General features: G+C 29.9%; 11 protein-coding genes, 1 long non-coding RNA gene and 1 other non-coding gene across 20 annotated transcripts; 9 read left to right on the top strand and 4 right to left on the bottom strand.

Moving 5' to 3' along the window:
- Positions 1-2,875: 2,875 nt before the first annotated feature.
- Positions 2,876-5,942, top strand: LOC101259795 (uridine nucleosidase 1-like). The gene is made up of 9 exons (XM_004249398.5): positions 2,876-3,307; positions 3,993-4,108; positions 4,181-4,240; positions 4,382-4,564; positions 4,657-4,761; positions 5,040-5,136; positions 5,240-5,347; positions 5,434-5,569; positions 5,662-5,942. Exons 1-9 carry the CDS (start codon positions 3,226-3,228, stop codon positions 5,768-5,770), a joined length of 996 nt encoding a protein of 331 aa, XP_004249446.1. The 5' UTR covers positions 2,876-3,225; the 3' UTR covers positions 5,771-5,942.
- Positions 5,943-13,433: 7,491 nt separating this feature from the next.
- LOC101259495 (cytochrome P450 94C1-like) lies at positions 13,434-20,514 on the top strand. The gene has a single exon (XM_069290343.1). The coding sequence runs from the start codon at positions 18,694-18,696 to the stop codon at positions 20,185-20,187; it is 1,494 nt and encodes a 497-aa protein (XP_069146444.1). The 5' UTR covers positions 13,434-18,693; the 3' UTR covers positions 20,188-20,514.
- A 6,975-nt stretch (positions 20,515-27,489) lies between these two features.
- LOC101243945 (uncharacterized) lies at positions 27,490-30,462 on the top strand. The gene has a single exon (XM_004249734.4). The coding sequence runs from the start codon at positions 27,718-27,720 to the stop codon at positions 28,462-28,464; it is 747 nt and encodes a 248-aa protein (XP_004249782.2). The 5' UTR covers positions 27,490-27,717; the 3' UTR covers positions 28,465-30,462.
- Positions 30,463-31,367: 905 nt separating this feature from the next.
- Positions 31,368-36,175, bottom strand: LOC101259007 (light-inducible protein CPRF2-like). 2 transcript variants are annotated; one of them, XM_019216046.3, is made up of 6 exons: positions 35,800-36,175; positions 33,157-33,240; positions 32,944-33,021; positions 32,492-32,557; positions 32,347-32,412; positions 31,368-32,267 (listed from the first exon to the last, which is right to left on the bottom strand). In XM_019216046.3, exons 1-6 carry the CDS (start codon positions 36,151-36,153, stop codon positions 31,857-31,859), a joined length of 1,059 nt encoding a protein of 352 aa, XP_019071591.1. In that variant the 5' UTR covers positions 36,154-36,175; the 3' UTR covers positions 31,368-31,856. The 2 variants fall into 2 exon arrangements, with proteins under 2 accessions (XP_019071591.1, XP_019071590.1); XM_019216045.3 differs by having other exon boundaries at positions 32,944-33,240.
- A 419-nt stretch (positions 36,176-36,594) lies between these two features.
- LOC101258710 (IQ domain-containing protein IQM3) lies at positions 36,595-41,365 on the bottom strand. Its single transcript, XM_004249394.5, has 9 exons — positions 40,931-41,365; positions 40,733-40,847; positions 39,414-39,479; positions 39,231-39,319; positions 38,443-38,530; positions 38,077-38,223; positions 37,882-37,974; positions 37,426-37,527; positions 36,595-37,301 (listed from the first exon to the last, which is right to left on the bottom strand). Exons 1-9 carry the CDS (start codon positions 41,176-41,178, stop codon positions 36,849-36,851), a joined length of 1,401 nt encoding a protein of 466 aa, XP_004249442.1. The 5' UTR covers positions 41,179-41,365; the 3' UTR covers positions 36,595-36,848.
- A 6,276-nt stretch (positions 41,366-47,641) lies between these two features.
- On the top strand, positions 47,642-47,743 carry LOC112939938 (U6 spliceosomal RNA). Its single transcript, XR_003244168.1, has one exon. It is a non-coding gene; the product is annotated as a U6 spliceosomal RNA (small nuclear RNA).
- A 1,248-nt stretch (positions 47,744-48,991) lies between these two features.
- On the top strand, positions 48,992-53,429 carry LOC101258421 (heme-binding-like protein At3g10130, chloroplastic). Of its 2 annotated transcripts, none has more exons than XM_069290342.1 (8): positions 48,992-49,316; positions 49,449-49,538; positions 49,613-49,683; positions 50,774-50,875; positions 50,974-51,078; positions 52,492-52,627; positions 52,979-53,088; positions 53,196-53,429. In XM_069290342.1, the coding sequence occupies exons 1-8, from the start codon at positions 49,121-49,123 to the stop codon at positions 53,268-53,270; spliced, it is 885 nt and encodes a 294-aa protein (XP_069146443.1). In that variant the 5' UTR covers positions 48,992-49,120; the 3' UTR covers positions 53,271-53,429. The 2 variants fall into 2 exon arrangements, with proteins under 2 accessions (XP_069146443.1, XP_019071592.1); XM_019216047.3 differs by lacking the exon at positions 49,613-49,683 and adding an exon at positions 50,610-50,676 and having other exon boundaries at positions 49,026-49,316; positions 50,774-50,870.
- Positions 53,430-64,121: 10,692 nt separating this feature from the next.
- LOC101257914 (myb-related protein 2) lies at positions 64,122-68,133 on the bottom strand. Of its 4 annotated transcripts, none has more exons than XM_069290536.1 (7): positions 66,805-68,133; positions 66,504-66,716; positions 66,335-66,411; positions 66,023-66,083; positions 65,842-65,917; positions 65,682-65,751; positions 64,122-65,155 (listed from the first exon to the last, which is right to left on the bottom strand). In XM_069290536.1, exons 2-7 carry the CDS (start codon positions 66,706-66,708, stop codon positions 64,415-64,417), a joined length of 1,230 nt encoding a protein of 409 aa, XP_069146637.1. In that variant the 5' UTR covers positions 66,709-66,716; positions 66,805-68,133; the 3' UTR covers positions 64,122-64,414. The 4 variants fall into 4 exon arrangements, with proteins under 4 accessions (XP_069146637.1, XP_010312231.1, XP_010312230.1 ...); XM_010313929.4 differs by having other exon boundaries at positions 64,122-65,173; positions 66,805-67,344; XM_010313928.4 differs by lacking the exon at positions 66,805-68,133 and having other exon boundaries at positions 64,122-65,173; positions 66,504-66,768.
- A 1,795-nt stretch (positions 68,134-69,928) lies between these two features.
- On the top strand, positions 69,929-76,671 carry LOC109121215 (uncharacterized). Its single transcript, XR_003244049.2, has 3 exons — positions 69,929-70,065; positions 70,459-70,510; positions 76,440-76,671. It is a non-coding gene; the product is annotated as an uncharacterized lncRNA (long non-coding RNA).
- Positions 76,672-78,156: 1,485 nt separating this feature from the next.
- TY-6 (disease resistance protein Ty-6) lies at positions 78,157-79,380 on the bottom strand. The gene has a single exon (XM_004249390.5). It carries the CDS (start codon positions 79,285-79,287, stop codon positions 78,370-78,372), a length of 918 nt encoding a protein of 305 aa, XP_004249438.1. The 5' UTR covers positions 79,288-79,380; the 3' UTR covers positions 78,157-78,369.
- Positions 79,381-86,099: 6,719 nt separating this feature from the next.
- On the top strand, positions 86,100-87,890 carry LOC101257321 (auxin-responsive protein SAUR26-like). Its single transcript, XM_004249389.5, has 2 exons — positions 86,100-86,460; positions 87,823-87,890. The coding sequence occupies exons 1-2, from the start codon at positions 86,100-86,102 to the stop codon at positions 87,888-87,890; spliced, it is 429 nt and encodes a 142-aa protein (XP_004249437.2).
- Positions 87,891-88,733: 843 nt separating this feature from the next.
- LOC101257029 (kinesin-like protein KIN-5C) lies at positions 88,734-97,570 on the top strand. The gene is made up of 23 exons (XM_004249388.5): positions 88,734-88,889; positions 89,027-89,156; positions 90,853-91,011; positions 91,102-91,451; positions 91,538-91,676; positions 91,888-91,985; positions 92,074-92,230; positions 93,088-93,157; positions 93,285-93,361; positions 93,557-93,610; positions 93,703-93,783; positions 93,862-93,973; positions 94,045-94,131; positions 94,211-94,386; positions 94,549-94,710; positions 94,814-94,921; positions 95,022-95,180; positions 95,254-95,337; positions 95,744-95,949; positions 96,157-96,258; positions 96,393-96,502; positions 96,704-96,855; positions 97,050-97,570. Exons 1-23 carry the CDS (start codon positions 88,831-88,833, stop codon positions 97,248-97,250), a joined length of 3,033 nt encoding a protein of 1,010 aa, XP_004249436.1. The 5' UTR covers positions 88,734-88,830; the 3' UTR covers positions 97,251-97,570.
- Positions 97,571-114,047: 16,477 nt separating this feature from the next.
- Positions 114,048-118,578, top strand: LIN8 (invertase 8). 3 transcript variants are annotated; one of them, NM_001324396.1, is made up of 6 exons: positions 114,048-114,386; positions 116,256-116,264; positions 116,377-117,395; positions 117,493-117,737; positions 117,974-118,070; positions 118,184-118,578. In NM_001324396.1, the coding sequence occupies exons 1-6, from the start codon at positions 114,191-114,193 to the stop codon at positions 118,385-118,387; spliced, it is 1,770 nt and encodes a 589-aa protein (NP_001311325.1). In that variant the 5' UTR covers positions 114,048-114,190; the 3' UTR covers positions 118,388-118,578. The 3 variants fall into 3 exon arrangements, with proteins under 3 accessions (NP_001311325.1, XP_069145789.1, XP_010312228.1); XM_069289688.1 differs by lacking the exon at positions 116,256-116,264 and having other exon boundaries at positions 118,184-118,504; XM_010313926.4 differs by lacking the exon at positions 114,048-114,386 and having other exon boundaries at positions 115,917-116,264; positions 118,184-118,504.
- The last annotated feature ends 299 nt before the right edge of the window (positions 118,579-118,877 follow it).

The following is a 118,877-nucleotide window of genomic DNA, read 5'->3' as shown; positions in this document are numbered from 1 at the left end:
TAATGTATCCAAGCTATATATACTATATATCCGATCTATTTTGTAATGTATTCGAGTTAATTTTTAATCTATCTGAGCTACATATTATGTATCCCTTTTATGTTATAATGTATATGAGATATTATTTAATGTATCTGAAAGGTACATATTTTAAGAAATTATTAAAATTAGAAGAAAAAAATAGGAACAAAATGTAATTTATTTATGTAAATTATGCTTTTCTCAACTTATCTTTGCAAGATAGTCAAATAATATTTTTCAATTACAAAAGGCTAAGACAATAGTTATTTGTGAATTTTACTTGCTAAAGGTACAAAGAAATTGATTTTTAAGTCTCAAAGCATTTTTATTGTTTTGTTAATATTCGAAAGTTTCTCAAGATTTTATTTGAAAATAAGTTTTTGAAAAAAAAAGAGAGTAGACATGGTTATATCATACAATATTTTATCATTTATAGTTTAAGAAATTTCATAAACAATCACTAATTTTTATTTTTTGAAAACAAGAAAATAATAGCTTTTGGAGCATCAGAGCAATGTTAATTTATTATAAATAATAATGTTCAACTATAAATGAAAAAGCAAATATCACAAGAGCAATTTTGAGTTTTTTTTTTTCCTTAAAGTGAAAAAATATAAAATATTTTTTCGATCAAATGGTATATTCCACGTGCGTCCGCGTGATAGGTGCAGGAAATTATGAGTGGCTGAATTTAAAATAATTTTTCCTAGCCTTTAGATAAAAGTCTATGTGCTTGCTAATATAAATTAGTGTATAATATATGTTCCTTATTCCTTAAGCTTAGGATTAGAATAATATATATATATATATATATATACCAACTTGATTATAAGTGGATTTTTAAAAAAAAAGTTAGGTATTTTTTCTTCCCCTTTTCATATATCTTATCACTTCTCAATTCTCATATTAAATTTATTGATTCCGTTCCTTTATAATTTTCAAATTTGTCATGTATATTAAAAATATTTATTTTAAATAATTATTAATTTAAAAGAGGATTAATTAATTTTTGTGTATCTTTATCCTCAATGTTAATTATTCTAGAACTAAAAGATACATATATAGATAAAGACTAAATAATTAATAAGAGATATATTAATCAAACAACACTTTTTATCACTATTATTTTTTCTTTAAAATTATGTCAAATCTTATCACGACAGCTAAAAAAGAATAGACGTTGATATATAAATAGCATGTTGTTGAGATGCTTTTAAGGAAATGATTACATTAATTTACGTATTGAGAACTTTGAAAGTTGGTCGATTCTTCATTCCAAACTCCAAAGTTATCTCTTTACTTTTGTTTAAGGAAAAAAAAAATAACTTCTTGACAATTCATTGGCTTTTTTAAATATTTTTCTTATTAATTTCTATTTACCAAAAATAATTTAATAATCCGTGGTTTCAATACTTCTAAGTAGGAGTATTCGTAGTTCAATTTAGATTGGATATTGATTAAAATCAAAATTAAATTAATTTAGTTGGATTTTTAAATTTCTAAAATCAAATCAAATCAAATCAAACGAAAAAAATAACTATCGGTTTGGTTATTGTCAGTTTGGTTTGGTTTGGTTCAGTTTTTCTGGTTTATTCGATTTGAAAGTAATAATTTTTTTGAGGACGTACGTATCTCGATAGACACAAACACCAAGTACAAACAATCTACAGAAAAACTAATATCGGTTCAGTCAAGCAATTATGCAATATTAGAGTTATCATTACACGAACAAAGTGATTCATTTATGAGAAAGTGTGACTATTTTATGTGAAGTATAGTAAGTAAAGACTAAAATAGATTTTGATGGACTTAGATTTGAGATCGTTATACCTTGGCTAAAGTGTTAGGCTTGAAAAAAGTGGTAAAATTAAAAATTTAAGTTAATTAAAATTTTACAAAATATTTTTAATTTACTTATGAATAATATAGAAATAATTATAAATTTTATATATCTAAATTATTGGTTCGGTTTGGTTATTTTTGTGATTATTTTTTAGTAAAAAATCAAAACCAAACCAAATAGTATCAAAATGTAAAAATCAAACCTAATCAAACTAAACTAAACCATATATCAATTTTTTTTTAAACAATTTAATTTGATTATTAACCATAACCATGAACAACCCTACTTCTTTTCCACCCACTTCTAATAGTTTCACTCAATTAAGTTATAATTTCATAAAGGGGTATGTATATACATAAAATAAATTATTTTTAGGGAAAATACACAAATATCACTTCAACCTATGCTCGAAATTCCAGAGACACACTTATACTATACTAAGGTCTTATTACCCCCGAATTTATTTTATAAGTAATTTTTTATCCCTTTTCGACCTAAGTGACACTAACTTGAATAAAAAAATCAACCAGTATTGGACTCACAAAATAGTGTCATATAAGCCAAAAAGGGGTAGAAAATTGTTAATAAAATAAGTTCAAGAAAATAATAGGACCTTAATATAATATAAATGTGTCTCTGAGATTTTGAACATAAATAAAAAGGGTACTCGTACATTATATGTTATTTTTACTCATCTATGATACACAAGTAAGAATATATATTGTTTAATTATATATATACCCTTGATGATTAGGATCTAATCCATTATTACCTTGGGAATACAACAAAATCATAACTGAATAAAAATTGGAAAATAAATTATCATTTGACCATAAATATTGAATCAGATGGAATTTCAACTTTTTTTCCAAATAAATGTATGTCTAATATGGAAAAAAATATAATATTCTTATTAAACTTTGAACAATGAAAAAAATTAAAAATTAATTTAATATGAAATTAAATTAAATATATCCATATAATACCAATAAATACTACTAGTGTATTTTTGTAGTGCACATAGACATACCCATCAGCACGTTTAAATCGACGATACAAAGGAGAGAACAATTGAACGAGGAGTTTATCTAAATCCATGTATACTATTTATATATATAATTACAATTATTTTTTTTTGTATATAATAAATTTTTGAATCACTTTATTTATTATTTCATATTTTGAACCGCTCGGTGAAAATAGTGCCAACCACTGATTGGTGGGAGGGAGAATAGAGCTATAAAAAATATTCAGCTCCTAATGAGAGCGGTCTTTTGTTGTTTGGAATAATACTCATTTTTCTTATACTAATTTCAATCTTTTTTTAAAAAAAAATCTGTGGAGTATTCAACAAGACAAAGATGTCGATTTCTGGTAATTTGTGTGATGGATTGAAGGCGAAAAACCGCGAAAAAATCATCATAGATACTGATCCTGGCATTGGTAAGATTTTCCTCTGTTTAAAGTTGTGTTCTTTATCATTTCTGAGCAATCTTTTGTTATCTTTCTAGTGTGTTTCAAGTTTCTCGTAATACATAGCTTTTGGAAGATCCGACACATATAACTGTCAATATTTTTAAAGAATTCGTTCAACACACACGCATATATATATATATATCTTGTTTATGATACAGAGATGATTAAGTTCATATCTTGTGGATTTCTTTGTGTTTTGAGATTCGATCCTGAGAACTGTGTCTGCTCTGATACCATGTTAAAGTGTTACAGAGAACATACTTTTATTTGTGCTATGATCTTTACCGATCCTTCTTGAATTCGAAGAGTTCCATGTAGTTGATTATAGTATCAAACATGGTAATTTCTATGTAAAGAGATGTGATTTGCCTTCGTAATAAAGAAAATATACATTGCAGAGATGTAATCAAATTAGCGAAATTCGTTGAGACATCAAGTTTCTGTAATTGTGTGGCAACAGATTTAGGAGAAGTTGTTGTTAACTTTGATTATGTTCGATTCAAGGTTTTTCCCAAAAGAAGAAATGTGAAACTTCCTGTCATGTTCGCGATAAATTTTGATCTGGTTGTGTTGCGTTGTTGTTTATTTTGGCCGATTACAGTCCTGTTTCACACGTTCTCATCGATCTGATTTGAGTGTTGTTGATATCTAGATGATAGCATGGCGATATTAATGGCATTCCAGTCACCAGAAGTTGAGATATTAGGCTTAACAACCATATTTGGAAATGCAACTACAAAAGCTGCTACGCGAAATGCATTAATTTTGGTATGTAATGTTTCATTTATGCAGAATTTCATCACTTTGATGTTTTACTAATACAAAATCTTGATCAATTAGTGTGAGACTGCAGGATATCCAGATATCCCGGTGGCAGAAGGTAGCCTTGAAACTTTGAAGGTAATAATTATTCGTAACTCCTAAGTTTACTTATGGTATCCATTGGAGAAATATATTATCATAAGTACTCGAAATATATGCATATCATGGTGAAGTATCTATACTTGTACTCGGACCTTTGACTTAGATATTGTTATGTAGAGAGGGGAGCCACATGTTGCAGACTTTGTTCATGGTTCAGATGGATTAGGAAACTTATTCTTACCTTCTCCGAATTCTAACAAAATCGAGAAATCTGCATCTGAATTTCTGGTGGATAAAGTATCCGAATATCCTGGTGAAGTATCTATACTTGCACTCGGACCATTGACAAATCTAGCTTTGGTAAGTTTTTATATCAAAAGTTTCTTATTTTTTCAAGTTCTTATTACTTGAATTCGTAACATTAGTTTTTCATTGTCATGTTTCGAGTTTAGGCTGTTAAACGTGACTCAAACTTTGCAAGTAAGGTGAAGAGAGTGGTAATACTTGGCGGTTCCTTCTTTGCTTTGGGAAATGCTAATCCTGCTGCAGAAGCAAATGTGTGTGATCTTCTTTCCCTTTGGGTTCGATTTCATAGAAATCAGTATATTGATACAATTAATATCACGACAACGTGTATGTATATATATGTGTGTTTTGATGGTTGTTTAGCCTCTCATATCTCCGCGTAGGACTATCCCAAAATGATTGTTTTTTCCTTCCAGCATTTTCTACTTTCCTTGAGTCGAGAGTCTATTGGAAACATCATCTTTACCTTTGAAGTAGGGATAATGTCTACGTACACTCTGTATCATTTAGAAAGTTTTCGATGATGCAGATATTTGGAGATCCAGAGGCTGCAGATATTGTATTCACCTCAGGAGCAAATATTGATGTTGTTGGCATCAACATTACTACACAAGTTAAAATGACAGGTACTTTTCAGAGCGAATTTTTCTGAACTCTTCGATTTTCCCCCTTTTTACGTATACATGTATTAGTTAAAGACTTGATATTTTTCTTTGTTACTTGTGTTAGATGCTGATCTTGATGAACTGAGACAATCAGAAGGAAAACATGCTAAACTTTTGTGCAATATGTGCAAATTTTATCGCGATTTTCATGTAAAGTCAGAAGGCGTATATGGTACTCTTCTGCTGTTCTTACATTGTTGTTATACACGAGATATGTTGTTAACGCTTTAGCATTTCTAAACTCACGTTTGTTTTCAGGAGTTTTTCCTCATGATCCTGTCACTTTTGTGGCACTAGTTCGACCTGACCTCTTCACGTATAAAAAAGGCGTTGTGAGGGTTGAGACACAGGGCATTTGCGTTGGGCATACGCTCTTGGATCAAGGTCTAAAGAAGTAAGCATATCCTAAACTGATCGTTTCGTGCAAATCTTAGAGTAGTCTGATTTGATTTCTTCAAATTGTTAAGGATAAATCTTGTAATGTAGATGGAATACGAGCAACCCGTGGACAGAGTTTTCTCCAGTTTCAGTTGCATGGACAGTTGATGTTGATGAAGTTCTGAATTATATCAAGAAAATGTTGATGAAACCATGAATGTAGTTTTCATCATTTGTATTGCATCATAGAAAACTTATTCTTGAAATTGAGTGATACATGTTCTCAGAATTTCTAATGACAATATTTAGGGATCATATGCCTAATGTGAAAACAGTTTTTAGTTGCAATAAATATGTATATTAATAATAAGATCTAAAGTTTTTACGAACATTAGTTAATTGTTATTAAATCGAATATCGTTATAGGCTTTACGGACATTTAGAAAGAGTGTAAAAAAAATAGCGGCAAGTAAATTATAGTTATAAATTGCCGCTAAACATCATTTTAGGTACAGTAACGTTATGTTGATGATGAAAAAAAAGACTGTGCCTATAAGGTTTTAATCAATGCCACATACACCAACATGAGTTGTGGTGCATTGGTGAGAGTGATTCATCTTTAACCAGAAATCTCAAGTTTGAGCCCTAGATATGAAAAAAATCCTGCTATAAAGATCGTGCTCATTTTGAATCACATATATAACTTAGAGTTTTATATGAAAAGTGAATGTGTAATTTGGTTATAAAGGTCGTGCTCGTTTTAATTTTGGTTCAAATATTAGAATACAACTAATCAACTATAATGTTTTTTTTTGTCAGAATAATATATATATCAAATTTCCCTATATAATTTTAGGTATTATGTCGTAAGTTAAAATCGTACCTAAAGAAAAGAATAATGCATGAAAGACTAAAAAAAAAAATCTTAATTAGGAAAAAAATTAACATATCTATACCTTAATTGCATTTTCAAGAAAGTAATGTCTTAACTTTATAATAAAATAACTATTCTTTCTTCGTCAAAATATATATATAACAAAGATATATATAAGTTTAAAATTGATAGACAAACTACAAATGTTAGTAATCTTTTTAAGAAAATCAAGATTTTTTAAAAAATTAAACTTTGTGTTTGATATTTATACAGCAGTCTAGTCAAAATTGGATTCGCATCATCAAGTCCATATTTAGAATACATTTTTGTAATAAATAAGAATTCATATTTAGAATTCGAATTCGAAATTTTTCATTAAGAATGATATAGGCGCATAACTTACCCCTACCTGACAATTGTTGTTAATAAATTAAGAAACTTAGTGCAATTGTTTTTGTATAATATTAACAAAATAAAAAGTCTTGTTTGTAATTTCAAACTATCCTTATTTTCACCTTTTTTACAATTTAAATTTCATATTTGAGCTTGAAGAATGTAGAGAATTATAGAAAGAAAAAAAGAGGTTTTTATTTGATAAATCTTACGTAAATTTAATTAAATTGAATGGATAAATTATGAATACAAGATAAATGAACAATAAAAAATCCAAAGCACATTTTTTTAAAAAAAAGTCAATTAAGTAGCGGCAAACGTCAAAAGGCTCATTGATAAAGGGACTTGTTGACCTACCACATCCTACAACTTTTTGTAATTTTTTTTAGAAGATTTAATAAGTAAGATTTTTTTTTTATCGTTATATATGTATATAAACTTTTCATAATTAATTAGTTAAAGTAATTAGTCGTTTTATTTAGCTATCAAATTAAAGTTTGTTAGACTAAATAATGAAATGTCTAGTAGACCAGTACTACTATCAATTTTATGTTACAACAATGGAACATAAAAAACTTGTCCACGCAATATTATAGAATAGACATATCAAAATTTCAAAAGTTACAACAAAGTAGTAAAAGATGTATGAAATATCAAATATTTCAAAACGTAAAGATTTTTAAATTTAAAAGATAGTGATGGAAACGAGAATTTTAAATTTAATATATACTATATAAATAGAAAAAAATAAATTATTTAATTTTATAAAATATACAACATAATTTTTTACCAATATTTTTCGACTTCTCCTCTAATGCTAGACCCTCTTAATCAACAACGAGGTTATTTATTAATCTCAACGAAAAAAAAGAAGAAGCAAAAGTAAGAAAGAAAACAAAGTCAAAACTATAAATGGTGTTGTTGATTTTTGATTGACTTTGTTAAAATTAACTTGCACCACCAAAAATAATAAAGACAACCTTTTCATTTCACTTTGTTTGGTTTGACAAATAATTGAAATGTATAGTACCATTACCAACAAGGGTGGTGATATACTTTTTCGTTCGAGTTTGAGTCTTTTTGATACGGAATCGCTTTTACTAAAGAATATGATTAATTCCTCAGTGTAGGACTTTAGGACACAAATCTAAATTTAGTCAGACTTCAATGTAAGTATACATTAAATATCGAGTGTGATATCTTTTTTTTAGTTTGTCTAAAAAGAATGTCACATGTTCATAATGCGAAACAATTTCATTTTTTCTATCCTTGATAAAATGATTTACAATGATATAAATAGTCAAGAAATGTTCTAGATCTTAAGTTTCAAATGTCTTCATTTTTTCTCTCTTAAATTTCGTATCAGGTTAAATAATATGATCACATAAATTAAAACAGAAAGAGTATTTCGGAAAAAAAGAAGTTGAACATTCTTGATCCCCCAGACATTTACCTACCCTCCCACACCCCTTGAATGAACCCTTTCAACTCCCAACAATTTCACATTACCCACTCCACCTACAACTACTTCAATTCCATTTAAACAAACACACACACACACACTCCCTTCTTCCTAATCCTCTTACAAAACACCCCTACAAATATCCTCTAAAATTACAACATTTTCCACAACATTTCCATATAATGTCTAGTGTTCATTCATCGACGGTTTTAGCGGAGACGATTTCATGGTATTGTGCATTGTTCTTGGCAATTATGTTGGTGTTGAGTTGTTGTGAATCAAGTGAAAGTGATCATAATGAATTCATAGTACAAATGCAAGGGAATTATAAGAAGATGGCATGTGATGAAATATATGTAGTTAAAGAAGGTGAAACATTACATACAATAAGTGAAAAATGTAATGATCCTTTTATTGTTGAAGAGAATCCACATATACATGATCCTGATGATGTTTTCCCTGGTTTAGTTATCAAGATTACTCCTTACAAGAATCACTAGAGAAAAAAAAGGGTAGTCAAATATTTGATCGCTCGATTAAAATTAAAATATCTATGTCTGCTAGTGGATATACGTAATATATACATGTATTATGTATATATTGGTTTGGTTGTCTTTTAAGTTCACTTCATATGTGCATGAGCTCTCTTTGTAATTTAATTTCCTTCTTCCTTTTTTTTTTGTTGATTTTACAAGAAATTTTACTAGCCTCTCTATTTTCCCTTCTTTTTTGGTCACTTTTCCTACAGTTTTGTTTTTATATGTTATTATTGATGCTTGTGTTTACGTGGCAATATTTTTTTTAGTTTGCCCTAAAAATGAATGATAGCTTGCTAAATTATGAAATGATTTTAATTTAAACTTCTCATTTTTTTTGATGATATGTTTTTATAACCACACAAATATAATGAAATATTTAAAAGCACAAATTTCAAAATTATATATATATAATCGTTTAATATTGTAACATATTTATTATATCCTTAGATTTTTAAATATCTTCATTTTATTCATTTGTGTCTCTTCAAATATTTTGTCATATCAATTGAAACGAAGAAAATATCTTGTTATACTACTTGTTTCTCTTCTTTTTTTTTTTCTTCATTTGATGTAGCTTCCTTTTAAGAGAGGTGTATGTTTAAACAGGTCTTTGAATAATGGAACAAATCTCGTTGGAAATTTTACGTAAAATATATCTTTCAATCATCTAATTTAATAATATGACTAGAGTATATACATTGTATATGCGTGTTTACCATAAAGTATACACTGTTAATATATGATATACATATTTTGTAAGCAAAATGGCCCAAAGGCAATGGACCGTAATTCTCCATATCTTGATTGGAGGGGAAAATGTTTTGGGCCTATAGCCTGCTGCGTACAACTTTAGGCCCAATACCATTTTTTAGTTTATAGCCCAATACCATTATTTAGTTTATAGGCCCAATAACATTATTTAGTTTATAGCCCATAAGTGCATGTGCAGAAGTACAAAAATGACCACCTTAATACCTAATATAATAATACAAATTAATGTACTCGATCATTTTTCATATTCCATATTTACCTTCAAACATATTAAATTATATACTGTGAATTGCAAAGAACAAAAAAAAAGATCAATCTATTTGAAGGATAAAATATGAAAAATCAGTTCGTTTGATAAAAAGGGTTAAATACAAGTAAATCAGCGGTTTTTCTATTAATGTAACTCGATTTATTTTTATTTAATTAGTTTTGCAAGTATTTCTTGTTGAATTGATAAAAAGGGTTAAATACAAGTAAATTATGATCGATTAATTTCTTTTCTTTTAACTATATTTGATAAAATATCGAGTGGATATAAAAATAAAACTTGCACAAAATAAAGAAAGAAATAATAGGAAGGAGGGGATGGAGTGTTTTAAGCTCGTGTTTTATTATTGGAACTCAATCGTAGTGAAAGAACTTACTTATGAGTTAAAAATTTTAACTCGATCTTATAATATGAAAAAATTACACTATTAATCTAAAAATGTTACGTATCAGTATTTTGAGTTATTTGTGAATGCACTCCAATTGAAAAATTACACTAATAATCTATAAAGCAATGCATCATTTTGAGTGAAATTTAGTACAAAGAAAACAATTATTGTTGCGTCAATTTTCAAATCAACAAACATAAATTTAATGGTGCATTATTATGATGTAAGTGGGGGTCATATATAGCTAGAGCTAGCTAGTGCTCTAATTAAGACATTATGATATTTATTTTATCTTTGATTGTATTGATCTTGATTATGGCAGACAATTTTGCTAATGATCATTTTGATTTAATTAGGAAATTTATTGCTGGTTCATATAAATAATAGATCACTTGATACCACACACATTGTGACAGGTTTTAGTGGCCAACATTTTTGTGTGTGTGATGTGACCATACTTTGACTTTTACTAGTTGTTTATAGCATGTAAAACGTGCAAGAATTTGCATCAATTATTATCATTTTCTTATTTTTTATTTATTTTTTATTTGATATGCGAAGGTTATATTGAAGTCTTGACTTGATTAAAAGGCATAATATACATAAATATGATTCTTTATTTGGTTTCAATGGATAATTATGCTTAAAAAAAATTAAGTGTGCACAATTAGACACTTAAACTTGTATAAGATTGAACAAGTAAATGCATGCGTCCTACATAATATAATATACGTAGAATGTCATGCATGACACAAAATTTCTTATTTATAATATAATTCTTTATCTCAATTGATGTAGTACATATTTCTCTTTATTCTGCTTTTAAAAGAAAAAATGTCACATTTTCATAATTAAAAACAAATTATGTTTTCTTTATAAATTTAATGAGATAATCTATAATCACGCAAATAGTCAATGATTATTTTAGATTATAACTTTCAAAAAAAATCTTTTCTTTTTAAACTTTGTGTCAGGCTATAGGAAAATCTATCATAAATAGAGGGATTGATACTGTTATTTCTTTAAGAAAAATAGTGAGATAATTATTTTTTCAAAAAGTAGCAATAATTTTTTTTCAAACTATAGCATGTGTACTGTATATATATATATACACGTTGATACATTGTATATATAGAAAGTGCCCCTTTGGTCTCTCTTTCGACACTTTTATACTTTTATCTAATATATTGTATACACATTAATAACATTTACATGTAAATATTATGCCTACAATTTAGAGATATTTGTTTCAACGAATATTTCCTATATTTTATAGTTATTTAAAAATATTGCCATAAAATATAACTATGAAGTAAAATCAATTACATTACATTTTTTTTTTCAGTGTTTATATTCTGTGGATGCTAGTAAATGTCTTCATATAGATATTATGCCTACAATTTAGAGAAATATTGTATCAACGAATATTTTCTATATTTTATAATTATTTAAAATATCGCTATAAAATATAACTATGAAGTATAATCAATTACATTGGATTATTTTTTTCAATGTTTATATTCTGTAGATGCTAGTAAATGTTTTCATATAATTAAATATTATGCCTGCAAATTAGAGAAATATTGTATCAACGAATATTTGCTATACTTTATAATTATTTAAAAATATCTCTATTATATATAACTAGCTAGGAAGCATAATCAATTGCAGTAGAATTTCTTTTTCATTTTTAATATTATGTGGATGCCATTTTCCTCACCTGTTTCTATCCTTTTTTATTTTTTATTCTTTTTTGTATTTTGTATAGCTAAATGTTTGTTGTCATATGTGCTCCTCACATACCTGTCATTCAGTGTTGGGACCAAAAATAAGTAGATGTACATGCGAAAGTTAGTAAAGCGAATCTCGAAAGACTACGAATAAGAATACAACGACAAATATACCAAAAGGCACAAAGATTTAACGTGGTTTGGTCAATCGACCTACGTTCACTAAGGAGATGAGAAATCCACTATAAATATGAGAGTACAAAATACAGAGAGAAACAACCTCTACCAATTCACTCAGAATACATGGGAGGTTCACACAAGTGATAACATATCAAGCTTGTGACCCATAAATTCTCCCAACATTCTTGTATTTTTAGAGTCCTAAACCTTTTCCTAAAAAATATGATTAGTCAATCCAAAAACCTTTTTCCTAAAAGGAAAACCTATTTATGGTAAGAAATCAGGACAAATAAAATCCAACATTTAGTTCAAATTATTTTTTTTAAAAAAAAAGTAAAAATGAGAAGGAAATATATATATATATATATATATATATATATATATATATATATATATATATATATATATATATATATATATTCTTGGTTTAGATGTGAGCAATAATTAGTTTTTGAGGTGGAAAAAATGTCTCAATCGTATTTTCTTGATCGGAAAGTGTTACTAATTAGGTGATCATAAACATAATATATACGGGGAGCAATAATTATTTAAGTATTTTTTTAGTACTTTGATTATTTATTATTCAAATAAACTATTTCGTTCTCCGTTACTGTTTAAATTTGGAGATTCAAATAAAGATAATAATTTTTACAAATATCTAACAATAATATAATTGCTGTTATATTGTATCTATCGAAAATAATATTATATAAATATCTATAATTAATACTCTATAAAATATTGATAAAAACTTGGGAAAATGCATAAGTATCCCCATAACTTATGTCCAAAATTTCAGAGACACACTTATACTATACTAAGTTTGTATTATCCCCTGAATTATTTTACAAGTAATTTGCTATCCCTTTTCGGCCTACGTGGCACTAGCTTGAAAAAAAGGCAACCAGCGTTGGACACACAAGATAGTGCCACATAGGTCAAAAAGAGGTAGAAAACTATTAATAAAATAAGTTAAGGGGGGTAATAGGACCTTACTATAGTATAAGTGTATCTTTAAAATTTCGGGCATAGGTTAAGAGAATACTTGTGCATTATCCCTAAAAACTTTAGTAATTTTAAATATAATATTATTAATTCAATTACTGCTAAATGTTTTTAAGACAATAAATATTGCCACTAAAATATAATATAATGTCATAAATGATAGGGATTTTCCTAAAAATTTAGTATGAAAATTTATAAAAAAATAAGTTTCCAGCAAATTTTCATATTAATCTCCAAAAAATTCCCCATGTTACAATTCACGCATTTTTTTTTTTATAGTATTGGCCTTTTATATAATTACACCCATACAGCATCTCTAGATGATAAAGCAAAAATGTTATATTTATAGGAGTTGTTAGTCATTAGATTTGGTTGTTATTATTCTTTTGTGCATTATTGGGGAGTTGTATTATTAGTTACTTATAATAATTGCAGATTAATATTATAAGCTTCCTTCATATTTTCTTTTTAGAGATTCAAATTAACTTTATAAATAATTCGGTTCAGCATTTTAAGATGTATTTTTTTACATTATATTAATATAAAAATAATTGCAATTTATAATATTTTTTTCGTATAACTTTTAATATGTGAATTTTAGAACAAAAACAATGAATTAATCTAGTTCATTTACTTTCATGATTAAGTGGAATTGACCGTACAAAAATAAAACATAACAATTAAAAGTGAACCAAATATTCTATGTTGCTATTAATGATGGATACTATTCTATGATTATTGTACATGTAGAAATTAATTTATTGTTCAAATTTTGTATTATGTAATTGGAAATTGTAATAGTCCAATTTGCTAAATTCTGTGGGCAATACTAAGTATATACTACCAAATACTTAGTATATATAATTATAGAAGTTGAAAAAGGAATCTAATTAATAACATTTGCAATTTGGTTATCATTTAGTTTATAGTTAGTTCATGTCTTGTTTCAATGAACTAGCTAGTACCACATATGTAATTCTCTTTTTTTTTTTGTTTAAAATAAAATAAAATAGTCCAAATGCACTTGCACCATATAAAGCTTTACTTTTTATCTTTTTATTAATTTAGTGTTTTGCTTTGGCATTGTCCCCTTCATGATATTGGAAAAAGATATAATAGGTTGGGTTTAAGCATAAAGAAGCTAGTTGATTAGTCAATTACTATGTTGTTAGCTTCTTCCTTTTTTCTTATAATATAATAACTAGACACATGTTTTCGTATTAGCACGGATTTAATATCTGTTTTTTTCGTGTGTTAATTGTAGATAGAATTTTTAAAAAGCTAATTAAATTTTTATTTTTTTAGCTTCAATTTATGTGATACTGAGAAATCTTCAATTTAATTTTTGTATGTCTTTTAATTTTATTTTTAAAATTGTGATCTATATTACTTTTACGTTATTTTTAAACAATACATGTTACTCAGCTATCCATTTTTCTGTGGCATCGAGATTCAAAGGTCAATCGAACTTTTTATTAGTCTTTTAAATATTTTAAGTTAATTGTTGTGATTTATAGTATTTCTTACGTAATTTTCAAATAATATATAATGCTCCATTTGTACCTATATATGTAGCACATATAGAATTTCGAAGCTCGATTAAATGTTGTTAAATATTGACATTCACAATATTTTTTACGTAATTTTCAAATTAAATATACATGTTATTTCTTTCATTTTATTTTATGTGATATCAATAAGTTAATTTCAAGAATTAATAAAATATTTTATATTTTTTTAAAAATATTTTAAATAATTATCATGATTAATAGTATTTCTTGAGTTATTTTTAAATAATGAGAAGAGGAATCACAACCATCAACAATAATTTGAACCGGTAGTGATTGATTAATTATATAAATTTTCATTTTGTACCTTATAGTTCTCTTTTTCATTTCTTTTTTTCTACCCCGACTTAAAAAGAAAGAAATAAACTACTGATCATTTGTTTAGTTTTACTTATTAATTTAATATATTAAAAGAACTTTTTTTCTTTTTTATGATAATTAACTTTCTCATAACGCATTAATATGTGTCACTCGAAGGAGAATTTTTCTGCGCTAAAAGAAGTATCGATTTAGGATGAAAATAATACTCTTTTATTTATTTATTTATTTATTTTTATTTATCCATTTATCTATATAAAAAAACAAAATTTTGGAGATCTTTCTTCATGTTTTGCTCTATGACACTTATTTTTATATGGTTTATAATATTTCGTCTATTTTCATTATTTTCATTTACTTATAACTTTTCTTTAAATTTATTTAAAATAAATATAAATCAATTTGAATTTGAAAATTTTACCCTTTTTATATTAATTTCTTCATATTAATAAATATTATATAAAAGCAACTCATTTAGCAAATACTTTAAAAATAAATCAATAAAAATACGTATTTTTTCCCAACAAAGATCAAAGTTTTCATTCAAACTGACCCACCATTTTCATCAAATATTAACTCGTTATCTTTATTTCACCTTTATCAATTCACGTAGAATTTTTTTTCTCACAATGACCCATCATTTTTCGAAAATAATTTCTTCAAATTGTAGATAAAAACGAACTCCCTAAGAGAAAAATTTGATAAGAACGATCATAAATATTATAATAAATTATTTACTTCATTTATTTAAGAAGTCCAAAATTCATTGTATACAGAGATAATTAACCTACTCCCAAAAGTCAGTATTTATTTTCCTTTTTTTGGTTAAATAAATTATCCCCTTTTATTTTTATTTATCATGTTGTGTTTTTTGAAAGTTAAGTTGACTAATTCTTACAGTTAAATTAGATAATATTAATTTGATATTTTAAACAAAAAGTTTTATAAATCTAAAATTATATGAAAAGTACTATAAATTGTAATTTTTTTGCATATCATTACAGCGAAAAAATACATCTTAAAATGTTAGTCAAAATTCTTATAATTTAATTCTAAAAATAGAAATAATGGTAAATAATAGTAGAGTAGTACCAAGTTAAGTCTCCTATTAGTGGGAGAATTTTTTTCACCTTAATTAATTGATTGTCTAAATTTATATTCCGTTTAGTTTGATTTTTCATTTCACAAATATTCTTTTTACTTTTTCTTTTCCCCTTCATTCTTTTGATAAAAAACTTTTATATTAAATTTGAGTGAATGTGTTAAAAATATTTTTAAATTTGGTACAAATTATTAATTTTATCTTCTGAACTATTGATATTTTCAAAATAATTTTTTTACTTGACTAATTGAATTTAAATGTACATTTAATCTTATTAGATGGGTAAAATAAATTTTTAAATTCTACTCAAATTTAAGAGTGTTATCAACAATTTTCTCAATATTTCATCAACGATCTCGTGACCTTATAAAAATCTAATAATTTTTTTAAAGAAAATAACTAGTGAAATTTCTGAGTCCGTCTTTTTCGCCACATCGCATATAAGAGGAACGATAATACTTCGTCACCGAACTATCATACAAATTTTGGCAGATAGCTGCCCACAGTTTCCTTCTAGTTTTCCAAAAAAAAAAAATCAGTATATCTGCAGCCACAGATATATTTATAGCATAAGAATATTAAGGTTTTTGATTAAACTATGCCACTTTGTTTGCCTTATTATTCATCTTGTCAGATAGACTTCTTTGTGTTTATCTTATTAAATAGTAAATAAATATTAGTCACATGTTTGTTAGAGATTTTTTTTTAAAAAAATAATTAATATTCTCAATTTGTAAAAAAAAAAGAATTTTTTTAAAAAAAGAAACTAAGAAAAAAAGGATAAATAATTTGAAACAGAAGGAAATATATATACTTTACTTTTATTGATGATTCTTATTTTTCTTTAAACATCTAAACATTTATACGTACTACTAATTCCCACTAATTGAATAAATTTGAAGAAGAAATATCAACAAATAACCTCTTGTGTTTTTTATTTCAATTTATTTGTCTATATTATTAAAACGATTTAAAACGAGAAGTATCATAATTATGCACTTAAATTAAAATTATGATATTTCTTCAAAGGAGCGGGATAATATAATAGGCGGACTCAACATACAACATATGAAATTATGTAAATTCAATAATTTTTAATACAATCCTAAGTATTACTAATAAATATCTTAATTATGAACTCAATTAAAATTATATATCAATTTGTGGTCCATATAAAAGTTCATAATCGACAAACCTAAAGTCCTTTTGTGAGTTGTGATAGGTCCCTTTATATGGAAAAAAAAATAAAATCACATTAATCTTTATATTCATTAAGAATTTTAATTAAATATGATTCGCATCTCACTCATTTTCTATTAAAGATGATTTCATACCTAATATTCGAATTTTATTCATAAAGTTATTTATAAATTTAAATAATAACAACATATCTTGTATAGTCCTACGAAATAAAATCTTGCGGATCAGATAGGGCTACAATTAATTGAGAAAAACAATAAAAAGCACGTGATTGAATGGGGTACAAACTTCCAATACGTGATTCAAAAAAGATGCGTCTTCCAACTGTCTTGTTTTTCAATCCATGCGATAATTATGCTCTTTCTTTTCTTTTTGGGCTTTGTTTTGGTTCAATTATTTGTTTAGTTTAAAGGAAAAATTTGACTGAATACATAATTTATTTTATTAAAAAAATTATTATTTAAAAATATAATGAAAATTTTATTCTCGGATACATCATTTGTATGTGATGTATCGAGATATATGTGTCTTATATGAACGAAGATAATGTATTGGAAAGTTGAGTGACGTATCGGGATAAGTGTGTCTTTTTTCAATAAAGGTGATGTATCGGGACAAGATGCATCGGACGCTGAGTGATGTATTTAAATTTATAACACGATGTATCGAAAAGTTGAGTGATATTTACGAAATCGGGACGCGATACATCGAAAAGTTGAGTGATGTAACCAAAAGCGGGATGTGATTTATCGGAACGTTGAATGATATATTCGAAATTCTTAAATCTTTTAGGAATTTTTGTAATTTGAAAAAGGGTAGGAATACGATGCAATTAGCTCCTAACATTATGGTATTTGTGTAAAATTTACTTTTTTTAATAGTGAGGATGGTTGGGTTCATTGAGCAGGTAATCTCAGATTCAAAAACTTTCAATACTTTTTCTCGGTTGAGATTGTCGCACGAAATTTGTCTAATATGATTTATCTTTAGTACGTCATTTGCGGGGCAATTAATACATTAAAATAAATTAATTTCCCTTGTGCATATTCAAAAAATAGACGTTGCATGTTCCTTTATTAAAAAATCTTTAACAGTATAGTTAGTGGAGAAACTATAGAATAAGATGAATATTATATAATGTGTCCTTTTCTTAGCATCATTATTATAGTAAGAGAGTAAGTGTGAACGTTTATACTAATTATAATATTGAAATATTTAAAACTTTGGTTCAATTCATCTCTCCTTATTCCTTCATCTCCCATTTGTTTTTCTATAATTCTATCCTTTCCATCAATTTTATCTTTATCCACCCCCAAAAAAATCATCTTTTTTTCCCCAAAATATGAATCATCTTGATGTTTTTTGGTGGCTGAAGTCTTTTCATGTCTATTCTATTCTTATCTTCATCATAATTTCTCTATTTTCTCTAATATTTTACATGGTGAGGGTAAAACTTTGGTGCAATTGTGAAATTTGCCATGCTTACATCACAACAAGTTGGTCTTCACAATTCATCAATTTGTGTGATTGGTATACACATCTTTTAAAAGAATCACCAACAAGAACAATACACATACATGTTCTTGGCAACATCATAACTTCAAATACTCAAAATGTTGAGTATATGCTCAAAACAAGATTTGATAATTATCCAAAAGGGAAAACTTTCTCTACTATCTTGGGTGATTTTCTTGGTAGAGGAATATTTAATGTTGATGGGGATTTATGGAGATTTCAGAAAAGGATGTCAAGTCTTGAGCTTGGAAAAGTTTCTATAAGATCCTATGCATTTGAAGTGGTGAAAAATGAGATTGACAAAAGGCTTGTTCCACTTTTACATGAATATAAACAAGGTGGCGGGGTTCTTGATTTTCAAGATGTTTTTAGAAGATTTTCATTTGATTGTATTTGTAGATTCTCTTTTGGATTAGACCCTAAATGTTTAGAATCCTCACTCCCTATGTCACAATTTGCTCTTTCCTTTGACCTAGCATCAAAATTATCAGCTAAAAGAGCTATGACAACATCACCTATAGTTTGGAAAATCAAGAGATTTTTCAACATAGGAAGTGAAAAAGAGTTGAGGGAAGCAATAAAAGTGATCAATATTCTAGCACAAGAAGTTATAAGGCAAAAGAGAAAATTAGCTTTTTCAAATCATAGGGATCTTCTTTCAAGGTTCATGGGATCAATAAGTGATGAAACTTATTTGAGAGATATTGTCATAAGCTTTCTACTAGCCGGTAGGGACACTATAGCATCCGCGTTAACAAGTTTCTTTTATGTGATTGGAAACAATCCACAAGTCGCTAAAGCCATTAGAGAAGAAGCTAATCGAGTTCTAGGTCCAAATGAAGATCTCACAAGTTATGAACAAATGAGTGAGCTTCATTATCTACAAGCATGTGTTTATGAAAGTATGAGACTTTACCCTCCTATACAATTTGATTCAAAGTTTTGTTTAGAGGATGATTTTTTACTTGATGGGACTTTTGTGAAAAAGGGAACAAGGGTTACTTATCATCCTTATGCTATGGGAAGAATGGAAGAATTATGGGGTTGTGATGCTTTGGAGTTTAAGCCTCAAAGATGGTTGAAAGATGGGGTTTTTGTCCAAGAAAATCCATTCAAGTATCCAGTATTTCAAGCTGGACTTAGGGTGTGTTTGGGTAAAGAAATGGCACTTGTTGAGGTTAAAAGTGTGGCTCTCTCATTACTAAGGAGATTTCACGTCGAGTTAGCTCAACCATATCACCACAACCCTCGATTCTCTCCTGGCCTTACTGCCTCTTTCAAAGGTGGCTTATTGGTTTCAGTGCGACAAATAAGTTCATAAGATCAAAAAATTATTCCATATGTATATATATATATATTGTTCAGGATCAAGCTGAAGTAGTAACTTATAACTATATATATGTGGTATAGCATATTCAACAAACCCTAATCATGGAGGATGGAACTCATTTCAACATATCAATTAAGAAGTTTTTCCCTCTTTGAGCCAAGGTAAATTTTTTGTTATGTTATGGCATATTAAAAAGTATTTGCTTTTTTACAAATTATATATGTTTTAGCTATGAAGAAGATGGTATATGTATTTTGTTTCTTGATATGTTGAAGTTGTATATATATATATACGTATTGCTTGTTGGGCTATTGTAAATATTGTTTGTTATTATTATTATTATTGTGTTATTATTATTATTATTGTAATTATGATTATTATTTGGTAATGATTTACTACTCTATGTTCTACTTCCTCAATTTGTGCACAGTGTGAAAGTCGTTTAGGGATCGTTTGGTTCAAAATAAGAATAATTTCGAATTATAATTCTATGATTAATAATCATTATTATAACCCAAATAATCAATCTCATATTAAATATATGTGATTAGTTATACCAAAATTTTGGTATAAAACTAATAATATTAGTTTAAATTAATATGTCCAACCGAACATGGAATAAAATCAAATTTAAAATTTTGTGATCATTAGTTCTACCTAAAAGTTCAAGCTCAAAATATTAAACGTGATCATCTTTGTGTGTTATTTTGCATGTGTTAAATACCAATTTTATTAAAACTCCTCACATCGAAAGTTATGACTATACTAAGCAGAAAGGAGAATTTTACCCAAAGATCATAAATAAAGAGGAAAATTAAGTTGGAAACGTTACCTTCGGAATGGATTTTATGATGATAATTTAATTTAATCAGAATCTAAATATAGACATCGAACATTAAATGTTAAACGAAAAAAAAGATGAAAGATTAAAATTTTATCTTATTAAGTTCTGCATCTATTCCGTATACATATTTAATAAATTTATTTATCCTACTTATATTGACACGTGTCATGATCCAAAAAAAGCTATTTCTCTGTTGTGATAAAGCCTAGATAATTAATACACGTTGATATAGCTAAAAGGGCAAAAACAACGATTTTTTTTTTTAAATTTTATCTAATTAACATTCCTAGCAGGGCGCCGTATAAACCAATTTTATCAATTTCATAAGTTTTTAAAACATAGAATTTAATTTCATAGGTAGATATAATCTAGGTAAAAAGTGTATCTCTCTATAAAGTTAATTTATAATTTTTTTAAAATAATGAGTCTATTATATATTTACAAAATTATGATTTCAATATATTATTAATTTTACACTTTAAAGTCAAGATGAATCTAATATCTCCATCTGCATTGATCATTGTCCTTATCCCTAGTTTTTCTTTTTACAATAGTTGCATAAATTGGTTGGCTGAGTGGTTTTCCGCATGTTTTATTATTTTATTGAATTTATGTGATTATTGTTCATCATCCTTGTTAGAAAAAGGACAAGAAATTGGTGTGCTATGATGTATTATGACGCTATTTCGTGGATTCAGCGTTTGTTAATTTTTTTAAACTAGTGTCACGTAAGTTAAAAAGGGATAGAAAATTACTTATTAAATAAATTTATGATGTAATAGTACCTTAGTATAGTATAAGTATGTCTCTAAAATTTCGGATACTTGTGTATTAACCCTAATTATTTTATCTAAAACTTGAGTTGATAGAATAGTCATACTTTTATGTGCTTAATTGTATGTTTTCCATATGCCCCCTAATTATTTTATCTAAAACTTGAGTTGATAGAATAGTCATACTTTTATGTGCTTAATTGTATGTTTTCCATATGTCCCCTCTTAGTGCTGAGTCTTTTATAAGTATCTTAGTATAGTATAAATGTATTTTTGAAATTTCGAATACAAATTGAGAGTGTACTTGTGTATTATTCCTAATTATTTTATCTAAAACTTGAGTGAATAGAATAGTCATACTTTTATGTACTTAATTGTATGTGTTTCCATATGCCCCCTTTTAGTGCTGAGTCTAGTTTTTTTTCATGAGTTAAAAATGTGAAAATTAATTTTGATTATTTTATCTAAAAATTTAGCAATAGAATGAATTGTACTTGCATCTAGCTAGTCTTTCGATTAACTTCTCTTTTTCTCCACGACTTTCAGTACCTATTTCCCTTTCAATTTGTTGGGTGAAGATCACAATTGCAATTTAAGAATCTTGAATAATCAAGTTGACTGTATGTAATTTTATCCTTCGAAATAATTATTTTTATCTCTATAGGGTAGAAATAAATTCTTATATATATTTTTATTTTTTTATATTTAACTTATGAAATATTACTAAATATGTATTGTTGTTATGCACTTAAGTGTTGATCATCTTATAGCGCTAATAGCAACCAGTGATGCATATCAATTTTCATTTGATTAAGAGAGGAAATATTATTTAAAAATGAAACAAAAAAAGAAAAAAATAATCCTTCACACAACTATTTAGATTTAAAATAGGTGAATATATAGTATATGTGTGATTTATATAAAATATACGTATAATTAGTTTATATTTATAATTTATTGTATATTAACTACTAAATTAAGCACGTGAATTCAATTGTTAATTAATCTATCTGCCAATAATATTTATTTACAATGTTAGTAGAATCAAATACTAATTAATCTTTAGAAGTCCACATATATAAAGATAATTCGACAAAGATACGTGCAATAATTAATTAATTACTCAAGATAATTTATTTTATAATAAGTTATTTCAAAATATATGAAATAATTTATTTCATTACTAAGATACAAATTATGAAACAAATAATTTAAAATTAGAATTATCTAAACATAAGATAAATTAAAATCTTAAAATTTATCTTAAAATTGTTATTTTTATACCCATATCAAACGACCTCTTAATTGTTAATAGAAACTATTTCATTTCAAAAGTATCGGTCCTGCTCTCTTTAACTTTCCTTTCAAATAAAGAAGAAAAATCCCTTACCTCAGCAAATTATTATTTTAATATGAATTTAGAATTTATAAATTTTAAATAAATTATCTAAAGATAGAGTAAGTAAAATTTTAGTATAAAGAGTGAAAGGACAAAAAGACATACTTAATAGTATTTTTTTTATTTAAATTATTAGGTGAGTTAATTTTCAATTTGAATTATCACTGAATATTTATGAATAAGCATGTCTCCACTGTCAATAGTTCATTTTTTCTATCATTGTAATAATTTATAGAAAAAATAAAGGGATAATGCACATTTCAACTTATGTTCGAAATTTCAGAGACACACTTATATTATATTAATATTCTATTATTCCCTTGAACGTATTTTATTAATACTTTTCTATCCCCTTTTGACCTACGTGATACTATTTTCTGGTTCCAATGCTGATTGACTTTTTTCTTCAAGCTGGTGTCACGTAAGTCGAAAAGGGATAGAAAATTACTTATAAAATAAGTTCAAGAGTAATAGGATCTTAGTATAATATAAGTGTGTCTCTAGAATTTCGGGCACAGGTTGAGGAGGTACTTGTACATTAATCCAAAAATAAATAACTAATAATTGAGATAAATTTTAATAAATATTTGATAATAATTTAAATAGCAACTCATATATAAAAAAATAATTTTCAATCTAAACCATCACTGAATATTTATTAAAAAGCATGTCTCCATTGTCAATAGTTCATTTTTTCTATCATTGTAATAACTTACAGAAAATATAAATAACTAATAATTGAGATAAATTATGATAAATATTCGAGAATAATTTAAGTAGCAACTCACATATACAAATAATAAATAATTATAATAGCTATGAAACTCAAAAAGTTGTAATACATTAGACATATTTTTTATTTGTTAGCTCGAATATAATTAAAATTTTTAATCAAAGTTATTATATTTATAATTAAAATTCTAATTTCACCGCAACTCATAATATTGTTTAAAAATTACTCCAAGTAAAATTTGAAAATAGGTAGAAGTTAGGACAGTTGAGATTGTTAGGTGGAAACTTACTTGTCAAGAAGCGTGCATTATTTTTTTTTTTAATAATTATTTTTACTTCTTTCTTTTGATGGTTAAAATTAATTATATTTTATTTAATTAAAGAAGTTGGTGTCATATCACAAGCATATTTAAGTACATTACAGCACCATAACATGTACTATATGCTAATTAATTAATGTACAAGTAGCTTTTATTTAATTACAAGTTTCTTCTTTTGGCCATTAGTCAAGAATGAAAGAGAAATCTCAGCGTCATGATGAGACAAATTCGAATGGTGATGAAATCAAAAATTTAAATAAATATATGAAAAAATTGAATATATTTTAGTATATATAAAAAATAATTTTAATTATATATAAATATTATTTTTTTTTTTATCTAAAATCTCTTGACCTGAATACTCACCTGCTCGCGATTTATCATTTCTATAATGTGATAAATGACATTTTATATGGACGTTAAATTATATGATTAATTATGATGTTTGATAATGTTGGAATTTATTGTTGATTGGATTTTGACCAATCGGGACATATATAACTTATTATATGTTTTAATTTTTTATTTGATGAATGAGATTGATTTAATATTTATATTGCACCAAGGTCACACAACCACTATACATAAAACTTTACATTATTATTTTTTGCTGAAGAAAAATAATTTTATATATATATATATATATATATATATATATATATATATATATATATATATATATATATATATATATATATATATTTATATATACACTTGTCGTTATTTCATTGGCACCTTATTTGAAGGGTTATAAACACAATGATCATACAATATGAGAGGGAAGGTAGAGAACGTAGTAAGATAATTATAACTATATATTTAGATAAAATATTAATAAAATATATAATTTCACGAATGAAATTCGAGAAAAGTAAAGTGTATATAAATTTTTAATTTTTCTTAAGAAAAATAAAAATAATATTTTTCAATTGAATTCGACCGGATGAAACACGCACGAGGACATGTCGGCACATTCTTATATAGGCATTTAATAATATGTGAATTATAGCATATAAGATCTTCATTTTAATTTAGCATGTGAATAAAGTTGAAAAAGTCAATAATATAGTAAATCAAATGGTACAAAAACAAAATATATTTGTTTTCATTTTATTTGATTTCAATATATACCTTCTTTAAAAAAAAATGGCCAATAATCACTCACTCAACTTTCATGATCTGCCCTACATTTAGATATTTTTCATGATCAATTTTTTTTTTCTTCATATAAAACATTTTATATATATATATATATATATATGTTTGTCTTATTTATTAGTCCTAATCATATTGTAAACCTGTCATATATTTACCTTTCTTTCGAAAGAAAAGAAAGAAAAGGTACCGTAATTACTATAAGAAAATTGTGAATTACATGAGAATTTTTTTGGAAAATAGTATAAAAATGGAAAAATTGTATATGATAGCAAATTAATAACCTAAAATAAATGGTGTAGCTAGGGTTTGATTTAATTGTGCTCCATAGCAAACGTTAGTCCAAGTTTGCCAGGCGCCTCTCTCCCAAAAATCTCGCTCGCTACTCTCCCATTCTCGCTCGCCACTCTCTCTCTGTTCGCCTCTCTCGCTTTATACACAGAAGTGTATAAATTCTGTTTCTGTTTTGTAGAAAGCGAGAGAAAATTGTATATACACATGCAAAAACATATATCTTCGTGTTATACACTTAATTATACAATTTACAAACATTTTACTTCAATTAAATTGTAGACAAATGCAAATTTTGTCCAAATATTGCAGAGAAAAAGGCCAATGAATTATACAATTGTGAATTATACAATTGCAGTGAAATACAACTTTCTCTAGCTTTATACAACAGAAGTGCATATATTGTATTTCTGTTTTTGTATAAAGCGAGAGACAAACATATATCTTCTTGCTATACACTTATAATTATGCAATATACATAGGTAGCGAATTATACAATTGTGCATTATACAATTGCAGTGAAATAGGATGGTGAATTATACAATTGCAGCGAAATATGCCAGCGAATTATACAATTGTATATGTATAGCGAATTATATAGTTTTTATGTTTGCTATGGAGCGCAATTATGCAAACTTTACTATAGCATACAAATATGAATTTTTTGTTTGCTATGTGAAAGTTGCCCTATAAAAATTTGCAGGATTCTGCGAGTTTTCATACTAATCACCCAAAAAATCCTCAAGTAACTTATAGTAAATATCGATAAAAAGTTGCTTTCAAAGATTCACAATTTGAGCGTATTTTATTTTTGTTACTTTCTGAATAGCCGAAAGATATATTGAATCGAATATAGAAGGGAATAATCCTTATATTCTAGCTAATTTATATGAAGATAATTTGATTCATGAAAAAGAGAGAGTAATAATCCATTTGAATCCCACGCTATTATTTTTATTCCAAAACATTAGTACACAAAAGAAAAAATGCAAATATATTGTTCAGTAATTCCTAAATAATATTTTTTTAAAAAAAATTGTCATGTTTAACAAATTTAATAATATATAATTTGTATTGAATAATTAAAAATAATACATTCAGTTCGACAAATACGTGAATTTGAGTAGGATAGAAAGTATGTTATAGATAGGGAAAATTATTTTTTTTTGATAATTTGAAAAACACAACAATTTTCATTGACCCAAAATTTAGTATTCTATCGATTAAACATTTATCATATATTTTATAAATCTTATTGAAAATGTCAACACCGAATAAGAAGCTAAATTCAAACATACCAATATAAATAATACTCTAACAAAAAAATATAAAGTTGATTATGATAATTTTGTGTCATTATTAGCGTCCAAGTCACTTCCAACTAAGGAGGACAAAAGGTAAAATTATCATAAAAAATTATGAATAAATAGTAGTTAATTTTTAAAAGGCCGCTAAAAGCTTTGCCTAGTGATAATTTTACTCAAATAATAACAATAATAATTCACTTGCTCAATTTATTCTAATGTAATTGTGCCCTAATTATCTGCCTTATCTATATACTATACAGTTAGATTTTAAAGTTTATTATCTTTATTTAAATATTTTAAATAACTTTTATTTAAGCTTTATTTATTTCTTTACGTATTTACGCGACTTTGAATTAGTTTAAATATATACATAAAAAGTTATTTTTTTTAAAAAAAACTAAATTATATACATACATTTATCATTAACTTCATTCTTTTTTCTCTCTGAAAAATTTCAATGTAAAAACTCTTCTATCGATGCATTTAATTCCATTTTTATCATTTACTTCATTCTTTTTTTTTCTCTAAAAGTTTCAACATAAAAACTCTTTCTATCGATGCATTTAATTCCATTTATTATAATAGATTTTCATTCACTCTTTGCATGCATGTATGTCTTTTATTTATTTGACTTATGATTTCCCATTCTTACTAATTCTGAAGTTTCCAAATTCTTGGAAGTGATCATTGATCGTAAAAGATGAAAGAAATTAATGTATCGTCACCAATGATGATATCGAAATATATATTTTTCGTTATTCTCATAACAATACCAATCCTCCTTTTTCTCTCTAATTGGAATTCATCGTCCTCCGTCGTTACAACTACCACCACCACCACATCGTATTCGGATTCAAATCTCAAAATCCGACCCGGATACACCACATACGATACCTACCTACAAAAGCAGCTAAACAAAACTCTGAATCCCAAACTCAGAAAAATTTGGATGACTCGAGATTGGGATCGGAAAATTCAAGTTTTTTCGAAATTCTTCACCGATCTAAAAAATGAAAATTTTCTCTCAGATTCATCGAAGGTACTCTGTATTGGCGCTCGAATGGGTCAGGAAGTGGAAGCATTGAAACGAATCGGAGTTTCGGATTCAATCGGAATGGATCTGGTACCGTACCCGCCATTGGTGATGAAGGGAGATTTTCATAATCAACCGTTCGATGATCGGACGTTTGATCTGGAATTTTCTAACGTGTTTGATCACGCACTTTTTCCGGTGAAATTTGTATCGGAGATTGAACGGACGTTAAAGTCCGGCGGGGTTTGTGTGTTACACGTGTCGTTATCTAGACGAGGGGATAAGTATTCGGCGAATGATTTGTTTAGTGTTGAACCGTTGAAGAAACTTTTTAAGCGGTCTGAGTTAGTTCGTACTCAAACCGTTGACGGGTTCGGGTTGGATACTGAAGTTGTTTTTCGAAAAAAAAAATGATTTAACTTTTTTATGATTATGAAATCGCTATATATCGAGATAGGTAATACGATGGGTTGGCTAATTTAGGAAAAAGCTTGTACATATGCATGTTTAATAAGCTTTAGTTGAAGTTGGGCTGATATTTTTTTTATTTTTTCTTTGATTTATTTATTTTATTCCAGGTTGGAGTAATGCTAGATATTAAATTTATTTTGAAGTTTAAGTAGCTGCAATGTACTGTTTGTAGTCGATTATATTAGAAAAATGCTCTCTCTTTGCTAAGGAGATTTCACGTTGAATTAGCTCAGCTATATCACTATGGTCTATTTTATCAGTGGTTTATTAAGTTTAGTGTGAGAAAATAGGTACATAAGTTGAGTAAACGTGAATGTAGAATGATTGTGATTGATTATATATACAACGAAAAAAGTATTTCAGATGTATGTTTTTGTATTGTTCGATATAAAAGTAGTAAATATAGTTGAACTTGTGAAATTTGCTCTAGCTTCCTTGACGTTGTGTCGTTGAGATTGCGAAATTCGTTCTAGCTCAAAAAACCATATAGAAGACTAAAAACACACTAAATAAACTCCATGTGACGAGATTTTGAACTTAAACTTGAATATTGTGAAATTCGTTCTAGCTCAAAAATCCATACAAAAGACTAAAAACACACTAAATAAACTCAATGTGACGAAATATTGAACTTGAACTTGAATTTTTAAATTTTATGCAAATGCCGACTCGAACAACCCCAGCCTCAAGGTACATATTAATAGTTTATAAGGACAAAAATGAGTTCTAATGAGAGCAAGTGTATATAAAACAATGCCTTAAATATATTTTGGAGTAATTTTAACTTCTTTTTTTTTTTTGAGTTTTTCAAATGCTACTACGTTTTTGTTCAGTCAAATATTTGGTGAGTTTTAATGTTTAATCTAACTAAAATTATTATTTTTTAAATGATAATAACCAAATTCGAAAATTTGCAGCTCCAAAAGTTGCATTAAATTAGAAATAACTCAAGGATCAGGCTAGTATCGCGTTTTCATTAAGCCCCTGATATTTTGAGGCTCAAAAGAAATATTTAATTATAACTTCTGTAATTTCTGTCTAACTCAAAACAATATTGAAGATAGTAAGAAAGATATAAAATTTATATATATATATATATATTACTACAAATATTTTATAACTTTAAATAGACAACTCAAATTTTTATATTAATAAATAAAATTTTTATAATAACATCCAAGAGAATGTAGTGCAAATAAATGACTGAATTCTAATTTTCTAGAATTACTTCTTACTTCTATAAATAATAATAATTACTATGTGAAGTTAAATTCATTATTTTATGTATGTATGTAAAAGTTTTGATTCAAATTTAATTTTATAAGCTACTAATTTTATTGAAAATCAATTACCTTAAACATCAAAATTGACCAAAATTACAAAATAGAAAAAAATTATATCTCAAGAGAATTCATCAAACAGCAAAAGTAAATCAAAAAGAGGAGAAACAATAACAAAAAAAACTTCAAAGATAAATTATCTTAATGCTTTTTTTTATGGATAAATCTAACTCTAATACTTTATTAAATAAAAAAATTAGCAAAGAGGTATTTGGAATAATATTTCTTAATAAACTTTTAAATTAATTTATTCACTATAAAAAATCAAACAAACCAAATATATAATCAAGAAAACAGCTTCACAAATTTCAATTTGATTAATATTTGTTGACTCCTTGAAAAGTTAATAAGAGAACCGAATAGACAAAAGGGCAGAAAAGAGTAAAGATGAATATATTACTTATAAATATATTTAGGTTATTTTAAATCTACCTGAATCATTTTTTGTCATTTTTTAAAATGAGTTAAATATTTAGTGATCGTCTAGTAAGTGATATTGGGAAAAGTAATTCAATAATTATATATTAGGGATCGTTTAATAATATGTATAAATTATATTGAATATAATATATTAATATTAGTTATGCTAATATTATTTTTATATAGTATGTGATTTGATCTATTGAAAATGTCATGACATAATTTTTGAAGCAAAATTATTTGTTTACAAAATATATCTTCTGCAAATAAAGGATACAGAATTTTTTTTGAAAAACATTGCATGTTTAATAAACTAATGCATGTATTAAAATCTTACATTGCTATTATAATTTCCTATGTATTTTTGTACATAGCATAATGTCAAATATAGTATATGCATAACTTATGTTTCATTGGTTATGCAAAATTGAAAAAGTGTACCATATAAATTAAAGTTAATATATATATATATATATATATATATATATATATATATATATATATTATTTTTTCTAATCGTCCTACCGAGTGATCTTTTTATTTGATATTATGCTACATATAACTAATAAAAAAAAAATCAGCAATGCATGAAAGTTAGTGCATGTATTGACATGGTTAATTAAAAATCCTCGAAAGAAAATTCACAACGTATTTGACATCCTCTCCGTATTTGTAAAAAATATCTTTTATAGAAAATTATGTAATAATTATATTATTTTTAATACACCCAATTAAATAATACATAAAAAAAATATCTTGAACAAATATAATCTTATATCAATATTATTAATTTATCATATTCAATACTATCCTTATATAGAAATAATTAAATTCAACCAAATAATTAAACCAATCAATGGACTTTGTTCACTAGATAAAGACATAATATTTCGATTTACAAATCATTTGATGTAGCGACAAGATGTGCAATGAATATTGATTCAAATTTTACTTTTTATTGTAATAAAAAGATGTCGTGTCCCGTTAATTAATGCAAGTATTAGGTAGGATACAAAAATTATACGTAATGAGATTAAGATAGTCAGATCTTTACATTAGCAGTAAAGATTTGACTATCTTTAGTGCTAATGTAAAGATATATATTCCATTCAAAGATGGTCTAAATATAAAAACATATAGAATTTCACACATCGATTAACCAAAAAGAAATTTCACAACGAACGAAAAGATATAAAAATCGACCGAATAAGTGGGATCCCGTAACACCTTGTTGATACCAAACTCAAAATTGCAACTCTCATCTTGTCCTTGGCAAGAAATCGAACTGATAACAAAACACGTATTTTCATTTCATAAGCATCTTCAACTTCCGAGTTACATGTTCTATGTTCTAACAATGCATCATCTGCAGAGGCTCTTGCTACGCGCCCAACATCAGATTTGAAATCAGGTGTACATAACATAATTTGTTGAATAATCTCATTTTGTGTAGCAATAGCTTGTGGTAATACGAAAGGGCTTGAAGTTGAACGAAACCCTGCTAGTTGTTTGACCTTGTCAATGTTGTGAAGGAAGTGAGTAGGCATAGTATCTATTGAATGAGGAGTTTTTGTTTCAACTTTCATGTATAGGAGTTGAATTCTTATGTTTATCGTCGTCGGGATATGAGGTTGTCGACGAATGAAAAGGATAACTTTGCATCTGCCAAGGAAAGGGAACTATATATAGAGGAGTACCTCCTGGGACGTTGTTGTTCATCATCACCATCACGGAGCTTTCTAATTTGTCGGATGGTGTTGTTCCTTCTCCGGGGGAGGTAAGCACCGGTGGTGTAATGCTAGAAATATGATGCATACCACCGCGTTGTAATAAGAGACCATCAAAACACGGGAGGGCGGAAGACAAAATGAGAGGCATTTGGTTATATAAGGAAGTTGTGGATGTGGTTGAAGTATGAGTTTCCACGAGAGGAGACTTGGAATCATCATATGTTTCCTCTACTTCAGCCTTCACATTTTTAGCTATCTGCAATGAATCAAGTCGATCTTACGCATACATAATTTTGTCCATGTCAAACATGTAACGCGCAAAGTCCAAAGTTAACCTGCATTCTCAAGTTATCGTTTTTGTTCTTCAAGAAATTGTATTCCGCAGCAGCAAGTTCTTTAATCTATTCGTCAGAAATGACACTCAGCAGAAAGATGGAAAAGATTATTGCATAAATATATGAGTAAAGATATCGCACGTACCTTCTTCAAATTTTCATTCTCCAGTGCGAGATCATCTGCTTTTCTTCTCATTTCCTCTCGCATTGCCTTTTAAGGAAAAACTGTCAGATTTTTGACATGCTACGGTCTGTTAGTGAGATTTCACTGGGTATATTTTTGTTGCATTGTAAAATAAACTTTTGTTTGCACCCGATGATAACCTCAGTTTACAGTTAATGTTACCAATCATAGAGGATATACATACGCCATTTGTCATCTACGTACAACCGTGATCGAGGAACAAAGCGGGAGTACTTTCCCAGTCCAGCATTTTGGTACTACTCATTCGAATTGCTATTCTTAATAACATGTTCATCAGTATGAAAAAGAATTTCTACATACTTAAGACCCATGAAAAGGAATCAAAAGAATTTCTACATACTTAAGACCCATGAAAAGGAATCTTCGATAAGTGGTTGAGCATTCCAGCATACCTGTCTTCGACGAATTGTCCGCTTGGCAGATTCTCTGTTAGCTAATACACGGCGCATCCTTCGTTCTTCCTTCTCTGCCTTAACGAGCGAACATACTTTCAGTAAAAAAAATTCTATGAAATTAAAGTACAAGAAATTGTAAATCTTTAGCAACTCTGTCAATTCACGCCTCGATGTTCTGGTAACTGGTGGTGGATAATTTAAATCACATACAAGGCTTGTTTTGAGTTCAGATTCATATCCAGTCTGAGTAGCTACTTCTTTCTCATCTTCAAACTTCACGTCTATTCGTTGCTCCTGTTATGAACAAGAGAATCGTGGAATTCTATCAAAAGACCGGGCAATAAATTACGAAAGAAATCATATCTACTTTGACAGGAATGGCTTCAGGGGCACCTGTTACTAATACTTGCAGTACTGCCCAATAACCAATTTGGTCCTGAGGTAAGGTAATAACCAGTTACGCCAAAAGATGCACACACGAACATATGTAAATGAAAGTTAAATTAATTCCTGTCAATAGCTAAATTAAGTCCATATCAAAAAGCAAATGAGGAAACTGACCTGTGCCTCCTAGACATTCCGAGAAAACCCGCAATAGAGTAATTCAGCTCGGACTGTCATATCTTAAACTAAGAAACAAAAGAATTCACAATGTACGCCCTTAAGTAACTAAAAATGATAAAGAAACTAATTGTTATATATGTTGAGTCCATTTCCTAGAGATCATAAAGAGACAATACCCATTGAGAGTGGTTTCGTGTTCCTTTTTCCCCTCTCCTGATAATTCTCAATTCAATTAACTCGACTCGTCCCATAAGGGGATCACAGTGTTGTGGTGTGTTTGGTATGGAGGAAAACATTTTTAAAAGTTTTTTAATGACAGATTTTGAAATAAGAAAACTACGTTTCATATTAATTGTCTCATGTCCATCCTAAGATCCACCTCACTCGTAGCCTTCCGTTGAACAAAAAAAAATGCTCTACTTAATAGTTTTATCCATTAATTTCATTTTGATAACCAATTCTTTTTCCTAATAAAATAGAAAATATTTGTATTTTCTCAATGTAGTATAAACATTTTCTAATAAAAAATGTTTATCTCTCTCCTTAGAAAAAGAATCGACTTCAAAAAGAAATGACACAATATCTTTATTTGAAAAAAGAGAAGTTTTGAAAACGAACAGCAAATTATTGATTTTATTTCTAAAACACCATTTTAGATGATTAATTTGACTTGGATACATCCTGATTTGCTACATAGTCTAGGAGTATTAAAGAGTCTCAACCAAAAAAAAAGTGTTAAAAAAATAAAGAGAATTTAGAAATGCATAATACAGATCCTAAACTTTGGTTTTAAATTTTAACTTTAACCTCCAACTTTCATAATGCAAAAAGAGATACTTTAACTATCCAACTTTTAAGTAAATAAATACATGAGTCCTACACGGCACAATATGTGCACATCCAAAGTTGAAGGGCATATATGCAATTTGAAGTCAAGTTAAATGACACATTTATGTATTATGCCATTAGAAATGTACTTTCATATTGGGTTTTATTTACCTTGAATTTTTTACCATATATATATTTTTCTTTTTAGGAAAAGGTTTAGGTTTGTTTCTTCTAACATAATTAAAATTCACAATGTAGTCTTAACGACTTTGAAAGTTTTGTTTAGGAGAAAAATTTGTGGAACACACGTTTAATTCGTTACCATTTGTGTAAAACTCACATGTTCTCTCTATATTTATACTTTCATATTTATATACTTTCATATTTATAGTGGATTGTACATCTCCTTCGGTCAATTGACCGAACAACATTAAATCTATATTTTGGTGTGTTTCTCATTTATCTTCTTACTTATGGCCTTTCGAGGTTTGTTTTGGTAGCTTTTGCGTTACACCTGTTTACAAATGATATCAGAGTTATGTTAAATGATGGAGTCATGTTCAATGGTTCGATAATCAATGATTGAACCAGATTAGAAAAAGGTGTTCGTCTTGACAGGTGTAGTTCTAGCAGCAACATTTTCTTACGGTAATGGAGATTTTTGTTAGAGATAAATTTGATGGAAGAGAAAAAGCAAACTGTGAAGAAGGTGGACAAATTTATTTTGTCAGAAATTTAGGCCAAGAGAAGATTTATTGGGTATTAATTGCCTTGAATTTTTTACCATTTACCGTTTAAGTAAAAGTTTTAGATTGACTAGTATTTTTCTCATAGAATAAGATTTAAAACTATATAAATATAAATTTGTTCCTTTTAACCTAATTAATATTCACAGTGTATTCTTAAGGACTTTGAAGCTAATCATCGTTCATAAGGTAGTCTATGTTATCACTTGTGTGAATTTATGTAAACTTCCTAGTATATATGTCTGATTAATCTAACAACATTAAATTTTTATGTCTTTTGATATATTTCTTATTTATTTTCTTAAATAAGAATCTTTCGAGTTTGCTTCGCTAACTTCTGCGTTATGTATATCTTCAATCTTTAAGACTTTAGTCATGCTGAAAGATCGAAAACTATATTTAAATTTAATTAGTTAAATAAAATCTATTTTTAAGGCTATCAATAATTTGAGGAATCACGCCGAATTTAATACTTCTCTCTTGAAAAAGAAATGAGATATTTTTAGATCAAATAATTAAAAGAGGAGATGAGTAAGAAACTCAACTAATTTTTAAAAATTGTTTTCCTTGGTGCCCAACACACCCTAAAATTGTATAACAGCCATAATTACAGATGTCCAGAGCTCGTACCTCAACTGCTGAGCACGGACGTTGAAGCAAAATTAATAGGCAAAGTTATATACTGTTAGTATCAGTGAGAAAATTAATAGGATACCCGATCGGTGACGGCGTCTACGCAGAGTTCAGTTTCACCGGATGCACCGTCTTCATCCACCGGATGCGACAAACAAGCTAATGCCTCCGCTGCTTCGAACTCGAATTCTGCCGGTTCGCCGGAAAATTCTTCGACCGCCGTGCATGACGGAGGTGTTTGCCATGTAACGTCGGAGTTCATGGAGAAGAGAGTGTTGAGGGAAAAGGAGAAAACAGAGAGCATAAAAATAAGGGGGGGAAATGGATGAGGAAGAGACACGTGTCCCGCCAGATCACTGGGACACCAATCTGAAAATTTTGAAGCACTGTATCTGGACATGACAGGTGCTTCCTGTAGACCGTTATAGGATGGCATTTTTATTTTGATATTTTAACCATCACGAACGTCTATTAGTTTTTAATACCCGTTTCGAGTTTAAATTTTAAATGTATAAATTTTTTTATTAAAAACATTATTTTTAATTAAATTTTGTAATACATATTTCAAATTTAATCGAAACTTTTATACGGAGTTTAAACATTGAATAGAAAAAAGAAACATCACAATATGGTGGTGAGAATGAGTTGAAAATATCAAATAACTTTGTTGTCCAGATACATTGAGATCCAGCTATTTGCGTATTCGAGTACCAATTCTGGCCTGAGCTATTTTGTTTTGTAGTTTGAGCAAGCAGATAACTTGCAAGTAATTCAACAAATAACTTACGAGTAACTCAAGCAATTAACGTTTAAAATAAAGTTACGAGACATGGCAATTTGTTTTCTTTCTTCTTATGATATCTGAGAAGATTAAAAGCACATTGAAATATATACCCTTTCTTATTACCCTCTTCTCAACATAGATATGACAGCATTCCAGCTAGAACATATGTTTTAACTTGCACATGCTACATTCTTACTACTAAATCCTAACAATGAGAACAAGAGGTCCTACTACATTCTTGCTAGTAAAAAGGTGAACTAACAACAGGTTGGAAAACAGCAGACCAAAATGAACACTACAGCTTGTTTGCAGAAAAGATCGAAAGGCTTTTCAGGAAGTGCATTGCATTACAATACCATTGCAGCAATCGGCCTAGGAGTTGATGATGCAGAACGAGGTCTTGGTGAGAGGTGTGTCAGTTCTAAGGCCTGCTCTCTTAGTTCAACCGGGTAGTCGTTAATGCATCCAATTCTCGGACCTGCACCTGTTGACCATGCCAGGGAGAGTTGATGACCCAATTGATATGACTTTGATAACTTCTTTGAATTAATCCTTTGCAGTATTGCAGTTTTTGGCACCTCAGCTCTCGGGCTCTCAAGACCACCCGAGAGTGTTCTCTTATAGTTGTTACTTGCCTTTTCAGCTTGTGGATTTATCACTAATCCTGACAAGTCTTTTTCCTCTTCCTTCGGTAAATCAATTTGAAGGGATTCTGATATAGTTGAAAGATCAGACGCAGAGTTACTCTCAGATGACTTTCCCTCTTCATAGCTCTCATCATCATCTCTTGGCTTTTTTATCTGATAATAGATAAAATGGACGAGTATTAACTCAATTTAGAATGGGATAACTAATCACAATTATTCATAGACTATAGCAGTAAGAAAGTAATCTGGACGAACAAAAGACACAGAAATCACTAACCTCAGCCTCATCCAGGTTGACTCCATTTTCCTTCAGAAATGATAAGAAGCTGTTGAGGCTATCATCAGTTGGCCGATAATGCCCACTATATGCTGAAATAGACTGAAAAAAAATAAAATGTCAGAGCACAGCAGTGTGCAACCTAAACAGTGGCTTTCAAGCTACACGCTTATGATTCAGGTGGAATTGTCCATATTCCATGTGCAAAAATAACATCAGAACAATAAGGCTTGAGAAAATCTATGGAAACAAAAAGGATGGCAACTTTCTCTTCATAGAGCTTTTTATTCACTATATGTAAATTAATGTGGAGCAGAAAGTGTTTTTCAACTCCATAGACATAACTAGTGTTTCATAAAGCTGAGAATAAATGACTCCTGCATTTAGATCTCGACATAGTTTCAAAGTCAGGCATATGCAATCTAAAGATAGTAAAACGATGTAACAGATACTTACCTTAAGTATCCCATCCTTTACCACTAGTCTTCCAGCAGCTAAAGTAGCCCCACCAGCAAGAAAGCTGGAATGATGAAATATTCCTTTCTTCTTCTGAAAGGCATAAGAATAACAAAACTTCTGCGTTAACAGAGGAAAACCAATTTGCAGGATAATCATCATTAGAGCATTTATGTAGTAATGTTTACCACTCACCTCTCCAGCATACAGTCTCTTTGAGGTGCTCATTACAAAAATCCACTTTGCCCCTGGTAACCCATTGGTTGTATCAAGATGATTTCCAGTGAGGTTATGAAGTATTTTCCCTTCAGCCACTACATATTCATAATGTTCTCTCTCTTGCTGATAACAGAAAGATAACAGAGCAATTAGGAGCTGCATGACTATATCAATCAATGCAATAGAAGTAAAATTAATATCACATGGTATACGATAGAGCAAATCACATGTATCACTAAAGACAAACCAACATCAGCGCATAGATATGAGAAGTCATTTTGTATGCTGATGCTAAACATTGTGATTTGCATTGCAATAAGTAACAAAAGAGTTAGCACATACAGGTCCAAGATACTTGATACTTTGTTTCTGAAGCTTAGATCTCGGACATTCTTTGAGCTCAACCTTTTTGCCATCTCCAAGATCCAACCTGCACATGTTCCGGAAAATAAGTTACTGCTGATTTTTTCTTACAAGTAACTTCTTAAATCATGTTGCCTTATCCATATAAACAAAAACTGCAGTCAAATGAAAACAGAACTCAACAACGCGCAGTGTTCTAGATTTCATACTGAAGTAGCACAAGATTAGTCAACACAGCCCAAGCAGTAAATTAATGTCTCAACTTCCTCTACATATTAGATCAGTAATACATGGAATTACCACTAATATCGAAATACATTTGCATTTATGTAGATTATATCTTATTGACGCGAATGCAAATCAAAAACAAACTGTTCCACTAATATTTTAATATTATTCATTTTAGTAGGACTATATATCAATTTCTGGAGTGTTTCTCTTTAGCAATTCTTTCTAGAACCTTATTAATCAAGTATAAAGGGAAAGCTACATAAGCAATATATCGATATTTCTCTCCAAGAATTAGCACATCGCCCTTTGTAATGATCGTCACTAGTCATGAATTCCACCATTAAGAAAAACGCAAAAAATTGCAACGGATCCTAAAAAGCAAAGCCAGGAAAAACCAGAAGCAGTAAAAAAGAACACAAAAATGAGGTTTCAACCCAAAAATTATGGGATAGAGCTGTCATCCCCCATTATTTACCACCTCAATATATACCATACAGATTTTGTGATGTACCAATTCCAGCATTCAGCTTTCTTACCAATAGAAAAATGGCTGACCAGCATCAGTTTTACACCATTCTTGATAGTACGTGTGCAAATTATGCCCATAACGGTGGCGTGGATCAATCTACAGTTACCACAAAACTAAGGTCAGAAAAATACAAGCATCAAAGATGTTAATGGGGCACATTCAATTAAAGTAGCAGTGGGAAGTGACTCACTGCCTCAATCCAGTGCTGAAAAGCTAGTTTCTGGGCTTTTCCATCTCTAGACAATCCCTTACCAACCTGGACAAAACGTATATAGAATTAACCTTAAAAAGTTTTAACTAACTTGAGCTAAGAAAATTGTCAAACAAAAATTAAAATTGATTAGCTTTTTACATGAGGCGACGAAATTAGCTTAAATGAAAGGGGGATTCATGTAGACGACCTCGACTTGATTGGAACTGAGAAGTTGTTGTTTGTCACCATCAACTTTTTACATGCTAATATTCTTCTAGCTACGCTGATCACAAATTTTATATTTTTATCTATAAAGAGAAGAATATCTTTTTTATTTGATTTGGTGTGCATCACTTTCTCACTATTCAATTATTTTTAAAAACATTTCCTTTCTCTTTCTGGATTTGGCTTGTAGTGCATATTTCTCTTTCAGTAATTTTAACCACTCCATTTTTTGTAGAAAAGACCCCTCTTTGGGTTTTTTTTTGGGTGTCAAGAACTGTAGATTGGGTCATGACTGTTTAGTGACTCACCCAATATTCCAATTAATAAATCCAAACTTGTCACAATTCAATCATTCAATAGCTAAAGTAGAGGTTGTTCCATGTTAAGTGTAGGCCATTACTGCACACCTTTTCTTTTTTTGTTCTAATAATGAGAGAAAATTTTACTACCCTTAGAACCAATCTACATGACACACTTTACTTTTTAATCCGTCTGAAAAAAGTTATAATGATTTTTTAATTTTTTTTACTTTGGTAGAGGAGTCATCCTTCCCACTTCTTGTGTGCACCACAGGCGGAGCAAGGTAGGGGCTCGTGGATTCAGACGAATTCAGTAGTCGTACAGCCAGTATTTTTACTAGAAAATTAAATAAATATATATGTATATTAACTTATGAACCCGATTTAATGATAAAGAAGTGACTGGGAAACACTAGAGTTGTAGATCCGAACCCACCTTAATCCTAACCACGATCTCTTCAAGAACCTCTAAGCTCTTAATCGTGGCTTCGCCTTTGTGTGTGCAGTTACTCTACATGGATTTGAACCTGGGCGTCATGTCAGTTATGAGCATACCTTGTCACTATGCTACACGTCTATGATTTTAAAGGCTTTCAAATATAGTGTAATTTACGCCACACCACCATAGCTCTGCCTCCGGAGCTCATGATCGTCAACAACTATGATTAAAAATAAATTGAACTTTAAAATTTCTCCTTTACCTTAGAGAGTGTTTTGAACCACAAATCCCAAAAGTACTCCCAATTTAGTAAATATATGCTTTTATCTTAGAAATTAAAATAGTGAGGCTACCTTAGAAGCATTTATAGTTATACGATTCCACCGTGAAACCGCCGTCTCCGGTTGAGGAACATTGAAGAAAGAAATCGTACTGTGATTCAATCGAGCATAATCTAAGGCTTGCCACCTTCAAAATCACCACAAAATAACAACATTAACAACAATTTCATAACAACACTAAAATTCCTAATTAAAGAGATAACAACAAACCAGAGCTCTTCAGCCACCAAAGCAGAATCCGCTAACATACGCCGGGTACGGTAACTCCGGTAAACCTTCTGAACTGTCTTTGCTGCTTTCGCATGAAGTTTCGTCGGCGTATCCGCCGGAATCACATCTCCGGCAGAGTCAGACCACTGACATTCCCGGCCATTAGTGAAATTCGTGTCTAAAAAGGAGTTAATCGGAGACTGGGAAGTAAGGTCAAAACAGGACGGCACGTGAGTTTCGAATTCCATCGGAAAATGTAGAATTTTGAAATGAATGGACGCTTTTTTCTAGTGGCCAGTAAGAGTTATTTATAATAATTGTGGTCAGAGTTGCTGGGAATTTGCGCAGTAAGAGCAAAGTTCAATAGACGCACAATACAACAATAATTTGTCATGTATAAAGCTGTTTGGATTGGATAGTGATATTAAGGCTACCGTTCTCAATACAATTCGTCGTTATTTGATAAATTTTTAATATTAATTTTTTAAATATTTTGGTCAAATTTCATTATTTGAAATTTTTAAAAGACTGATGCTCAGATAACAAAATCTTGTATTTTATCTACTTCACGATGAATTGATGGTGTTTGTTTCACTTACTCCAAATTATCACATTTCTCTGATGTCATGGATATTACTTGTTATTTGTTGCAATGAAGATCCAATTGACTTGTAATACGAATTTATGGTTAGCTGTTATAATTTCTAAAACTTGTGGGCATAAATTATATTTTTCTAAAAAAAATGATATATATTTTTCAAAACTATGATCAAACACAAGGTGAAATTTCATCCAAATAATATATTAGGAATGTATGGCCAAATGCTAGCTAAAATTCGTTTGATCATGAAATTTCACTTTTTTATTTTAATTTTTTTCTTAAATGAAATTTGATACTTGATTATAAAAATTTTAAATTGTTTAAATCATATTTTATATTTTTAGAAAAGTATATTAGAATAACTAAATATTATTTATAAAAGTTACAACGAAACACAACTCTAACTTTAAGAAATCCAAATAAATTGAAAATATATTTGTAATAATATTAGGTGGTCGTCGATTTTGAGATATTACTCGCTTAAAGCAAATTTGGTGATATGTTTCAAATCAATTAATGAGATCAGATCATTTTGCTACTTTTTAAAATTTGGAGAATATAAATTATATTTAGAAAAAATGCACAAAGTATAGCTTAACACAACTTCAACTTATAAAAAATTTAAATAAAGTGAAAATAATATTTATTTTTTATAATCACAAACTCTAATAAATACTTTTATTTGCTAATTATTAGTGTGAGATATTTAATAATTTTAAATTTTATGTAGTTAGTTATATTAGACACAAAATTTTAAAGAAAAATAAAAGTATTTAAAGTATGTCATCAGGTTTATAAATCTTAGCGCTATAAATGCATAGGAAGAAAAAAAAATAACTCGTGAAAAATAATTCAAATGCACACATGAGAAATATTAATTAACGCCTAATTAAATGGATAAATGTAAGACTAAAATGCAAATAAAAGATACTATTGGTATAAATAATAAAGTATTAGTAAAATTTCTTAATAAAGTTTAACAAATTTTTAGATTTAGATCAAAAAATAATATTTTAATAAGAAAATGTTTTCTAACAAAAATAACTTTTCTTTCATATTTGAATTAAAAATCTTTAATTAAGAACGAAAGATACAAAACGTCCGTATTATAATTTTGACGATACAATTAACTTTACAATTGTGTTTAAATATGAAGGGAAATATTTGAAAGAAAAATTAGTAAATTTCTTCTTCTTTTATGCGTTTATCACGTAATTACAAAAATATTATCCTAAAATTATTTATATATTTATTCTAAACAATGACTCTATAACAAGCTTGGAGATATTGTGTGAGTTGGTGGAGATTGACTCAAGTTCCTCATTTTAAAAATATATATTTTGTATATAAGTGCTAAATATTTTAACTAATTAAACATGACAAAATTAAAAATATTTTTTAATAAAAGACTTAATTATCGTCAAAATTAATTTTATCTCCTTTCCACGTGTAGAGTACCCCACTTGTCATTTTGGAAAACCATGAAGAAGAAAAAACGAAAAATGTTGTTTTATTAATAAATTTAATTGACTCGTTTACCAACTATTTCCATCTACCAATTATCAAATTAAGTTCATCTAGGAACACTAATTAACAAAATTTATTAAGTAAAAAGACAAAACAAAAAGAAACTTCTTTATCTACATTTCAAATTAGTTGTCATATTTTATTTTCTAAAAGCTAAATTATTATTAAAATTATTTTTTTACTACTCTTCTGTTAGAAAGAAGTTCGTATTTCTCGAATTAAAATGATTTCTCTCCATATGAATAATCATGTGAAAGTAGGTATTAAGCCTAACTCACACTCTAAAAGCTAGCTCACAAGGAGAAGGATTGTTCAAATCTTATAATGATTATAAGTTCACCCATCTCATTATATACCAACGTGGGACTTTTATCATTTTTTAATAAATCCATCAATTTGCGGAGTAATTCGAGATCTTGATATCTTTATGGAATTTTCAAGAGGTATTTTGAGGGAATTTAATGTCTTTTATATAGGCATGAACTAGGGTTTAGGATTGAGTAGTCTCCAAGATTCCTAATTTGAGTTGAACTGTAGAATTCAGCTCGAATTAAACACATCTTGTAAAGTCGCACAAAATTTCAATGTCTACACTATCATTTTTCATTTTTGCTTGTTTTACCAAAATATTATTTGTTCATTTATTACAACAAAGAAAATTAGGTACATAAATAATTTTTTTCAATAAACGTTTGTGAAAGACAACAGTTGTCAATTATATTTGTTTTGACAAGCCCACAAAAAATGAAATATTTATTTAAGAACTTCATTTTGTTAATAAGAACATACTTATCTTAAAAATTGAAACTACATACAACTAATAATTAATAGGTTGTAGTTAGGTCATATCGTAAAATAGTCATCCGATGAATGATTGATGTTGATTTAGAAAAAAGATACTAAATATAATTAAATCGTGAATAATTGTCATACTGTAACAATTAAATAAGCTTGATCTATTAAATTGGCTCATTATTTCAACACTAAATTCAAAAAATAAAATATAATTTATAAAAAAAATTCAAATTTTCACGTTTAAACATTACAAATAATTAACATTGAACACTTGCTAGAGTTCTCACTATTATACAAGATAATTGAAAAGGAGCTAGTAAGTCGTTTATTGAGTTCTCCTCTTTTTCCATTTTTTGTTTGCTTTACCTACCTCTTTTTTTGTTTATTATTATCGGAAGGAAAGTTATTTATATTATTCTTTCCAATAAAAAAATATATAAGGATCAAATATCCCTCTATATGATGATAAATAGTTTAAATATATCTAAATATATCATTCGTTATATTTTTGGGCAAATATATCTCTTCTCGTAATACTATTGGCACATATGTGATATAACTAACAGAAGGACACAACTCATTCAATTTAAGTCATACAAATTATAGACTAAACAGCTCACCCGAATCAATTTGCCCAATCCAATTTAAACTTCAAACATAGAAAACCTAAAATTTGGTCCAAGGCCGGTCAAACTGTAGGAGAAAGCAAGAAAGTTTCTAATTCAATCTAGACACTCTTCTTCGAATCATAAACAAAATATAACACCTTCTTTAGATTTTTTATGTTTGAAGTTTAAATTTGGTCAAAAAATATTAATTGGGTTGGGAAAAATTGATTTGATAGCGGATTAACTTATAATTGGATATGACTTAAATGGGATAAGTTCTTTTGATCTTAGCCGTCTATGTGTCATTTTGTTAGTTATAAGGGTAAATATGTGTCAATAGTATAATGACAGAGTTATATTTAGCTTGAAAGTATAACAAATGATATATTTAAACAATTTTCCATATTATAAGGATATATTTTATCTATTTTGACAAGCGTACAAAAAATAATTTTAATATAATTATTTGAGAATAATATTAGAAATCTCCTTTGAGATTTCGCTAGTAATTTTTGATGTTTTGTCTATCTTTTTTTTTTTGACTTTTGTGTAGTCATTCTTTAAACTTATTTTTTAAAAATATTAACAAATTGAAACATTTATCTCTTTTTATATTAATTTATTTATATTGATTCATAATATATTAAAAAAATGATTTATTTAATAAATACTTTAAAAATAAAATATATTGAAAAACAACCAATTCAGACAAAAAAATTTAATATAAAAAACAACCAAAATAATGTCGTCACACAGATTCTACTCAAAATATTTGATTTAGTAACTCAAATAAGTAACTATTTATTACATTAACTCATTATTTCAATATTAAATTAGTGAAATATCATTTGAAAAATAAAATGAGTAAATATTCAAAAAAAAAATTGAATTTCATGCTTAGATATAATTTTAAATTTCAAACATCTTTTTTCGATAACTTCGATTTTAAAATATTATTCTTTTTTTCAAAATCTCAATCACTCATATCCAGACGTCTAAAATCTTATCATTAGATACGATAATGATCTTACCCGGAAAAAAAAATGTTACATATAAAAGATTGAAAAAGAGAGATTGGTTGGGTGGGTGGGGGTGGGGGGTTGAAGGGACTACTACGTACCTTCTTAATTATCGAAAATACAAAATTAAATTGACCCAATGGAATATCATAAGTCAAGTCTTTCAGAAAAAAACAATTAAAAAAAAAAAAGTTGTGGTCAAGCTTAATGGGAAAAAGAAATATTTGAATTCAACGTTCCACGTTTCTTTTAACTACGAAAATGTCATTCAATTCACTTTATTTATTTTCACATTTTCTTATTTATTTTTACTTATCTATTTTTTTATTTTATTTTTTGCATATATGAAATAATAGTAATGCAATACTTTTTGATACATTAAAAATAATAATAAAACTAAAAATATATTTCTAATATTAAAAATGTAAAATGAAATTGATTGAAGCTAATATAATACTCTACAGATCACGGTTGTCGATGATGTTGTGATTTTTGAAATATGATATAGCTATAATTCTTTTTTAAAAACGAAAAGAAATGTGTGTATAAAATGTTTTACATTTCGAGTTATTAAATAAATCCCGACATTCTAAGATAAGAATAAATGTCTTGTCATAATTTTAGGCAATGTTTGTGCATTCTTAACAATTTCCCTTTTTTAGTCTGTCTGTTTTTTTAAAAAAAAACTTTTTTTTTGGTAGTGTTTTAGTTTTAATTTTTTCACGTGATATGTTTAAGATTACTAGATTAAAGAATAATTTTGTACATTTAAAATAACTTTAATTTAGAATCACAAAATTTAAAAAGTATTCTTTATTTTCTTAAATTTCGTGTCAAATCAAACTAAATTATTATTTATAAAACGGAAGGAGTACTTGATAGTACTAATGTATAAAAACTCTTTTGACCCCAAGAATATATGGAAAAAACTTGATAAATTTTGAAGAGTGGTATTTAGTCATATAACGCAGTAAATATATTTGTCAAGTATTTCAAGTTTTCAAATTCTAGAACAAAAAATAGTATTTGAGCAAAGTTCATATTTGAGATTTTAAAAATTTTATAACTTATGGATATAAATCATATTTTTTAAGATAGCCAAATATTTTTTAAAAATTTGGAGCCAACTACACGGTGAAATTTCACCAAAAACATCATCCAAATATAATTTGCCTATAATATTTGAAAACTTAGACCGAATACTATCTTTATTTCCTGAAATTCATATTAAGTTAATAATTATGATTTTTTAATAATTTAAATAAGTAACTACTCAAAGTCTATAAAAATCGTTGCCTTTTTTTCTCATATTTATCATTTATTCGATAAGACTTATATTTACATTTTCTAATACACAATAATTGTATAACAAGACTAAAAAATAGTTAAATTTAAACTTTAATTCAAGTCCTTATTTTGAAATAAAATAGGTGTGTCAAATATTACGCTCAGTCAATTATGTCAACTGCATTAAAAAAAAAATTAACACATGAAAAAATATATACTAATAATACGCATGAGGTAAGAGGAAAGGAGAAAAAGATGAGAGCGTGTTAAGTCTTTATTTGGGATAGTATGGAAAGTAAAAATTATTATTTATGATTATAAGTGTTTTATATCTCGTGATATTGATGTAATCAAAATAAGTTTTTTTTAGTAAAATATAATAATTAATGTACACGATTTAATAAATTTGATTTATTCATTGCTAATATATACATTCTATTTCATATGAAATACTATAAAGTTCTTGCCTAACAAATATAGAAAAACTAAATTCAAACAATATGCTATACAATTTAAAAATCAGTAAGTTATTCTATTTTTCATATTAAATGCCAATAGTTCCTCTCTTGATTTTTGATATTCATTTGGCGTGGAATATTTTAAATTTAAATTTATGCCGTGTAAGATCTATTAATAGGAGAAGGGTTTAATTTCTATTAAAATAATAAATTTATTTTACTAAAAAGAAATAAAGAAAATTTTGATATCTTTAGAAGGAACTTCATTACGTGAATAAATATTTCAGGGGCTGATGTTGAAATAACATTGCAAAAATAGGACTAAATATTTGGTTTTCAAAATTTTAAGGACCCAAAACGACATTTATTAAACTTTTATACAGCAGAATAAGAATCCTAGTGCAGCAATGGTGCTTGTCCCTTCGGGGACATCCGATAAAATTGGAACGATACAGAGAAGATTAGCATGGCCCCTGTGCAAGGATGAACGCACAAATCGAGTAATGGTTCAAATTTTTTTTTTAATCCTGATATACTGTTGGTGTGTTGTGAAATTGAATCCTGATATACTGTTGTTGTGAAATTATACATGTGAAACATATATATTCAAATTATACTGAAACATCTATGAATATATGATACTTTATTCCACTCTCATACATTTCATATACTATTGTTGTGAAATTGAATCCTGATATACTATTGTTGTGAAATTATACATGTGAAACATCTATGAATATATGATACTTTATTCCACTCTCATACATTTCGTTTTTGTTGGATTAAGTTGCTCGATACTTGTATTAGAAAGAGGTAGCATACTGTAGTTAATCAGTCGAGGTGCGTGTAAGCTTGCTTAGACACCATCGTCATTGAGAATAGCTAGCAAATCCTAATATTACTATTGTTGTGAAATTATACATGTGAAACATCTATGAGTATATGATACTTTATTCAACTCTCATACATTCGTTTTTGTTGGATTAAGTGTGAGGTTGCTCGATACTTGTGTTGGAAGGAGATAGCATACTCTAGTAAATTAGTCAAGGTGCGTGTAAGCTTGCTTAAACACCATCGTCATTGAAAATAGCTAGTCAAAGGTGTAATGCAAGTCACCCCACATTAAACTTATTCTATGAATTCCAAATTCCACACACCAAAAATAATCCAAGCAGTTGTATCTTTTGTTACCCATTATGCAACTACATATCCTCTATCAAAACGATCATGTTTAGTTGCGTGTTTGCTTTTCAGAATTGACAATTGTTTGTAGATTCATTCTACTATCTTTAATCAACTTACACGCCTTTGGTGCAATGTTTTTATTCCATCCTTTTATACGTTTTAAGTCGAGGTAGCTCGTTCAAATTGTTAGTGTGAACTGTGAACTCTTTTATGATATTTTTCTCCTAGTAATGTGGTAGCATATAAATAATTTTGCAGTTTGTCGGATCTATATCTGATTTCTGCAGATAGACAATCATAGCAATCTTATGTTTATGAAAGTTTTGCGGAAGATAAAAGAGTTGTAGCGAGTGATGTATGTGTTTGATAATTTGTAGGACAATAGCATGATGATAATTTGTGCTTACACTCATTCATATTGATTCATACTTCTTCGTGCTATTTTGGGCCTTTTTTCTATTCAGTTTAAGAGGGAAATGTATCAACCTTTTATTTATTATCTTTATAATACCTCAATAGGTTTTTTATCATATTTATTTTGATCCATATATAAATAAAAATTCATAAAAAAAGACTATGATAAATTCAAATAATTATTTTGATCAAACTTGAAATTTTTTGAACACTCGACAATAATTTTATAAATATAAATAAAAAATTACCCCAGACTAAATTTCGAATTATCAGTTCCCAAACACTGCAACGTAAAAATGCTTCTGCTCTCACCTTCTTCCATTTTTGCTCCCCTATCCACAAGCAGAATCAGACCTTCGCCGATCAAATCCATGGCACTAAACAGAAGCAGCTCTGCTCCGCCGCAGCGGAGAAACGGCATGTCAGCTCTCGAAGCTCGAATCTCCCTTGTCATTGCTCTCGCTTCCCAAACCTCTTCTCTTTCTCAAAAGCGTAAGTTTTTCTCTGCAATTCCTTATTCCTCAATTAAAATCGTATTCACTCAATTTGACTCTGTTTTATAAAGTCCTTTATAGCTAGTTTTTGGATGAGAAAATGATTGATTGATTGTTATATTGTTGGCAGTTCTGACGGAATTGGCGAGTGAAACAGCGAAATACGTGTTACCGAAGAGGATATTCGAAAGTCGGAATTTAGAGGAAGCTTTGATGTCTGGTATGTATTTTTTTTCAATTTGTTATATTCAATGATAATTTAGATGGTTAAAACCAGTCCACGTCTTCATGAAGTGCCGGATCTGGAGACAGTGAAATTCAAAGTGTTGAAACTTACTGATCAGTATGAGATAAGAGAAGTCGAGGTATACGTGCTGTGACTAATTTTTGTTCATACTTTTTTTTTTCCAGTAGCATAGATTTATATGCCCCTTTCTGCATTCGTTCGAGATGAAAGAGGAGCAATATTTGACAGAAAAAATAATTTAGAACTTACATCAAAAATGTGTTGAAGATAGAGGGAAAACTTGTGATGAGGTGATGAGGAAATATATTTATTAAATTTGTTTGCACCAGCTACATGTTTGCACACAAAGAATTCTTTAGTTAGTATTTCTTGATATATGGTGATTATAGTGTGTTCTTTCGAGTGACAACATAAAGAGATGACGGTGAGTAAAGTTATAATAATACAGCATGTCTATAGTATGGTAGATTAACGCTATAAAGAAGAAATACGTGCAACATGATAACACAGTGATAGATGGTCTAGAATTCAGGTTAAACACAAAGGACAATTTGCCAAATTCAATGTCAATGACTTTCAAACAACAGGATCCACCGCTTCAATACGAATAGAGAGAGCTTATGACATACTTAAGTCTACGTGATCAAACAAAAGTTGGAACATAACATGCTTATTTCAAGAAACTGCCACCTCCGATTTCTAATCATGTCTTAACACTTGAGTCAGTGAAGCAAACATGTTTCTCAAAATTGAGGAAACTCCTGAACTGTGATCACTAGACTGTTTCAGTCAGTTTCTTTCTGTTCCAGAAAAATTTGGATACCAAATCTCTTTCAGGTTCCTATTGTTTGTTTTACTTTCTTATTGATAGATCTTAGACATGCTGAGTCTTACCTATAACTGTCATTCTCCAGTTGTGGCATATACAAAATGATCAAACAACATTACTCTTCTCTTCCAAGTGGATTGTGCATTTCAGCTATTTGAAATCCATTAATGCTTTTTTTATGACCGTAAAAAGGTTGATAACATATATGAATACAGGTCCATTTCTTGAAGAAAAGACGTCGAATCAATTTTATACCACCCTTGTATCTATTGACATGACCTAGTAAAATCACCAACCAATTCCTGATTATCCTTTTAACCATATTTTTTTTATTATAGTTTTGTTCATTTATCTAAAGTAGTAAAGTGACTTTAAACAGCCTTACTTCGTTGCCGAGGCTACAATGCCTGGGAAGTCTGGGTTTGACTTTAATGGTGCATCTCAATCCTTCAACACATTGGCTGAGTACTTGTTTGGTAAGGTAGTTCAAGGTACTTGTAGAGTCAACCTTAGATCGCCTCGAACCACATTGTAATGGTGGCCTTCTTTGGCTTTGTTCTGTTTCTTGATGACTTCTAGAACACGAAGAAGGAGAGTATGGCAATGACGACACCCGTAATCACTCGTAGAACTCAATCTGATGGGGAGAAAATGGAAATGACTACTCCAGTGATAACTAAAAGGGTACAACTCTTAAACTAATCATTGTTTTTCTGTTTTAGCTCTTTCACAGCATATTATTTACTGCTTCACTCAAGACAGATGGTTTGTTTACTCTATTACACATGTTTTTGCTCGACTATTTTCTGTGCAGTACCTTTGTAGACATAAATGTTTTTCTCTGGACATTGGAGACACCCTGTAAGAGGGACGGGTAACATGGATATTGATGCACGGTGTTAATAAAAGGAATGAAGTGATAAAATAATGTAGTTGAGTCACTACATAACTTGAGAAATGATAAATGAAGAACTACTCTAATAATGACCTCATGTTGCCAAATTGAAATGCTGACTTTTACTGATTCTATTGGCAAAAAGAACATCATCTAGTTACCTAATTCACAAGGAAAACACATTTACGTTCTTGATGTTGATTTGATAAAAGCCGAAATGTATTTTAGATGGGATTTGAGGATCTTTCAATTGTGTGCTAGGCCTATATGCCAGATCAGGTACATAAGAAATATAAACATAGTTGCTTCTTATTGTTTGAACCTGTAGTATTCTTGGATGGCACTATTGCAAATCCATATCTAGGGGAACGGGAAACTATTAGATTCCACATTTTAATTATGTTGCTCGGACCCTCTAAAAATGCAGCCACACCACCTCTGTTGGATCCTGTAAAATGCATAGCTTTCGGAGTATCCGATACACACCTGTCAGTAATTTTGAAGGTCCCAACAACATAAGTGTTGCATGGATCCTTCACTGCTTTGCCGTACCTGCTCCTGAAGGGCGTGACTTGAGTGTTGGTACTTCTTTCCAATTTTTCAAATTACACTAATAATTAAAGAAAAAACTGCACAAACCACTATCAGATACTTGCACACACGCATCTGGTATGTGCGTATAGGCTAGTTCATGTATTGTAGATGTCCAATCTTAGTTCTAGAACAAGTTTAGAATGGAATAACAGTCAGAGAACAATCTTCCACATTATAAAAATACATGTCTGAATAAATATACACATCTAATCCTTTATACAAACAATAACACATTTTTCTAGTCATTCATCAATGGATATCTGATAACAATATTTTGAAACATAAAAAACCAATATTATGTGGAAATAGGCACTCGCTTAGAAGATAGGTTGCGTGTCTCTCTGGTTATGCTGTGTGGAGTCATCCTATAAGAATTTCTTGCTCTGAGAAACTTCAAAAACAACATTCTTCCTTTCTAGAAAAGAAAAAAATCACTTTAACTTACGTCTGATACTATGTTTTAGTGATTAACACTCCCACACCCCACCCCATCCCCACCCAAAAGGAAAAAAAGATAAATATTGTGTATATAGTTGTTATACTTATTTCCTGCTCTCGTATTTTCAAAAAAATTACACCTACTGGAATCTCATTAAGAATTTCATTAGGCGGAAGATCAGGAGAAGTGGAGGATGTCCTTCGTCATGCCCTCCAAGTATGGTTCGGACTTGCCACTACCGAAGGATTCCTCTGTTACTATCAAAGAGGTGCCTCGGAAAACTGTTGCAGTTGTTGCTTTTTCAGGTTTGTAACTTCACATTCAGTATGTCAATACAAAGTTCAAGATGGAATGTTAAGTTTTCTTGAAATTCAACATATGTTGTCAGAAAGCTGGGATCTGTCTCATTGGTTTGTAGAAGTAGATCTTGGTAAAGTTACTTAGTACTTTATTGATCGATTGACTTGTTATGATATGAGAGAAACTTGGACATAGTTATACTTAGTTTTCTTTTCTTTCTTTAATGTCCTATAAGCCTGCTGTGACGAATGACGGTGATCAATTCAGAGTTCAAAGAGAAAACATTAAGGAATTCTGTTTTTCAAGTTCTGTATCCTAACATAGCTAGCCCTCTCTCTCGTTTGATTCCAATGAAGGTTTTGTGAATGACGAAGAAGTTAAAGCTCGAGAATCAAGACTTCGAACTGCACTAAAGGGAGATGCAGAGTTTCAGGTAAAAGATGGTGCCTTGGTAGAAGTTGCACAGGTATATTTGCAGAATCATTTCAATTACACTTACAATACCTCCTGGAGAACATATTTTTGACCTAGTTCAACTAAAGTAGCTGCATATTTGTTATACTTCTCTTGCAGTATAATCCACCATTTACTCTTCCTTTCACACGTCGGAATGAGATTAGCCTGGAAGTCGAAATGAAACAGGAATAGCTAGTCAGTGTGCTGCATATTGCAGATAAATCTGTTCACTAATGTATAGAAACAGGAATACGTATTCATTGTAGACGTATATAGTGTGTATATGTATATAATATTGGTTCATACTCCTCGTATATATACATTTCAGGCGATTGCTTGACCTTTTAATCACTAGGTTATGTAGATGCACCAAATCGCTCCTACTCTGAAAATAACAAGACACTGTCTTTTGTACTCTTCGCGAATTCGCGATCATCTTCATTAGGCATATCTTGGGTAATATATTCATTTTCCAGAAGATGACATGTTCTCTTCCAGGGATACTGTTGAGATCTATGTTGCTCGGACTTTTCAAAAATATTACCAGGTGTAGTGTGAGATAAAAACTAGGATGTTTTAAAGAATCTAACATGAGCTTGATAATGTTTTTGGAGTATCCGAGCAACATAGGCTAAAATATGTTAATGTTTATGCACCCTTGTAGTTCTTTTTTCTTATCAAGTTTGCATATTCCTTTAGCTTCTACGTTGCACGAATGTCAATTAGTGCAAAAACTTGGGGAAATAAGATAAAAAGTTTCTTATCTGAGTTGCGTAAATCACAAAATGGATCTATGATTTCAAAAGTCCAACAATCAAATTATGATTGGCTTATGAATCTTCAATATTCATTTGACATTTATATAGACCGATTAATTCCAATATAATTTTTAATATTTTCGATATTGAAGGTTGATTTATCATATATCGACTATTTCTAGATTGCTTGTTAACTTTTTGAAAATCACGTTATCGTGGTTTGAGACTAACAAGCACTATAGATCACCCTTTTCTCAAATTGTTATAAGCGTAAATATTTCATGCACTATACAAGGTTATATTTATAAAAAATTAATTTGGCCTTTAGATGTGGTGAGCTCTCCATCATGATGTAAAAAAGTTGCTCTAGTAACCGTTAATCCATTAATTTGTTTTATACCAATATTTATCAATTTTTGTATATTAGGTACCCTAACAATAAGCTAATTGATCTAGTTAATTAACTGAAAAAGAGCAGGAGAACGCATAATAAGGAGTATTAATTAGCTACCTAACTATAAGTGTGGAATTTTCACAGGCTATCCCTTTTTGTGACAGTTATTTAGTAAATAATTCTCTCGTATTTTATAGATTTTTTTTTAAAAAAACTTATTCACATCTGGTGTTTACACCAAGTAAATGCAATTTTTAGTTATTACGTAATTTTTTAAAGTAAAATAAATTATAAAATTAAATACATAGCATATATATATTGACTTGACATAGACAACCAATGCCATAAGTTTTACTTTTTTTTAATTATTATGATGTGAAGATCTCTTTTTGAATAGACTGAAAATTTTATGTAAAAATATTAGATGACGATTTAAAAGTTTGTAATGTTTTGTCTGTAGTAAATATATGAGCAAATATTTACAAAAATGTTTCTTTATTAGTGCTGAGGTTAGTCACGCAAACAAAATTGGAGTTTTCCTTTGTTCTCTCAGTAACGTATTCCATTCTCACTTGCTTTGTGTTAACAATGCTTTAGGGCAAAAAATTATACCGTATATTTAAGGTTTAATTCATATTATATATATAAATGAGTTTTATATATCTTAAATTTTCTTAATGAAAATTTTGACCTTGTCACTCATAAAAAGATGAGATATTTCCCATCCCATTCTTTAGCTCAAAGGCATGCTTTTTTAGGTTTCCTCCAATGATTCTAGCACCAAAATACTTGGGGACTAGCTCTAATATGATCCGATTTATATATATATTCAAGTAAATAAATTGTCGAGAACATAGCTATATAATACGTACATTTTAATGACTTGCGAATAAGAAAGTTGATATGATGAAGAAGATTGATCATTCCAAATTTGTAAAGTTTCATTTGCTTAGAACTAAAAAAAGTATATCAATTCCTCTTCTCTATAGTTAGAAAAACAAAAACTTTTATCTTACTATAGTTATTTTACAATATAGGAAACTAAATTAATCCAAAAGAAGACTAATTAATAAGCTAATCTAATTCATGTATAAAACAATCATTAATTTCACTAATAGAGCTTTGTTGAACAACCATGTTACCATCTTGAAGTACTTTTAATTCTCCTTCACTTGATAGAAGAGATTGCAACTCTTGCTTAGTAATAACAACTTTAATTCTTACAACTTCTGATGATGAACAATTTTTGCTACTACTTTCCATAAACATTACTTCATCAGCAAACTTCACCTTCTTTTTTACATGTTTTGTTTTTGGCTCTTGTAGAAGAGGTGATGACACTTCATGAACCTTCATTGGAGCTTTGTATTCAATGACCTTCTTCTTATCATTTTGCAAAAATACTATGCAATTTCCCATTGTTGTGTATTTGCTATATTTGTGTTGCTAGGGACTTGAGGTTTTACAAGTTTGAGTTTTTGAGTAAGATTGTTTAGAGCACACACTAGTTGCTCCTTTTATAAGGAAAAAAAAAAGCGTCAGAAAGTCTGTTTTTATATCATTTGAGTGGATACGGAATTTAAAATAATATAAATTTTTAAAAAAAGTTGTATGAATAAAACAAGTTACGAACATTTGTATGACTATAAATTCAGTATCTCATAAGAAAAAGTTAAACTTTGTTACTAAGTATGTAAATGTATCAATTCTTTTTTTAAAAATAGTATTGCATAAAATGACATTATACAAAATTTTATTATCAATGTATGTTAACGTGTTGTAATAGTTAACATATCTTGTTTCTTATTCGTTACTAATATTATTTTTTATGAACGATTATTTGTAGTTATCTGTCGTTAATTTTTTTTTAATTAGATTGAAATTAAATTTTAGTGGAAAGCTTACTAGCACTTTGGACCCCATCTTGTTGATTTTTGTTGCTGTGCAATTGAGGGGTCATGATCTGTATCATGATTTCTCTAAGATTTTCTTTTCAACACTTTTTTCTATTTTACAATCCTCCACTATATAAAAGTGAGAGATACAAGCCTACTTAGTTTTTTTTTCTTTGACCAAAAAATACATAAACGTGTTACTATATAAATACTTGTAATTAATGGTAAAATGATTATGAGAAAATTAACTGAAGTACATTAATACAGGTGATTTATTTGTCATAATTAGTAGTAAAACTTTTTTCTCTGTTGTAAAAATTATAGGTTTTTCCTGTTGAGATAAATGTCTGCTAATTGTAAACTATTTTTTTACAATGAAAAAAATAGGACAGGTAATCCAAGAAGACGTAGATCGAAAATTATAAGATTTTAAGTTTAAATAATTATTTTTATATGTTTTGTTGTGGTGAATAGAGATATGTCATGTTTATTATTAGTAAAAAGTGATAATATTTTATAGAATTAATTAAAATAAACGTAAAATAAGTTTGATTTACTGATTATAACATTTTTTTTAAAAAAAAAAAGGACCACTAACGCAAAAACTAAGTGATTTTGACAAAAATGCACTAAGAAATTATGGTGGTGGTCTCATTTGGACTTCTCTTTTTGTTTTTTTGTTTTTTTGGGTAGCAATATGTCTTTATGGCCATGATTTTCTAAACGAGGTCGGTTTGGGCTTCCAAAACCATCATTGCATTTCTAGTTTCTTTTACAACTTTCCCTTTTAAAATGAGTGAAATTTAAGATTGAATTTGAATATAATCAAGTTTTAATATGAGTGTCGAATATTAAATAAAAAAAAAGTGAAATGAATAGCTTTGTGAAAGAGATAATTATTGTAATTCATGCTTCTTCATACCTTGGTTTTTGAAATATTTTACTTGAGTCTGTTTGGTCATGCGATATGGTATCTTGATATGGAATCATGAGAGAAATTGAATTTTTGTTTGGACATGCGATATGAAATTCTTGTGTTTTGTTATTTTCTCATAAACCTAAAAATTCCATAAGTTCTAAAACTATTAAAATAGTCCCAATTGTTTGTTCAATATTATTAAATAAATAAATAATCATAAAATCGTATAATAAATTATTACAAAGTTATTTGTTCTCCACTTAAGTAATTATTTCATCAATGTATTTAAGTAAAAATGAAACATCTTTCACGGGCTCTTCAAGATTTTATTACTCAACAATCGTGGAGTGTGGGGTAAAGTGACTATATGTTAGTGAGAATAATAAATTTTATGTCGTTGAGAATAATAAATTAAAAAAAGTAATGATTTGATTATAAATTTTATTTACATGTGAAATAAATGGTAAGTAGATATAAATGTGGGGTTATTTTAACAAAATATAAACTCGTAAATCAATTTTGTATTAAAATAACTCAAAATTATGATATGGTATTCTCATATGATTCCATATTATGGTTTTTTGGAGAATATAGTATCACATCTCATGATATGGAATCATGAGATGAAATTAGCGTAGAATCACATGTCCAAACGTTGATTCTATCTCAAGATATCATATCGTGATACGACATCACATGGCCAAATAACCTACTTACTAGTCTATCTAAAAATAATCTCTCTATCTTCACAAATCACAAAATAGAAATAGGATTACACATACATCATTATTTCATATTTTACTACTTCTAAAATTATACTGATTATATTATTATTGTCGTAATCATTTATACCTTGTATTATGAAAAGCTAAGGAGCAAAGGGGAAGAATTAATTAGAACTAGAAATTAGAATTAGAATACTAGAAGCTAAGTCCCACACACTTATAAGGCATGATTATTTATTTTTTCACCATAAGACAAGTGTATGGGTTAGATGGCTTTTCCCCTTTATGGTTAGCACTCAACCATCATATATATATATATATATATATATATATATATATAGCAAATCCATACTTTTCCACCCTATGATCTTAAACTATTTGACCAGTCTTTAGGATCTAAGATCATTTGTGTCGTTTCACATTTCATGTCAATAGTGTCATTCATATTGAGTTATAATTATAATTAATACTTATTCAATTTCAATTTAAGTATCTTATATGTTTGATTAAGCACATTACTTAAAAAGAGATATGAAAAGGCTTTTGAATCTTATAATTTTAAAGTAAAAATGTATGGTCTTAAATTTATCGTACAAAATATTGAAAGAAATTTCATAAATATAAAAAAGACATCCTTATGAGACAACAAAAAAAAAGAAGCAAGATTAAGATGGAGGGTGAAAAATTATAAGAGAGCCTAACGTGAAAAGCTCGAATTTTTAATAAGAAGATTAATATCTGAATAACTAAATTTATCGTCAAAGAATTTCAAATGAACCACTGACAGAAAACCGGCTCCGCCGGCCAATGCTTCAACAATATAGGGGGACAACATTAGATACATATAGTTTTTAAATGAGGAGTTACAAGATATAATGATCTTTTTTGAAGTTTGGAGAGGCATGTATGGCCATCTTGCCCCCCTTAACCATACCTACTTTGTAAACTAACTTAACCACTAATTAAATTGAGATTTTTTTAACTTTAGAAACTTCAAGATATGAATCCATATTCATTGTTCAAAGAAAAGATGAAAGTCATATATATATATTTGGTGTGTTGGGTGGTCAAAACTAATTAAATTCGTAAATTAAAATATACAGACATATATATTATTATGTACATTAATCAAGTTATAATTTTTATCGATTTTAATTCAATCCTGCAATAATAACTAATACATATGTAACTGTTAGATTGAAATAAAAGTTATTAAGTTTATATGAATTCATTATTAAACTTCTAGACCTCTCATTAGATAGTTAACCCCTAAGTTTATTTGTAGCTAAATTCCTTTGACATATAACTTTTGCACTATCTTGCTTTTAATTTATGGTCTCTTTTTCACACACATTTATAAGTGCATGAGCAATGACTTGGGATCATAACCTCCACTCAAGAAATAGAAAAAAAAGGGTTTTTCCCACATTAAAGGTACTGTTAAGAAAAAATAAAGTTTTTTAAGAATGTTTTTTATATTTTTTTCATACGTGATTGATTAAAATTTTTGAAAAATATTTTTTATAGCAAAACAAATTTCCTAAAAATTAAAAAAGAAATTCAAGTGAACAAAACAAGCTTCATAATTAATACGGCTTATAGTCCTCATCCCCACCACGATCATATCCCCTACACCCTCACTTCATTTCAAGGCAAATATCTTAATTTAAAATTTATAAGTTTGGAGTCTAATTTTTTAAATATATAGATTCTAAATTAATAACTTTTATTATATTTAGATAAATATAAGATTTAAACACAAGCACTGGATTTAGTTTAATTAACGCATAGTCGATGTTTTAGCTCTGTCGCTACCTCGTCATCTCAATAACAGTCTAGATTATATATAAATATTTTAAAAATAATATCATTTGTTTACTTACCAAACACGAATAAGAAAACTATTTTATCTTTAAAATATTTTTTTTAAAAATCATAAAAACACCACCCTATAAGAAGTAATATTATGTTTATAGTAAGGTTTTCCATGTACATGGAATTAATTAATTGAATAAACTTATCTATCAATTTTCAAGACACTAAAAAATGGAAATAACCAAATCCATAAGATACTTTTCAAACTTATGAGACAAATATTCCCTCAAAAATCATTATTTCCCAACTAAAAAATGTCACAAGCTGCACTGCTTTTGCCACCCCATGATTTTTTTTATATAAAAAAAGCAATTTTTCAGTTAATTTTTTTTATTTTTCCTAATTTGTTTTTAACTCTTTTTGGAAAATATAATAATGGATTATTTTTGTGAACTTTTCAACTACTATGGATTTATTGGTTAGTAGACACAGACACTTGTCTTCTTTTTAGTGGGCGGCCACCGTAATTTGGACTATTTCATCATCAACATCTCACCTTTTGCTCATCAACATCCCGAATCCGTCACTCGTTTAATAAAAATGATCTAATTTAACTTAATATGAATTTTAAAAAATAAAAAAATATTTTTTAATAATTAAAGTTATGTCAAAACTCAAATATATCAAAATGTCTTTAAATATTAGTATGACTTTAAACAAAGAGAAACGTTCTTTTCAAACAGATCAAAAAGAAAAATACATCGCTTCTTTTTTATACAAAAGGAATATTATTTGTTTTAGATAAAATTTTCATTGTCAATGCATTTTAAGTGGAATCGAGAATTAGATCGGATTTAGAGTGAATTGTTTCTAAATAAATTAAAATATTAATGTTTAGTTATTACGCCATTAAATAAGTATTGAAAATTGTATTTTTAGGTAAAATTATCGTGGAAACTAATTGGACAAGTTGAATAACAATGAACCTAACTAAGCAAAATTTGATGATTTTTGGAAGATGAACAAATAAATTGAATAATTTTAATGATAAATTATTATTAGTTGAGTGACCATTTAAACATTCGACTTTTTTTGGTACTATATAATTTATAGTCTTTAATTTAGATTCTTCGAAATTTATTCCCACATACTATGCTTGAATTATTTATTTTCACCTTATATTACTAAGGCTCATCCAGTATTTAATAACTATCTCATTTTACTTTAGAAAAGTTATATACTTGTTAGTTAGAACCATCTACGAAGTTAAGATTTTTAAAATATGGTGTGCAACTAAAAAAAAGGAAAATGTATTTATTGGAAATTGATTTTCTAGTCCCAATTAACTTAGAGAGACCACGAGATTGTCTAGTTACTAATATACTCTCAACATATACAAAAATAGAAAAAAATTAAGTAGGAAAAACTATATAAATAGATCATAAAACCTAAAATAATTATATATTTATATTTAAATTCAACGTGGTTCAAAAAATATTTGTTCTCTCATAAATAATTACAATACATATTCCCCTAATAAGATTGTAACTAATACTAAATCAGTATCATATACATATAGAATATAATATATAATATTTATTTAGTACTAGTTAAACGAAATTAATTGAAAATATATAGTTTAATTATTTATTTGAGGTATGAATATAAAGAAGTATATGTTGATAATTATTTCTTTTTGGAATATTAGCTTATTTTCCCATGCTTTTTAGGCAAATATCACTGTGGATTAAAGATGGAAAAATTGTATATAATGACAAATTAATAAATCAAATTAATTGTTATAATCATCCTTTGATTTAATTGTGCCCCGTAGTAAACTATTTGTCAGTCACCTCTCTCCTTCAAACTCTCGCTCATCACTCTTTTCTCTTGCTCCATCTCTCACTCGCTTCCTCTCACTTTTATACAAGCACAAGTGTAAAAAATTTGATTCTATTTGTACAAAGCGAGAGGAAATTGTATAAATACATATGTTTTTGTTTTCCTCTCTCCCCTCTCCAGTTCTCGCTCGCCACTCTCCCTAATATCGCTCGCCACCCTCGCCTCTCTCGCTTATACAAACAGAAACGAAATGTATAAATTGTGTATTTTTTTGTATAAAGCGAGAGAAAATTGTATATACACATGCAAATACATATATTTTCGTCCTGGAAACTTATAATTATACAATAAAAACACTCCCCTTCCCAGTTTCTTTTGTCTTTCTCTTTCTCGTTTTATACAAATTCAAATTGTATATAATTTCTCTCTTTCTCATTTTATACAATTCAATTCAATTGTATATTTCCTGCCGAAGTCTCTTTTGTCTTTCTCTCTTTCTCATACAAATTCAAATTGTATATAATCATTCGATACACTTATAATTATACAATTCGTTTTGTACAATTCTCTGCCAAGGTCTCTTTGTCTTTCTAGTTTTATACACTTCGTTTTATACAATTCGCTTCAATTGTATATGTATAGCGAATTATACATATATATGTTTACTATAGAGTGTAATTATGCAAACTTTGCTATAGCATACAAATATAAATTTTATATTTGCTATATGTCATAGTTGTCCATTAAAGATATTACCTCATCTCTTAAGTGTATATATTTAGGCCTCTATTCGGCCCAAATTCGAAAATTGAGCCTTGGAATGGGCCACCCTCAGTTGTAGAAGCATAACTCAGGATATTATGAATACAAATTAATATCTCAAACATACCTAAAATTAAAGGTCAAACACAAAATAAAGATAAAAGTACAAATAACTCAACCGATTAAATTAAAAATAATTAATTACTCTATCTATTAAAAAAAATGTCTTAATTTCTTTTTTAGTCTATTTTAAAAAAATGATCCATTTTATTTATAGCAACATTTTAATTTCAACTTTCTTCATATTTGGTGTAACTGTAATTTAAAATCACAAAATTATTTTTTATTTTCTTTTAACTTTTATCCAAGTCAAACTAATAATATAAGACCTTGTAACCACTAAAAAGATTAAAAAATATAAATAGTGAATTGAAAAATCAATTTATTATAAAAATATCCACTTTGCACACTATAACATTTATAATGTTACAATCACTTTACAAGGACAAGTATCACCAACTAATGTAATTTTAGAGATATGAATTTCTCAAATAATGACTCAAACTAATTATTATCTCTCGTAAAATTACTTAAAAGAATATGATTTTCTGAAATACTAACTATCACATTAGTAATCAATTTATAATCTTTTCAATCAAAGGGAGCTAGAAATTTGAATATGAGTTCGGCAAATTCACTAGCTCAATAATGTTTGCTTGTTCAAAATTCTATTATTAACCCTTGAAATCGTTCACATTAAATTCAGAACTCATAAAATTAAAATTCTAATTTTTTTTTCGTCAATTGACAATACACTTAGAGTGGAATTTCCATGAAAGTGAGAGATGAGTATGAAGAGGAAATCACGTGGGTAAAGCTTTCGACAATGGCGAAGAATGGGCATTTTTTTTTCCTTATAAGGTAATACATGCATGCACGCAAATGGAGATAAGATCTCTTTAAGAAATTCGATACCTTATCAATTTCACTGAAGCATATCGATGAATTTGTCAATTGCGCCTTTTATTTCCTGTTCATTCGAGTATCAATTGAAAACGAAAAAAAGGGATTTTTCTCTTTTGTTCGATGTTCGTGTCGATTTCAATTTTTATTGGAGTATAGTTTTGTCCTTGTATTATGATTCTTATGCTTATTAGGTATTTGATGAAATGCTAGAATTTTGTTAATCAAGTAAAATTTGAAACTGCACATCTAGACACCTCATCTCATCTGATCGTCATTGTGTTTCGTGAATACTGTGATACGTAAATTTTGGAGGTGTATAGATGATCATTTTGTAAGTTGGAATATTTAATGAGAGACGAGTTGAAATGCGTAGATATGCAATACTTTTGGAGGTGTATAGATGATCATTTTGTAAGTTGGAATATTTAATGAGAGATGAGTTGAAATGCGTAGATATGCAATACTTAAAGTTAAAGTGCTTACTTGTCAGTCAAGTTTGAGTTTCTGTATTATGCCTGTAGTACAATAGAGTACCAATTTTCTATGTGAACCTTTATGAACTTTCATAGGGCAAGTAGTGGTTGTCTATATCATTTGTATAGTATTTCAACATTAATTCTTATAGGATGGATATATACTTGAAAAAGCTGCAATAATATGGGTATCTGATTGATTTACAGAACATTTTGTATTGAACCTGAAGGAATCTATCATTGCCAACTGACTAAAAGAAATCGTTTATTGATGTCGTCCTTTTTCTCTTATCTTTGTTGAAGAGCTCTGAATTGAGAAATAACGCTAGATTTTCTTATATTTTTCCATCGTTGTTCATCACCAAGGATTGCATTTATCCTAGCGATTGTTCGTGCATGTATTTAGACACATTTCAAAGAACTTATGATGGTTTGTGTGGTTAAACACTTCATTTTCAATAAAAGTGAATTCAGACGTGAATTGTGATAATTGCTTTTGATCTGAAGAAGTATTCACTATATTTCTGGAGTAGAAAATTGAGGAAAGTGCATTAGTTTTAGATATATGGAACATTCAACTGCTAAAGGTTACTCATATTTGTACTGCTAAAAATTATGCAACACAATACATTAGGTATTAGACCAACCAATGGTGTTACGGTATTGTATATAATCTACGCGTTGTTTTATTCCTTCCAAAAGGAGCATCAGCTCAGTTTCCCACATGTGGGTGTCAGATTGAGACATAATAATTCATGTTTTTACTTCTATGTGGAGATGAGATCTATCAATTCCAACTGAAACCATTTAAGTCAAGTTGCTTGCAATTAGAAGCAGCATCAGTTTGATCATCTGTGTTTAGGTCCAGCTTCGGAGCAAAGTAAGGCAGCTTATACTCTTGTGGTGACACCTGCTTCTCTGGTTTCGTTGAATCACTTCTGTCAGTTGCGGTTTGGTGAAAAAGTTTGATGTCTGCATCTATTCCGTTAAGTCTTTCATCAACATAGCTACTGTTAACATTCCGTTTTCCTCCTTGGATTCCAACATTCATTGATAAGTTGCTCCAGTTTGTTTCTTTGGCAAATTCTTTTTCTGTATCCTCATCTATTTTGGGAAACAATCTGTTTTCCTTGAGGTCGTCACGCCATCTTAGTGCAGTCTGCTGTAACCTGGTCTGATTTTCAATTTCTTCTGTACATGGTCGAAAGTTTAAATTCCTCAGGCCAAGTTGGTTATTATGCATTTCCTGCAGGTCCCTCAAGGGGCCTTCAGAGGAGGTTAAGCAGCTATCCATTGAACAATCTGCTAACCGCTGGGTTGCTTGTGTTTGTGGAGTGTGAAATCCTGAAAGTTCTTTTATCTCTGAAAATGCTGAATTCAGGCATTGGTTGGATACTTTGGACACCAAATCAGACAGTTGAACCTTAGCTGCCTCTAATCCAATTGTTCCCAAGTTTTGTGTTCCAAGAGTTTCTTGTGCTTTCTCAAGCACAGCCTGCAAATATTTCCCTTGAGCCTCTATCCTTAGCTGTAAATGTCGTTGCACCTAATCAGTTCAATTAGGCCTAATTTAGAATGCAGCAAGGAAAACTTTTCATCGACTTGTAAAGTTTTGGGTAGAAGATAAGTTATGCAGAGTCATAATTTTTAACAAAGTCTTAAAACAAAGCACTAAAAGTTGCTTAACGTATCTTCAGAAACTAGCAAGGAAAATTTACCGGTACTAGTAAAATTTGGCTAGAAGAAAACTTTATGGAGGTGTACATTGTTAAATCGTTTATTCTTATAACAAAATCACTATATTAGTTTAGGACTATTCAACTACATGATCAAGCTATCATTTTGTTGTCTTCTTTTCCACAGCTATGAGAAATTGTTTCTGGTTATCAATTAACCAGTGAAGTCTTCTTTCATGAAAAAGAAAATGCCTTATAAAATTACCATTATGTATTGCTTCTAGCTTTTCTTCAAACTATGACATACGAGGTCTCATCTTTTGCTACTTATGGTTCTAACATCTCTTATATAAGTTAAAATTTGCAACAGTTTCTTACCTCAAGCTGCTCATGAAGCCTTCTTTGGACATCAATTTGCATTTGTATTGCTTCACTTATTGGTATATTGCTGGACAAGAAAAAAATTGGTTGATATAGTGTAAGTATGGTTCAGACATGAAGTAGGATGACATTATTAACTCAATTTTGTTTGTCTTACTTGTTTGGTTGGTGTCCAATGCTTGGATTGCTCTTGGGGCTTCCAGTGCTCTCACATATTTTCTCCATACTTGCTGCTGCAATTATTTATAAACAATAAATCTTGGAATGTTTTCTCTCTGTAAAACAGTAGAAGAAGCTTTTTGGATTTATATATTCTTGAAAATTAATGGAATTCTTACCAGCTTTATTCACCCCGCTAATATTTGCTTGTCCATGGTGGTTCTTACTTAGCCTGTATTTCTGTGCAGCCAAAATAGAAGATTAGATTTTCATTTATTACTCAAAAAGTCTTGAATGTCAGGTTTGTTCTTCAATTATTTTGACATAAACAATTTTAAAGACCTTTGCAACCAAATGTTTTTTGTCCCGAATGGTTGTGTGGAAGCTATGATAGAAGCTTTTCAAGGCTCATTCTGTCCGTCTTGAAATGTCTAGTTTCTTAACATGTAAATTTGTGAACCATGGAAGTGGATAAAAAGTTAAAAACCAACCTGAAGATGGCTCTTTAAGTGGTACAAGGTTAGTCCCTGGATCCCCATAAGTTTCAGAACTGATTTTGGTGTGGCTTCTGCAATAGAAGAATGGTGGATATTTAATATCTCAGTCATAAGCAACATACATCTGGTGCTTATTCAAATTAACATATTTATGTGCACTTACTGTCTGCCCCACCAAGTTGTGTAACTGCTTCTATAAACCTCTCATGGAGGTCTGGTGTCCATTTCAATCTTGGTTTAGCATCCGTTGAAAGAACAAGCCCTGAGTCTCCATTGGCATTCCCACCTTGTAGGAACAGATGCCTTTCAGGGAAAGACATTCTTGTTGAAGGGTGCATGTTGGGAGCTTGATGGTGATGATGGTACATCTTCTAGCCTTGGGTATGAATATTTGGTTATCAGCGCGTAAGTCTTATGGTAAGATTTATAGGCATGATGGATGAATGAAAGTATATATCGCGTACCTAGAGGGAATCTGATGTCGCGTTCAGTGGCTCCAGTCTTGTCTTACTCTTGAATTACCAAGTAATGATTCTTTACTATTCTTCACTGTATATAGCATTGTCTTCCATTTGGTTAAATAAAGTTTTCTGCTACAGCTCAATATATCTCCTTGTTTTTCTTTGACCAAATCCAAACAAAAGACCCTACCCTGATAAGCAAATGAAGAGGGGGTGGTACAAAAGGCATAGCATCTTGGACAGGTCCAGCGGAACTAGATATGCTGGATCTAGGGTAGGTTCTGTGGGTTCAACTTAACCAATTGTTTTTAGGTCGAACCATGTCTACATAGGAAAAAATCATTTGAAATATATGCATATATTCATTCTGAACTCACCGACTCTAAATCCTGAATTTGCCTCTAACTCTAGACCAATTTAATTTTCATACCAGCTTAAGATAAAAAAATCTTGTCCTTCCAGTTTTACACATTTGTGGGTCCTGAATGCACGTTCGCTTTCTAATCTAAGGGAAAGGCATTATGCATTATATTCCTCTGCATTATAAGTTCATGAAACACTTACACACCTTACAATAGGTAAAAGAATTGATCCACCAATGACTTTTTCCTATGCACATATATTCTTTATCTGGCAAAGTTTGGGAACCATATTCCAAGAATTAATAGAGGAATATTTTTTTCCCTGATGGAGATTGGAGGAATCCACTATCTATGATGTCCTGAAAACCTACAAAACCATCTTCCTTTTCAAATGGATGATTCTGTTGACTGGAGCATCTAGTACTGGGTATTAGATACATGCAAGAAAGAAAAGGCGAAAAGGTAGGAAATGGTTGAGATGCTTCTCATATTGAACACCTAACCAAGAACAAATAATACTTTTTTTTCTTCAGTTTCAGTTTGTTTAGTTGTGGACATGATACATGCAATTAGTTGAGGATACATATTTTATCATGTCAGATTGACTATAGCTTGTCTTGGCAAATAAAGATAATATGAAGTCTTAGATTTTCTGAATCTCGTGCTGTATCAAATCCTCTGCTACTCATACATTGCTTCTTATTTATATGTCAAGCCATGTCGTGCTATTCAATTCCTTTCCCCATATCTGATAACTCTAGATGTATACTGGCATATATTCATTTGTGATATGAGAAAAACATCATCTAATTTTATGAAGTGTAATCTCCCTTCGAGGTCCTGCATGAAATTCTTGATCGGAAGGAGGGTGGACAACCTCTACATGGTATCAGAACAAGCATGCCGGCATTGGATGGTTAATGATTTTAGTTGCAATATCTTGGCCTGTACCTAGTGATATGAAACTTCCTGAATATCTTGAGCATCCTTTCCATTCTATGCTATTTTAAAATATGTGAATATTGAAAAGGGAAGAAGAAATAAAATAAAAAGATATAGTGGAGAGATGCTTCTTCGCTTTGTCTGAAGGCTAGGAATCAAATGAAGAATACTTTCTTGTTCTCTCCTTCGATAAATTTGGTACTTATTCTGCGTGGATAGCCCTAAAATAGAGAGAAGAGGTCCTCTAGCTAAAAGTTTTCTATTCCTTTTGGTATGAAATGACCCCTTTCTAAAAGAAGAAATAAAGGAATGTACTTCCATACTTGTTTGATGGAAAACATGACAACTCGCAAATGGAAGATCCCAATTTACCTTTCACTTAAGTCTTAATTGGATTTGGAGGTACCCTTGGTGAATCTATATATCCTGGCCTTACAAGATAACTTTACATTCTTTTGTGCTGTTTATGGGTTAAAACGTGTCCTTACACAACATAAAGATACGGGTTGCTTTGTTTGTAATCATAGTTCTATTTCTTTGGACGTATGTTGAATATCTAGTTTTCTTCTAAAATATAACATCCTTATAATTTGTGTAACTCTTTGTTCCCTTCTTTTTATCTGCTAAGTATTTCTAGGGAAAATTAGGGAATCGTACTAAGCTTCTTTTGAAAGGCTTAGCCTATTTTGCACCTCTGTTTCGTTTACTTTGTTTTATAAGTGTATATCTGCATCATATTTGCAGATAGGAATAAATTAGAGACTATTACAACGAGTAAAAAAGAGTATGGTGTATGTAGAGATACTGTATGCAGCTGCTTAGTATAAATTGAGCTGTGCAGCATTTCAATCTATAGTATAGATATAGATGATATTATTGGACAATTTTTTCAAAGGAGAATCTTGTTTCTCTTTTGTAATCATTTTCCATCAAGGAATCGATCCTCGAGATCACTAATACTTTGAACATTATCTTGGATCAGTTCTAATTTCATTTAATGTTATGATATGTTAGTTGAAAATCATGACACACCCTTTTTTTCATGTTGCTAATGGATTAAATCCTGGATATCAATACAGCCTATTAAAATAAGACAGAATATTATCAACTGATGAACAGCCAATGTAGAATAAATTCGCATGGAGCTTAGGGGTCTGTCTACCCATGGCTATTGACAATATAAGTTAAAATGTGCAGCTGTTAACCAAAATGAGGTTATTGCTTTGAATATTTTTTAAAAAATGCCAGGTGTCGAAAGGGAAAAGAATTTGACATTATTATTGGTAGTTTTATGTCATGTATGTTTGATTAGGTACGATTTTGATAGAAAATAAGTGAGAACTCCTCATTTGAAAATGATATGCATATTTTGTTTTCAGTTGAACTTTTGCAGAAGAAAAAAAGAATCAGTTGATTCTGATATGATAGAATATTTTATGGAGTTTGGAGGAATGCATTTTGTGAGCAGTTTAAAAGGAATCTATCACAACCTTCACTTAAAGTGGCGAAAAGAATCACAACTGTTTTGCTGGCATGGTGGCTACTGGCTATGATGATAAGTAACTTTTGTGATCTCATGGTTTGCTTCTTATCATTAATCAATGTTTAAGAGTTTTTAAGTTCTTGATGTTCAGCAGACGTTTTTGCACCGTGAAAATGGTTGGTTAATAACGTAGTTTTATTAGAACTTGTACCTGCTACCTCTCATCAACACATGTACCAAGTGACTGTCTATAAGGGCTTAAACATATTGAACTAGAAAGACTTAAAATATCGAAATAAGTTATCTAGAATTCCTTCTTCTTTAATGTGTTTCTATACATATATATGTTGGAAATTATGTAAAAAAATTCTTTCTTTAAGTACTCTTTTCTTAATTTTTCGAGGGACCACCTCAGCTTCTCCAAGGGAAAGGATGAACAGAGAGGACTGCGCATTGGGGAGCTTTTCTCCTCGCAAGGTAAACAAAACCTAGTACTACCAATATGTAAAGAAATAGATCGTGGGTCTAACTCGATCGCAAAAGCTATTTATGATGGGAGGATTGTCCAAGTCCATATAAGGAGACACACTCATATCATTAACCACCGATGTGAGACTTTTTCATTCTTCAACACAATATTTTTAACCCTTCAAGAAAATTACTTGTAATGTTATTCATCCAGACAAACTTTCATTTGATAAGTGTTGAATTCTTTTCTACTTTTTGTATTCTAAGTCTTCCTTCCCTTATCGTAAACAATGAACTTTTGTTTGATGATATGCGAGATTTGTAAGTAGTTTTATGTTTCCATATCAAACCGTATCTGCTACAACCATGTTGTAACTTTGAGTTCATGTCTCTTTGAAGCAGGGGCGGAGGCTGGATTCCAAAAATGCTAAAATGTCACATCTGAACCAGCTTTGTAAGTTGCCACTACTCTAGCAGCTTTCCTTATGTTAATGAGATTAAGGATCAATATATAATCAATATATATACACATTATTAAAATATTCACCTACACACCGCGTAACTTTTCAATTGGGCCAATGTGGCTCTGCCACTGCTTTAAAGGACGCAAAGCGCTTTTCGAGAATGTCAAACAAAAGTACTTAACTTATCTTTAGTGTTGCCAGAAAGCCATGACTGCTGTTTCTCTCTTTGGACATGCAGTTTAGAGTTAGAAATAGACTTGGCTTTTTACCATCCAATCTATTTTGTTCCTCTAATTATCCTCTACTGTTTCCTTTGTGTTACTTGCAAATGATATATTCTCCACTTTAAATAAGAGAACATGTGCTCTTGTTCTTTCTTGTACTTTCATTTCCTTTTGAGGTTAAGTAAAAATTTTACTTCGAAAAAACAAGATGAAACTCACAAAAAAAGAAAGATAAGAGCATTTAGAATCAATCATTTAGTCAATGATTGGTTAAAAATTGAAAGAAAAAAAAAGATAGAAATGACCACAGAATGATATTCCCTGCAAGGAAAAAGGGATTCTGTTGTGAGGAGATAATATAAAGTTGGATTCTGGGGAATGGAATTTTAGAATCTTAACTCAAAACTGAAGCCATAGGTTGTACTCGTCCTAAGGTCAAGAATTTCTTGGCCGATATTTCACATTCGAATGAAATGGACCTGAATAAAATTAATCTAAAACATAGTAGGGTGAATACTTATTCGTGTTCATATTATTCGATTCCAACTAATGCAGAAATAAGAATAGTTGATTGCTTGTTAATTAGTTGAAACATTTTAGATGCTCCTAAACAAACAACATGCATATAATCTATGATTTTATCCTCCAATATAATTTGCCCAACATTTTAAATGCTTTGAGATATATTTATTTATGTTTTGCTTATAATAGAAAGAACATAAGGAAGAATCAAGGTCTGCTGGTCATAGGTATTATGGTGTTGCTTTGAGAAGGAAACTGTGACAGAAAACTGTTTGTGTATAATTTTAATTTTTTTAATGATTATTTTCAATATACTTCATTATGAATATACCTCATAGAGATTTGTTAGTGTAAGACTTCAATCCTATAAAAAAAAAAAAAATTGGAGTCTTGACCTGACTCTACTGTACAGGAAATCCATCTATCTTATATTTGTATGGTTTAGCTTTAGTTGTTTTCACTAAATAGATTCTTTGAGACCATATATTCTAATAGAGCTAGAAGCACTTCATTATAATGTTTGTTTCTACAAAAGCACCACTTGTCTTTGGTTTTTATTCGGTATTCAGTACTCGCTTTGAATCCCCGAATTAGGAAAATTTATTTATCTAAAGGTTGAAGAACTCTATCCATCTCACCACAGCCCAAATGGTTGGACTCACCACTTTAGAGCCACTTCAATTCAAGCCAAAGACCTACCTTATCTTTGTGAGATTTGAATTATATGTGCCTAAGTTAGTGGAAAATGCACCATTAGGGCTTAGGCAGTGGAAATTTCGGTAACATGGTCTAGTGGTCAATGAAGTGGATTGAAAATCATAGGTTCTCAGGTTTAAATCTCAGCAAAAGCGCAAATTACTCAATCCTGACACAGAGAGGTAACGGCAATAACAAACTCTTATGAGTCTGGCAATAACAATGAGTATAATATGAATTCCTTAATGAGGATTCTTGAGGAGTGTGTTAACTCATAAGTGAATTCAGTTAGCCTCGAAAATGGATGGTGCTTAAGTGCTCAATCTAGCTACACCTGGTGTCTGGGCTAGTGCCTGACCCCGATAAATAGGAGGCAAAAATACTAGGTGATTTTTTAACATGTGTCTATCCTTGTGGGAAATATATAACATGTTTTTGTGGAATTAATTGAAGTGCATTCAATCTAACGCGGACACTATAGGCAGAGATAACAAGTATCCTATGAAACTACTCGAGATTCGTGCCCATAGTAACAAATATTCCCTAAAACATTTTGCATCATTTATGTGACTAATTCAGCTACTAGAATATGAGATGATATCATTAGATACTCATTGCTACACAATTAGGACCCTCTAATCTTTTATGCAATTGGAACTTAAGAGCGTTGGTCCTTGTTATTTTAACTTTGATTATCATTCAAAAAGGAACAAAATTATGCACATGTCAAGTTTCAATTTGTGTCTCTAAATTTGATCAAATCAATGCTTTAGAATCAAATGCTCTACAAAATATTGTTAGATTTCTCCGCAATTTTGAGATTCTAATACAGGTGACACTCTCCCATGCATTTACAAGAGGAACTCAGTTATATGCTGATTCATGTTGTTGGTTTTTTATAATTATGGTGTTTGGATCAGTTTGTGTGTACCTCAATTAATTTAGTAAAATACTTTTGTTGGGGAGTTTGTTCAAGGGCAAACAAAATAAATTCTACTAGTTTATGGTCTAATTACATGCTTTTCTGCGAGTTTCAAAATTATCATTCGTGTTAGATTTTGATTCTCAAATATATGTATCTGAATTGTCCAGATACATGTATTTTGAATACATGAGTTCGAAAATAGGTGTTATTTATTTTAGATACACTTTGTTTATCTAAGTGGACTCATATATGCATGTACTGCTGCCTCTCTCGCTCGCTTCTTTTCATATTTGTTTGTATCTCAACATGTATATTTGTATGTATTTGAGATACAATAACTCTCTTGCTCGTCTACCTCCTATCTCATATTTCAGAGTGTGTATAATAACAAAATATATGTATCTAAATGTATCTAATATGAAATTATTAACTAATGAGACCGCAAGCATAAATAGGTGTAAAAGTACAACTTTGACATATATTTTATTCATCAGACAAAAATTTCTTACCTTTTGACCCACTTTGGATGCATTTTACAATTTACCATATCTTACTGAATTGTGCTATCATAATAAATATAATATTTAAATAGATTACATTATTTTTTATCGCTTTATAATATCACATACCAACAATTTGAACAATAAGCTTCTAATGTTATAACAACCAAAAAAAGATAAAAGGTAAGTTATCGTAAACAAATAAAATGATTAAATAAAAAGTAAGAGTTAAGGGAAAGAATTTCTATCCCATCGAATTGATGATTACATAAAAATCATAAACTTTTCATTCTTCTATAACAACAAATCCAACACTAATAAGTAACATATAACAATGTTTAAACCATAATCAAAATAAATAACATTATATTTAAAATAATAATAACGATAACGTAACAATTAACAACCATCCAAAAACAAGTTGTTACAAAACATGGTACCTGCCCCAATGAACTTTACGTGTGGAAAAAAACAAAAGATATACTACTCCCAATCAATGAACAATAATATAGTTTATTATATTGTCAAATATAATATATACTAGTACTAGAAAATATGGGGTTTGAAAAAATGGACAATTCTAGTTATGTCTCATTAATGTTCTTAATTATTTCAATTCTTCAAAATTAAAGTCAATCATAGTGACTAATGACCAAATCCTAGATTAAATTAACAGCAAGGATATTATAGCTCAAGAAATTAAAAACAAAATTAAAAATATTCATATTGACTAAATTAAGACCATCCTTATATATTTTTTCCCCTTGATATCAATTGAGCATTTTATTCATCTTTTTGCAAAAAAAAAGAAAAGAAAAAAGAAAATATATATATATATATATATATATATATATATATATATATATATATATATATATATTCAAATAGACTTATAGAGTTAATCGAACTAACTTATACGTATTTTTTTAAAAGTTTATTTACGTGTTTAGTAATCTTAAAAGTTTTTATAGACCATGTGGTTTATAAGCTAACTAAAATCCACTATTCATTTTTTAAAAGCAAGAATAGGTTATATATATAAGGATTTATCAATAATTTTAACATAGAAAATGAATATCAACAACTTTTACCGAATATACTAGCGGGTTATTATCAATTTCAATATTTTTATCTAGCTACATATATAATTATATATGTATTTATAAAATCAATTTCAGTATTTACTACTTCAATCAGAAACTTATTTTGATGAACAAAGTAGGACTATGACATGATTTTTTGAAAGAAAATCAGACAAAATCCAAAAATATTAAAACATAAATTTTGAAAAAGGAAAGGGAGAAAACGTCTTGGACCCTTCATGAAATAATGAAAGCTTGCCCATGACTTAGTTTTAATCAATAATTTATATAATAATGTTTTGTATAGAAAAATAAATTATACAAAAATTAATATGGGGACGAATTTGATTTCGTATTCATATCCACTGTGTGATATAAACTCTAATTGTTATATAAGTTTTGATTGTACAATAATAAGTTTTTTTTAATATATCGAAAATTAAAATTGTTTATAAGTTATATTGCTTAAATCTTTTAAAAGCAAAAAGAATTATAGTTTTAATCGCCTTTTTTATTAGTAGTAGATCTTTAATTGTTGGATGTTTGCGTATTTATTTGACTTTCTTTAGATAGGTATGATATTCGTCTTGATAGCATTAAGTAAATATTTAAACTTTTTATTAATTACCTAAAAATTAAAATGAATTTTAGTAGACTTGAATTTATTGTTGTTACAGTTGGACTTAAAGAAAAAAGGTAAAGTTGAAGATATCAGTTTATTAAAATTTAACAAAATATTTGTATTTTATTTATCAATAATATATAAATAATCATAAATTTATATATTTAAATTATCAGTCCGGTATGGTTATTTTTAAGGTTATTTTTTTTGTAAAATCAAAACCAAATCAAATAGTATCAATTTTCAAAATTTAAAATCAAACCAAACCAAATATTAATTTTTCTTAATTGATTTGGTACGAATTATGGTTCAACTTAATTTTATAATTATAACCATGAACAACCCTAATTATCACATCTTTATTCTTGCCACAGAAGATGTTCAAGACCTATAATTTTTTGGAATAAACTTATATACACTATAGTTTAAGGATTTATTAGACCATATTCGATTCATCTTTATTTTATCTTTGTTCTCTATATCTGGAGGGCAAAGTATCTCTCTCTTTATAGAGATATGAATAGTAGTTCTTCAAACTTGGAAGCTATTATTTACACTTTTCATTTTATTATTTTGGAATGAACGTATTATTATACTAATAATTTCGCTAATTAAATATTTAATATTCGTAATTCTTTTAAAATATAATATAATATTTTTAAAAATATACTATTCAAAATATATTTTCATCCCGAATTAATAATATGTTTTTTTTTTTAACTTTCGTCACTTATATAATTTGAAAACTTTCAATTTGAATAATTCTTAGCTAGAAATTTAAAAATTAGGACAAAAATATTTATTTTTAACTTCATAATGGATAGAGCATTTAAGGGAGCAACCTAATAATCTTAAAAGTTGAGTATTTATATAATATTTATATTATTGCATTTCTTTTTGTTTCAGGAAGCTTTTTATTATTATTATTATTATTATTTGTATTTTCACTGTTAAAGAGAATACAGATGAAGAAGGAGGACTAGGCCTGGCCTTCTTCCGTACAAATTGCATTTGTAAGCCTTTTAGGCTAATAAGCAAGAAATTGGATTCACACAAGTGACAATAAAATTATTTCTTAATGATTTTAATTTTATTTAAATTATCTATTAAAAAAATTAAATCAAGAGTTGATTGTCTAATAAAATAAAGAATGCTATATTTATTTTGACGTGAACTCGATATTTTTTATTCAAAATTTTATATATATCTTAAGAGATCTAATAGATGAGTAGAAATATTTATTATAATAGACTAATTTGAAATGGTTTATTATAAATAATTAATAAAATTGTATATCCATTTCTGTGTATCTATAATTGAGTTTAATTGTCTATTTGCAAAATATCAGACCAACGTGGAAGCAGCGCCTGTGAAGCAAATTCATGTGATGACGCTCAGTTGTGTCTTCGACAGATTGTACCTTTTTTTGAGCTCCCATTATTTCCTCTTCTCCCTATGTGCATGTTTTTCGGATTTTATCGAAAATAATTTTTCTATTTTATGAAAATAGTAGCAAATTTATATGCGATATAAAGCATGTGAAATTATGATATTTTTTTATAAATTAGGTGTTATGTGTATATATATTTTAAAATTAATATAATATTATATGTTGATATTCATGCATGATATAAGAAGGCGAAATAGCGCAGTTGATTAAACATTGAGTTTGTTTAATTTACTTGATTAAACGTTGAGTTTGTTTAATTTACTTACATGTTTATAGAGCAATTGTCACTTAATACGTTTTCTCCTGCTTTTTTTAGTGGTGCAATCATATTTTGTCGAATTTAAATTTGTGTTTGATATAGAGATAATATACATGTGTATATTTTATCTTTTTCAGATATCTTTTGTAAGATTAACTGAATGTATTAGAAAGTACGGTCATTAACTTCGGGGGCGGAGCTATCCTAGGATAAGGGATGTCAAGCAATATCCCTTCGTTTGAAAATTATATGTAGATCAAAATTTAATTTAATAAATATATAGTTAAATGTTGACACCTCTTGATACAAGAAAATTTGATAAAATTGTTAAGGAATTGCAAACACTGCTTGAAATTGTTTGGTCTATCCCTGTAATGGTGCTCGTGTATTTTTACTTTATACTTTTGATACTTTATATCAAAAAATTGTGATTCCGTCTCTGATTAGATTATTAAATATGATGACTTATTAGTGTTGAACTATTGACTATGTCAAAATTATACAGTTGAAGTTAAATCGTTTTCACCACTTTGGATCTACATGCAACAACAATATTTTAACATGTCACATTATTCAAAGTTGTCCTAATTCCAAAGAAACTTGCAATTTTAGATTTTGGCATGTACTCTCTTCATTCTTCTTTATTTTTCATGTTTTAATTTGTGAAAAATTATTTACCTAATTTTTAAAGATAATTAATTAAATTAAATTAAAATTATAATATTTAAAACAATAAGAAATATTATAAGTTATATTAATTTTTATTTTACATAGTGAAAAATTATATCTCAAAATATTACTATAATTAAACTCCATAAAGTAAATGAAGTAATATTAAAAGCGTGAATTTCAACATAACTTTCTTATTACTTTGTTTCTTTGGATGCTATTCTATATTTCTCCGTATTAATTATGTAAATAAACTATAGATTCCTTTTATGTACGGTAATATTATTAAATATATGTAAGATGTGTAGTATGTCATAAAATTGAATATATTAAATATTACTTCACCTATTATTCAACATTATTATTGTACCAAAATCTTCCAAATGTTGAGTTGTTTGATTTATGTTTTTTTTAAAAAATTTTTTTTTACCTACAATAAATATGGAATGAGATTGACAATATTAGCAAATAAAAAAGAAAAATATTTGTATACAAAGTAATTAATTTACGTATTATGCATTATTCAAAAACATTTAAGTAAAATATATTATTATTATCGTCTAAATAACGTTAGAATGAAGTCCTACCAACTGAGTTCCATTCCAAACCAAGTGAAGTATGTATGAGTAGACAAATATTTCTTCTATTATGACTTTGAACCATAAACCTTACTATGATATCGTTACGTTTATGATTCATAAAAGAGAATTAATAGATTTTTTTTTCGAGAGTAATACATTTAAATTTACATTATAATTCTCGCATAACTAGTTGAACCAATAAAAATTGAAAAAAGAAATTGCTCAACTAGAGAAATATTGAGTAAATTTTACTGCCACGTTGGACTAACGAAATTTTAACCATCATAGAAATGACTTCCGCGCGCTCCTTCACTGGAATTCAATTTCTTATAGTGGGACCCACTTTCCGATCTGTACCCAACTCTGAAAGCACTGCATCGATCTCATCGGCGGCCCAGGATTCCGATCTCCGGCCCGACGTAAACCTCATCATTCCTCCTAAACCGCTTGAATCGGAAACCGAAACCGGTTCAACACTCGCCGGAACTTTATGAACCTTTTCGGTTACCACAGCGTTGCTCTTTCTCGGCGGAAGTGGCTCTTCCGGTATGGAATCATGCGTTCTCTCTGTACTAGCCTTCACCGGTTTGATATTACTCCGACCGAATCCGAATATTGAAAGTAGACGTGAATAGAATCCGATTTTCCGTTTAGGTGTTCTGCTGCTTTTTGATCTCTCGAGTGATATTTCAGATTTTTGGGATGCTTCACATGATCGCCGGCGACCTTTCTTCGATCTCACTCTTCCCATACATGATACCTTCGGTGATACCGGTTCAGGAGCGGAAACCGCTTTCAATGCCGATTCAGATCGTTTCGTCGGAAAAAAACGCATATTCGCCGGTTTACATGTTTTCCTCTTCGAATCAACAGAACTACTCTTCGGTAAACCGAAGAAAGTAGTTTTAGTTTTCAAAGTCAATGGAATTCGTTGTGAGTTTGAATTCAAATTTGGATGCAAATTTGAAGTCACATTCGTTCCGTGTGAACTGTTACCTTTTGCTGATTCCTTACGCTCCAGAACTGCGTTTCTATCAAACCAATCGAGTTCAGCATCTTTCGATAGACAGAATGACTCCGGCGGGAAATCCGGCGGAAGTTCCTTTTCGTCGTCTGGAATATCATTTTTCTCCGGTTTGACGCCGGCGGCTTTCGCTAGAGTTTCACATACAATTTTCCGGTCATTACTTCCGCCGGAATTGGTGGAAACTAGTGATTCCAAATCAACTTGAGTCATTATCGAGAAAGAGAGAGAGAGAGAGTAGTACAGTTGAAAAAAAATTCCAAACTCTGAGGCGATTTGAGTCTGTCGATTGAAAATAGGCAGTGGAATATATTTAAAAAGGATTTCATAATAACTGTATATGAACAAGGTAAAAAATTTACTATCAAATTGCGGTGCGTTAGTAAGTATTCATATTCTTAATTAATTAGAGATCTTGAGTTTAAACTTTATTCTTATTATATAATTTTATTAATACGAATTCAAATTTAATGAGTGAAATTTATTTGGCCAAAAAATTATGGAGTGCAACGAAAGTCCACAAACCACTCAATTGACACCAACTCGTAAAATCTTTATTTTGGGGTGTATCTAATATCTAGGTACTGGGAGGGAGAGACGTAAGAAAAATTACCAAGTTGACCCACCTTAGGATGACGTAGCCTAGCCTTAAAAGTGAAGGGCGAGGTTCAAACGAGAAAAAGTTTACGGTAAATATTGTTAGGGAGTCAACTTCAATCGATTTAACCCACTAAGACAATCTAAACACTCAGACTCAACACGTCTTTCCTTTTTCACTTACGTTCTAGATTAGCTCTAGACAAGCATACAAAAGTAGAACACACAATTACATTACAGGAACAAGCCCTAACGTTGGAGTAAACTCGCGTCACAAAGAATCACACAAATAGTGCAACCTACAAAGTTCGACCAAAGAACATTAGTCAAGCCTAAGCCGCTCGAACCATCACATTGAGGGTCTAACAGATGCCTAGGCACCAGAGATGATGTGAGTATCGTACGTCAGATGAAAAACAAACGCAAAAAGGATAAAAATTTACCACGTTGATATTAAAACTATAATCCCTCTATCTCAATGTATTACTAATATAATTTGATTGATCATCAAATTTTAGAAATATGAGAAGATATTTTCAAATAAATATATTTTAAATAGAAAAATGTACCTTCATGTATTTGTTTGCCAAATAAAAGTAATCTAAAATATTGATTGGGTAATTCATTTTTAGGCTATAAACTGCAAAAAGAGGGGAAATGAAATTAGGATCGAGGAAGTACTAATTACTATAATTAGTTAGACAAAAATAGAGTAAGTGGTACAATTTTCGATAGCTATTTGATGAATGTGAAAGATATAAGAAAAAAACTATAAAATATTTTAAAACAAAAATAATATTTCGATTTATTTACCCATTCCACTATAAATAATTTTATTAATATTAAACTAAACTAACACAATCATTCTGTAATTTTTTGGTGAAAAAAAAGTTAATTATACCTGTTGACATTTGACTGTAAAGTTGTTAGTTGTTACTATTAATTTTTTCTAATATACATTAATTAATGACCATAATAGATTACACTTAACTTGCTTGATGAGTTATTAGTTAATCAATTTTAGGAAAAAAAAATGAATTTCGACCTTGCTTTGAGTTGTCAGGTTAGTAAATCATAGCATTATCATATAATCATAACATTTTGTTTATGTATATAATAACTCAAAATCATTTATTTATATTAGTTGTAGTAGCAATTTACAAACAATAATCCATTTAATAATTGAAAGACTGATGGGATCCAACACCAACTAAGCAATGTTTAATTATTTAAATTAATAATGAGCTATTTTTTAGTCACATTCGATCAAGACAGACTTAAGAGTACAAAATGGTGTGATCAACTAACCATATTTCATATGACAACAATGCACGTGCCAACCCCATGGACCCTTGTTTGATAGTATTTTGGAGTGGAATTTTGAAATATAGTTCGATTTTGCGATTCAGAGCGAATATATATTTTTATATATACACTCTATAATGAGATCAAAAGTTCATTCTCTCGAAACGACGAAAGAATGTAATTGCTTCTTCTTTAATTAGAGATCTCAAGTTTACAAATTTAAAATAATCAGCAAATATGACGCCAAAAACAAAAAGTATCATTCTTAATATTGCAAATTCTTCTCATGTTGCCTCTTTTAAGATACTATTCATTTTGTGTAATGTTAATAAATTTACCAAAAATAAAAGTACATATACACTAAATAATTTCATTATTACTATTTACTAATTCAATATTGAAATTTCTAATTCCTTAATTTCAAACCAAACGACTCAAAAGTGTCTTCACCCCAAAATTCCTACTAATTACCTCTTCACTATTGTTGGTCAAGTGAATTTTCTTACTTCTTTATTGACTTTATTAAAAAGGAAAAAAATTATATATATACTAAAATGGATATCCAAGACTGAAGACTTGAGAATTAAATAATGGCCCAATTTAACATATTTTCCTATTTGTCTTGTTTGACTGCAAAAAAAACTTTGACCCAAGGAAAAGATGATAATTATGAGTAGTTAATGTGTGCTTAAATTCGATATTTTGTTAAGAGTTTTATTCGGTGAATGTGAAAAAATATAACTTTTTTAAGAAAATATAATTTTGAGTAAAATTTACATTTTGAGCTAGTTTTTGAAGCTTAATTAGGATTAAGAGTCAATTTTTTTTTAACATGATATGATTTGGATTCATCTCAATTCATGATTTATCAATATTGGACTTGCATATTAAATTATTCACGTTCTTATATCAAGTCATGGGTGTGGGGAGTGTGTTGAAGATTGAGTCCTGCATTAAAGAGATTGAATAAATTGATCTCTTTATATGATTTTGAACTATCCTCACTTTTTGAATTTTTAGCGATTAAATTAATCTTAACAAATATTTTTTGTGATTAAATAAAACCTTTACTTTTGCTGGGAAAAATTCCAAAGAAAAAGCATATGAAGCAGATCATATTAGAAAATAAATGAGAGGAAAATAAACTAGGGGGATATTTACTCTCAAAGACAATTCGGTAACCTTAATTACCAAAAAATGAAGAGTTTCTTATTTGACCTCCTCCTTTCTCCTTCTCGTTCGTCCTTCTCCTCCTTCTTTGACATTTAAAAAAAACTCAAAATGTTATCGTATCTATAATTTGAAACTATTTAAAAGTGATTTTGAGTTGATCAAGATTAAATAGTCAACGTATAGTTAATGTATAATTAGTGTATATTTCATATATATTTAAACTATGTTAAATTTTGTTGATTGTGTTATAATGTAGGAAAAATTGTATATAACAGCAAATTATTAATTCAAATTAATATATATATATATATATATATTTGTTCCCCTCTCTCCCGTTCCCAAATCTTGCTCGCCACTCTCCCAAATCTCTCTCACTCACTCGCCTCTCTCACTTTATATAAAACACAAATGTATAAAATGTGTTTGTGTTTGTATAAAGCGAGAAAAAATTGTATATATGTACATATATTTTTGTTCCCCTCTCTCCCCTCCCTAGATCTCGCTCGCCACTCTCCCAGATCTCGCTCACTTGCCTTTCTCACTTTATACAAACACAAATATATACACTGTGTTTGTTTTTGTATAAAACGAGAGAAAATTGTATATACAAATACAAGTGCATATATTTTTGTCCTATAACTTGTTATCAATCAAATACGATCTTCCCCTGCTCAGTTTTATTTTGTCTTGCTCGCTTTATATAAACGTTGATTATACAATTCATTTTTTGTATATGTATACCAAGACATATTATATAGTTTTGTATATATACAACGAAGTTATACAACTGTTTTCTTTTGTATATGTATAGCAAAATATATATATTTATGTTTGCTATGGAACACAATTATGCAAACTATAGTTATAATATAAAAATATAATTTTTATGTTTGCTATAGCCAGTGTATAACTTATGTATATCTCATCAAAAGTCATAAAAAAATATACATTAATTATACAATATAAATGTTAAAACAAGAATAAATTTAAAACAACATGCAGAAAATAATTTTGGGAGATAAAACATATATGCATAATGTATAAGAATTTTCAAATTCTAATTCTAACTCATTTTGCTACTATAACTTTTCTTACTTCCATACAATCAGGGTTTGTAATGAAAATTGAAAATGGACTGATATAACAATGCGATATTAATGGAGTTGATTGAGAATCATAACATTGTAAAAATATTACTCTTTATGTTTTAATTTATTTGTATTAGTTTGATTGGAAAAACTTAAGAAAATTATTAAATAAGACATTTAAATCTTATAGCTTTAACCTAAAAGTATATATAATTTATCAAATGTATTTTAATATTAAAATCTTAAACATATTTAGGCAATATTGAAATTCAAAAGTTACCAAATTAGGAAAGATGTACTTCTTTTAAATAGGTTAAAACTGAAAGTATTGATTTTTTCACATAGAGTTATCCAATATCTATATTAATAACTGGTATGCATAATAATTGGGGCAGAATTGCAGAACTAATGCAAAAAGGTTCATAAGGTTTAACTTTAAACGCACCATTTTTAAAATTGTTTTCTCTGTTGCAGTATATATAATGTATTTTTTTCACTTGATCTCGTTTGATATTTATGATTTTTATTTTGGATTTGCACATTTAAACACTTAAAATTATATAAAGTTGAACATGTAAACACATGGGTTCTACATGACAATATATGTGCCAATTCATATTTATGTGACGTCCTACGTGTATTATATCACCTAGAACAAAAATGTCTACTTGTTCAATGTTATGTAAGTTTAAGTATCTACTTGTGGACACCTAAATTTGGAGGGCATAAATGTTAGGTGAGGCTAAGTTAAAGGACATGTTGGCCTCAACTGACATCTATACTATCTAATTTTAATTGTGCACGAATAAACACTTAAACTGATATATAATTGAACAAGTAGCGCACGAGTCTTATATAAAGACATATAAAAAGCCACCTAAAACACAAAATTACCATAAAAAATACCATGCAGGACAACTTTTCCATTTAAGATTCTTATTATATCATGTTATAAATTATGTGTCTTTGAACCATATTAACAAATTCAATCGTTATTCTAAGCACGTTTTCTCAAAGGCAACTATTGTTATTGACTTTATTGATTTGTGAAACAAGAATATTATGGAAGGTTTATATATATCTATATATATATATATATATATATATTGATAAATATATAAAAATGAAATTTCTGCAATGACATTTTCAAAGAACCAGGTACAAAATTTCGTACTGATCATTACATGTATATATTTTTAATATCATATATATACACAAGTTAGGCATCATGAATATACAAACGAGTAAAGTCAAAATCACAAAGAATATTCTAATTAATTTTGACTTCTTTCTTAGTTTAAAGTGAGTTATTTCCACACAAAAATTTAAAAAATCAAAACAGCTGTATATATCTAATAAACTTTTTTCAAAATAAACAACTATTTTGAAAAGTATGTGTTTGTCATCTTCAAATATTGAATTAAAATCGTAGCAACAAGTTAAACTACATTGAATCGTGATAGCAAAGTTATTTTGTCGACATTTATAATATCTCGTCATGTATTTAAATTGTCTTTACAGTCTTATAATTCAAAATTGTCATGCGACTCTTTCGCGTGATCACGCTATTTATACATTATTAGGACCCTAAATCTTTAGTAATCCATCGTTAATATATTTCCATTTTTATTTTATTTTTTTTTAAAAAAAGGTTTTGGTCTTCTCTCCACACATTATGTGTATGCACGTTTAGCCTCTTGTATTTTTCATTTCCAATGTTTGGTAGTTCGACTAATTTTATACACCTAATTAAGTGATTAATATTGAAAGGGTTTCAACATTATAATAAATATCTTTTATTAGGATTTGTTGGATTTGCCGTACAAGCCGACCAACAAATTGATGAGTTGGTGATAATTAAGTGATAACTTTCATAAATAGAAAAAGCCTAATTAACTTTAATTTTCTTATTTAGATTGACAAATGGCAAGGAATTAAGTTAACCCTTCAACTAAACCATGATTATATTCTTCATTCAATTATACGGCTATTATATATGTCTTAGTTTTTTGTTTTTTTTTTTGGTAGAATTGGTTGGTTATAACTAATCCAAGTTCTCTTTTTATGCTAATTCATTAGTTAAGTAGTTAATATTTGATTTAAGGGGTCCTTTTAAGTGGTTAAAAGTATTTAATAATTGATATAGACAACTCTTGATCTCCTCCATTGATCATTTACCTAAAGAAGTTTTATTTATTCTTTAGAGAATATATATTGTTCCAACTACATTTATATTTGTGCTTATATATAGCATTTTTAATCTCTCTATATATTATTGTTAATTTATTTCTAACTCTTATGATATTTGACTAAATATATTTAAATTAAAGATATGACTTTTTGATCTCTCGATCGCTTGTGAATACTCACAATCATTAAGTATTATTAATGATTAATCCACAATTTAATATTAAATTACCTATGTGTTATATTAATTTTGTGTTGTTGCTTGTATTTGAGAATATATACTTCAACAATAATCCAAATATAATAAATTCATATTTTAATTAATTAAAAATTGAATATATTAAATTATATATTATAAAAATCAAAATCAGAATTCACCAAAAAATACTATTATCCCTTTATATTTGTGGAGTCATATATACCCATCCAATAAATAATATCTTCTTGGTTAGATAGGCTATAAGATTTTATACCTACTAATAATTGCACTAAACTATTGATAAGTCCAAAATACATAAAATAATCTCTATATTAACAAACATAGTTTTCTTTGAGAAAAACCATCCTACCCACCCTTTTCTAGTGGATATATATTACTCAAGGAACTTCTTTCCCTTTTAACTTTCTTATATTTTCTTCTTCTACTTTTTATATTTCCAATCCAAATTTATTAAAATGCTAGGAATGAACAAGTTTATTTCAATGAAGAAATTAGCCAAGAAGGCTAAGGCAATAACAAGTCCTACTCATGAATACTTTCTTATTAAGGACAACAAAAGCAATGAAGAATGGTCACTTGCTAACCCTAATTCAACAATACCAATAGGGAATTTAGCCATCTATGTGGGGGAAGAACGAGAACGATTCATCGTTCCAACGAGCTATCTTTCTCATCCATTGTTCAAGATTTTGTTGGAGAAAACTTACAATGAGTTTGGGTTTGACCAAACAAATGGATTGGTGGTGCCATGTAGTGTTAATGCATTTCAAGAAGTGGTTAATGCTGTGGAATGTTGCAATGGGAAGTTTGATTTTGGTGAGTTGGTGGAGGAGTTTTTGTAGATATTGTTTTATGAATAATAGCATAGGAAAATAGAGTTGGATCACATTTTGAGTGCCATCTTATAGAGTAGCATGGAGTTTTTTTTAGCAGAAGTCTATCAGAAACGATCTTCTTATACTGAATATGTTGTTATTATGATTGTTATTGTATGGTACGAAGAAATGATCTTAGAAAATTCATGAGTTAGAAGAGATAATAAATTATTTCAATGTTCAATTTTCTTGTACCATGAGATTTGGTACGGCAATTTTTTTTTTTTAAATTGAGATTAGAATTTCCCGAAACTATAGCTATAGCATTTGATGTAAATGTTTGCTATTATTCACAATTTTTCGCGGTCCTTATATTCATATTACTAGTAAAATATTACAATCATATGCCATAATTTCGCAATGCTCGAATTTTCGACAAATTATCAAACACAAATACTAATATTGCAATATAAACATTATATTAATCTAATTCTGGCTCGCAGAATGATTTCTAAAGTACATTTTGTTTACGAAACAATGTAACTTGTATATTATAATAAAGAATTTAGCCTTTTTAAATGAATGGTTCTTATTAGATGGATTTCTTGATTTTTTTTAAAAAATGAATACAAAGTTTGGATGAACGTTACTGAATTAATTGGCTAAACCTGTAACTTGGTCTCTAGCTCCTTCTATGTATATTATTATACCACAAGGAAGGTTTTGATGGAATAAAAGGAAACGGTAGAATTACCTCCTTAGACTACTATGACACAAATTTCAGATATACAATTTAACAAAACTAAGATCCTATTATTCACTAAATTTATTTATTTTTTTGTAATTTTGTATACCTTTTTGGCTTACGTGACATCTAAATATTTCCCATGCGCCTCAACTGCGTGGAGTCAGTGCACCACATAAGCCAAAAGGTGTACAATATTATATATAAAATGAGTTCATATGTGTCTCTGGAATTTCGATCATCATAGTCCAGAAATACTTGTGCTTTCTTCCTTGAATAAAATATACACTTACGTTATCCCTATTTTTATATTTTTATGGAAAAGAAATATCGTTTCCACTATTATGTGTCGACTAAGATGAGCGAAGTATCAATTTTAGATATTTAATTTAGTCAATAAATTACAATTTAAGTTTTATAGTGACAAGTGACAACCAAGTGAATGAGAAATGTAACTTTCATATACAACTTTGCCTCTTCAAATTCAATAAGGCCGGCGGTATAGAGATGAACCTCTTTGTTACCCAACACTTGAGATGTTTGCAAATATTCAAATGAATAAATTAATTCACTTCGTTATCATTAATACGTACATTAACATATTCATTGTATATGCAGGCCTATTCGGCGGTGGTACTCCCAACATGATTTTCTCCATATCAAGGGCTCGAATTCGAGATCTCTGATTAAGGGTGAAACACTCTCAATATTGCACCACAACCAACGTTGGTATACTTTAATAGTTCTAGAGCAAACTTTAGTGTTTGATTCCATGCGCCGGATATGCCCCCATCAAGACCGGCCACTACACTCTTTGGGTGTGTTTGGTTACGAATGGTGGACGAACATATTATTTTGATAAATATATTTTAATTTTTTCATGTTCGATTGACCCCAAAACAACAACAAAATAAATAAATACAAATTCCATAAGTTTAGATCCTAATTACGTGATATGCTGTATCCAAGCGTGATTCACATGTGTATGAGATACTAACAACCTCATATCTCGCTCTATTACTCGTCTCTTCTTTTGTATCTATATTTTCAAAATGTATCTAGCATAAAAAATGCAATGATACATTCATCAGTATACCCTTGCAGAGAGAGAGAAAGAAAGAGAGAGCAAGGGGGAGTTTGACGGAGTGGTGATTGATTTGAAATATGATACAAAATTCTTAATGGAGACAATATATAATTATTTCAAACTATAGAGTAGATTAAATTAGTATGCGTGGTAGAAATATTTGTGTAGTTAGATAGTTTCTTCAACGAAAAAAAAGAAAAGACTTGCAAACTACATTCTTTCTTAATTGGGCTTTTGTTCAAATACAGGCCCATGTTAGAATCCTTCCATGAAGAAGTCGGACCCGAACCGAACAAATCGAACATGACCCGGTAAATGACTTTGTAAATTGGCAACCTCATCTGAAATTCCTATTTCATCTCAACCGTTCATCTGAATTTTGACAAAATCAACGGTCAGATGATGATCAAGAGCGTCTTCCCGAAAAATTCAAATTATCCTCTTCATCCCGCTCCCATTTTCAGATCTCCCTTAACACAAACGGCTAATCTCTTTCTCTCTCTCTAACTTTCTCTCTCTAAAAATCGACTTCTTCGAAAATGTCGAATCGCCATGAGAAGGAGAAAAGTGTAAACGTTCAAGTTCTGCTTCGTTGCAGGTACTAATTAATATCATTTCGTTTGTAATTTTAGTTAATTAGTCACAGAATGCTTAATATTGATCATTTCAGACTCGATTTTCTGATTAGTTTAAGTCGAAAAATGGATTAATTTTGTTGATTTGATGTATTTATAGGCCTTTTAGTGAGGATGAAGTCCGGAATAATGCTCCGCAAGTGGTGACTTGCAATGAGTACCAAAAAGAGGTAGCTGTTTCACAGAACATTGCTGGGAAGCACATAGATAGGGTTTTTACATTTGATAAGGTAATTACTGTTTGATTACAAAATGGTTTCATTTTTTGTTTGGAATCTAGTTACTATACTGGAATCAATTTTGTTATTCATTTTGGTTTTGCTTATGCATTGATGTTGAATTGGTACTTGGAATTTGAAGGTTTTTACTTTTACTCCTATTTGAACTAATGGTATTGGGTTTTTCGCTTTTATGTTTGAACATAAACCTTAAAGAAGAAATCTTTGCCATAGACATTCTAAGTGAGACTATAGAACCTAAAATTTACTTTCCTTGGCTCTATTAGGTTAGAGAATGATACTGCTCTTGTATTTCAACATAGACCTGGAAGAAGAAAGCAATTTTTACACGAGAAGGGATTCCCATGTTTCCATGAAAGAAGAAATACTGCTCCATTTTGGTAAAATTTACTCCCACACGGTGCTTACACCAGATCAATAAATGCGTGACATGTGTTTGAATATATACGACTAACACTTTAAACATGGTTAAATGGTTGATTAATGTATAATTGCTTCATTAAGTCAGTTTAACCATGGTAAGTTTCATTGGTTTGGTCTAAACATATGGTGGGAGTAAGTATTTTTACCCTTCATTTCTACTGTTCCTTTTTTGGTTGAAGAAGTGATGAAACTGCATCTTTTAGTCTTAAAGATTAAAGCGCTTGAGTATGACTATAAGGCAAAAGAAAAAGATGCCTTGATCCCTAGAGATTATCTGTGATTGTTTATCCTATCTTTATGTCTGCTCTCTCAAATTATAACTAGAAACCTGAGAATAATGAGATAACTGTGTTGAGCAACATGTCAGTCAGATCATTTAATTCATTTATTTTCTGAACTGATGCATTGCTATTTAGATTCTTCTTCCAGGTTTTCTTATTTACTTCATTGAGCACGCCAATTAGTTTTTTATTGAGTCCCAAGTTGATTTGGTTAAAGTAAATGGAGGGTTGAGATTCCTCCAGTGGGGAGATAAGCAGTTGCTGGACTGTGACTCTGCTCCTGCAACGTTTGTAACTTGTAGCTCTTTTGTCATGCCAATGTCAGTCTTTGACATCACCACCCTCATTGTAGATTGATCTTATGAATCTTTTTAAATTAAGAAAAGAACTGCAGCCTTTCCATCTCAAAGCGATCATCTATTTCTTAATCAGACTGACCATGGACTACAATATTTACTGGTGAGATATCAACTTAACCAGAGTTCCTCACTCCCATACATTGTGCGTCACTTCTTATGTTCAAGAAAGGGAATACTACTGGCATCTCATTGTTATAGCATCCTTAATTTAGAGTGGAGTTCTGGTTTTTACAACTTGTCTGAAATATTAGTGATTTTTGTTGTTTACACAGAAAAATAATATGATCCGACTTCAATTTCAAAAAAAAACAAACTATGATCCGACTTGTTTTATGTTCAGTGGTAGAGAATTCCCCTACCCCATCCTTGTGGTGAGTTACTATTATCATTGTTAATATATCGCTCTTAGTGCTAAATATGGAAATGCCATCTATGATACTCTTTTACACAAAGCATTATTGTGTGAAATTTCTAATCTGAACTGATCTAAGCACTTGAGCCATGAGATGTTCAATGCCAATATTTTGCTATAATTTGTCTTATGTTTTAAGTTCTGGTTTTTTCATGCTTCTATCATGTTCTGATATCAAAAGAACTGCTTCTATCATGTTATGTTCTGTTCAGGTTTTTGGCCCATCTGCTCAGCAAAGGGATCTTTATGATCAGGCAATTATCCCCATTGTGAATGAAGTTTTAGAGGGATTTAACTGTACTATTTTTGCTTATGGTCAAACTGGTACAGGTAAAACATACACCATGGAAGGTGAATGTAAGAGGTCTAAGGTACTAGCTGACAGGTCTTGTGCCTCAATCCCACTGTAGAAGCTTATGTAACGATTTTTGTTTCTAACCTGTGATTGCCTGATGTAACAGAGTGGGCATAACAGTGAGCTTCCTCCAGGAGCAGGAGTTATACCTCGAGCAGTCAAGCAAATTTTTGATATGCTGGAGAGTCAAAATGCAGAATATAGTGTGAAAGTTACTTTCTTAGAGTTGTACAATGAAGAGATCACTGACTTGTTAGCCCCTGATGATTTATCAAAAGTTTCTGTAGAAGATAGGCAAAAGAAACAATTGCCACTTATGGAAGATGGAAAAGGTGGAGTATTAGTGAGAGGACTTGAAGAAGAAATTGTTACAAGTGCTAGTGAGATATTCGCTTTGCTTGAAAGGGGATCAGCAAAACGTCGGACTGCAGAAACCTTGCTGAATAAGCAATCAAGGTACTGATTTTTGTTTCTTTGTAGAATCCATCATTATTATTATGTTGCATTCAATATGTTAGAAGCAATGCTCTTTCCTTTTTCAGTCGTTCACATTCCCTTTTCTCCATAACAATACACATCAAGGAAGCAAACACTGAAGGCGAAGAACTCATAAAATGTGGCAAGCTAAATTTAGTCGATTTGGCTGGTTCAGAAAATATTTCACGTTCTGGGGCTAGGGAGGTAATGTGTTCACCTTATCTTGTACAAACTCTTTGCGAGGGTTGTTTCTTGATCTTGTTTTGTCAAAACCACACACAAATCATCTGTTCCTTCTCTCTTTATAGTGCAGGCACTGTTGTCTAAGGAGTTTTTCCTCTTATTTTTCCATTTAGTTGTACTTCAACTTCTTTAATCTGTGCTCGTATCCTCTGTCTCTTGTACCATTTGTCAGGGGCGTGCAAGGGAAGCTGGAGAAATAAACAAAAGTCTACTTACACTAGGGAGAGTAATTAGTGCTCTTGTTGAGCATCTTGGGCATGTCCCTTACAGGTAGTTACTATGTGTGATCACTTTTTCATTTGTTTTTAGCTCTCTGTGTTTCTAAGCCATTTCTTATGATGCGTACTATGAAATTTAGGGATAGCAAGCTCACACGTTTGCTCCGTGATTCATTGGGAGGAAGAACAAAAACATGTATTATTGCCACAGTGTCACCTGCTGTTCACTGTCTGGAGGAGACCTTGAGTACGCTGGATTATGCCCACAGGGCAAAGAATATTAAGAATAAGCCTGAGGTAAAATGTAGAATGCACGAATAAGCAAACAGTTTCTTACATGAATCATCTCACGGTTCTCCACTCTTAATTATCTAAAAACAAGTCAATAATTCTTTGATTGCTGGTGCTGTTTGACATTCAAATGCAATATCAGTGTCCATCTACTGTTCACATGAATGATTTATTATGTATGTTGAATCTCCATGAGTATCTTCAGGATGTATATCACGTCATAGTGATTCATATTCTTATTGCATTCCACTTGCCAGATGATTTATGTGTCATCTTATCAATCAATGTTTCTTCTGTCATCTCCAGCTGAACATTCCTCATTTTCTGGTTTAGTACAACACCTTTGAATAAGTATTGCTCGCCCTATTTTACCATATTTGTTTCGGAGTAGTTTTCAGATGAAATTCCTTTTTCGAATGGAGCTGTTTTTCCTAGGTTGATTAAATTTTTTTGACTATGCCATTTTTCCTCTAAAGAATAGAGATATCGTTGTTGTTTGGGTTGAAACAGAACCACTACATGATCTATACTTGAAGATGTTTTACATTCACTAGTATGCAACTACATAATGGATATGGATTATCAGGCTCTGACTTTTGCATAAAGATTTCAGAGATAATATGCAAAAATTGGCTACTTTTCTGATGTTCCCAAAGTACTTTGGTTGATCGAAGCAAATCAGTCAGTTTGCTTGAGTAATCAAAGTTTCGGCATTTATCTGCTTAATCTCTAGCAGCTGTCTGCTTTATCTCTTTCAGCCTCTAACCATATAACCTCATAGTGTTGATTAAATTATAACCATGAAACTAAATTATTTTGGTCGTCTGTTGTCTCTGTATCTTATTTCTTCGTTAAATCTGTAGGTGAATCAAAAAATGATGAAATCCACCCTCATCAAGGATCTGTATGGTGAAATTGACAGGCTTAAAGCAGGCTAGTACTTTTTTGTTCTAGCCAATTGTGGTGTGACTAACACATCCTCATCAGTTTATCATTTTTCTTTTTATATTAACTGTTTAACATAATTGTTCATTTTCTTTTGTTCCTGTTGGTCATCCAGAGGTGTATGCTACACGTGAAAAGAATGGTGTGTACATACCAAAAGATCGATATTATCAGGAGGAGAATGAGAGAAAGGTAGCACATCTTTGTTTTTTCCCACAATGTCTTGTATAGCCTTATTGAGTTGCTCTAACTTCACTGTATGTTAGCCTTATTGAGTAATGGATTATATAGCCTCAATCAGTTTTTTGTATGAGTTCCTGGTATTGAATTATCGTCTCACAGTCTCACTATACATTTTAAAGCAATTCTTACCTTTTCCATGTTTAGGCTATGACAGATCAAATTGAACAAATGGGAGTGACCTTAGAAAACCAGCTGAAGGTCTGCTTTCTGAAACTCTTGTAGTTTACAAGTGTCTTATGTATTCCACTTGTGTAGAGTGAATGATCTTGATTTTGGTTTGTGAAAATCAGCAACTTGAGGAGTTGCAAAGTAGATATGATCACCAGGTTCATCTGTGCTCAGATTTGACATGTAAACTTGATGCTACACAGGTGAGTTTCTAGCCTTCTGTTCTAATATCATTTTTTAAAATCCTGTTCATAAGCTCTTATTATTGATGCTTCTTGCAGAAACACCTGAACCAAACTACAACCTTGTTGTCTAATGCTGAGGAAGAATTAAGACAAAGCAAGTACACCCTCAAGGAGCGGGATTTTATCATCTGTGAACAGAAAAAAGCTGGTAAAGTGGTCTGATCTTTGGTTTGGAATGTCACAGAGGCTTTGGTCTTTAATTTATGTTGATATTTACAGAAAATGCCCTTGCTCAGCAAGCATGTAGTTTACGGGCTCAGTTGGAGAAATCACTTATAGACAACGCTTCACTATTTCTGAAAATTGGTAAGGCCATCTGATAGCAATCTGCAGAAATGATTTGTTGGGATCAGTTATTCTTTTCTTCTAATATTGTTTTTTGCAGACAGAGAAGACAAGCTGAGTGCTGATAATAGGTCGGTGGTCAACAACTTTCAAACAGACCTTGCAAAGCAACTTGGTTTCCTTTCCAACTCAGTGGCAACATCAGTGTGTCGACAAAATGAACACCTCCAGTGTGTTGAGAAATTCTGTCACGGCTTTCTTGAATCTCATGATAAGGTGATAACCAGTGGCAAACATTCCTTCTTTTATTTTTTTAATTATAAACTTTTAGTTGTTTGGTTTGTTTTACTTCTGATACTAGGCTTCACATTTTTAATTTCATATTAGCTGAAAATCCAATTTTTCTGAACTGTTTGTGAGATAAAAATATTCTCGTAGGCTGTTGTAGATTTGAAGAGGAAAACTAGAGCTTCAAGGGCTTTGTATGTATCTCATTTAGAGGCCATGCAAAATGTGGTAAAACTGCATAAAGCTAGTTCTTCTGCTGCTCTGGAGGAGATTTCTGCTTTGGCTTCTTCTAATTCAATTTCCATTAAAGAAGTATGGATTTGTTCCTTCTCTGCATGTGTTTCAGTCTGTATATATTATAATGATCAATGCAGTTGGGGGATTGAACACTTCACTTTTCCCTTTCCTGATGCAGTTTTTAGATGCAGAAGATGTGGAAGCAAATTCACTATTTGAAGAACTCCAGAGCACTCTCTCAACTCACCAAGGAGAAATGGCACTTTTTGCTGGCGAACTTCGTCAGGTTTCAATTTTACTTAATCTCTAGGAGTAGTCTGCCTTTTATCTATTCTTTCAAGTTTTCTTTCATTTTTTTTTTAATTCTTAGATTTCTCATCGTGCAGAAATTTCACGATAGTACAGAGCATTTGGCAAATATCTCCGAGATCATTCAAGGATATTTTGATAAGCTTGTGGAAGAATCAAAAAAACTTGAAAGACATGCCCTGACAGTTGATGAGATCCAGACGAAGTGTATTGCTGAATTTGAGGCTGCGTATGAGGTATACATTTGAAAATTCTGCCCGTATAGATATTAGTTGTCCATACTGTGACTGATGTTTGAGTTTGTTTCAGGAACAAGCAAGAGCAGAAGCACAGAAGCTTATTGCTGATATGACTACCATGGTCTCCAATCACCTGCATCGACAAAAAGAGCTGGTTTGTCTTTTTTAATCTTGTAATCATTAATGGTATATCTTACTTTGGTTCCTTGTACTGTAGTTGACTGATGGACTCACACTCAATCACAATGATAGTAGTTAATCTAGGAGCTAAGACTCGAAGAAGATGAAGGCTAATTCAGGGATCTAACCGAGAAGATTAGTTAAGAGCTGAAGAGGAGAAAGAATAGATTGATATAATTCATGAATGAGTGAATTAGTACATTTCCGATGTATTCACACAACTAATCAAATGGATAAAATGAATAAAGAAGAATACAGCAAAAGTAACTACTAACTAACTAATTTCTTGACAGCTGAACAGTGTTAACTGCCGAACAGTTTTCTAACAGATTTCCTTACGATAATTTTAACTCGACAATATATACTTGCATCATTGACAGGTGGGTACACGCTTAGTTGATCTTAGAGGAACTGTTACTGGAAATAAGACTTTCTTGGATGGACATGTATCCTCTATGGAGGGTATTACAACAGTTGCAAAAAGGAAATGGCAGGATTATTCTACGCAAGCAGGCAGTAGCATGGAAGAAAATGCTGATTTCTCAGCTGCTAAACATTGTCGGATGGAATTACTTATGCAGAAGTGGTAAGAATCTGACTTTGTTGTTGTTTCGAGTATCAGCCTCTTATTCCATTTAAATAAGCATCTGATCTCTATCGAATTTCTGTTCCCTGATATTGTCAGTTCAGTGTTTTTGATTGGATCTCTATCATTTTGTTTTCTTTCTATTATTTTACCTTCACTTTTATTTCTGTATTTGTGTTGCAATTCTTTTTTGTTTTTCATATCCAGTGTAAGCACTACTGAAACAGCTCATAAGCTGTGGCGAAGTACAAATGAATCAGTTAATGACATGGGTAGTCAACATGTCTTGACAATGCATTCAGTTGTCAGGTTAGTTTTTAATATGCTTTGGTACCTGATTTCATGATGCTGAATGTATTTATAAAATATGAACTTAGCTGTTTCTTTGCGGAGAAACTTGAGGATTACATTTAATTCCTTTATTTTTCTTTTGCTGATGACAGGAATATGTGTGACAGTAATGAGCAACATGTAACTGAATTTGACTCTACAAAGGATGCTGCTGAAGAAGTTGTAACAAGGAATAGTGAAGATGCCGTTCAATCTTTTGACAGTAAGTTTCCTATGTTTCATGTTCTCTCTCTGTCTCTTTAAGTTTTATTTTCCTCATCTTTTGATTAGATTTGTCTACTAGCTATCTTTCTCTTGTGATCTAAATATAATAGAGTTTGTGCATTTACTGAAGAAGCGTTTTACATTAATAGCTACATCTGCTGGTTGCATAACTTTTCTTCTGGTTTAAATTCTAACCCAGGCTTGTCGGAGAAAGAAAGAGCATCTATATCTGGCATTTTGGAAACTGCCAACACTCATTCAGAAACCATTGGAGTACTTGAGCACAATCACGCTAGTCAGTGTACTTCCATAGAACAGAAGGCCCTTGAAACTTTTCAGCAGAGATATATGGTATGTTATTTATCATAATCCATTATAACATTGAGTAGCTACCATGAGCATGGTGGTTTTTCTTCACCTGTTGGTTTTCCTCTTGCAACAGAAATGAAAAATAATGCCATTTGCATCTTTTATTGCCTTTTCATTAACAAAATAAAACTCTATCATGCCTTTTCATGAGATGTCTTTTCCTTAACGACTCACAGGATTATGAACCAACTGGATCAACACCAGTCAGGTCTGAGCCAGATGTTCCAAGCAAGGGGACTATTGAATCTTTGCGCACGATGCCAATGGAATCCCTTCTAGAGGAATTTCGGGAGAATAACTCCTTCGAATCATTTCAAGTAAAGGAAGTAAAGCAATCACTAGTCCCACGACCTCCTCTATCGCAAATTAACCATTAGCAGATTGATTACTTTCTTGTGTGTCATCCTCTGCTCTGTATCACTAATTTTTGTGTGTATGAGAAATGTCTAATACTGTAACATTAACATGTTGCTAGCTAATTCTGTCAAAAAGATAAATCCCGCCTTGGGATTTAGAAATGGTTGTAAATGAGGAAAAACTTGATCATTGGTTTCCAGAATTTGATTTAGTGACTGAGAGGAATAACTTTATTTATTGTGACAATGGCTCTTTGCTACTCAGTAAGAGTGACAATTCCATTTTGTAACACTTATGTAATACTAAGTCAATAGATATGTTGTAACTTTCATTTTGTCAATTCTAGCTGTGTAAATGTGATGAAGTACTTCTACTAAAGCACCTTTTAAATCTTCCATAGAAAAATTGTACAAATTCCTTTGGCAGAAAAAATTTCAGAATGCCCAATGTCACCAAATCCATGGGCTAATGTACATGAAAAACTAAGAAGGTTGCTTAATTCATAAAAGTTGGCTCGCAAAAGCGAGAAAAGATTTGAAAAATGGTGGGAATATATGTAATTCTCTCCCAACTAATTACAAAGGTTCACATAATTTTTTTTTAGAAATTTTTTTAGGAAGCTTCGAAGCGCTAGATCATGGGCATTAGACATGAAAAATCGAGAAATCTGCGTAATACCTAAAATATGACATGTATATACAAAAATATGCCTTAAAAATGGTGAGTATACGCGATAGTTTCCTAACTCATTATGAAGGTCCTGATTTATGGTGTAATATAATACATATGAAAAATCGAGTAATTTGAGTAATTCCTTTTGTGGACGTCCGTTAAGACGTTAACTGTGGAGATAGTTGGCCCTGATGACAAAAAAAATTCATTTTCAAGGACAAACGAGCCCCAGAGTAGGTAAACCCTAATTTTTGCGATTTTTGTGTACTATAGTCCATGAAATTTTTGTGATCAAGAAATCATTTTTATCCACAATGTTCATCGACTTCTTTAAGATGTTCGCTACAGAGCCAGTTGGCCTTGGTGGCCAAAACGACCCATTTCAAGGTTTAACGAGCCCCGGAGCAAGTAAACTCCCAATTTTGCCGATTTCGTGTGGTATAGTTCACCATCTTTGATGGTGATCCAGAATTTCAACGTTAGCTATGACTCCATAGCTAACTGGATACATTGCCAATGTCTCAACGTGTCCATGAAAAATTTTAGCCATTTCGTTTTGAGATTTTCAGATCAAATAAAATCTATGGACTATAACACATGAAAATTGACAAGATCTGCCTTCACCTGCTTAGGGGCTCGTTTGAGCTTGAAAATGCGTTTGTTTCCCCCCCTAAACGAAATGGATACATTGCCAACGTCTTAACGGACGTCTATAAAATTTTTTGGCCATTTCGTTTCGGAAATTACGAATCACAAAAAATTCATGTACTATAGCACATGAAAATTAAAATAATCTGCTTTGACCTACTTTAGAGCTCGTTTGAACTTGAAAATCCGCACCTTTTCCTTGCGGGACAAACTGGATACATTGCAAACGTGTTAACAGACGTCCATGAAAAATTTCGGCCATTTTGTTTCATGAATTCCGCATCACAAAAATTTCATGGACTATATCACATGAAAATCACCAAAATCTCCGCTTACCTGCTTTAGGGTCGTTTGGAATTTAAAATGCGTATGTTTTCTTAACGAGAAGAAAATTGGATATATTACTGACGTCTCAACGGACGTCCATGAAAAATTTCGCCCGTTTTGAAATTCGGCTAAATCAACGTTTAAATACTTTGGGGTTCATTTTGAACTTGAACATTTACCCGTTTTTCTCCACGGAACGAATTGGTTCCATAGATAACATCTTAACGGACATTCACGAAAAATTTTGCCCATTTTCTTTCAATAATTCAAAATCATAAAATTTCCATGGACTATTGCACATAAAAATTGGCAAAATCTGCATTTACGTGATTTGGAGCTCGTTTGAACTTAAAATGCGTCCGTTTTCCCTGCGGAACAAACTGGATACATTGCCAAGTCTTAAAGGACATTCGTTAAAATTTCATCCATTTTGTTTAGGGAATTTTGGAACACAAAATTTAATGTACTATAGGACACGAAAATCTGCAAAATCTACATTTACCTGATTTGGGGCTTGTTTGAACTTGAGAATTCGCCTGTTTTCCCTGTGGGACGAACTGGATACATTGTCTAAAGGCTTAAGAAGTCCACAAAAAATTTCATCCATTTTATTTAGAGAATTTTAAATTCAATAGACTATAGCACAAAAAAATCGATAAAATTTGCGTTTACCTCTTTTGGGGCTCGTTTGAACTTTAAAATGCATCTGTTTTCCCACCGGATGAAGTAGATACATTGTTAACGTCTTAACGAGCGCCCACGATAAATTTCGTCTATTTTATTTCGAGAAGTACGGATCACAAATACTCCATGGACTATAGCACACGAAAATAGTCAAAATGTGCATTCTTGTTTTGGGGCTCGTTTGAACTTGAAAATGAACCTATTTTCCCCGCAGGATGAACTGGATATATTGTCAATATCTTAAAAGATGTCAATGAAAAATTTTGGCCATTTTATTTTGAAAATTTCAGATCACAAAAATTTCATAGACTATAGCACACAAAAATTGATAAAATTTATATTTACCTGTTTTTGAGCTCGTATGAACTTGAAAATTCGTCTATTTTCTACGCGGAACGATCTGGATGCATTGCATACAACTTAACAGACGTCTACAAAAATTTTTGGCCTTTTTGTTTCGCAAATTCAGGATGACATAAATTCCATGGATTATAGCACACAAAAATAAAAAAAATTGCATTACCTGCTTTGGTGTGCGTTTGAACTTGGATTTGCGCCAATTTTTTCCGTAGGACAAACTAGATACATTACCAATGTCTTAACAGAAGTTCATGAAAAATTTCGAACATTTTCTTTCACAAATTTGATATCACAAAAGTTTCTTGGACTAGTGAACACGAAAATCGATAAAATTACATTTTCCTGCTTAGGGTCTCGTTTGAATTTGAAAATTTGCTCGTTTTTTCTTCGAAACGAACTGGATATATTGTCAACGTCTTAATGAACGTCCACGAAAAAATTTGGCCATTTTATTTAGGTAATCCGAATCACAAAAATTCCACACAAAAATCGGTAAAATGTATGTTTAACTGCTCTAGACTCGTTTGAACTAGAAACTGTGCTCGTTGTCCCCGTTTAACAAATCTGATAAATTGTAAGCGTGTGAACGAACTTCGATAAATTTTTTTAGCCATTTTGTTTCGGTATTCAGGATCACTATAATTCTATTGAATATATAACACACAAAAATAAAAAAAAACGCATTTACTTGCTTTGGGGCTCGTTGAAAATAACACCATTTTCCCGTAGGACAAACAGGATACATTCCTAACGTTTTAAAAGACGTCTATGAAAAATTTCTCTCATTTCATTTCTGAAATTGCGGATCACATAAAAATAGCTAAAATTTGTTTTACCTGCTTTGGGACTCCTTTGAACTAGAAAATGCGGGCGTTTCCCCCCGGAACAAATTGGATTTGCCAATGTCTTAAGGAACGTGCATTAAAAATTTCAGCCAATTTATTTCAGAAATTTCGGATTACAAAAATTTCATGGACTATAGCATACAAAAATCATCAAAATGTGCGCTTACTTACTTTGGGATTCGTTTGAACTAGAAAATGTGTCAATTGTCCCTAGAAAGAACTGGATACATTCTTAAAGTCATATCGAACGTGCATAATTTTTTGACTATTTGTTTTAGAAATTTTGGATCATAAAAATTTTAAAGACTATAACACACAAAAATTGGTAAAAACTACGTTTACCTGCGTAGGGCTCGTTTGAATTTAAAATTTTACATATTTTCCTTGCATATTTTCCCTATGTGACGAACAAGATATATTGCCAACGTTTTAACGGATGTCCACAAAAATTTCAGCCTCTATATTTTGAGAATTCTGAATCCTAATAATTTCGTGGACTATAGCACACGAAAATACGAAAAATCTGCATTTACCTGCTTTGGGGATCATTTGAACTTGAAAATGCATCCGTTTTTCCTATGGAACGAACTGTATAAATTGCCAACGTCTTAACAAATGTCCATGAAAAATTTGGCTATTTCGCTTCGGAAATTCTGAATTACAAAAAAATTTGTGGACTACACAAAAATTGATAACATCTGCATTTACCTGCTTTGGGACTCGTTTGAAGTTTAAAATTCACCTGTTTTCCCCGCGAAACGAATGGGATACATTCAACGTCTTAACGGACGTCGACGAAAAATTATGTCTATCTTGTTTCGAGTATTTTGGATCACAAAAATTCAATGGACTACATATGTACCACACAAAAATCGGCAAAATCTGTGTATACCTTTTTTAGGAGTTCAAACTTGAAAATTCGCCCGTTTTTCCCACTGGATGAACTAGATACATTTTTAATGTATACATCCACGAAAAATTTTGGCCATTTAATTTCAGGAATTCTGAATCAAAAAAATTTCATGGACTATAGCACACGAAAATTGAAAATTTTTTTGTTTACCTGCTATTTGGCTCATTTGAACTTGAAATTTCGTCCTTTTGTCCCACAAAATAAACTGAATACATTGACAACGACTTAACTGACACGTACGAAAATTTTTAGATTTTTTTTAGAAATTTCGATTCTCAAAAATTTCATGGACTATAATACATGAAAATCAATAAAATTTGCGTTTACATGATTTGAGGCTTGATTGAACTTGAAAATGAGCTAGATACATTGTCAACGTCTTAACGGATGTCCATGAATAAATTTGGGTCATTTCATTTCAGAAATTTTAGGTCACAAAAATTCTATGGACTATATCACAGAAAAATCGATAAAATCTTCATTTACCTGCTTTAGGATCTTTTGAAATTGGACATTCGTTTGTTTCCCCCCAGGGATGAATTGGATACACTGCCGACGTCAATAAAACATTTTGGTCATTTTATTTCTGGATTTCTGGATCAAAAAATTCATGGACGATAACACACGAATTTCGGTAAAATCTGTCTTTGCCAATTTTAGGATCTTTTTGAACTTGAAAATGCACCATTTTTCTCGCCGAACGATCTTGTTCCATTTCTAAGGTCTTAAAGAACGTCCATGAAATTTTTGGCCATTTTATTTCGGCATTCCTGGACAAAAAATAATTCATAGGCTATAACATACGAAAGTTGGTAAAATCTGTCTTTGCTTGCTTTGGAGCTTGTTTAAGCTTGAAAATGCATAATTTTTTGGGAAAATTGTATAAAATAGCAAATTAATAACCTAAATTAAATAGAATAGCTAGGGTTTGATTTAATTGTGCTCCATAGCAAACATTATCTAAAATTTGCCAGCGTCTCTCTCCCAGGAATCTCGCTCGCCACTCCCCATTCTCGCTCGCCTCTCTCGCTTTATACACAGAAGTGTATAATTCTGTTTCTGTTTTGTATAAAGCGAGAGAAAATTGTATATACACATGCAAAAATGTATATCTTCATGTTATACACTTAATTATACAATTTACAAACATTTTACTTCAAAAATTGCAGAGAAAAAGGCCAACGAATTATACAATTGCAGTGAAATACAATTTTCTCTAGCTTTATACAACAGAAGTGTATATATTGTGTTTCTGTTTTTGTATAAAGCGAGAAAAACATATATCTTTTTGCTATAAACTTATAATTATGCAATATACATACATTTTAATTCGATTCAACTATATGCAAAACAAATTATACAATTGCAGCAAAATAGGCCAGCGAATTATACAATTTAGGCCAGCAAATTATACACTTGTATATGTATAGCGAATTATACAGTTTTTATGTTTGCCATGGAGCGCAATTATGCAAAGTTTGCTATATTATACAAATATGAAATTTTTGTTTGCTATATGTGAAAGTTGCCCTAATTTTTTCCCACTGGACAAAGCGGTTCCATTTCTAAGGTCTTAACTAACGTCTATGAAATTTTTTGGCTATTTTATTTCTGGATTTTTGGATAAAAAACACCCATGGACTATAACACATGAAAATTGGTAAAATCTGTCTTTGCTTATTTGGGGCTCATTTGAACTTGAAAATCCACCATATTTTCTCGTGGAATGAAGTTGTTTCATTTCTAAGGTCTTAACGGTTAGTGAAAAATTTTGGCAATTTTATTTTAGGATTTTTGGATTAAAAAATTCATGGACTATAACACAAAGTTAGTGAAATCTGCCCTATTTTGTGACCGTTTTACCCCCCGCTGGACGAAATTGTTTCATTTTTAAGGTCTTAACAGACGTCTATGAAATTATTCGGTCATTTTTTTGGGATTTCTAAATCATAAAAAATTCATGGGGCATAGCAAAGTAATATCGATAAAATCTTGCTATGCCTACTTTGAGCTCGTTTGAACTTAAAGATGCACCATTTTTCTTCGCGAAAACAACTTGTTCCATTTATAAGGTCTTAAACGTTGTCCATGAAGAACTTTGCAATTTTGTTTTAGTATTTCCGAATTAAAAAAATTCATGGCCTATAATACATAAAAATCGGTAAAACCTGCCTTTGCCTATTTGGAGCTTGTTTGAACTTTAAAATGCACCATTTTTTCAGTGCGGAACAAACATTTCCATTTATAAGGTCCTAACGGACGTCCATGAGTAATTTCAACCATTTTGTTTCAAGATTTCAAGATCAAAAAAAATCCATGGAGTATAGCACACGAATTTCAATAAAATTTGCATTTGCCTTCTTCGGGACTCGTTTGAACTTGAAAATGCACCATTTCCCCCCGCGGGATGATCTCGTTCCATTTCTAAGGACTTAATGGATGTTCACGAAAGTTTTTGGCCATTTTATTTCGAGATTCCTGGATATAAAAAATTCTTGGGTTATAGCACACAAAAATTAGTAAAATGTCTTTGTTTGTTTTGGGGCTTGTTTGAACTTGAAAATGCACAATTCTCCCCACTAGAAAAGTTGGTTCCATTTCTAAGATCTTAACTGACATTAATGAAAACTTTTAGTCATTTTGTTTCAGGATTTTCGGATTAAAAACACTCATGGGCTATAACACATGAAAATTAGTAAAATCTGCCTTTACCCGCTTGAGGCTCGTTTGAACTTGAAAATGTACCATATTTCCCCGTGTGACGAACTGATTCCATTTCTAGGGTCTTTACGGACGTCCATGAAAACTTTCAGACATTTTGTTTCAGGATTTCGTATAAAAAAATCAATAGCTATAGCATACGAAAATTGGAAAATCTATCTTTGCCTTATTTGGGGCTCGTTTGAATTTAAAATGAATCCTTTTTCTCCGCGAGATGAACTGGTTCAATTTCTAAGGTCTTAACGGACGTACGTGAAAGTTTCAGTCATTTTGTTTTAGGATTTCAAGATCAGAAAAATTTACATGAATTTCGGTAAAAATTATCTTTGCCTACTTTGGAGCTCATTTTGAACTTTAAAATGCACTATTTTTTTCGCGGGACGATCTCGTTCTATTTCTAAGGTCTTAAATGACGTCCATAAAATTTTTGGTCATTTTATTTCAAAATTCCTAGATAAAAAAATTAATGGACTATAGCACACAAAATTAGTAAAATCTGCCTCTGCTTGATTTGGGGCTTGTTTAAACTTGAAAATAAATAATTTTTTCCACTGGACAAACCGGTTCCATTTCTAAGGTCTTAACTGACGCCCATGAAAATTTTTGGCCATTTTTTTTTCTAGATTTTTAGATAAAAAACACTAACAAGCTATAGCTCATGAATATTGGTAAAATCTGTCTTTGCCTGTTTGGGGCTCGTTTATACTTGAAAATGCACCATATTTCTCTGTGCAATGAACTGGTTCCATTTCTAAGGTCTTTACGGACGTCCATGAAAAACTTTGACCATTTTATTTCACGACTTCCGTATAAAAAACTCATGACCTATAACATATGAAAATTAGTAAAATCTGTCTTTGCCTTTTTTGATGCTCGTTTGAACTTGAAAATACATCATTTTTCTCCGCGGGATGAACAAATTCAATTTCTAAGGTCTTAACAGGTGTCCATGAAAAATTTCAGCAATTTTATTTCAGGATTTCCAAATAAAAAAAATCATGGGCTGTAGCACACGAAAATCAATGAAATCTACCCTGCTTTGTGGACGTTTAAACTTGAAAATGTACCATTTTTCCTCGCGAGACAAACTTGTTCCATTTCTAAGGTCTTAATGAACGTTTATGAAAATTTTTAGCCATTTTGTTTTGCTAATTCTGGATCAAAAGAAATTTATTGGGATAGCACACTAAAATCAGTAAAATTTTGCGATGTCTACTTTGGGCTTGTTTGAACTTGAAAATTCACCATTTTTCCTTGCGGAACCAACTTGTTCCATTTCAAAGGTTTTAACCGATGTCCATAAAAGACTTTGTCAATTTTGTTTCAGGATTTTCGAATTAAAAAAATTCATGGGTTATAGTACATGAAAATTGATAAAATTTGCCTTTGATTGCTTAGGCTCGTTTGAACTTTAAAATGCACCATTTTCCTTGCGGGACGATCAATTTTATTTCTAAGGTTTTAAAGGATTTACATGAAAAACTTCAGTCATTTTATCTATGGATCTCTGGATTAAAAGAATCCATGATCCATAACACATGAATTTCGATAAAATCTTTCTTCGCTTGTTTTATAGCTCGTATGGACTTGAATTTGCACCATTTTTCCCCGCTGGATGAACTTGTTCCATTTCTAACATCTTAACGGATGTCCATGAAATTTTTTGATTTTTAAGGATTTATAGATCAAAAAATTCATGGACTATAGTAGACGAAAATCGATAAAATCTACCTCTGCCTACTTGGGATTCATTAGAACTTGATAATGCATCATTTTTTTCATGATGGACGAACTAGATCCATCTCTATAGTTTTAAGTGACGTCTATGAAAAATTCAATCATTTTTCTAGGATTTTTGGATTAAAAAAAATTCATAGGCTATAACACTCAAAAATTGGTAAAATCTGCCTTTGTCTACTTTGAGGCTCGTTTGAACTTAAAAACGCATCATTTTTCTCTGCGGGACGAACTGACTCAATTTCTAATGTCCTAGTGTACATCCATGAAAAGTTTCGGCCATTTTATTTTGAATTTTTGGATCAAAAAAATCCATGGGTTATAGCATATGAAAATTAGTAAAATTTCCTTTAATTTGCTCATGGTCTCGTTTAAACTTGAAAATGTACATTTTTTCTCCACGGGATGAACTAGTTTCTTCTAAGGTCTTAACACATGTCCATGAAAAAATATGGCCATTTTGGTTTGGGATTTCAGGATAAAATAATTTCAGGGCTATTGCACACTAGAATCCATAAACTCTCTCTTTGCCTGCTCTAGGGCTCGGTTGAACTCTAAAATGTACTATTTTTCCCCCGGACGAACTGGTTCCATTTATAATGGCTTAATGGATGTCCATGAAAAAATTTTGCCATCTTATTTTGGGATTTTCAGATTTAAAAAAATCTATAGACTATAGCACAGTGTAAATCGATAAAATTTGTCTTTGCCTACTTTGGGCTGGTTTGAACTTGAAAATGCACTATTTTTCCATGCGGGACGAAATGGTTTCATTTCTAAAGTCTTAACAGATGTCCACGAAAAATTTCACCCATTTTATTTCAGGATTTCTAGTTCAAAAAATCCATGGGTTATAGAACATGAAAATTGGTTCCATCTTTAAAGTCTTAACAAATGTCTATGAAAATTTTTTGGTCATTTTATTTTTGGATTTCAAAATAAAAAAAAAAACTCATGGTTATAGCAAATAAAAATCAATAAAATCTTTCTTGGCTGCTTTGGGCTTGTTTGAATTTGAAAGTGTATCATTTTTTTCCGCGGAACGAACTGATTCCATTTCTAAGGTCTTAAGAAAGCCCATGAAAAGTTTTGACCATTTTTTTTGGGATATCAAGATGAAAAAAATCCATAATCCATATACACAAAATTCTGTTAAAGAACTTCTTTGCCTGCTCTGGGCACATTTGACCTTTAAAATGCATCATTTTTCTCCGCGGGACAAACTGGTTTCATTTCTAAAGACTTAATGGACGTCTACAAAAAATATCGATCATTTTATTTCGATATTTCCTAATAAAAAATCAATAGGCTATAGCACACGATAATCGATAAAATCTTTCTTTGCCTTCTTTGGGACTTGTTTGATCTTCAAAATGCATCATTTTTCCCGTGGGAGGAACTTTTTCTATTTCTAAGGTGTTAACGGGCGTCAATGAAAAAATTTTGGCCATCTTATTTCAAGATTTGTGGATAAAAAAATTTAATGTGTTATAACACAAGAAAATGGATAAAATCTGCCTTGTCTGCTTTGGGGCTCGTTTGAACTTGAAAATGCATCATATTTCCTTGCAGGCGGACGAGTTCCATTTTTATCGTCTAAGCGGACATTCATGATAAATTTTGGCTACCTTGTTTCGCAATTTGAAGATAAAAAAATCCATAGTTTAACACACAAAAATCGGTAAAATCTGTCTTTGTCTGTATTGGGGCTCAATCTGACTTTAAAATGCCTCATTTTTCCCTGCGAGACAAACTTGCTCCATTTCTAAGGTCTTAATGGATGTCTATGCAAATTTTTGATTATTTTATTTTGGCATTTTGAATAAAAAAAATCCATGAGCTATAGCACACGAAAATCGATAATATATGTTTTTACCTGCTTTGAGAGTCGTTCGAACTTGAAGATGCACCATTTTTTCCCGCGGAATGAAGTGATTCCATTTCTATGGTCTTAATGAACGTCCACGAAAAATATCGGCCATTTTATTTCGAAATTTCCGGATCAAAAAAATTCAAGGGCTATAGAGCACAAAAATTGATAAATCTGTCTTTGCCTAATTTTGGGGCTCGTTATTGTTTCCCACAAAAACAAACTGGTTCAATTACTAAGGTTTTAATGGACGTCCATGAAAAATTTTGGTCATTTTATTTTAGGATTTTCGGACAAAAAAAATATGGGCTATAACACATGAAAATTGGTAAAATATGTTTTTGCCTAATTTGAGACTCATTTGAAATTAAAAATGCACCACTTTTAAAAACTAATTCCATTTCTAAGGTTTTAACGGATATTCACGAAAATTTTTGGTCATTTTTGAGATTTTCGAATAAAAAAATTCATGCGCCATTAACCTTCTTTTGGCCTCTTTTGAATTTTAAAATGCACCATTTTTCTTTGTGAGACGAATTTGTTTCATTTCTAAGGTCTTAACAGACATCCATGAAAAGTTTCGTCAATTTGTTTGGAATTTCCGAATTAAAAAAATTCATAGGCTATAGCACATAAAAATCAACAAAATCTACCTTTACCTATTTTGAGGCTAGCTTGAACTTGAAAATATGCTCGTTTTCTTCGCGGGACGAACTAGATACATTGCCAACATCCTGATATGTGTCTTGAAAAATTTTGGCCATTTCGTTTTGAGAATTTCGTATCACAATAATTTCATGAACTATAGCACACGAAAATTGACAAAATTTATATTTACCTGCTTTGGGGCTCGTTTGAACTTGAAAATTCACATGTTTTCCATGTAGAACGAACTGGATACATTGTCAACGTCTTAAGGTACATCCACAAAAGATTTTGACCATTTTATTTCGAGAATTCCAAATTACGAAAATTCCATGGATTATAACACACGAGGATCGGCTAATTATGCGTTTACCTGCATTAGTGCTCGTTTGAACTTGAAATGTGATCGTTTTCCTTGCGACTCGAACTACATACATTGCCAACGTATCAACGAACGTCCATAAAAGATTTTTGCCATTTCCTGTTTGGAATTCCAGATCTCAAAAATCTCATAGATTATAGCACATAAAAATTGATAAAATCTGCGTTTACCTGCTTCGAGACTCGTTTGAACTTGAAAATTCACCCGTTTTTCTTGCGGGATGAACTGGATACATTGTCAATGTCTTAACAGACGTCCATGAATAATTTTGGCCATTTTATTTCTCAAATTCGATCACAAAAATTTCATTGACTATAGATCATGGATTTTTGTTGATCCAGAATTCCATCGTCATCCGATTATTGTTTGTTATAGTTTACCATATTTTTTTGTGATTCAAAATCGAACGGTATTCTTGCCAAAAAAATTTTTGAACGTGTGTTAAGACGTTAGCTATGAAACTAGTTGGCCTAAGTCTATTTTCAAGGTCAAATGAGTCCCGGAGCAGGTAAATCCCCAGTTTTATCGATTTTTGTGTACTATTATTTCAAAACTCATTAGAGAGATCTTCATAAAGTTTCTTTTAAAAAACATTTGGGTGCTCCGGGGCGTCATATCTCTGGGCTAAGACACATAAAATCGAGTAATTAAGGTAATTTATAAAAAGAGGTCTATCAATGCGGAAATAGGCGTTCAAAAAATGTTGTCACTATACATGGTGGTTTCCAATTCATTATGGGGGTCCTTATAAAGTTTTTTGAAAATAAAACTTTTGAGTGCTCCGAGGCACCAGATGGATGGGCTAAAACACATGAAAAAATAGAGAATTTTGAGTAATTCCTAAAAAAGGACCTGTAAATGTGGAAAAAGCTTTAAAAATGGAAACTTTCACATATAGCCACTTAAAAATAATTAATTACTCTCCATAGCTATAGTTTGATCATTACAATTTGTAGCTATATGTTATATAAAGGAGAAAGGTGAGCTAGACTGGGAGAGAGATGAGAGAGGCGAGAAGGAAGGGAAAAAGAGTGGGAAAAAGGTGAATTGTATATGTATATTGGTTAGATAATCGTATATTATTACATTTGTATTTGTATATATGATAAGAGTGATTGGAAAAAGGAGGAGAAAGGTGAGCGAGACTGGGAGAGGAAGGAGGGAGGCAAGCGAGATCGAGAGAGGCGAGCGAGATCGAGATAGGGAGGAGAGAGGCGAGCGAGAGAGGTGAATTGCATATGTTTATAATTGTATATTATACATATACATTTGTACATAGGGCTAGGGAGATTGGGAGAGGGAGGAGAGAGGCGAAAGAGAGAGGGCAAAGAGTAGGAGAGACGTGAATTGTATATGTATATAGGTTAAACAATTGTATATTATACATTTGTATTTGTATATTCTGACGAATTATACATATACAAACATGAATAATTATACAAATTCGAAGTCAGCCCATGTAATTAATATATAATGTTAGTTACAAGTGGTAATTATAGCAAACTATAACTATGATAAGTAATTAAATAGTGTAAGTTTGCTTTGTTACGTAATTTTCCCTTAAAAAATAGTGTGAAGTATATGTGGTGGTTCCCAAACTTATCACAGAGGCCCTTACAATGTTTTTAGAGAAAAAATTTTGGGTGCTTTGAGGAGCAAGATCCATGAGCATTGACATACGAAAATTCGAGAAATTTGGGTGATTCCTAAAAAAGAGCATGTAATTAATGAAATAGGTATTAATAATACTGTGAATATATATGGGCGTTTCCAAACTCATTATGGGAGGTTCTCAAAAAGTTTTTTGAGAAATTCTTTTTGGTGCTTTGAGGCGCCAGATTCATAGGCTAATACCCACGAAAAATCGAGAAATTTGGGTGATTCTTAAGAAAAAGGCATGTAAATGTAAAAATAGGCGTTAAATATGGTGTGAGAGTACGGATGGTTCCCCAACTAATTACAGAGGTCCTCATAGTGTTTTTTGAGAAAAAAATTGATCCAAATCGCTAAATTCATAGCTTAATACACATGAAAAAAAATAAGGAATTTGGGTAATTCTAAAAAAAACTGTAAATACGAACATAGGCATTAAAATAGGTGCGAGTATAATTGATGGTCCACGAACTCATTAAGGAAGTCCTCATAAAGTTTTTTGACAAAATATTTTGAATCTGGCGCCCCAAAGCACCAAAAGATTTGTGCAAACCTCCATAATGAGTTGGAGAACCACTAAGTATACTCATATCATTTTTAACGTCTATTTCTGCATTAGAAGCCTCTTTAAGGAACTATCCAAATTTTTTGATTTTTCATGTGTATATAAGCCCATTGATCTGACGCCACAGAGCACCTAATATGTTATTTCTCAAAAAACTTTATAAGGAACCATTACATATGCTCACACCATTTTTACATCTGTTTGGTCTCTTTTAAGGAATTCCGCAAATTCCTAAATTTTTCGTAGTTATTAGCCTGTGGATCTGGCACGCTGAAGCACCACAATTTTTTTCTTAAAAAAACTATATGAGGAACTTCGTAATGACTTGGCAAACCATCACATATACTTAGACCATTCTTTTAACTCATATTTCTTCATTTACAAGCCCTTTTTAGAATTTACCCAAATTTCTCAATTTTTCGTATGTATGCCCGTGAATCTGGCGTCCCAAAGCACGCAAATTTTTTTTATCAAAAAACATTATGAGGGTCTTTATAATGATTTGGGGAACCACCACAAATACTAAGGTCATTTTTTACACTTATTTCTACATGTACATTTCCTTTTTAAAGAATTATCCAAATTTCTAGATTTTTAAATTATCCACGAAAAAAACTTTATGATGATCTTCATAGTGAGTTGGAAAGCCACCACAAAAATATGCCTTAAAAAATGGTGATGGTATACGTAATACTCCTCCAACTCATTACGAAGATCATGATAAAAATTTTTCAGAAAAAAAAATCAAGTTACCACAAAACGCCAAATCCACAAATTAATAAAATATTACTAATATACATAGTTAATTCATACATTATTTTTGCTAACACTCAATCAAATTAAGCGAGCCCATACACCACATGACCAATTGACTATTGAATAACTCCTACATATTGCTAACACCTTTTTATTTATGATCATATGGTCCCAAAATTTGAATCTATCAATAACGTCTTAAAAAATAGTTAGAATTTTAAAATTTATGTTGATTGTATTCGTTAGAATCGTGGGAAGTTTAATATGTAACTGTGATGTGATGTGATGTGCACTTCATGTGCTTATTCAGCATCTATTCATCTTTTATTTTTAAATTAATGTCCTATTTGAGGCTTATTAGCTGATCTAATCAAATTATACAGATTCTTCAAGATATTTTTTTGACTAGAAAATACAAAATAATGTCATAGTTTATTTGGGTAGTCGATACATTCCAAGTAAATTTCTAAATCTCAAATTTATCAAAGCAAATTTTATTTGAATACTTGTTTTAATGAACACATCGTTATAAAGTAGAATTATTAGACAGTTTAATTTAAAATTTTGCACAATTTTAACTCTACATTGTGTATGTCATCTTCTTTTCATCTTCAATAATAGATGACATATTTATCCTTCTTTCTAAGATTTATTTTGAAGGAAGATAAAAATAAAATTAGAATAAAAATTAAAGTTTTACCATATATGTTGTAATGTTATATATATATATATATATATTTATTGTTTTGTCGATAGAGAAACATGTGGCTGCATGAAGATCGCAGACATTCAAATTTAAGTGGTTGGACACCCCATCACAAAATTAAATTAAATTAATTGTGGCACCGTTTAAGCGTGCAATTCCTTCCTTCTAAATTAGAGATTACATGTTCAAATTTTAGCTGTAGAGAAAATTTTGTTAAGAATGTCATCTTTAAATAAGTCCTACAATGTGTGATTCGAATTTATTCGAAAATTCAAACACCGCATGAAAGAAAAAAAAAAGAAATTAGAGTTAGATTTAACCAAAAATAAAAAATAATAATAGAGGTAATTAATTTCTGACCAAATCAACCTCAATAATTGGACAGGTGAACGCAAGAAATTGTACTACTGCTACAAGTCTATAACGTGCATTTTTAATTTATTTGTGTGATGCGATTATATAAAAAAAAAATTGAAATTATTAAATAGAGTAATTTATTTAAAAAATTGAGCTATTTAATTATATAGTTATTTTTTTACGCGATTAATGTACAAAGAATGAACTTAATAGTGAATGACAAAGACGGGTGGTAAAAGAAATTTTATAGAAGATTCAGTAAATATTCTAAAATGGCATTTCCTTTAAACTTTGTTTTTACACTATTGAGCATATTATTTTTTTATACTAATAATATAGTTTAACATGTGTTGAACAATCATAAATGATCTGCATTTTTGTTTTTTAATTTTAGTTTCTGATAAATCAAGCAAAAATAAAAGTCTGACAAAATTTTGGAATGGTTCTTTAAAAAAATTGCAAGATATATATTGTATTATTGCTGAAACGTGCATTGTATTATTTAGATATTATATATATTTTATATTTTTATCAATTGACAAATGCTATATATTTTTATAATTCAAATGATAAGTTACCCATCAATAATGCAAAAAAAAAAAAGAGTGGGGAGAAAGGAAGATAATGACAGTTTTCGCAATAAAATTCGTAGAAATAAATTATAATCACAAAATAAATATTTAAAAGGTTGTGAGTATATTTATGTATATTTTGTGATTTTAGATAATAATGTACTTTTTAAATTTAAGATGATCTTTAACCTTCTTCTGATATATTTGATCGCTAAGAATTAACTTTAGATAATACTTTGACAGTTCGAGTTGATCTTGAGATAGATTTCTCTTGATCACTTCAACTTTGATGAGAACCATATTAATGTATTGAGGGATATTTGAGATGTTTACTTAAAACAATATATTATATACATATCATTTTATATAGAAGTGAACTAGTATTCAGCGTAATGTAACCTCCCAATCAACTCTTATCTTGTAGAAAGAAGTCCGATCTAAATCAAATAAATTTTTAATAATTGTTGTTTCTCTCTCTAAATGATAAATATAAATATCCTTTCCCCCCTCACAAATAAAGAACATCTCAAACAAAAACCCAAAAGAAATGGATTGTTTTAAAAAGTCTTTTCTTTTTTCTTTGCCATTTTTTTTGTTATATTTCTCCATAATTTTATCTTTCAACAATGGCGTTAATGCTTCACACAGAGTTTTTCCAGGGTTGCAATCTACGAGCGCGGTTGACGTGAAAAATGTTCATAGAACTCGTTATCATTTTCAACCTCCTAAAAACTGGATTAATGGTACGTTAAATATTGTACGATTTAAGTTATACATATCGATAATATAAAATTTTTTATGTCATTAGTACACTAGTATACATGTAAGAGAAGGTTAATTAGTCACTGTCCCTGCTTGTAATAGTCTCATAAATGACCTAGTTATAATTTTGTGGTGCATATATGTATGTGAGATAAGATAAGATCATTGCATTCTATAATTATGACCTCATGATTTTTATCTTTTTGTTGTGTTTCTGAATAACAAGATTTTGTTTATTCAGTTATAATTGGTGGTTGACCAAAAATATTCAAATTCAGTTATTTTAGTTTCTTACTCTGATGGCTTTTGAGTTAATGTCTATCGAAAACAAATTCTCGACTTCCTCGAAGTAATGATAAGGTCTGTATATATTTTAGCCTTTTTAAATTTATTTTAGTAGAATTTTACTGAATATATTATTGCTATAGTACGACTTTCGAGTTAATGAAACTATGTACGTATAAAAAAGCTAATGTGGTTGGGATGGTTGAGATTTTATCTACACTTAGAAGCGCCAATTTAAAGATAAACACTATAACATATGAATTTAAATTTTATCGTGTGACTCAACATAAATATCAAGACATTTGAGGAAGGAAAAAAGATGAAACTACGTGATATCCATGCCTTTTTTGGAAGTACTTTTGGTGTTATAGGTTCGTCAATGATTTGTTTTTTTGTCTTAAGTATGTTTTATTTTATAGAAGAAGAAAATATTTAAATAAGAAATATTAAAGGCTGGAAATAAATATTCATTTGTTTTTGAACTACCACATTGTGGCAAGCAACTCTAGTGAGTAGTATTCACGTAAATATATACTTTTTCTATTCATTTTTATTTGTCATGGTACATTTTCTAAAATTAATTTATTAATTTTCAAAGTTAAATTAGATTATATTAATACGATATTTTAAACAAAAAGAATTAGATATTTAAAAACTATATCAAAAATATTATAAATTGTAATCTTTTACATATTAATACGATAAAAAAATAAATTTTAAATTATTAATCAAAATTCTTATAATTTAACTCTAAAAATAAAAATTATAACAAATAATAATAGATAACGGAGTAGACACTAATTAACATATAGTATTTATTACACAACTCATCACATGTGGGTTGGATTTTATGGAGACAACTGTTTAATTAGACAGGGCCAACTTGTGTATGAAATAATGCAATTGATTATAATGTATTTCTAAGGTAATGTCAGAAATTTTGGCGTTTAAGATTTAATATATATGTATGAAAAATAAATTTAGGGTGTTTAATTGATCACACTGAGCTATGTATTATTTGATTCTTAATAATTTTTCACATAATTTATTTAAGACCGTAAGATTGAAAAAATATTTTAGTACATCTACATATATTAAAGTCGACATAATTCAAAAGTTAACTTTTTTTTCTAAAACTCAACATCAAGTCATATGACATAATTCCAAAACTCGTAAATTTTAGAACGAGCTATATTAAATGATAAGTTCAAAACTCATAAATTACAAATCTCGATTTGTTTTCCTCCTACTAGAATTAGGATTTTCTAAGTGGGAAATCTCTACCATGATAGTTCTGAAAATCTTCCCATTTTCTTAAATATCCATATATAGTCAAACACTTTCACGTAAACTAAAACGAAAAAAACTTTATAATTTCTTTGTTCCGGAATATCATAGCCATCTTGTTTATTTCATATTTGTTTCCTTTGAGATTTAATTAAACTAAATTTCATTTAATTCATAAACATACATATCTTTATCATAATTTCATTAACTTGTATATTTGCTAATCAATATTTTATTTCCATGCATGGTCACCATCTGATGCTTCAAACGAACAACAGATCCCAATGGTAAGTTATAAAATTTCCCCCTTTTTAGTAGTTTTGTTAAATTTAATAATTGAATATTTAATTATAATTAACCTTCTTTTTTTTTTCTAATATAATTTTTTTTACCAAACAGCCCCCATGTACTATAATGGTGTCTATCATCTATTCTACCAATACAATCCATATGGGTCAGTATGGGGCAATATTGTTTGGGCCCATTCAGTTTCAACGGACTTGATTAATTGGATCCCACTTGAACCCGCAATCTATCCATCCAAAGTATTTGACAAATATGGTACATGGTCCGGGTCAGCCACAATCTTACCCGACAACAAGCCCATTATCCTCTACACCGGAATCGTAGATGCAAAAAATACCCAAGTCCAAAACTATGCAATCCCAGCGGACTTATCCGACCCATTTCTTCGTAAATGGATCAAGCCCGATAACAATCCATTAATTGACGCTGACGTTAACATTAACAAGACCCAATTCCGTGACCCAACCACGTGTTGGTTGGGTCAGGATGGTCATTGGAGAACCTTGATAGGAAGTTTATGGGGAAATAAAGGGATGGCAATATTGTATAAAAGTAGAGATTTAATGAAATGGACCAAGGTCCAACAACCACTACATTCAGTTGATGGTACTGGAAATTGGGAATGTCCTGATTTTTTTCCAGTGTTATTGCGCGGTACAAATGGATTGGATGCATCGTACAAAGGGGAAAATATTAAATATGTCCTTAAAGTTAGCCTTGATGTTACGAGGTTTGAATACTATACCGTTGGAATATATGATACGAAAAAAGACAAGTATATTCCAGATAAGACTTCTATCGATGGTTGGAAGGGATTGAGACTTGATTATGGTAATTATTACGCATCCAAATCATTTTATGACCCTAGCAAGAATCGAAGAATTGTGTGGGGTTGGGCTAACGAATCAGATACTGTCAATGACGATGTTAAGAAAGGATGGGCGGGAATACAAACTATTCCTCGTAAAATATGGCTTGATTCGAGCGGAAAACAATTGGTTCAATGGCCTGTCGAAGAATTAGAAAGTCTAAGAGGGCATAAGATCCAATTAAGCAATCGTAAGTTAAACAAAGGAGATAAAATTGCAGTTAAAGGAATCACACCAGCACAGGTATGAATTTCTTGTTTTATCTTTCATTTTGTATCATATTGTTACATAAAAAAAAAAAAAGAAGAAGTCTAAATTAGGGTTTAATTGAGAATTGTAGGCCGATGTTGAAGTGATATTCTCATTTTCAAGCTTGGATAAGGCAGAGCCATTTGATCCCAATTGGGCTAACCTTTATGCTCAAGATGTATGTGCTATTAAAGGCTCAACGGTGCAAGGTGGACTTGGGCCATTTGGGCTCTTAACTTTGGCTTCTAAAAATTTGGAAGAATATACGCCGGTATTTTTCAGAGTTTTTAAGGCTCACGATAAATATAAGGTTCTCATGTGCTCTGATGCCTCAAGGTTTGTTTGTTTTTTCTTTCAGCCTTATACCTTAACGACATAAAATAGGATTAAACAAGTTCTATTTAGTTTAACTCATAGTGATCATTTAAATATCTAATATATTTCTATAATTGAGCTTTGTTATTGGAGGTTCAGAATCAACATAACTCATTATCAATTTTGGTAAATCTATTTTAGTCTAAACTCATTATTTAACTTCAAATTATCTATTTATTTTTCTTTTGTATGATCAGATCAACCCTCGAGAATGCTAAGACAATGTACAAGCCATCATTTGCTGGATATGTAGATGTAGATTTAACAAACAAGACATTGTCTTTGAGGAGTTTGGTAAGTTTTTTTCATAGAAAATATATCCATTTCTCTCATATATTTATGTATATATATGCCCATACTTTATTTTGTTGATCGATCACTAATTCACTTCCTATTTTTATTTGTAGATTGATCACTCAGTAGTAGAAAGTTTTGGTGCCGGAGGAAAAACATGTATCACATCAAGGGTGTATCCGACATTAGCAATTTATGACAATGCACATCTATTTGTCTTTAATAATGGGACAGAGACTATCAAAATTGAGTCATTGAATGCATGGAGCATGGGTAAACCTAAAATGAACTGGTCATTTGGTCACTCTTCTTATTAAGGATAACACTTTGTATTAAGTTTTAAATGTTGTGGTGACGTATTTGATTGCTCAAACATTTTGATTTTTGTTTTTGGTAAATTTTATTCGATATATTCAACATGATATTTGAGCAGACGTCTGTTTTCTTTTCGTATCAAATATGACTAATATGTTCAATATTGTTATACACTAGACCTTTTATGTCAAAAGTGCTTTGAGAGACATATATATATAAAACCCACAATATCTCTATATATTGTGGATCCATACACTGCCAAAAACATGAAAAAATCAAGATAAAGCTGGCTCTTTTTTCTGGCAAAAAAAATAATATAGCCTCATAAAGACTGATATAGTACCCCAATGCCAACGTTAAGTTTGTATGTATATATATAGTCAACTAATTAATTAACAAGATCGATGACTTGTATGAAATAGCTAAAGGACATGACATGTGAACACTAAATGCCAATAGTCCAATAGATTTTTGCAAGTTGCAATATTTGAG

The sequence above is a fragment of the Solanum lycopersicum genome, chromosome 10 (genome assembly GCF_036512215.1).
Source record: "Solanum lycopersicum chromosome 10, SLM_r2.1".
Classification (NCBI taxonomy): domain Eukaryota; kingdom Viridiplantae; phylum Streptophyta; class Magnoliopsida; order Solanales; family Solanaceae; genus Solanum; species Solanum lycopersicum.
The sequence above is the reverse complement of the archived record's forward strand: the minus strand, read 5'-3'. Positions and strand labels throughout refer to the sequence as shown.

Bases quoted from the DNA above. Each gene is read 5' to 3' on its own strand.
- LOC101257914 (XM_010313929.4), bottom strand. From the start codon at position 66,708: ATGTACCATCATCACCATCAAGCTCCCAACATGCACCCTTCAACAAGA. The intron at 66,084-66,334 runs GTTGGTTTTTAA...TTGGCTGCACAG, and splicing joins ACTTAAAGAGCCATCTTCAG to AAATACAGGCTAAGTAAGAA. The intron at 65,174-65,681 runs GTAAGAAACTGT...TGAACTGATTAG, and splicing joins GGCTTCATGAGCAGCTTGAG to GTGCAACGACATTTACAGCT.
- LIN8 (NM_001324396.1), top strand. From the start codon at position 114,191: ATGGATTGTTTTAAAAAGTCTTTTCTTTTTTCTTTGCCATTTTTTTTG. The intron at 117,396-117,492 runs GTATGAATTTCT...TGAGAATTGTAG, and splicing joins AAGGAATCACACCAGCACAG to GCCGATGTTGAAGTGATATT. The intron at 117,738-117,973 runs GTTTGTTTGTTT...TTGTATGATCAG, and splicing joins ATGTGCTCTGATGCCTCAAG to ATCAACCCTCGAGAATGCTA.
- LOC101259495 (XM_069290343.1), top strand. From the start codon at position 18,694: ATGAATCATCTTGATGTTTTTTGGTGGCTGAAGTCTTTTCATGTCTAT.
- LOC101257029 (XM_004249388.5), top strand. From the start codon at position 88,831: ATGTCGAATCGCCATGAGAAGGAGAAAAGTGTAAACGTTCAAGTTCTG. The intron at 91,452-91,537 runs GTACTGATTTTT...TTCCTTTTTCAG, and splicing joins TTGCTGAATAAGCAATCAAG to TCGTTCACATTCCCTTTTCT. The intron at 93,784-93,861 runs GTGAGTTTCTAG...TGCTTCTTGCAG, and splicing joins GTAAACTTGATGCTACACAG to AAACACCTGAACCAAACTAC.
- TY-6 (XM_004249390.5), bottom strand. From the start codon at position 79,287: ATGACTCAAGTTGATTTGGAATCACTAGTTTCCACCAATTCCGGCGGA.
- LOC101259007 (XM_019216045.3), bottom strand. From the start codon at position 36,153: ATGCCATCCTATAACGGTCTACAGGAAGCACCTGTCATGTCCAGATAC. The intron at 32,558-32,943 runs GTATGCTGGAAT...TTTCCTTAAAAG, and splicing joins GGACAATTCGTCGAAGACAG to GCAATGCGAGAGGAAATGAG. The intron at 32,268-32,346 runs GTTAACTTTGGA...GATTCATTGCAG, and splicing joins ACGATAACTTGAGAATGCAG to ATAGCTAAAAATGTGAAGGC.
- LOC101258710 (XM_004249394.5), bottom strand. From the start codon at position 41,178: ATGGAATTCGAAACTCACGTGCCGTCCTGTTTTGACCTTACTTCCCAG. The intron at 39,480-40,732 runs GTAGCCTCACTA...CGTTTTGTCCAG, and splicing joins TAACTATAAATGCTTCTAAG to GTTGGTAAGGGATTGTCTAG. The intron at 37,975-38,076 runs GTGAGTGGTAAA...TATGCCTTTCAG, and splicing joins AGAGACTGTATGCTGGAGAG to AAGAAGAAAGGAATATTTCA.
- LOC101259795 (XM_004249398.5), top strand. From the start codon at position 3,226: ATGTCGATTTCTGGTAATTTGTGTGATGGATTGAAGGCGAAAAACCGC. The intron at 4,565-4,656 runs GTAAGTTTTTAT...TTTCGAGTTTAG, and splicing joins CATTGACAAATCTAGCTTTG to GCTGTTAAACGTGACTCAAA. The intron at 5,137-5,239 runs GTACTTTTCAGA...TACTTGTGTTAG, and splicing joins TACACAAGTTAAAATGACAG to ATGCTGATCTTGATGAACTG.
- LOC101257321 (XM_004249389.5), top strand. From the start codon at position 86,100: ATGCTAGGAATGAACAAGTTTATTTCAATGAAGAAATTAGCCAAGAAG. The intron at 86,461-87,822 runs GTGAGTTGGTGG...TTGTATATGCAG, and splicing joins CAATGGGAAGTTTGATTTTG to GCCTATTCGGCGGTGGTACT.
- LOC101258421 (XM_069290342.1), top strand. From the start codon at position 49,121: ATGCTTCTGCTCTCACCTTCTTCCATTTTTGCTCCCCTATCCACAAGC. The intron at 49,539-49,612 runs GTATGTATTTTT...GTCTTCATGAAG, and splicing joins AGAGGAAGCTTTGATGTCTG to TGCCGGATCTGGAGACAGTG. The intron at 53,089-53,195 runs GTATATTTGCAG...CTTCTCTTGCAG, and splicing joins CCTTGGTAGAAGTTGCACAG to TATAATCCACCATTTACTCT.
- LOC101243945 (XM_004249734.4), top strand. From the start codon at position 27,718: ATGAAAGAAATTAATGTATCGTCACCAATGATGATATCGAAATATATA.